Source organism: Ursus americanus, chromosome 23 (genome assembly GCF_024610735.1).
Source record: "Ursus americanus isolate L20-20 chromosome 23, mUrsAme1.1.p, whole genome shotgun sequence".
Taxonomy (NCBI): Eukaryota; Metazoa; Chordata; class Mammalia; order Carnivora; family Ursidae; genus Ursus; species Ursus americanus.
Window position 1 is genome coordinate 30,025,118 of NC_142149.1, and position 107,047 is coordinate 30,132,164.

The window sequence follows — 107,047 nt, forward strand, 5'->3', positions numbered from 1 at the left end:
GTAGGCCATGTGGAATCATGGCCAAGACTGCGGAGCACAGAGTCATCAATGAATCCTGGCTCTGAAACTTAGTACCTGGGTTATAGTGAGGCTGTACCTGGGCAGATTTCTTAACTATCCAAATTACTGCGTTCTCAATTATAAGAATAATAATTGTAATATGACTTACCTCTCACGGTGTTTTGAGAACTTAAAGAAAATTAAAAATAATAATAGAATAATAGAAATAATAGAATAATAGATATAATAGAAATAATAATAGAAATATTATATATAATAGATATAATAGATATAATATAATAGAAATAATAATAGACATAATAGAATAATAGAAAAGTGAATTTTAAAAATACATTAATAAAAAAAGAGAAAGGCTATGTAAAGTCTTTGACAGATACAGGAAGGATCCAATATTTGGAAACCCCTGTTATTATTGTTATTAGCAGCATGATGATGATTATTCCTCCTTCTTCTTGTGAAATCACCTTTGCTTCTACTTGCACACCCATCCCATTCTAGGACACGTGACAGAAAGTCTATAAAACTGTTTTCAGTGAGCAAAGGATATCAAGATTAATCAAACACATATTAAGATACATAATTCTGCATACTGTTGAAATAAAAATCCATCTTTATTAGAAAAGAAAAGATGGCCCCTTTTCGACAGCAGATTTCCCTGCTCTGTCTCCACACCCCGTGCCCTCAGCTTCCCTCTTCATATCCTCGGTACTTCTGCACAAACACACACCTTCCTGTTTTGAGCAGTAACACAATGGTAAGACGGTTTGGCCTTGGACAGGAGCCTTGCTGGCCTGCTGCTCGCTGCCACAAGTGGGCTGTAATTTCTGCCCTGGGTCCTGCACGTTGGCCCCGACTTACGTCTGCCCAACAGGTAGGGACAGCCGAGGTCGGTGTCGGATTCCCGATGGCCAGTGCCAGGCTGCCTTCCAACCTAAACAGGAATGACAGGGGCGCTGGCAAGGTGTAGGAACGTACGGTGGTACAAATAACACACTGCGGGAGTGGAGCATGGACTGAATCACGTGTGAAACCACTTCTGAGGCTGCCGTCATGCTGCGCTTCGTTCGGGAAAAGGGCTAAGCCTTCAACCGGGAGAGAAAAGCTCAGTTCTTCTGGGGAAAAGACACTGAAACCTGGGTTGTTTTTCTCTGTGGGATCTCAGTTGGGACCGTCAGCTTTGGAGAGCTGAAGAGACCCTCTGGCAGGGGTTCTCTAAACTTCAGCTGCATTAGAATCACCCGGAGGTTCAGGAGACATCTGTGAAAGCCTGGAAGATGAAGACAAAGGAAGCCAAACGGCCGTGTGAGGAGGGAAGGGGGACAACAGCATCCCATGCTATCCTCTGAGAGGCAAGAGAACGTGTCTGCGCCCATGAAACGTGAACAGGGTGCCGTTAAAAAAAAAAGGAATATTCCAAAATCAAATCAACGAAAGTTCTTAGAAATTAAATAATCAATTGGGGCGCCTGGGTGGCGCAGTTGTTAAGCGTCTGCCTTCGGCTCAGGGCGTGATCCCGGCGTACTGGGATCGAGCCCCACATCAGGCTCCTCCACTACGAGCCTGCTTCTTCCTCTCCCACTCCCCCTGCTTGTGTCCCTCTCTCGCTGGCTGTCTCTCTCTCTCTGTCAAATAAATAAATAAAATCTTAAAAAAAAAAAAGAAATTAAATAATCAATAAAAAGACCCAAAGATAGAGCTATGGAAATATTTTAGGGAAAAAAAAGCAAAATTGAGAGAGAGCAAATGAGAGAGAGAAAGGTTGGAGGGGAGAGGGTTAAAAAAAAAAAGCAAGAGAGAAAAAAATATTTTTAAAGAGAGGACGTTTCTCCAAGTGAGTTGGAAACTTAGGTCCACACAAAAACCCGCACACAGATGTCTGTGGTCGCTTCATTCATCATCGCCAAATCACGGAAGCAAACAAGTTGTTCGTCGGCACACGAATAGATCGATAAACTGTGATGAACACTATTTCAGACACCGGAACAGTATTCAGCACTAAGAAGAAATGAGCTATTGGGGCGTCTGGGTGGCTCCGTCAGTTAAACATCCAACTCTTGGTTTAGGCTCAGGGTGTGATCTCGGGGTCCTGAGGTGGAGCCCCATGTTGGGCTCTGCGATCAGCGGGAGTCTGCTTGAGATTTTTTCCCCCTCCCTCTCTCTCTGCCCCTCCTCCCCCCACTCATGGGCACTCTCTCTGTCTCTCTTTTTCAAACACAGACATAAAATCTTTTTTAAAAAAGTGTCTTCCTCAGACGTGGTAATTCCTATTAGTCTGCCCTTACACAGATAATTTCCCAGATGATTTTCACTTAGGAAAGAGAGACTATAATTGTTTAAAAAAAAAACTTCCATAAGCCTTAAACTTTTCATATTCTTTACCTAAATGTGAGAATCTGCAGAGATAAACCTAAATAGGGGAATTTATATATCATAGCAAAATATTAGGGACAAAGAGCCAAAAACAGAGGTAAGTTCACAACAGTGAACTGTCTTCACAGAAAGGAATATTATGCAACTATTAAATACAAATTCATAAAAACGTGTAAAAGTTATTTTGTGAATGAAAAAAATAGCCGGACAGAGAATATATCTACCATGTAATCAAAATTACATATAAAAAAAAGTAAACCACAGTTTCCATAGAAATTAATGAAGAAAATGTGCCACGATGTGCAAACACAGGTTGTCTTGGAGGTGAGAGATGGATGATTCTTCTTCCTTTTTTCTTTTCTATATTTTCCAAATGTTCTATAATAGGAATTTTTTTAAAACCTTCAATTTTTATTTTTTTAAAGATATTCATTTATTTATTTGAAAGAGAGAGAGCGTGAGAGAGGGGGGAGGGAGAAACAGACTCCCCGCTGAGCAGAGAGCCGGACATGGGACTCTATCCCAAAACCCTGGGATCATGACCTGAGCCCAAGGCCAACAGTTAATCGACTGAGCTACCAGGCACCCCAAAAAACCCTCAATTTTTAAAAGTGTATTCTTTGTTTTGTTTTCAAATCGAAACTAAATTAAGGGCTCTGCCTCAACTAGAATCCACAAATGTGTACGGCCAGGATCAATCTTCCCCAAGCCTCACGATGCCTTGCACTGGTCCCACCTCCACCACAGCTAGCCCCCAGTCTTCACTACCCAAATGGTTAAATACTTTAGCTGACTACTCAGAGTGCGTCCTGGGAACCTTCAACATCTGACACACGCGTGTGTTAGAAATGCAGACTCTCAGGCCTCTTCCCCAAGAAAGGGAATTAGAATCTGCGTTTTAACAAGACCCCCAGGAGCAATGATCTTCGAGAAGTAACTAAATAAGAGACATACCGATGGTTTAATTTGGATTGAAGCTAACTTGGATAACCAACTTAAAGGGATCTCAGTCCCAATTGGCTTTGGGGCATCAAGCAGGTTTCTCTACTGGTTTATACGTTGGTTTTCCTCATCTGGAAAATGGGAATGATAGACTCAGCCTGGTGCCTAGCAAGTGCAGAGATGGTAGCTGAGATGCAGTAAGCCATTATTAATAGGTCTAAATAAATACTTGTCAGGCCTGTTACAACAGGCCCGGCATTCTGCGAGAGCTCGGAGTGCTTGGACCACAGTAAGCCAGCGTGTGTTTAACACTCAGGTGACATCTATCAATTTTTTACTTGGATTGTCCCATTCTTTTAGTATGTAACACTCTCAAAACTGTCAGTTTTCTCCCTTCCATCATTCAAAATTGTGCCAGCTCCCCCCTAGGCCAGACAGTGAGGGAGGTGGGGGAAGTTGAAGGTCATAGATAAGCTTACTGTAAATCATTCACACTAGAACTTCCTATGGCTACAGACCCGCACGGCTCAACCTCGTATCCTCTCTACCGCCCCTACCTTACTGTTACTCCGCCCACCGTTCCTCTCTAAGCCACGCCCACGGCCCAGCCCCTTCCACCCGGCTCCACCCTCTCCCAAGTCCCGCCCCACCAGGCCCGTCGGCCTCCGCGTCCCACCAAACACCTCCGCCCCGCCCCGTCCCGCCCCAGGGCTCGCGCCGTAGGCCCCGCCTCCACCCACGCCCGCGGCCGCGCCGCGGGCCTCGGCGTGCGTGCGGCTGCCTGGGCCCCTCGCTGGCGTCGGCGCCCCGGCAGGCTCCGGAGGCGGGCTCGTGCGCGGGGCGGCGCGAGGGCGGTTCCAGCCCTGGGTCCCGGAGCCGCGCCCCCGCCCACGCGAGGTAGGGCCGGAGAGGCGGGCGGGAACCGGTCGGGAGGCCTCGGGGGCCTGCGGGAGGCCGCGCCCGGCCCGCACGGCTGCGCCCGGGAGCGGAGTGCGGGCCCCGGGGCTAACGGTCACGGACGCTGGCGGCGCCGTACGGCTCACGTGCGCCACCGCGCCAAGAGCTCCGGGCGCCCAGCTCCGCGGCCGCCTCCCCGCCGAGGGCAGCCTCTCCGTTTCTCCGGTGCCCGACGCAGGGAGGAGCGTGACCGCGCTGGGCGCCGCCCGGTCGGCGCGGCTCAGCAGGAGGCTCCGGGGTCGGGCGGCCGGGCAGACGCGGCGCGTGCGCCTCCTTGGAGATAGCGGGGCCACCTGGGCAGACGGTGCCCTCGGGGTCCCCTGAAAGGCGGAGGGCGGGCGGGGACCGCGAGCCCCGGGTGGACCCCGCCTGTTTCTCTCTCAGTTAGAAATCGGCCTTGGACAAGATGGAAGGGGAGAAGCGGCCGGCGCCCTACGAGGGCCTCTTTGCCGACGGGCACCTGGTCCTGTGGACGCTGTGCTCCGTGCTGCTGCCGGTGTTCATCACCTTCTGGTGCAGCCTCCAGCGGTCGCGCCGCCAGCTGCACCGCAGGGACATCTTCCGCAAGAGCAAGCACGGCTGGCGCGACACGGACCTGTTCAGCCAGCCCACCTACTGCTGCGTGTGCGCGCAGCACATTCTGCTGGGCGCCTTCTGCGACTGCTGCGGGCTGCGCGTGGACGAGGGCTGCCTCAAGAAGGCCGACAAGCGCTTCCCGTGCAAGGAGATCATGCTCAAGAGTGACGGCAGGGCCCTGGACGCCATGCCCCACCACTGGATCCGGGGCAACGTGCCCCTGTGCAGCTACTGTGTGGTCTGCAAGCAGCAGTGCGGCAGCCAACCCAAGCTCTGCGATTACAGGTAAGGCCTTTGTGGAGCTTCGCTGCCCCAGAGTGCGGCGTCGGAGTCAGGATTTCATGGAGTGGGCGGAGAGGCCTGCCTTGATCTCCTCAAATGGCCTAAACTGCCCACTTCAAGGAAACAAGCTCATAAACGTGCCTGGTGTTGGACAAGCAGGGCAGCTTTGCGGTAGTCATTTGCCCAGACGATACCTCCATCCCCCACTCCTCAGCCAGCATGCCCTTTTGGGTAATGAAAGTTGGCACTGAACTTGGATCCAGAGGTCTCAAAGTGCTGCAGACTTCATAGCCGCTGTGTATTATATTTTAGCTTTTGTTCCTATTGATTATCTCCATTTTACTTAAGGAGAATCGAAGTATGGACAAATGAGCTTTTCCCTAGACTCAAGAAACTGACCTTCCTCCGTGTGGTATTATGAATGGGCAGTGAAAACGAGTGTCATTCCGTGGCAGATTTGGAAGCATCTTTTTCAAATATAGATATCGCTGCTGTAGTGAAAGAGAGCACTTAGAGGGACTCTACTTTTGCCAGATGGCCTTCCAGGACATGTAACATCTCAGACAAGGGTCCTTGGTTAAGCCAAGAATATTTTAGCGGCTTCTAAATATACACACACCGGACCGCACATTAATGTTCTTAAATACTATCTGAAAATATGGGAAGACGTCCTTTGCTGTTGTTAGATATTGGTACTAAGAAGGGAGGCTGCTTTGCAAATCATCTGCTCTCATTTTACAGTTGAGAGAATTTTACGTGGTGGTAAAACAGACGTGTCTGGGATTTCTAACCCCTTGGATAGGGTTAGGGATACCGACATCCTAGCCTTGGCTCAGCCTTAGGTCTGGACATCTTCATCGTCGTGAGTTTTATTTCTGACAAGTAGAAAGGGCCCTAAATGTATTTAGGAACTAAAATAAAAAGCTGACAGTGGATGGCAAGCTACTTTTTTATCTTTATTTTTTATTTTACTTCATCCCTTTTTTTTTTTTAAACTTACCATGAGCACTGTTAGGTCAACACCTATTTTTAAATCTTATTTTTAACAATTTTACGCATCAGCTTTAGACTTAAGAAAAATTTTCAAAAACATATTTTAAACAACTACAGAGTTTTATAACCGTTGATTTTTATTTGGTATCTTTCGAATTTAGATGTTGTCCTTTTGGCATCAGTGAGAGCTAGGTTACCAGCATCTTTAAGTAAATTTCATAATTCTCTCTATAGGTAAGCTGTAGTCTTCAGAAGCTGGGATTGGTTGGAAAGAAGACATGACTTGCATCTTATTCCTTTCCCTTCTTTGTGTCTGTGCAGAATTAGATAAAAATGGCTTCCATAAATATCTTTATTGTGCTTCACGTACTCCCTAACGAATAATCCTAGTGCTCTGATCCTCCATCCGAATAATCTTAGTACTCCCTAACGAATAATCCTAGTGCTCTGATCCTCCGTCCGAATAATCTTAGAAACGTGTATCTGATCCAGTCCCTACTCTGCGTGAACCCTTTCATTTGCTCCCATCACTTACCCTGATGGTCTTTCAGTGTAAACTTCCAGTACTTACCATGGTACCCAGGGTCTTACGTGCTCTCCGGACCCCACCTGCCCTTCTAGGTTTACCCACCACCACCTGCATTGAACTTGCTGTGCCAGCAACACCGAGCTGGCTATGCCTTCCCTAAAATATCACGTTTTTTCGTTCTGCCCTTCTCTTTCTCAAGGCTTTCCTCTCCTGGCTCGCTGCTAGGCATCCTTAGAGACTCGTCTCGTGCCCTTTCCTCCAGCATCCCTTACCTGATCTTCTACTCACCCCCAGGCTCCAGTTTTTCCTTCTCAATGATGACATAACATCCTATATTTCAGTGGCTCTCAAAGTAGGTTCCCCAGACCAGTGGCATTAGCATCATTTGGAAACTTGTTAGAAATGCAAATTCTAGTGTTGCCAGATTTAGCGAACCAAATAAGACACTTGCAATATTTGGGTCAGACTTATACCAAAAAAATTGTTTATTTATCTGAAATTGAAATTTAACCAAACATCTTTTATTTTCCTGGCAACCCTCCTTCCACCCCAGACCCACTGAGTCAGAAACTTGGCCTAGACACCAGCAATCTTTGCCCTAGCAGGCCCTGCAGGTAATTCTGAAGTTGCAGGACCACTGCTCTATTTATGTACCTTTTACAACATCAGCCTCTGTCCTTAATGTTGTGCACAGTAAATGCGATGATCTTTTCCTTGCGAGCTTATTCTTACCAGTTACTGAGCAGTCTGTTCCCAGCATGCTTGAACCCCTCACCCATGGTAGAAACCATCTCTGTATGATTTAGGAAGTGTTTATTATTCCCAGGAGAAAAGAGCATAGTGTCCTGAATGTTCTGCAGTGTTCTGATTTAGCCAATAATGTTATGCAGGATTACTGTCTGCTATGACCTTTTGTAGGAATGAGATATTTCAGAAAAATAAACAAAATAAATATCTATTTAGAACCTTTAAACACAAGCCAGACTGTCCCTCTCTGGATTTTATCCAGCCCTGGCAAGGGCTCCCGCCATGTCTGTATCACGATCTAAGTATGAGACTTAAGGGAACTATAAAGACTCAGGTAATCACGGATTTTAAAGCCTGCAGCCCAGTTAAGCTCTGCAGAACAAGTGACAAAGGCCCTTTAATTTATACTCATTCAGCCATTATTTACTTTTCACATATGAGCATCTATTTTGTGCCAGCGCTGTGCCACATTCTACTTTCCCTGTAGATTTTTTCTCTTGTGTGTGTATTCCTGCATCTGCCTCCAACCACTACAATGTGTTTCTGCACCTAGTATCTTACACCCATTCCCTGGTCTTCCTTTCCTTCTTCCCACCTCTCTTCTGACTAAAATAGGGAATTGTGTTATAAGTATTCATGACATTTTTTAAATAAACCTTTGTTCCTCATAGTATGCCATGTCTTGTTAGGAAAACTTAAGGTGCCTTTTTGTTGATAAGACCTTTACTTCATTACATCCTATTCCCCCCACACACACACTGATAAATGAAACAAAGTTTCTGACTTTGAGCAGGTAATTACATTGGCCACTTTAGTCTAGGCTCTGATCTTAAACTTTATGTTTCTGTGTTCGCTTGTATATATTTATTCATTTCATTCTTTATCTGAAACACTGAAAGATACCAGATCATCTTCTAGAGCAGAGGTGGGCTTCTGTAAAGAGCCAAAACTAAATATTTCAGGCTTTGCAGACACTTACTTAACTCACTGTCCATCATAGTACAAAACCAGCCCCAGATGTTACATAAATGAAAGGGGGTAGCTGTGCGCCAGTAAAACTTTATCCACAAAATCAGGTGGCACATGTATTTGTAGTTGGCCAACCCCTGCTGTCATGGGAACATCATACACGAACATCACAACCTCACGTGTAGTCCTGCCACTGCCTCCAGCAAACTAAAGGAGAGCCGTCACCAACAGATAGCTTTACAGAAAATAAGAAGTGGCGCTGCCAGTAGTTTCTTCTTTCCCCTTATGAAGCTTCTTTAAAAAAAAAAAAAAAAAAAAAAAGCTTCTTTTAAAAAAAAAAAACATACTCCTGCACGAGAATGGCACATAGGGTGATGCTCTATTGTCTTGGTAAAGGTTTTAATTACATGAAAATGTTCATTTGTCAAAACTCAGCAAATGTACCAATTTGTACATTTCATCACATGTAAATTTTACATCAAAAGAAAAAAAAACCTATAAATAAATGATGAAATCTAGGTAATGATATGCCTGATTGGTGAGGTATTTAGGAAGTATCCTGACACCTACAGTTTACTTGAAATACACCAAAACTTAGATGGATTTATAGATGGATAGCAATGTAACAAAGCAATTACGGTAAGGCATTAATGCTGGAGTATAGGTGGTGAGCTTACTTATGTTTACTGTGGGGAAAAATTCTAGTGCAAAACATTTTAAAAAGGACATCATCCTTGTTTTCTGCAATGCTTGTTGAAGTATTGAAATGTAAAATCTCTTAATGTCTGTAATGCTTTCAAATGATTCAGCAATATATGAGTCACGAGGAAAGAGATAAAGCAACTGTGGGGGAAAAATTAAGAATCAGAGTGAAGGGTTGGCTTAAGGTCATTTTTGCTATACTTTTGACTTCTGCGTAGGTTTAAAATTTTTCAAAGTAAAAAGATAAGCAATGAGTCAATGACATGATTGCTGAAACTAAAATGTCAAGGCATTATTAGTAATGTCTCAGTTTCCCATCAGGTTTGAAATCTAGATCATGGTAAACACTAATCACAAAAGGCACGAAGAGACCAGTCTCACTTCTGAGTATGGTATTTGTAAGGAAAAGTAAAATGTTGCATAGCTAGCAGGCGTTTTGGCTCTGCCTTTACAGAGCCAAGTCTGACAATAGCCATCATTTTAGGTGAAAGAATCTTTTGTGAAATTTATGAGAATGTAGTAAATGATAAAGGTGTCCCGAATCACTGGGGATAGAAAAGACTGTGAATCGTGCTGGGACAGGTACTCTTTGGGGGGAAAAAGTGAGATCTTCATATCACACTATATACCAAAATACACTCCTGATGGATTAAATCAGGGGCTCTTCATTCACAGGTGGATAAGATTCCAAGAAACCCAGACACTTTCATGAGATCCTCAGCGGAACCTGTAGCCCCAGAAGTACTGAGTTAAAGACAGAGAGATGACAACTGAATGGGGGGAACGGGGGAACAATAGGCGAGTGTCGGGTTTGGAAATGGTGAAGGATTTCAGAGCATAACAGCATTTAAGTAAACCACAAAGGGAAATAGAGATCTATCAAAAAATAAACTGAAGTACATTCAAAAGTAAATTTAAAAGGAAGCTGAAACAAGTTTGCACTAAATGTGACAGAAAGAGGTTAATATCCTACATCAGTAAGAAGTGCATGCAGTTATTAACAGCGAGTACAGACGAATATAGGACGTGAATCAATTCACAGAGGCAGACAGAAAAATACTCAGCTTCACCTAGTGATCAAAGACCGCCAAATTATGGGGCGCCTGAGTGGCTCAGTCGTTAAGCGTCTGCCTTCAGCTCAGGGCGTGATCCCAGAGTTCTCGGGTCGAGCCCCGCATCGGGCTCCCTGCTCCACTAGGAAGCCTGCTTCTTCCTCTCCCACTCCCCCTGTTTCTGTTCTTCTTTTTTTTTTTTTTAAGATTTTTATTTATTTATTTGACAGAGCGAGACAGCCAGCGAGAGAGGGAACACAAGCAGGGGGAGTGGGAGAGGAAGAAGCAGGCTCTTAGCGGAGGAGCCTGATGTGGGGCTCGATCCCAGAACGCTGGGATCACGCCCTGAGCCGAAGGCAGACGCTTAACGACTGCGCCACCCAGGCGCCCCCCGTTTCTGTTCTGAACCTCTCTCACTGGTTGTCTCTCTCTCTGTCAAATAAATAAATAAACTCTTTAAAAAAAAAAAACCAAAGACTTCCAAATTAAAACAAAAAAAATTTTTTTCTGTCAAATTATCAAAGAAAAAATTAAAAATACTAATGTGCATGATTAGCAAGTGTTAGACATGATGGACATCTCCACTGACAAGCACGCTGGCCATATCAGTCACTGTATTGTGTATTTGAAACTAATGCACAGATTATGTGTCAGCTATACTCAAAGTATTAAAGAATTATTAAAGAAAAGAATCTTAGGAAAATGCATGCCTTTTGAGTCAGTAACTTGACTTCTAGGATTCTAGAGAAATGATCTCATTTATGTTTATGGTTGTTCTTCATGTTGTTTATACTTAGAAAAATAAACTGTCTAAAGGTCTTATTTTTTTTTTAAGGTTAAATAAATCATGGTATATCCATATGACGTGGTACTATATACATTCTTTACAAACCATATTTTTTTTAAATATTCAATGGCACAGGACAACGTTCATGATAACGTGGAAAGAAAAGTACTATCCAGATATATATACACATCATATCCCTCCTAAAAAATAAGCATATGCGCACAGTAAAACTAAGTACCTCAGAAAGTTAAGAGGAACTGTCACTGCATGATTTTTATTTTCTGTCTTTCTGATACACTGATATTATTTAAAACATAATTTTAAAAGTTTATACTGGGACTTCATGAATATATTCTCGTTTTTAGAAACTCAAGCAGTACAGCAATACGAAAGAATATAGAGCGAAAGGGGAGTGTTCTCATCCCTCAGTCCCACTTTGCTTCCCAGAGAACAGCAGTGTGCAATAATCGAGGGGGGACCTTTCGGGTTATTCTCAGTAACAGTACCCTGTTTGAGAGTGGCGAGCGCACGCAGTGGGTGGGGGTGGTGTACTCGGGCTGCAGCAAGCAGTCCCTTGTGGTTTCTCAGGCTTAGTTTGAAAGCGAGTACTAACAGAACACACGCAAGTTATCTCACAGTTCTCTCTCTAACAGATCCTGCAGATAACACTTCTCTCAGCAGTAAGTAGGACTCCTGAGCAAATAGCAATAATCACTTGGCAAATCTGAACACCCACCGGAAAAAACAACCTTAAAATAGAAGTCTGAAAGGGTTGACCTTGGGCGAAAGACTTTTATCCTCTTTTTTTTTTTTAAATTCATTTAATTATAACCATTATTTTCTGTCGGCCTGCTTTTGTCCATACGGTCAGCTCTGCCTTGTCTGTGAGTGGATTAAATTCTTAGCAGATTAATAATGGAAACCCAGGGCCTTTTCCAGGGCTATTCTCTGCTCGTTCCACACACACACACCCAGCCAGCCAGAGAGGCAAATCTGAATGTAAATGTCTTCTGTCTGTATTTCAAATGCAAACATATAGACTAGTTTTGTATTAACTGCCAACAAGGAATTGACTATTATGCTATATTTACTAGAGTGTTCACCCATGGTCATAAGTTAGGTTTTCAAACTGGACAAACTGGACCCTGAGGAACACTTCAAAGACCCAGGCCAGGGGGGCATTAAATTAAGATTCAGAGCCACTGTTCTAGACCCACTTTTATTTATGTGCGTTATGTCCACTGGCATTCACCATGTTACACATAAAAACCGAGTTGTTTATTCATTTTTTAAGTAATGTAACAAAATATTTTAATGAAAATTTAGTGAGAAGAGCTACACTGTTTTACTTTTTTGGTACACTTTTTGGTTTAGAGGCCACCTAGATTCTCATGTCTGCTTCTGCATTGGGTCTGCACACTCTTGAGAGAAGGAAGATGGAACAGCATCTTGGTATTATTATTAAAGTGATTTTTTGTGTGTGTGCCGAATGTAGGGCTTGAACTCATGACCCCAAGGTCAAGACCTGAGCTAAGATCAAGAGTCGGACACCTTGGGATGCTTGAGTGACTCAATCAGTTAAGCGTCTGCTTTTGGCTCAGGTCATGATCCCAGGGTCCTGGGATCAAGCTCCGCATTGGGCTCCCTGCTCAACAGGGAGTCTGCTTCTCCCTCTGCCTCTGTCGCTCCCCCTGCTTGTATGCGCGTGCGCGCTCGCTCTCTCTCTCACAAATAAATAAATAAATAAAATCTTTAAAAAAAAAGAAAGTTGAACACTTAACTGACTGAGCCACCCAGGCACCCCTTATTATTAAAGTGATTTTAACCTCAGAATCATCCTGAAATGATTTTGGGGGGCCCCAGATCACACTTTAAAAACCACTATTAGATTACACTGCCAAGTATGTTAAACTTGATAGCTCATTTTCACTATTCAGAGACTTACAAATCTTTTATTTGCTAGATTTTATGTCTAATAATGATGAGATTACTATTAATTTTTTTGACAGGAATGATCGGTTTACACATCATTAAAATCATGGTTTAAAATTAATTATGGTCTTTGTTCCTTCCTTCCCTCAGGTGCATTTGGTGTCAGAAAACAGTGCATGACGAGTGCATGAAAAATAGCTTGAAGAATGAAAAATGTGATTTTGGAGAATTCAGAAACCTCATCATCCCCCCAAGTTATTTGACTTCTATTAATCAGATGCGTAAAGACAAAAAAACGGATTATGGCGTGGTAATCAGTTCATTTTTCCTGCTGTAATTGATTTTCATAAAGCCGTTTGAGTCTGTGCGACAGGTACAGGGCGCTGAGGGGAGAACCCTTAGAGCAGCCTGGAGAGCCTGCCCGGCGCTCAGGGCTATGCCGCAGAGTCTGGCTCTGGAGTCCTTTCATGTCTAAAGGGAAATTGGAAATGTTCTCTTACTGGTTTCTCAGCCACTGCCTGCAGTTCCTGAGTGCACCTCCCTCACCAGCTCCGATGCAGTGGGCCTAGGGCAGGTCCTCGGATGACTCAGAGAGCAGGCAGCTTTGAAATTCATTATTACTATCCACGAAAAGAAGACATGGATTTTCCTTACACATTGTTCTAACAGAATTTTTCTACTTGGAACTTTATGTAGGGTGCCTAGAGATAAGTTTTCCTTGCACATGAGGTGCTCCTTACCCATAATTTGAATAATAAGTCAGTGACACTTTGCAGTGTATATGTGTTTGGGAACTGATACGAATGTATTTCTCAGTCTTTATGTAGTTCTTAAGGGGTAACTATAAAAATTTGCATTTATTTCCGACTTGAATATGCCAAAATAATTCAATTATTTTTTTAAAGATTTTATTTATTTATTTATTTATTTATTTATTTATTTATTTATTTATTTATTTGAGAGAGAGAACACACAAGCAGACGGAGGGGCAGAGGCCGAGGGAGAGGAAGAAGCAGACTCCCCACTGAGCGGGGAACCTGACTTAGGGTTCAATCCCAGGACCCTGGGATCGTGACCTGAGCTGAAGGCAGACGCTTAACTGACTGAACCACCCAGGCGCCCCAATTGAACTATTTTATTTTGAAATTAAATTTTGTGTCTTTTTCCAAATTAGGATTTTATATCTTAAATGTCATCTTTGTCAGTATTCCTGCCAAAGAAAAAGGCATTTTAAAATTTAAAAGCATTGGGGCACCTGAGTGACTTAGTCAGTTGAGTGCCTGAGTCTTGGTTTTGGCTTAGGTTGTGATCTCAGGGTCCTGAGATCGAGCCCGGGCTCCTCGCTCAGTGTGGAGTCTGCTTGTCCCTCACCCTCTGCCCTGCCCCAGCTCATGCATGCTCACTCTCTCTCTAAAATAAATAAATTAAAATCTTTAAAAAAAAGTTTAAAGCATTATGTTTAATGTTAATGATACATATTTTTTAGACATTCAGTTCCCTAATGTATCTGAATTCAATCTGAGACACTGTGGGGTGAGGATCACCGGGTAAGACTGTGGAACATCTCCATTCATGTTTACATCCACAAGGAGAAGGGGAGAAGAAGGAAATGGACAGATTAGAGGAACAAGAATTTCATTTGACTTTGGCCTTTGTGTAAATATGGATTCTTGAATCTAATTCTGAGCTACGCCATTTTTAAATTTTTTTTTTAATTAAACAACAACAACAACTTGCAAACTAAAATACATTAGAATACATCCAGAGAAGGACAGTCAAGGTAAGAGAGCAGAGAGACTCTGTGAACAGTTGAAAGAACTTAGAGTGGATCACCTCGGAGACAAGACTGATAAAAGATCTAATGCCTCAGGTGTTTGAGCACAAGTTCTGTGGAAGAACAAATAAAATTACTTCTAGTAGCTTTAGGAGGCAAAATTAGAACAATGAAGGAGCCTTATTGAAAGACAGATTTTTAACTCTGTTCCAGTCAAAACTTGCTAACAATTTGAGTTAGTACTGGAATGGGCCACCTTGTTAGTTCCTTCCTACATGAGTATCCAGGCATCGCCAGGTGATTTATCTAGAATAATGGAGAAGAGAATGAATACAGTAGGTGCAAGTTAAATTATTCATCTCTTGTGTTCACTTTCCATTCCTAGAATTCTTTGTCTTATATATTGTATTCATTGTACTGGGATAGTTGTGCTTCTCCCAGCAAATTTACAGCACTGTTGTTACCAAGAAATGAAAATGTTATTGTTCACCATCTTTGAGATATTAAACCCTTTTCACTCGCATTAATTTTTTTAGCTAGCCTCCAAGCTTGGAAAGCAGTGGACCCCGTTAATAATCCTGGCGAACTCTCGTAGTGGAACTAACATGGGAGAAGGGCTGCTGGGAGAATTTAGGATCCTCCTAAACCCAGTCCAGGTAACTAAAGAGAAAAGTTTCCTTCTGTATTAATCTTGTAGTGTTTAGCCTTTCATTTTCCCTAAGTTGTGGTTAATGTTTAAAATAGTCATCACTCAATTATAGAAAGAATTTAAAAAGTATCAAGCCATTCAGATATACGGAGAAAGAGGTGCTTTTGTGGTGGGATATAAAATGATGTGGCGACTTTAGAAAACAGTGCAGCAATTTCTTGAAAAGTTAGACATAAATTCACCCTACCACCTGCCAATGCCATTTCTAGCAACTGACCCAAGGGAAATGAAAGCATGTTCCGCAAAAACTTTTATGCAAACGTTCATAGCAGCGATATTCATAATAGCCAAAAAGTGGAAACAACCCAGCTGTCCATCGGCCGGCAAATTGATAAAACCAGATTTGTCCCCACACAAGGGAATGTAACTCCGTGATAAACAGAGACGTACTGATGCATCCATGCTACCAGGGCTGAGCCTTAGAAACAATGCTGAGTGAGGGCGGCCGGGCGCACGGACCCAGGGAGGCTCTGCTTACCAGGCCTGTCCCGAAAAGGCAGGTGCAGGGACAGCGGAGGGGAGTGGCCGCATCCAAGCCCTGAGGGGTCTTCTCGGAGCAGTGCAGGTGTTCTAACCCGGATTGTGGTGGTGGTTGCACAACTCAGTAAACTTACTAAAAATCATTAAATGTTCACTTTAAATGGGTTCACTTTAAGTAAGCATTTTGTTACATGCGCATTATACCTCAATTTAAAAAACAAGAATATAAGGCTCACAGCATTGAGTTTACATGGTAGTAGTTTCTACTTCGAAAAGCGTTTATAAACCACCCATGTAATGATCAGAAACGCGGTAACGTTTTTCCTTCCAATTTGTATTTTTCCCCTTCGACATCGTACAACTTAAGGAGACTACAAAAATAATAAGGAAAGAAAATCACCTGCAGTTTCCCCACACGAACACATCTGTTGTTTTCATTTGTCCGTGTTCTTTCCATGAATTATCTGTGCATCTCCATATTAACACTACAGTAACAATAAACTAGATTAAAAATTTGTATTGTTTTCATTACTCAAAGAATATCTATGGTGTGATAGAGTCTTCATAATTACACATGTAATGATGAGGATAATTAACTGAACGGATATAGCATGTTTATCCAGTCTCCTGCTGCTGGAGGTTGAGTTTGTCTCTAAGATTCTACAACTGCAAATAATGCCACACTGAATACTTTTATAAACAGGCATTTTTGGTTTTTGAAGTATTTTCCTAGATCCCTTACAGAATTATAGGTATCAAGGATCCCTGCATCTCTGTGTCACTTTACACATACTGCAAAACTGTTTCCCAGAAACGTGCACTAAATTGCACTAGTAATGAATTTGAAAAATCCAGTATAAAGCATGAAATACTGGGCAAAGATGAACTTAGCACATTCCGGTTTCTTGAGAACAGGAAGGAGGCAGTGTTGTATCGCGGACACACCACAGGATCGAATTTGTATGTCAGCGCGTAATTATTGGGGAATCGCGGCCAAGTTCCTTAACTGCCCTGCGCCTCAGCTTCCCGGGCAACAGAGTGAGGCTCACTCGTTGTGAGCAGGGTCGGTGTCGGGCTGCTCCGTGAGGAGCGTCAGGAGTCCGCATACCGTTCAACGCATCGTAGCCGGGACTGCTCTCCAGCCGTGTCCGCACTCATCTGGAGGGACGGCACTGGATAAAAATAATTTTTCCTTTTCTTTCATTTCTAGGTTTTTGATGTAACGAGAACTCCCCCCATCAAAGCCTTGCAGCTTTGCACGCTTCTTCCCTATCACGCAGCCCGAGTGCTTGTCTGTGGCGGGGACGGCACCGTGGGCTGGGTCCTGGACGCGGTGGATGAGATGAAGATTAAGGTATCGGTCTTTGAGACCCGCGAGCCTCTCACAGCAGCGGCTCCGAGGCCGTGGCGCGGCCTTCGGGCTGTTCCGTACTCCGCCGAGGAGTGTTAGGAGACATTGCCAATTTTGAGTTCCGTGGTGAAGCAGTTCCTATAACCGTCGGGAGGCCATACAGTCGTTACGTTGGTGTCTTTTCTTTCTTGGGTCTGTGAGTTTTACCAAATACTGGGAGCCAACAAGCGGTCTGAAGAGACAAAGCTAACGTGTACCTCCCGTTTTCTAGGGACAAGAAAAGTACATTCCCCAGGTTGCGGTCTTGCCTCTGGGGACAGGCAACGATCTGTCCAACACCCTGGGCTGGGGCACGGGGTACGCAGGGGAGGTCCCGGTCGCGCAGGTCTTGAGAAACGTGATGGAAGCGGACGCTATTAAACTAGACAGGTGAGTGGCACTTCCCCCACCGGTGGACTTCTGGAGCCTCGGGAATGTCGGTTGGTTTAAAAGTGAAGACTCGGGTAGCTGGCCTGCGTCGTCTGAACGTAAGACCGTGGCAGCTGCGCCCGTCCGCAGGTGCTGGGCTTTTATTTTGTTGTTGTCTCTTGCGGTGTCATTGAGGGACTGGAGTCACACCGGGCTGAGGACTTACCTCAGAATTTGTGTTGTCACTTCGAAACGTGCTTATTTTTTCGAATGCTGTTTTCATAGAAGAACCTCATCTCCAGGCGTCCGGAGTTGACTGGTAATAATTATAGTTGACTGACGGTTAATTTGGTGATAATCACCTTTGTGTTTAAATTTCTGTTTTTTTAGGTGGAAGGTTCAAGTAACAAACAAAGGGTACTACAATTTAAGAAAACCCAAGGTACGTGTCTAGGGCCTCCGTTGCACGCGGTTTCGGCAGCCGTGAGGGAGTGGCCCCTGTACGTGGGTGGCACGGTGCTGGGGTACAGAGACGCGGCGCCTACTGCCTCCGGGGCCGCTCGCGGAGCAGAAGAGAAACCCACGCGCTCGGCCCCCACGTCAGCTGTGGGGGGAACAGACGGCAAGGGCGCTCCGTGCCTCCCCGGCAGATCGGGCAGGAGAGATTTCAGGGGAAGTGACATGTGAGGTGGTCCTTACAAGGTAAACACAGTTTAGATCAACAGAGAAAGGAGCAAAAGACTCTCCAGGCAGACGAAAGAGATCCCGGAGGATGCAGATCCTGGGTAGCAACTACTGCAGAGACGGCAGCTCCGTATTTTCTAGCAGATGGAGCTGCGGATGGAGCGGAAATAGCCTGGAAACCTGCATGAGGGCAGAACAAGGGGCCTCTCAGCAGGAAGACAGTCAGAAGACGTTCTAGAGGTGGAATTGAGGGAGACCTGGCAGCTGGTCAGTATTAGGGGAGGAGAGAAGATACACATCATACCACAGTTTTGGTTGTTGCAGCTGCATGTGTGGAAATGACATTAACTAAGATAAGAAAAAGTTTCAGGTTTGAGTAAGAGGAAAACGAGTTAGATTTGGGGCACATCAGTGTCGAGGCTGTGGCACGTTGGACAGGACTTGGAAATGCAGGCTTAGTGCTCAGGAGCGAGACAGCTGGAGGTGGACATGAGGGGTCCGTGCGGGGTGGGAAATAGATGAAGCGGGGACCCTGCGAGCTGCAGTGAAAATAAAAAGCACAAGTGATGGGAACACAGGCGTGGAAAGCCCGGAAGCAAAGCAGAGCCGGGCTGGACGGTAAGATCTGAGGCATAGCATACTGACCAGAACAGCAAAGTGAAATGCATATGGATTGCTACCAGCCTTTGAACTGAAGCTTTATTTCTGGAAACTTCACTGGATAGTATCAGCTTTAAGTGAAAAGTCAATGCAGAAAGTATTAAATCTTCACAGAGAACATAAAGACTAAGAGTTACATATTTAACATACGTCGCAGGCTTAGACTGAAGCCTAATCCGTTCCTCCCTCTTACCCCTTTCCACAGGAATTCACAATGAACAACTATTTTTCCGTTGGACCTGATGCTCTCATGGCTCTCAATTTTCATGCTCATCGTGAGAAGGCACCATCTCTGTTTTCTAGCAGAATTCTTAATAAGGTGTGTTGGATAAAATAACATTTCCTGCTTATCACCGAAGGTACAGTAAAAATCAATAGTTTAATTCTATCTAGCATTCTTTCAAGTAGATTCAGATAGCACTTATGGAAGCATTTACCTGCTCTGTTTTGTGTAAGACTGTCAAATTAGATCCTTAAATGTAATTTTATCACAGTGTTTTATAACTCTGACCAACTTTTTATAATTCAGAGAACGTTTTACAGCACATTTTGTTTAGGTGGCAACTAAATGGAAAGATACGTGATCGCTTATCTTATTTAAATGGCAGCTAAAACTGGAAAGAAATTTTAGGCAGGAGAAAGTTTGGGTGAAGCCGTTAGAGGAAAAAGAGATTCCGTTAGCTTCAAAAAAATTCCAGAATGGCGGATGACGTAAGAGAAGGAACAATTTGTTTACCATGGCTTTTAACTACAGTCGTCACTCTGATTTCTAGTACAAGTAATTTCCTTTGGTGGAAGTTTGGTTTTGGAATTTCTTTTTTAAAGATTTTATTGACTCATTTGAGAGAGACAGAGAGCACAAGCAGAGGGAGAGGGAGAAGCAGACTCCCCACTGAGCAGGGAGCCCGATGCGGGGCTCCATCCCAGGACCTGGAGATCATGACCTGAGCCGAAGGCAGACGTTTAACCATCTGAGCCACCCAGGCGCCCCCTCTCATTTTTTTTTTTCCAAGGACTTTTGGTGATTGAGCAGCAGGATGTGAAAATTAAATGCAAAACAGTTTTTCTCCTGGTTTTTTCACAGATATTTCAAATTAGGAGTCCCTTTTATTCATACAGTTCCTAAGGCAGTAAGTGTTGCTGTTTGTATGATTAGTAATTAACATCTGTGCTTCCATCAACCTTTCTGTATTCAAAAGTGATTATAAAATGTTCATTAGATCGATCTGTATTCCTTTCAGTAAGTAATCTGAAGTACTAGAAAAAGATAGAATTTTCTTATTTGAATATAGTATTTCTTTATAAAATGCAGCTTTTTGGATAAACTGGCAGAAAACACCATTTAGGCACGAACCACTCCTGTCTCACATTCCCCCTGAGAAATGGGCTAATTCAGCTCAAAAGTAATGGTGCCCATTCTTCCCACTAGAATCTGGTCCACTAAGGAAACGCGGCTGAAAGGGCATGTCAGGAAACTGTGCAACAGTGTCTTTGTCTTGCTTACAGAGCTTGTTACGTTGCTTTAATATCCCCTTTTCTGTCCATTTCTCATAGGCTGTTTATTTATTCTATGGAACCAAAGACTGTTTAGTGCAAGAATGTAAAGATTTGAATAAAAAAGTTGAGGTAAGCTTTTAAAGTTTTAGGTGATCTCTGAATTATAAACATTTTTTTAACAGAAGTACTGAATTTTCTGTTAACATATTTTGCTAACGTACATGGTGTATTCATTGTGTGCCAGGCATGTTATTAAGTGCTTTATACATATTATCCTCCTAAATTGTCACCATTACCCTGTAAGGCAGGTACTATTACATTCCCATTATGCAGAGGAGAAAATTGTGTGAAATTAAGTAATTTGCCTAAATTCACGCAGTGTCCAAATACACACATAAACCAGGATTTGAACCCAGGTTTATCCAAGTCCAGTCTGTTTAGCTGATGCTGGACAGCTTCCATTCGTACTTGATGACAAATGTGACGCAGTCTCACACTGTGCCTGACTCGTCAGGGACTCAGTGAAGTTTAAACGCAGGATGCGATTTATATCATGGTTGTGATGTATCGATCTTTCTCGCATACTAAAGCAGAGTAAAGATGCATGAGCAGTAAAAGTAGGGTATTAACAAGTGCTTATTGCTGCTGTATCCCTAACATCACGATATGGCAAAGCCTTGTCTGTAGTCCTTGCTTGCTTCCAGAAAGAATCCGTAATGGGTGCGTGTGCCAACAAAGACATGAATACAGAGAAACCTAGAACTAGTAAAATAAGTCAGAGGGAAAGAGCCAGGCAGACAGCTTGGGAAGAGAGAGAACAAGGAGCAGGGAACACGAGGAGCCTGATGATACATAGGCCAGGGAAGGCCGTGGCCGTCAGACTCACACTGAGTTCACAGACTGCAGCCGCGGGACAGGACGAACGGCAAGATTTGCCATAAAAACAGTTCCCTTCCGCTTTATCGTATTTCTTTTATCCTGGGCTCCTATAGCATTGGTAGAGTGAAGCAAACATGGTAACACTTTACTTTTGTGTATGTCTGATATTGTATTTATGCAAAATTTATTTGTGAAGCCACCTACCAAATGCCAGGCACTGTGTTAGGTGCTGGGAATACGTTGATAATCCCTGGCACTCACTAAGTTTACGGTGTGGAGAGAAGGGAGGACATTTAAACCACGTTGCAGTACAGCATGAGGGGTGACATGATATGGAAGGTATTCGGTCTTAGGAGAATAAATAAGAGCAATGCACAGCCCAGGGGCTGGAGAAACTGTCTAGGGAAAGTGACTGAAAGCAGTGTCTGGAAGAAGTGACAAGGTGGAATCTAAAAATTCAGTAAGAAATAGCTAAGTGCAAAAGGAGGGGAAAGTTGTTTGAGGCTGGGCAACCCTTTTGGGTCCACTCCCTCTCCGGGAGCTTTTTACTCTATCATTCAATAAACTTTATCGCTCAGTAAACCTTGCTTTGCTGCCCCATCCCCAAAAAAGAAAATTGTTCTCGGCTAAGAAGAGCATGTGCAGAGACCCAGAAGAAGAACCTGGTGTGTTTGCGTGAGTTCAAGCTGGAGGACAGCTTGCGGGAGGGAAAGTGGCGAGAGCTGAGGCCAAATCTCAGAGGGTCCGTATTGGCCTGTTAAAGAACTTGGATTTCATCCCGAGCATAAGTCAAGCACTGAAGGGCTGTCATCAGGGAATGGCAGCACCCATCGCACTGCTCGGAGAGGGATGAGGAGGAGGACAGAGCCCGTAGGAACACGTTAGGGAAGAGCGGGGAGGGTGTGCGGGACTGGGAGTGATGGAGACGGTAGGTACTTAGAAGTGGAGGATAAAGGTGAAGAAGCCAAAGCTGACCCCAGCTTTCTGGCTTAGGCACCTGGGGCTGGGGTGCTCTCTCCTGGGCAGTCGATGGTCGGGCCACAGAGAGGATGCCTCACGTGAGCTCAGTGCCGTGCATGGGAGTTTCAGGGGCCGCAGTTGGCTGGAAGTGTATTATGGGCAGTAGGTCACGCAGATCTGGCCCGGTCCTCTTCCGGACCAGCAGGCTAGCGCTGTCAGCATGAGGGGGCAGTTCACAACATGTCAGGGGCTGAGCTTTTCCTCCGGTCTGCAGCCTGAGAAGAGCGAGGAGCCTAGCACGTAGCCAGCAGGTGGCAGGAGGCAGGGCTCTCGGTAGTGACTGAGGAGGGAACCCAGGGAAGGAGAGTCCGGCCCCTGGCAGCGAAGGAAGGGAGTAGTTCGGGAAGAGTGTCGGGTGCTCCTGGAACAGCACGTGAGAGAAGGCTGGGAAAAGATACTGAGACTCAACAAAAATTGTGCTATTCTACCTTGGTAAAAAATTTTTAAAATGCTCTAATGTATTATAATAAGCACTGAACAGGAAGGCAGATTCCTTGGGGGGCAGTAGGTAGGCAGTAGTCTCTTACACGTGCGACTCTGACGTCCTGCGTGGATGGAAATGGATGTGAATCTTGAGTGGCTGTGTCTGGAAATAGCACGCCCCGTGGTAACGAACTGCTCGGATTTCTTTAAAGCTAGAACTGGATGGCGAGCGAGTCGAACTGCCCAACCTGGAAGGTATCATAGTTCTGAACATCGGATACTGGGGCGGTGGCTGCAGACTGTGGGAAGGGATGGGAGACGAGACTTACCCTCTGGCCAGGTGGGTACATTGGTGGTCGCATTTGGTATGTCATCTTGCCTTTAAAGCAGCTTGTCCCTTGTTCTCGGTACACTGTTCATATTTTCTCTTCTGATTTTGTTGTTTGCATACCTCATTAATATGAATGTTTAACCAGCTGAGTGTCCGCCTCTGCGAGAACGTAGTTGTCCTCACGTGGCTGATTTTCCTTCTTTGCCTCACACAGTCCGTGTTTCCCTTCTGCACCCGTAGGCATGATGATGGTTTGCTGGAGGTCGTTGGGGTGTACGGCTCTTTCCACTGTGCTCAGATCCAAGTGAAACTGGCAAACCCTTTCCGAATAGGCCAGGCGCACACCGTGCGGGTAAGTGAGCTGTTGCTCTGCGGTTCCTACGTGCCGTGACTGCTTGTCCGAGTCCATTTCCAAGCCACTAATCTGTAGAAGATCCGCCCTCTCCAGCTTCCCTTGAACACTGCTTTTCAGCCGCACTATTGCTCGGCCTCCGCCAAAGGCTTGGGTGTGATGGGGAGGAAACGGGGTGTGGAAGAAACAAAGCTTTCAGTGGAACAGAATCCCGTAAACGATGAGTAAAGAGATATTCAGATTAATTTTCTAAGAACAAAATGCTAAGAATTGTCCCTAAGAAGGGTTAAGGGACTGTGGACGATAGCACTAAGGAAGACCTTTCTGAACTTCACGGGACTGACTTTTTTCTAATTTTTTGTTCCCTAACACCAGTTGATTTTGAAGAGCTCCATGATGCCAATGCAGGTGGATGGGGAGCCGTGGGCCCAGGGGCCCTGCACCGTCACCATTACTCACAAGACACACGCACTGATGTTGTATTTCTCTGGAGAGCAGACGGATGACGACATCTCCAGTACTTCAGATCAAGAGGACGTAAAGGAGACGGAGCTGACGGACGAGGAGACGCAGGGTTAGAGGGGACCTCGCACACAAGTAGATAACGTGGTCGTCCAGAAGTGAGACGTTGCCTGTCAGCTGTTCAGTCTGAACTTCACCTTCACCGGTAGTATAATGAGGATACATTTATGTAAATAGCATTCCAAAAACAGCCAAATTCCAGTTGTTTACAGACGCCTGTTCCTTTTTCAGCAAAACACCCCAGTCGTATTGGACTAACTTTAAAAAGTCACAGAACGTTAATTACTCGAAGGTGAGGTGTTTCTCGTGGCTTTTTGTTTGAGGGTGGGACTCACTCTGAGCCATGCGCCCTCATTCCTTATTCTTGAGTACACATTTGATGGACACGTTACACGTCCGGCAAGAAGTAGGTGGAAAAATCATTGCCATCTTAATTCTTAACATTTTAAAAATGAACCTGCTTTTTTGAAAGATGATTCGTGTCAAACCAGCCCGGGTAATGCAGGCTCTTCTCCTGCGGCTTGTCTCTGAAGACCTCCTACAGCCCAGCCCCGAGTGGATCCGGAAGGATCTATTTCCAGGAAACCTACAAGGAGAAGTGTTAAAGAAAGACAGTACTTAAAGTTTTGTTATAATTCTTATCTTGAGAGCATTTTCAGACCCCCAAATGTTGCTTGCTTAACCCTGTTAATGACCACGTTGAGCTGGAATTCAGCCCTGTGTAGCCGGAAGAAAACCACGTAGGTGAATTGGTAAAGATTAACATTCAGAGCACTTTGGATTGGAAGTGAGGGTTTCCAGGCTAGACTGTTGACCAGTTTCTCCTGAGTAAAAGACAGTATCAACAATTCAGAAAAAGTACTGCGGAAAATTTATTAGCCATAGTAGTTGCTCAAAAAAAGTTCAGTAATGATTAGTAACTTCTAAAAGTTCAGTGGTCTTGTAGTATTTTGAAGAACAGTAGTCTTTTATATCCAAAGTACTTACCAGAAATCCCCTTGGGGAAGCAGACAGAATCCTATGCTAAAATGTGTATATCATATTTATTTTAAAATGAGAGAGATATTTTTTTATTTATTTATTTTCTTCATTGTGGTATACTTGTGTTTAGTGTTTACAATACATGGCTTTATTTAATAAGTTAAATTTATCACATAAATTCAGCTAGTCACAATCAGAAATGTAGCCTTTGGACTAAGTAATTAAAACCCATAATTTAATTCTCCTGACATATATATTACCCAGATAGTCTCATTCTTCAGAAATATTAATATGTTTTTTAAAAAGGGGAATGAAAGCACTGGCAAACAACTTTTGCGTAACTGAAAGTTTCATTTCATTCTTTCATCTGACCCTCGTTTGCCAGAAACTTACTGAAGGGCTAGTCTTATGGTTTCCCATTAGAGGGCGCTCTGCTGGTGTGAACCGACCTGCACCCTCAGGCCAGTGAGGCAGACCCATTGGGCCTCCAGCCTGGTGTTTTTCTAACAAATGGCCCGTTTTGTGGGCTTGGTGGTCTTTCATGACGTTAATCCCTGAAAGACTAGAATGTATCCCCCAAAACACCATTAGCTTCCTTTAAGGATCTGTTATGGATCTGTCATCCATGAATTGTCATAAATTTCATTCACCCTCAGGCTGAGGCCATGTTTTGAAGGAAAAACTTAGTAGTGATACAGTAGTCAGTGCATTTTATATACAAAATACTTCTTTTCTGCTTAAATTAACCTCTTCCAGATCTCAGTAAGAGATGTTAAATTCTAGTATTGAAAGATTTTTTGAGCAGATCTGTTTTCACCTTTTTCATACACCTTCATCAAGGTTGATAGGAGAGTTTTATAGATTTTCTTTTATGGGCTGATCATGTTTTGAGTATAATGAATTTTATTCCTTAACTCATGGTCACCATTGTTACAGATGTCACGTTTTATAAATACACTGTTAACTTCACTTTGCTTTAGGCTGCAATGTATGTATAATATAATTCCATAGTACTAATTGTAGAATCAAAGTAGATAGTTTGGGATATCAGAATTAAAATAACCAAAATAACTAGGGTTTTTTTGTTAAAACTATACTCTAACCATGATGTTACATTGCATTTAGAACAGGTCTATATGTAACTCCCTCGTGTATTTAAACAAATTGTTTTTTCAATTTTCATAATCCAGTGAGGTTTTTTCCCTGCTGACCCTTTGTGAAGTTTCTCTGTTGCCTTATTCAGTCATTGAGACTTATTTTCATTTAGGAAAGTTATTTCTGAATACCATAGCATAAAATACCATTTTAGCAAAGTCCATTTACTTTTTAGGCACATGTACCCAGCATTTCAAATAAATGGGTAGGCATAGGTCTTGTTTTAAATAAGGTCCGTTTACAAGGCTCATGTTTGCAAGTTACACGTTAGAGTAGCAGACGTCGACGTCAGCGGGGATTCTGTACTTTGCAAAAATAATTTGCCATAATATTTTCCTGTTTCATTTTAAATCGTCTTGATGTAATAACAAATTCTACATTCTCAGGAAGGAATATATGAAGTAGAGCATATCTCCATGTCTGTTCTCAGATTCCTCTCGTCCTTTGCTGTCCTGGTGCATTCCTAACTCTTTCAGCTTAGCGGCTCGAACACTGACTACCTGGCAGCTCTTACAGATCCCATAAGTAGATGGTGATCATTTCAGTGCTTTGTTAGGTTCAGTACAAGTCAAACTGACTTATGTTTTAAAATACAGGTTGTCTGATAGTGAGATTACACGACCTTAAATGAGTTTTAGGTTTTCTGCAACAATTCGCTGTGAACCCTTAATGTAGCCAACGTTTATAAAAATTTTATAGTCAAAATTATTTATTTTTATTTTTGTAGGGTGTGTCAAACCTGTAGTATTTGCTTTTTGAAGTATGTTTGCCTACTTAGAGTTGTAAAATATTCTGTGACTCAGAAATTGTAAAGTCCTTTTTGCGTTGTAAAAATGAATACTACCAGCATGTCAAAAGAAAAATAGTTTGCATTTGTAATATAAAGTACAATTGTATTTACTGTATATTATGGAATTTTAAATTTTCACTAACTAGAAAACTTTAAAGGTTATATTAATTTACAGATTCATGTGGATCCGAATACATAATTTTTACTTGTTCGGCCAAAAAGGTCAATCGAATAGGTGATAGTTTTGTGTGGTTTTTCCTTGAAATGACAATATTGAAGCAAGAACCAGCACTTTATAATCGGAATTTTTTTTAATTCTACCTAATTTTGGACCATAGAATGTAGGTAGATTTATTTTCAAAAATACCTAGGAATTTAAAAAGAAAAAAAGAGTGTTGTTCTCTGTCCCAATAATGAAGGTGTGTTCTCTGTGACAAGATGGAAGAAGTGGTTTGGGTTTTGCTTTTAAAGTATGCCCCTGCCTTTCTCAGATTTTCCCTTTAAGGCCCGTCTCCTGTTTTCTCAAAATGTGATCCGCACATTGTCCGCAGTGGCAGAAGCCCCTGGGCTGCTGACGGCCTCTGATGCCGAAGCCCAGGCCCTGACTTGAGGAATGCGTGTCTCTGGAGATGGGACGCAGATCTCTGGTTTTATGCACAGGCGCCTGTGTGCCCGTGATGCGCGCTGACAGTCCGTACCTCTTGTGCTCACCCGGGGCTTTTGCTGGATGGATACCTGGCGGAAAAATGGAATTAGTTGGATTTTCTTAAAATTGTTTTGCCTTCTCTCCACTGTGTTCTTCCCCCCAAATCATTCTTCTAGAGGAATTCTATGAATAGTTTGTTGATATCCTCTCCAAATTCATGTATCCGTCTAGACTCGATTACATAAAAATGGGTAGCCTCAGATCCTTCCGTGGAAGCAGATTTTGGACTGTGATCCATGTTGTCCCAGAGAACAAGCAGGCTGGGGGCCCGTGCGGTGGACCCCCAGGGGCTCCTGCTTTCTCACTTCACTCAGTGCAGCCCCCTGCTGGACGCTGCTTCAGGTCAGATTCCAGTAGATAAAATTCTTCCTCATTTTGAAAAAAAAAAAGGATTCCACTTGTTTTTTAAGGGTTTGGAAGCCACTACTCTAATGATTTTTGTCACCTGGTTCATTTTCTGCTGATTTGTACATATTCAGAAACGTCATGTTTTTTGGTGAAAGATGATTGGAAGGTCTTGGTTGCTGCTTAGAATATGACCGTTTGGCTATTTCTCAAGTTTTAAAGGCATTTTGTTGAGTAGTGAAGCACTGGCTTAACCTTTGTTCCTCCCATTTCTAATTTTAGTGTAGAAATGGTCTGAGTATTTAGTTAATTTTAGTTCTGTAAATGCACACACACATACATTGACCCCCCCCATGGCCCTGTCATCCGTGCATGAGGCTTGCGGTTATCAAAAAGGTACATCCCTTTTTGATGGGATCCGAAGAAAGAATCCAAAAATGTCCCTCTCTCGTACAGAAGTTCGTAAAACTTAAATGATTGACCTTAGTCACCTGCAGAAACGTCTGAAGAAAGTGAGTCACCTAGAAGCTGTAGATAGAAGTGTATTGCTGATACTAGATACTTCCTCAGTCTGTGTGGCTCACTTCTGGGCTGCCTCGCCACTCAAGGGAAGCGTCCACGCAGAACACACTGAGCAAGATAAACCGTAGGAAATTTCCACTGTGCGGTGCTTTCTGGTGACCGGTGTGGAAAGTTGAAAAGGAGAGCTGGGAAGTTAGGTCGCTGCCCTTGTTCCCCTCACGCTGTCCAGGCAACAGGGCACCCGTCACAGGCGCAGACTGTGCGACATGTGAGAACATACCTGCTGGAAGGGTGGCCACGCTGTAGTCGAGGCCAGTGGCTCATCAGAACATTTGATCTCATTCCTCTGGTTCGGGCTCTGGCAGCAGTCTTTCTCTGGAATTTGATCTGCTTGAATGAGCCCCCCAGACGATGGGCATTCTGATTTCTTTTTTTTTTTTTTTTTTTTTAAGATTTTATTTATTTATTTGACAGAGATAGAGACAGCCAGCGAGAGAGGAAACACAAGCAGGGGGAGTGGGAGAGGAAGAAGCAGGCTCATAGCGGAGGAGCCTGATGTGGGGCTCGATCCGGTAACGCCGGGATCACGCCCTGAGCCGAAGGCAGACGCTTAACCGCTGTGCCACCCAGGCGCCCCGGCATTCTGATTTCTAATTCTATTTTAAGCGCCTTCAGAGCAGCCTGGATCCTTGGCCCTGATCACTCGCAGTGAGCCGGCTGAACTGGCTCTGAGCCCACAGGGTCAACCCGGATGGCAGCCAGCCGGCCTTTGCACTTTGTCCCCCTCCCCTGGCCACCGTGCCACATACCTACCACTTAAGTACCCTGCGTTACTCACTGTGTTGTGTTTGCTCTGTATTGTCGTGGTCAACGCCTACAGACAGAGAAATGTGAATTAAAGCATTTGATATGTTGGAAACGTTTGCTTGTTTTTTAATAAAATTCAAAGTGCAGCACTCCAAAAAGTATGATCCTGTGTTGTTTTTTTGACATAACAGGGAGATAAAATAAGCAGCTTTGAATTAGTTTCGCAGCTGATGGTCCTTGGTCTACAGCAGGACCAACCGTGGCAGGCTCTGGGTCCGGTGCTTGTGGACAGAAAGCAGAACAGAAGATTCCTACCGCGTGGTTTTTGTAGCCTGGGGCAGAGTATACAAACTTGAATGCACGTTCATCCTTGATATCTTTACCCAGAAGTCGGTTTTTAACAAATTCTTTGAAATAAAAATTCACTGTTCACTTGCCTACCTCTTACCCAACAGACACCGCCAAGGCCAGCGTACCTTTCCCTGCTCAGCCAGCTTCGACAGGAATTACCCCGCTGGGCAACGCCCGCCGCGGTCACAGGGGAGACCCCACGAACCGAGGAACCCCGGACAGGTCCGTGTTTTGACTTCCCTGCTAGGTGCTTTTCCTTACTTTCATCTCGTTCCAATCCGCGGTGCTGCGAGTAGGCCTTACCGAGTCCGTATGACAGATGGGGAGCTCGGAGCTCGAAGCTGCCCGACCCCGTCCCCGCTGCTCTCTCACCCCCCCAGCAGCGCGCCGAACAGACACAACAGGTGTGGGCAAACGCACCACGCTGCCGGGCACTGGGACGGCCGGGGTTTGTGGTAAGCCCTCCAGGGACCCCCACACAAGGAGAGGGGCCACATACATACTAAAGATGAATTGCTTGTGGAAGGGGGTCCAGAGGTTTGGAGGAGCCGGAAGCCTTCCGCGGTGGCCGTAAAACTGAATGTTTTCGGCAAGTTTGGGAACCAGGAGATAGAAACAGCATTAGTTAGCCTGTGAGAAAGCTGTAGACAGTCTGAGCTCCTGAGCGCAGGGAGCTCCCCTTGTTCATCTCTGCATTCAGACTCAAGAGCGTGTGCGCGTCTTCTGTGAAGATTCTGTTCTATGCATTCTAGAACACTTACTCTGCAGGAATCACTCTCAGCCTCCAAACGAAGTCGCTAGGGCACCGTCCTGGGGGGGGCCAGGCCAACCACATACCTGCGTGTGTCTCACGCCCCACTCCCTGGGAAGGGCCCCCAACCAAAGACTCTGCCAAAGGGCCATGCGATCGTTCTTCCCTTGTGGCTGATTGGACCCGGGGAGCCCATCGGCTGACCCGTAACCAGATTCTCTGCAGGGTCTGGTTTTCATGTACCCTCTAAATCCATACAACTCAAAGCGTGGCCCACAAATTGCTTCCATCAGGAAGTACGTGCAGAAATTGAGTAAGAGTTGAGAAATTTTTATGGCTTATTTTGACAGTTGATTATTGAATCTAATGATAATAAAATGTGGTTTGTATTTTATATGTCTTTTTCATGTCATTTTTCTCTGTTTCCTAAAAATACCAATACATGACATATTGGAAATTTTAAAAAACAAGAACAACAAAAAAACACCCTGGTCCTCCATAGTTAGTTTTGAGAAACCCTGCCTGAAATCCTCACTTCCTTCTGTACAGGAGGGAGGCCAGTTGCCGTGAGTTTCCTTGTAAATAAGCTCTGACTGAAATATTGCAGGAGGCTTGCTTTAATTTGGTGATAGAAGCGGTGACCTTTAGTGTCCTACCAAAGCTTGTGACCATGACTCAGGTAATGACAATGGACTCTGAGCCAAGGAAGCACTCAGATCACAGGAGGGAGCAGGGAGAGAGGACCAATGAGGACTTGTCAGCTCTATTTCAAATCAAAAAGACAGGGGCGCCTGGGTGGCACGGTGGTTAAGCGTCTGCCTTCAGCACAGGGCATGATCCCAGCGCTCTGGGATCGAGCCCCACATCAGGCTCCTCTGCTGTGAGCCTGCTTCTTCCTCTCCCACTCCCCCTGCTTGTGTTCCCTCTCTCTCTGGCTGTCTCTCTATCTGTCGAATAAATAAATAAAATCTTTAGGTTAAGAAATTGTGTGAACTGGAACCTATACCCAGAATGATATGGTTTGGAACTAACCGGCATAATAACTTAGGTTCATAGAGCATTTGATCTTTTATGAAGCAATTTCATATATTTTATTTATTCCTCACAAAAACCCAACTGAGTAGGGAGGGAGAGGAGGAATCATTTGCTTTCCAAACGAGTGCACCGTGATTCAGGAAGGTTCGTGACATGCCAGTGTCTCACGCAGCTGGAGTCTCGTGACTCCAAACTCTCACGGGGCTTGCTGCTGCTTTGGCCCTGTTATGCCAGGTTCTTTCCAGGTCTGGGGTTCTCACCCCTTCCTGGGTCACAGGCAGCCCTCTGTAAGAAGCTGGTTGTCATTATGGACACACACACACACACACACACACACACACACACACACGGTGTTAACAGTGTTGCTGCACACACAGCAGAATTTTACAACCAGCTTCAGGGGCCTCCCGACCCCACGTAAGAACTCCTGAGCCCAGAACATCAGTCCCAGCTGGCACGCCTCGGACAGTCAGTACCAGCTGGCAGCGAACTTGCTTACTCTGTCTAGTTATCCTCTGCCGTCTCTAGTCATTTTCTTTTCAGACTCATCCACGAAGCCACGGGATACTACAGAGAACTCAGTGGCGTGCAGGTGCAGGAGAACGAGGGGTAAAGAAAGGCTTCAGGAAGGAAGAAAGGGGCACTTAGCTTGAACTTCACGGGAGATGCCATCCGGTTTATTCCAAGAACATTGTGGTGACCAAGCTGGTGAAAAGAAAAGATTAGCGTGGAGGATGCGTGGAAGATGAATTTGGAGATACAGCAAAAACTGGAGAGCCTTGAACAAGAAGCTAAAACATGTCAGCGTTAAGCCTGTAAACCTTGGGGTGTCACGTATGAAATGGCATCTTGACATTACCCAGGCACTACTGTGGAAGATGAGTTACAAGGAGAAGGATTAGAAACAGGAAGCCTAGTTCAGAAATTTTACTACCATGGAGGAGTGAGTGGACGAGGGTTTGAATTCAGGTAGAGACAAGAGATGGGAATAGAGGCAGAAATGAGAACATTTAGAGAGGAAGGATTGACAGGTCTGGACGGAGGATACCTCAAGGAAAGCGTTGTTGAGATTTCCAGCCTTGGCAGAACGCATTTGTTCAACAAAGATTGTGAATACGTAAATGACAGGAATGGGGGAGGTGCAGGATTTCGAGCTCCCACATATAGGGCCAAGGCCAAGGCCTGACTGATTCAACCAGTGAAGTTCAAGGAAACACTTCAAGATTTGAAGAATTTGTTACTTAAAGACAGCAAAAAGAATAAACCAAAGGTGCAAGCTCCCTGTGAGTTTTGCCTCACACACCAAAAAGCACACCAGTAAAAACCAAAGGGGCCAGGTGACTGCAGTGTGAGCGTGGAGCAGCCCACACTGAGCAGTGACTCCCATCCTGCAGGGAAGTGGTTTGAAACTGAAACCCACGCCTCGCCAGAACCTCAGAGAAATGAGCAACTTTCTCATGACAGCCTCCTAGGAGAAATAAGGAGGCCAGCAGAAGATGGCCTTGCACCCACACCTCGCAGACCTCCCATCCTCTCGTGTCTGGGAGGATCACAAGGCCTCCTGCCAAGATTCAGCGGAAGCGTGGTTCAGGACTTGGCCTAAGTGGGTTAGCCCAAGGACACCACGATACCCGGCGGTTTTGAGCAACAGAAGATAAGCGTGGTTCTCAACGCTCTGGATACGGACTGTGAAGTTACAGTAGGACATTCACGTAGGACTGGTTGGGCCCGGCCAGGAGCACACGTGCAGATGTGTGTGTCATTGGCGGAGAAGTGGGGGTGCTGAGTGCGTTTCAGCTCCGGGTCTTGGGTTCGGGCTCTGTCACTCACTACATGTGTGTTCCAGTCACCATGGCCGTGCAACCAGTTACCTGAATACCTAGTGGCTTGAGTAATGATGTTTATGCTGCTCCCGAATCTGCAGCTTGGGTGGGGCTCGGAGCCTTTCCCATGAGCCTGTTTGTCCGCCCCCGCGGTCTGCTGTGGGCTGAGCTGGCGGAGAGCTCGATCCGTCACACACCCCGTGGGTAGGGACTGAGTTCCCGTTCCCAGGAAAGCGTTCGGAGAGCGAGAGCCAGGCAGAAGCCCTAGCTCCTTCTGTGACCTTGCCTGAGAAGTCACAGGGTGTCACTCTTATCACTTTGCATCACCAAGGTGGTGACAAAACTGCCGAGTCTCAACAAAATGAGAAATAGGCTCTGCATCTGAGTGAGGGAATGAGAAGGTTCTAGAAGAGCATGTGGGAATGGAAAGAGGGCTGTAGCCATTTTGGGAATCTCTCTCTCTCTCTCTCTCTCTCTCTCTCTACTGGTAGAATACACATAACATAAAATATATCGTTTCAACCATTTTTAAGTGTGCAGTCCAGTGGCATACGTGCATTCCCACTGTTGCATCACCACTGCCACCATCCCTTTCCAGAACTTTCTCATCTTCCCCAACCAAGACCGCCCACCTGTGACACATGGCCTCCCTATTCCCTGCTTCCGCCAGCCCCTGCGAGCCACTGTGCTGCCCCCAGCTTCACGAGTGCACCTGTTCTGCATACCTCATACAAGGAGCATCGAACACTACTTGTCCTTTTGCCTCTGGCTTACTTCACATGGCATAAGTTTCCAGGGTTCTAACATGATCTCTTGCGCCCGTGTTCCTCATCTACAAAGAACAAACAAAACAAAACAAAATGGAACCCACTTCTCAGGGTTGCTTGGAAGACGTAATAAGGTAAGATGTGTTATGGTCCGCAGCGTCGTGACCACGTGGAAATGCCTACAACCTTTGCAGTCCCTCTCTGATCACGAGGTCAGCAAACCTGTAGACAAAGCCAATAGGCCAAGAACGGCAGTGTGGAAGGAGGGAAAGACCCACTGATGACAGTGTTGAGGCACTGAGTCAGCCAACGCTGGAACTGTCCTACCTTGGGACTACCTAGTATGTGAGATGAAAAGTTTTCCAGTGTTTTAAAGTTGGGTTTTCTGTTCATCGGCATCAAAAGCAGTATTCTCACTAATATGTGTGTAGAGTCTGGTACATTACCAGGAACACCTTAGGTGGAAATCAGTGTTAGCTATGGTGATGATGATGATGATGGTGATGATGATGGTGATGATGATGGTGATGATGATGGTGATGATGATGATGATGATGGTGATGATGATGATGATGGTGATGATGATGATGGTGATGATGATGATGGTGATGATGGTGATGGTGATGATGGTGATGGTGATGATGGTGATGATGATGGTGATGGTGATGATGGTGATGGTGATGATGGTGATGATGATGATGGTGATGGTGATGATGGTGATGGTGATGATGGTGATGATGATGGTGATGGTGATGATGGTGATGGTGATGATGGTGATGATGATGATGGTGATGGTGATGATGGTGATGATGATGGGGATGATGATGATGGGGATGATGATGATGGTGATGATGGTGATGATGGTGGTGATGGTGATAGTGGATGGGTTCCTGGAGGGCGGAATGCTAAGGTGGGTATAGCAGGAACCCTGGACACTTAACTTTAAGGGGGAGTGGACAAGTAGAATCAACAGAGGATGAAATGACATATAACCAGGAAAGGAAAGGGGAAGTGAAGTATGATGCAAGCTGAGGAGATAAGAAATATCTGTACGCATGGGAAGTCTCCACCGTACAGAATGCTACAGAGTGAATGTTCTTCCTCTCATCTTAGTGGACCTCAAAGGGGCCCAAACTGGGCACACAAAAGCCCAGATGGATGTATTTATTGATTCCCCCTGAGGTGTTTTTCTAGACCAGTGATTCTCAAACTGTGGTCCCCAGATCCACAGCCTGAGAACTTGCTAGAAATGTAAAGTCCCAAGACCTACTGAATCCGAAACTCTGCAGATAGAGCCCAGAAATCTGTTTTAACAAGTCCTCCAGGTGATTCAAATGTTTCTCATGTCTGAGAATCACCCAGGCTAAATACCTAGGTGCTGGGAATTTGCTCCTAACGATGTCGTGTCCTATGAAGCAGGGGGATGGAGAGAACTAAATCCCAGGCCAAAATCAGTCCCTTTGAGGGGCTGACGAGAGGGATGGAGGTTTTCTCTGTGTGAGGTTGAAGAAAGGGCTCTCTCCTCCCAATAAAATCAGATGGACCCAGAAGAGAAAAGATAGGCTAAGCTCCAGAGTGCTTCAAGAGAATGCCTGTAAGGATTTAACATTTGCTTTTGCTTTTTTCCTAGGACTCTGGAAATAGTCATGCTTAGCATCAGGTGTTAAATATTACTTTTTTGCTCTGTTATAAATTCCTCTGGCTGACCCCAAACATAAAACAGTCTTTTATGCACGTTGGAGCTTGTATTCACGATGTTCATTCACAAATCTGACAAACATTTCTTGTGCATCTACTATGTCCCACTTTTCTACGTGTTTATGAAATAGCCATGAATGAGAGAGACAAAACTCCAGCTCTCGGGGAGCTTACTTTCTGGAGGGAAATGAGAGAGGGGGACTAAAGGAAAGTGTGGCCTTCCTCGCATTACCTCACACTTGGAATAAAATCCAAAACTCTGCCACAATGTCCTCCAGACGACAGACACATTCCTGCCACAGGGCCTTTGCTCTTTTCCCCGAGCTTAGCTTCACGTGGTCGAACCCTCTACATCACTTCATTCTGGATGTTGATCAAATGTCGCCCCATCAAGGGGGTCTTCCCTGAACATCTTATCAAGACCACCACATACGCACATAAATCTATCACGCCATGTCCTAACTTTGCTTTATTTTCTTTATAGCACGTTTTCCCTAACTAATATTTATCTGTGTTGTCTGTTCCCTCTACTAGAATGTTTATTCCATGAAGGCAGGGATTTGGGTTTGTTTGGTTTTTTTTCACTGCTGTATCCCCGGCATGAGAATACCTGGCATAGAGTAAGGACCCCAAAAGTATTCACTGAATGAATAAGTCACCCCTCCAGGAGGCCAGTGTGGCAAGAGTAGCACTGTAGGGAGGGATGTGGAGTCAGAGTTCCACGCAAGGAGCCACTAAGGACCCACAGAGGCGTATCCAGGGCAGGGGCGGGACAAGAGTCCTAAACAGAGCAACAGAAGATGACCTGTGGCCTGGCCAGGCACGCCCTTGGGCTACACCCGATCTGGCAAGCTGGCTTTCACTAACTATTGCTGCTTTGTTAAGGAACACAGGACCTACTCGGCAGCCTACCTCGTGGAAAGGGAACCATCAAAACTGCAACAGAGAAGAGACAACTGTGGAGTACAATTCCAGCATGTACTTTTCACCTTCTGCTAGTCCCCACCTTGCCATAAGGTGGGGTTAGCACTTCCAGTAGTCTCTCCTCTTTCCCATAGCAAAGCCCGCTGTGTCCTAAGTACAACCTAATACTGTTGTACTTAGTTTCTGGTTGTTGGCCACCTACCAGAGAGGCAACAAATGAAAGGTCACTTGTGTGTCCCTGTTTGAAGGTGCTAAAGAAACATCCACTGTCGGACATCAAGAGCAATGTTTCATTATGAGTCATTATACAAAAGCGAAACAGAAACCACCCCACCCAAAAGGCAGGACTCCTGGAAGAGAGCAGAGGTCTGCTCATAGACTAGTACGAGACAGTGCAGCCGTCCCACAACAGGGAAATACACGCAGACGCTTTTTTGTTTACATTTCATTGACTTCTTTAAGATGACATCATTGGCATCTATTTCTGACTAAAGATAATTGGCACTTCCTCTATCATCAGGAAATTTCAATTTATATTTTTAAAAAATAACTTTCCAAAAAAGCAGCAGAGCACAGACTGCATTAGGTGTTGCCTAAAGAGGCGTCATTCCTTCATAAATGAGTGTTTTGTGAAGTGGGAATGCATTTCTGAGCCATTTCTTTTTTTAAAGAAGCAATCCCTGTTAACAAAGCATTGATCTGGTTTGGTTTTTTAAGAATTTAGTTTCTGGGGGCGCCGGGCTGGCTCAGTGGGTGGAGTGTGTGACTCTTGATCTCAGGGTTGTGAGTTGGAGCCCCATGTTGGGTGTAGGCATGACTTGAAAATAAAATAAATTAAAAAAAAGAATTAAGTTTCTGTGCAACTAAACAGGTGATGCTACTCTTTGTGTCACTTCGAGAGTTACTGCATTTGGTAGTTCCAGAAGCATCAGGATAATCCAATATTATTAATGGACATTGGTAGTGAGGCTCAAATGCTAGTGTGTGTGTGTGTGTGTGTGTGTGTGTGTGTGTGTGTGTGTGTGTGATTCTTTTACATAGAGAAGATGAATGTAAAATTTTTCATATGAACATTTCCCTAGCCTCAAGAGTAGAATAACAGTAATTGCACAGAACAGAAAATAAATTAGCATACATGCCGGCAAACCTGAAACCGGTATATAAGTGTTCAAAGAGAAAAAAAAAAAGGAAAGCAGTATGGCAGTTTTTCCCCCCCAAAGATGACCACAGCATTATTTCCCATTCCACATGCTTTGTTACATTAAGTATAAATGGTCTAAACACACAGTTAAAAACAAAGGTTGTCAGATTGCAAAAAGAAGCAAGAACTAAATATATGCCATCTATAAGAAATACACTTCAAATATAATGACACAGGTTAAAAGCAAAAGGATGGAAAAAAGCTATGCCATGCTAATATGAATCAAAAGAAAGCTGGAGCATCTGTATTAATATCAGACAAGCAGTTTTCAGGGCAAAGAATTTTAGCAGGGACATAAAAGGTTGCTTCCTAAGGATAAAAGGGTCACTTCAGCAAAAGGACATAAAAATCCTAAATATTCAGGCGCTTAATAAGAGAGCTTCACATTTCATAAACCGAAGACTGATAAAAAGGAAAGTAGATACACCCACAGTTTTAGTCAAAGATTGTAACACCCTTTTCCCAATAATTGATACAACCAGACATAAATCAGTAAAGATATAAATAAAAGACTTGAACAACACTATCAACTAACTTGACTGACATTTATAGACCACTCCACCCAGCGAAAGCAGTATACACAATCTTTTCAAGTGCACGTGAACATTTTCCAAGCTAGATCAGATTCTGAGTCATAAATCAAAACTTGATAAATTTCAAACAATTCAACCAATGGAAAGTATATTCTCCAACCAAAACGGAATTAAATTACAAACCAATAGCAGAAAGATACCTGGAAAACCCCCAAATATGTGAGAACTAAAAAAACCCACTTCTAAATAACTGATGGGTCAAAGAAGAAATAAGGGAAACTAGAAGTAATTGGAATGAATAAACATGAAAGCACGGATACCCAGTTTCCAGTTCCACACACAGGAAGCTTGGAAGTTGCAATTCCCTCCTATAAAGTAAAAAGCTGACAGACTGAACGATCCACACTCTCCTTGGACCCATACAGGAGGGGGGGGGGACACAGGGCAAACTGCTGTCCCCAAGATTGGAGACACAGGCAAACACCAGGAATCATGAGTTCTGAAAGCAGACTCACCCAGTGGAACCCGTGCTGGAGTAGAGACAGCTGGAGACGAAGTGATGAATGGCTGGGGGCTCTGTGTGGACGACTCTGAAGGTTCAAAACTCCAAGGGGACCCCGTCGCACGGGGACTCCCACCATGCTGAGATTTACTTCCAAGAGCTCAGTCAGGTTCCCACAGTGAACATGGGAGAAAAGTCCTCCCGAGCTTCCAGGCGGGTGGGGAGGAGGAGCCGTTTTGAAACACAGCCGAGCTCTCTGCTCTCCTTAACAAGGCCTGTCCTCAGGAGAAGCTACTGAACCACAGCCGGCCCTGCTGGGGTTTTAGCAGAGCCTAACGGATCTGGGGGCAGAGCCATACCCCTCTCCGGCCCCCTCCAGCCACCCTGACCGCCTTCGGGGGAGGAGAACACAACTGTGAAATCCTGGCGAAGCGCACCGTCGAGGCACGGGCTCACGTCGAGGCACGGGCTCCCGCCGAGGCACGGGCTCCCGCAGCAGCGCCTCCACCCAGCACGCCACGCCGGGAAAAGCTGCCCAGCATACCAAGGGCAAACACAATCTGAAGAGAGAGGGCAGACATGGCAGGGATGTTGCAATGGTCAAACCGGGAATTTAAGACAACTATAATTAATGAGCTAAGGGCTTTAATAGATAAAGTAGACGGCAGACAGGAACAGCGGGCACTGTAAGCAGAGAGATGGAATTCCTTATAAAGAACCAAAAAGATGGGGCACCTGGGTGGCCCCCGTCGGTTAAACGTCTGCCTTCGGCTCAGGTCATGATCCCAGGGTCGTGGGATCGAGTCCCACCTCGGGCTCCTTGCACAGGAGGGAGCCTGCTTCTCCCTCTGCCTGCTACTCCCGAAGCTTGTGCTTGCTCTCCCTGCCCCACCCCCTCCATGTCAAATAAATAAATAAATAAAATCTTCCAAAAACACACAAAGTTTGTGATCCCACCACCTCTATGCTGACAACACCTGGCGCATAACAGAATTCTGCTGACAGCCTAGAGTTTGGATTCTACAGGCTGGAGGATGCTGTCCCAATGGGACCGCCTTTGCTTCAGACAGCAGCCACACTTCGGGGGTCCCCAGGCCACCGACACTTCTGACTGGCCAATCCAGAAGGTAATGCTAACCTTGAAAATGAGAGTTATATCACCAGCAAAAATAGATTTATTCAGGAATAGCAGAGAATTGCAATTAGGGACATGCAAGTCATGGCAAAACCACACACAAGTCCTGAGAACAAAGGGGAGGAACACTTTTATAGAGGAAACGGGGGTAGCTGGGAGGGCTGTTATGAACGAAAAGTCTGTTGGAGTAAACTGGGAGTTCCAGGTGTAGTGGCTTTTCACTGGCTGAGTTGTAACAGCCTCTCGTTGGCTGGGCTGTTGCCGGGGGAGGGCAGTAAAGTTACTACCCCTCCTGCTGGGGTGGTGAAGTGTAGGCTTCTTCCTGCTGGGGATGCAAGGTACTCTCTTCCCATTGGGTCTGCAAAGGGCTGCAAGGAGTGGTATAGCCTGAGAGCTCCCCCTGCCAGCCTCCCAACTCCATTTTTTTTTTTAAGATTTTATTTATTTATGAGAGAGAGAGAGAGCATGTATGAGCGGTTCGGGAAGCAGCAGAAGAAGAGGGAGAAGCAGACTCCACGCTGAGTGTGGAGCCCGAGGCAGGGTTCAAACTCACGACCCTGAGATCATGACCTGAGCTGAAACCAAGAGTTGGACTGAGCCATCCAGGTGCCCCCCCCCCCCCATTTTAAGGAAGGTTTCCTTTATTCAGTTTTGCAGCTCCTGAGGTGTCTTAGTCTGAAGTGCTATGACAAAAAACACCAGAAATGGGGTGGCTTAAATCACACACATTTATTTCTCACAGTTCTGAAGGCTGGAGGATCCAGCCAACATCCAGTGCTCGTTGATTCGAAGTGTGGTGAGGAACTGCTTCCTGATTCAGACACCCGTCTTCTTGCTAGGGCCCCACATGGCAGAAGGGGTGAGGGAGCTCTGGGGGGGGGGGTCTCTTTACAGGGGCACTCATCTCATTCCCGAGGGCTCCGCTTTCATGACCTAATCTCTCCACCCCTTACCATTATATTGGGTGTTAGGTTTCAACGTATGATTTTTGAAGCAACACAAACATCCCATCTGTGGCATATGACCACCCTCGGGCTCAAGAATTCATGAGAACTTCTTTTAAAAAATTAACAAGAACTCAGAGAACTTAGAAAATGCAATACTTTTCAGCGTGTGTAGACACTGCATACAATGTCCGGGATGGGAGAAGTACCAGATGCTGCTTTGTTACATTCACAGAGTCCAAGGCATGTCAACCAGCCTCAGCCCTAGTCGTTCTCGTGGGTTTTCAAAAGATCCGTGCCTACAGCCCTAATTGTGTCCTGAAAAATCGACTCCTTTAAAAAATCAGCCCATGAAATAATAGCTCGAATATTCCGAATTAACTAAAATCAATATGGGGGGGGATAAAGTGATGACATCGCATTATTAGTTACAGATCACAGATCCATTTCAGAGTAATGAAAACAGAGGCACCGGCCGGTCTTGAATAATACAAATCCCTGACCCTGACCTGCTCATGCCAGAGTGGCCGAGTCAGTCCCTGATACCTGCGTCTGGGGTAGTAGTTTTATGTTTGTTTCTGGGGATTTCTGACTCTTCCCCAGGGCACCAGGGGGCGTCTCCTCCATGATGGGATGGAAAGAGTAGCAAGCGGAGGAACCCAAGACCTCCTCATCTGACTTACTTGCGAAAGGAGAAGTCAGATGAATACAAAGTTGCCCCAACCTCGAGGACTCTGTGTGGGGCAGGGGAGAGGGAACGCTACCGTCTCACCACTGCAAACAGAATGGCTCGAGACAGCAAGGGCTTCCATCTCCAGAGCACCTTGCACGGAGCTCAGCTTGGGCTACCTACTTGCCTCTCTCATGCACGGGGGGATCTGTGCTTCCCTGTCCTGAGCTGTCTGACCCCGGGCGAAGAGCGCTCTGTTGCCCTCAGCTCGGCAGAAGACAGCCACGGCGGGACCCCCAGATTCGTCTTCGGCATTCTCCTCCTCTCAGCCCAGCTGTTTCCAAGGAGGAATTGGCTTCAGACAAGGCTTTTGTTTCAGAAGATCAATGAAGATGCTTTGACCTGGGCCAACAGCAGAGAAGAATCACCAAAGAACTCTTCTTCCCAGGATCAAAGGAAGAAGACTTTTTAAAAAACCACATCTTGGCTACTGCAGGGATCTCCTCCCTACAAAGATCATCTCCCTCCCAAGGAAGTGAAAGTCCTTGCCGGGAGAGGACACAGAACACCTCTGTCAGGAATTTCCGGTGCTCTGGGCCTGATTGGAGTGCCCCGGAATTCCAGAGCAAGGCCAAAGATGTGTTACATTCTCAAATATTCATAGGAGAGGTCTGGGGTCCCCATGCCCCCAATGGTGACCCCTTTTTTATACCACAAAGAGCCTGATCCGAGCTCCCCCTCTTAGGAAAGTCCAGAGCAGGATTCGTTTCACCAACAGGAGGCTAAATTCCTCCCACTTCTGGATTGGGAATTTACATCCTGACAACATCAGGAGACAAGGAGCTCAGGAAATTCTGGCAATCCATTCCCTCCTCCCCTTTCGCAGACTGGGGTTATTTTCACTGCACAGAAGCACTGCAGGAAAGTTAGCCCCTTGTGCTCGAGCCCTGTGTCGCATTCTCTCCCTGGCCCTTAATTAAAGTCTCTGTGCCCCCATGGCCTGGTCAATCCCCACATCTGGAATTGGTTCAAAGGAGGAAAAGAGAAGGGGCTAGAGCCAGTGACAGGTATCTGACGCCCATGTGGGCCAGCACGGGGCGTGCAGCCGGCGGCCAGGGGTAAACAGGAATGCTGCCGCTTCCCAGGGATCTGCTAGAAGACGCTTTGGGCCATAGGTAGTCACCCCAGCAGGTGAGCTAGCGTGGTCCCCGAGGCAGCCCCGCATGACCTGTTCGCGTGATTACAGGCTACAGAGATCAAGCCCAGCTGTCCACTCGGACTGTGCTGGCCACCGAGGTAGCTCCACCAGCCAGCCCAGGATCTCACAGTCCTGGGGAGCAGAGGCGATCACTGAGCCTGGCTATCAGTAAGAAGGCAAGACGACACTCTACTAAGAGCAAAACCCCACGCCGTCAAGCCAGAGCAGGGTCGCTCTTGCCCGGTGGAGTTCCTTGCCCCAAAGCCTACGCTATGGGAAGCAGGCCTCCCACGAGGCTCTGTGGGTACAGCCAAAGAATGTCTGCCGAGAGTGGGAATGGGAGGGGTTTGCATCTGTGGGACCTGGGTCACCTTGACCTTGAATCACAAATTCCACAAAGGCTGACTCAGATCATGGTTCAGAACCTTAGCCTGAAAAGCTTCCTGTTGCATTAAACATTTGGAAAACCATCGGCGGGGTGTCAGGTACGAGGAGAGGAAGGGGAGCAGGGCTATTTTCCAATGGAGGGAGAGGACACACTTCTTCCAGAAACTCTGATCTGGGTGGAGACCTGCCATGGGTAGTTTCTCTTAAGGACAGAAAATAACCAGGAGTCTGAGCACACACCCAAATCCCCACATGTTGGGGGGGGAGGGTGTTGGGTGAATAATATTGAAATTCAATTACTTTGGAATTTTTTTTAAATCTATTGAGTTGAATAGCCCTATAGAGAATCATCAAAAGCTCCAGAGAGCAAAGGCACTTATACCACGTCGCCTGAGAAAGAGCGTGTTGCGGCTACAGACTCCCTCCCGGAGGAAAGGGTACCCCAAAGCCCCGTCCGGTGCCAGCACCCGGACACCTACCAGAGCAAGGAGGAGGCGGTCACCCTGCCCTGACGGGCACCAGGAGGTGGACGTGCTTCCTGGTCCACCACGCCATCACCCCCACCCCTTTCCCCGGCCAGATCTCTCCTTGTACCCCATCCCCCGGCCCTCCGCCTTCCACCAGGTCCCTTCCCACACTCTCAACGCTTGGGAGTCTCAGGAGGCTCGCGGAGCGGTCGGCCGGCGGCTCCGTGGCCGCGGCCTGGGCCCACCTACTCGTAGGAGCAGATGGACAGCATGGCTCCGGCGGAGAACACCCAGAAGGCGGGGTACAGCGCTTCCGTGAAGTCCACCTTGAACTTGTACATCAGGTGGACCTTGTCAGCGACGGCGAAGAAGAGGACAAAGCCATGGTCGCAGTTGAGAAGCACGCCGACCCGCGTGGCCTTGGTGGGGGGCAGCGTCTTCTCCACGTTGCTGTGCCACGCGGAGATCTTGGTGTTGAACCACTCCACGCACCACGAGGCACTGTTGCGGCCGAGGCGGCTCTCGGGGCCCTGGCGCGGCATGCTGCCGTAGCAGACGCCCACCCCGCAGAAGTTGTTCCTCTGCAGCTCCACCTCCCAGTAGTGGATGCCCTTCTTGTAGCAGTGCAGGCCCAGCACCTGGGAGCAGTACGTGAACCTCTTGGGATGCGGCTGGTAGGTCAGCGGTGCGTCGGCCACAGAAGCGACAGTGTAGTTCTCCGACAGGGCCACCTTGTTGTGCGCGGTGTTGTAGTCCAGGCTGAATTTAACGGCATCTAAGCAAGCATCACCCAAGGGATCGATTACAAGGAGCCCGAAGCGCTCTCATGTCTAAGCCTTTCCCCAACCAATAGTCCTTCTTCATTTTATCCATCTGTCCATCCTTCCACCTAACCATCTATCTACCCACCCACAGATCCGTATCTCCATCCATATCTCCATCCATCTACTCACCCATCTATCCGCCTCTACCCACCCACCCATCCATATCTCCATCCATCCGTCATCCATACACACGTCCATCCATCCCTTCTGTTCAGCCAGCTAGACATGTGTCCATCTGTCTATCCAGCAACCCAGCCAACTGTCCATCTATCAGTCACAACTGTCTATTCGTCCACTCAAACCCATTTACCAAGCACCTGATTCTGGGCAAGACACACAACTCTGACCAGACATGGTACCTGACCTCATGGCAAGGCAAGCCCATCAGTGACAACACTGTGAGGCCGCACTCTGCTAAACGGTGGGCACACTGCTCTAGGGACTAGTGGCTCTACTTGAAGGGTGCGGAGAGCACAGGGGAACATTTAGCAGGTAGGCTGGAATCTGAGCCAAGCAACAGGAAGCTTAGAAAAATTAAAAAGCAAGCAGAGTGGGGCAAGGCTATTCTGGGCAGAGGGGACAGCGAGAGCAAAGCTTGGAGTCACAAGGATGGTGGGCATGTGCTGTGACCAGGGAAGGTAGGGCAGCTGGGAGAGAGGCCCTAGCAGGAGAAGGGAGACAGGTCAGGGCCACAGAGCAGAGAGCTAAAGGGTCTAGACTACTTGGTGGGCAGAAGGGAGCCAAACACAGCAATTACCTAAATATTATTCCTGGTCGGGACACTCTCATGGCCTCCCTACCCTTCCTGCCACACTTCAACCAGCTCCAGGAGATCTGAAGACTGGGCTCAGCTGGGTGTTGTCTTTACGCTCAGCCTCCTTCCCCGGACACACCCATCTCTCCCCTCCCGTCCCAGGAGACCCTGCCCTGTGAGAGACAGGTCTCCAGGCAGCCCGACAGAAGGGAAATCCCTAGCTTGAGAACGCGGAACCAAGAGACTGGGGTTTTCAACACTGCCTGCCACTCCCTTGCTAGGTGGCTCAGGGCAGGATGCTTTTCACGGAGGCCTGAGGTCCCCCTCCCTCCAGGGCAAAATGAACGGAGGACGGAAAACGTTCTCTAAGGTCCTGCATTGCTAGAATTCCCTCTCTTTGCTCACGTGGCTGCTCTCACGGAGCCTAGGGCTCCAGAAACACATGGCTCAGCGTGCCACCAGCAGCCCTGCGGCACTCAGCTCTGGCCAGCACCAGGCCTGGCTCTTGCACGGGGGCGGGAACAGCCCGAAGCTCCGCGGAGGCAGGCCCTGAGACAGCCCGGGCCACCGCAGCTGCAGAGGAAGGAGGGCCAGGGGCGTGCGCTGCAGCGGGAGGTCTCGGCTACCGCATCCAAGGGCGTGCGGATGCCTGCGTGAGCTCGAGGGTGCCGATGGGAAACAGGAAGAGCCAGAGCTGGAAGAGCCTAGAGCCGGTGCTGACGAAGGAACGCCAACCACTTCCAGCGGTCAAGGGAGGACAGGCTCACAAAGGTGCTTAAGAAGGAGCACCCACGGGGCGCCTGGGTGGCACAGCGGTTAAGCGTCTGCCTTCGGCTCAGGGCGTGATCCCGGCGTTCTGGGATCGAGCCCCACATCAGGCTCCTCTGCTATGAGCCTGCTTCTTCCTCTCCCACTCCCCCTGCTTGTGTTCCCTCTCTCGCTGGCTGTCTCTAGCTCTGTCAAATAAATAAATAAAATCTTAAAAAAAAAAAAAAAAAAAAGAAGGAGCACCCAGACGCCTGGGCGGCGCAGTCATTAACCATCTGCCTTCGGCTCAGGGCCTGATCCTGGGGTTCCGGGATCGAGCCCCGCATCGAGCTCCCTGCTCCGCTGGGAGCCTGCTTCTTCCTCTCCCACTCCCCCTGCTTGTGCTCCCTCTCCCGCTGGCTGTCTCTGTGTCAAACAAATAAATAAAATCTAAAAAAAAAAAAAGAAGAAGAAGAAGAAGAAGAAGGAAGCCCAGAGGAGCAGGTGGTGCCCAGGGGGAGCACAAAGACTGTGGACAGAGGGAGTGTTCCCTTCTAGAAGGATGAATGCCGCTGAGAGGTCCAGCCAACTGAAGGCTGAAAGGTGTCCTCGACGTGTAGCTGCACGGAGGCTGCCGCCAGCCTCAGCCAGAGCTGGCCCACTGGAGGGCAGGGACAGAGGCCAGACTCGCGGCTCCCGCCCCTCCACAAGCCCAGGGGGGCTTTCGGCAACACGGAGACGTGCAGCTAGCAGCGGGAAGGGGGTCAAGCTCCCCGGGGGTTCTGACACGCAGCCACAGGAAGGTGGCTGTATTTTTCTGACTTCCCTCAAAAGGATCACGGGGGAAATGAGATTACCACACGGCTTTCTGCACTGGTCCCCTGTAGCCAGATCTTGCAGCCCTGGCCCGGGGCCCAGAAATTTGTATTTTTCACCAGTATTCAGGTGAAAGGGAGGCTTTTTGCATTGGCCGCTTTTGTGTTCGTTTGCTTTGCTTTTGCTTTTGCTTTCACGATGAGGGGAATTTAAACATGCTGTGCAGGGGCAGGCTCCAGGAGAGCCGGTGAGGGTGAAGAGGTGCGGGTGGAAGGCCTAACTGAGAGCATGAGTGCAGACAGAGCAGGAGGAGCCGGACTGATGCTGGGGAGGGGGCAGGAGAGGGCAGGTGGAGATGCCGGAGAGATGGCAGTAACAAGAGGACGAGGGGCCCCTCTTCTCTGTGAAGCGGAGGAGGTTGGGTGGGACAGGGAGGAGACTGGTTATGGCAAGTGGGAAGGTTCTGGAATGGCTGCGGAGCCGAGGAGAAAACTGGAGCCGGAGTGCTGGCAGTGGGCCTCCAGCGATGCCCGAGGCACAGCGGTGGGCTGCAGGTGCGAGCCCAGAGAAAGGGGCAAGCTGGGCTCACACAGGGCTGGGTGTTCAAAGTACCACCTATGGAGTCTGCGCTGGCGAGGCGGGGTGTGGGGGAAGCGAGTGAGGCTGCGGCAACGTGGAGGGGGACAGGCCAGTGGCTAAGAAGGGGAAGGGGGAACCAAGCTGGACCGCCAGACAGAGGCGAGGGCAAAGATGTGAGCAGAGCTACACAGGAGGGCCCGAGAGCAAACAGGATTGCTTCTCAGAGTGCCTGCTACTCACACTCCAGGAGCTCGGGCCTGGACTTGGCTAAGAAGGTCTCCAGCACCTTGGCCTTGATGGCCACCGCATCCGGCTGCGCGGTGGTGGCTTTGCCTACATCTGGGTGAGGACACAGAGAGCGGTTTTCAGAACAAACTCAGCGTGGACATCCCACACTGCCCCCTGCCCACAATAACTCACTCTCCACACCGGGTTGTTTTAGACCCGGTGACTGCTCCGGGGCTCCGAAGGTGGGCATCTTGGTGGCAGAGGCAGAGGCTGGGGATGAGGAGGAGAAACATGAACTGGACACATGACATAGTGACCAGATGGTCTGTCCTCCCCTCCATACTGATCTTCGAGAGGTGTTTCCGCAAACACACACCTGGGCCATCGGAGCAAGACAGCCGCGTCCAGACAGGGCTGCGCTCATTGTTCGTCTCACTCACGTGCCCTTGGGCTCACCCCCGACCCCAGGCCCGCCTGCCATGATAGATCAGAATCACAGAACTCGGGCCCCATCACAGAACCCCGACCAGAGAGGTCAGCCTTTGCGGCCGGCATTTAGTTCCACACTTGGGCAATCTCAAGAAACAAGAGGCACAAATGCATAACTTACAAGGTTTCTTGGATTTCTTTTCTTCCTCTGAAAGAGAAAATTTTCAGAATTAAGATATTGTCAAGCACAGCACAATGACACTTTGAAAACACCATAATAGGGGCGCCGGGGTGGCTCAGTCAGTTAACTCTCTGCCTTCGGCTCAGGTCCTGATCTCAGGGTCCTGGGATCGAGCCCCAAGTCGGGCTCGCTGCTCATCGCAGAGTCTGCTTCTCCCTCTCCCTCTGCCTCTGTCCCTCCCCCGCTCATGCTCTTACACTCTCTCGCTCTCTCAAATAAATAAATAAAATCTTTTTTAAAAAAAGCACCGTAATAATAATCATTTGCATGAATGTGACCCATACAAATAAAGCCAGGATGTTTCCCTGAAAACAAGCAAATGAATCTATGGTGACAGAAACCTGCATCAGCAGTTTTGGGGGTTGGGACGGAGAATGAGGAGCATGAAGGAATTTTCTGGGGTAATTCTTTAACTGGATTTGGGTAATGGTAACACACATACACGCTTACCAAAATTCATATTACTGCACATTTAAGATCTGCACGTTTTAGTGTAGTGTGTATCTCTATAAAAAAAAACAAAAACAGGGGCGCCTGGGTGGCACAGCGGTTAAGCGTCTGCCTTCAGCTCAGGGCGTGATCCCGGTGCTCTGGGATCGAGCCCCACATCAGGCTCTTCCGCTAGGAGCCTGCTTCTTCCTCTCCCACTCCCCCTGCTTGGGTTCCCTCTCTCGCTGGCTGTCTCTGTCAAATAAATAAATAAAATCTTTAAAAACAAAAAAACAAACAAAAAAAACCCCACAAGAACAAAAAGGGAGTCAGCAAAGAAATGTGCTTGCCAAATATCACAATAGTTTTTAAACACTGTCCGGAGTGTATGCCTAAGAAAACTGAGTTTAGCTAAAGCAATGACTCCCAAGCCAGCAGCATCAGCACTGCCAGGGAATCTGGAGGCAATGCAAACTTGGGTCCCACCCAAGAGCCTGCGGACTCTGACAGGCTGGATGTGGGGCCCAGCAACCTGGGTTTTATACATCCCTGGTGAGTCTGAAACATACTCAAGTTTAAGTGACCTAAAAGATTTCGGGTTCCCTCCGCCACCTTCCCCACCACTGGAATGAAACAGGGTGTTGTGGATCTTATCCCTGCCAGTAAACAAACCCTGCTCTCTCCTATCAACCTCTGCTTCCCCACCCGCCCCCACTCAGCCCCACAGGACCCTCTAGATCCCACTTCCGAGTCGTATTTCCAGACGCTGTCTTCCCTCTGGCCCCATCTCCTCCTCTCCCGCCCACTCCCACAGGACCAGCATCCTGGGAGGACACCAGGCTGTGCGGCAGGTGTAGGGCACAGGCCCCCTCTGAGCTCCCCGCAATGGGGAGCCACTGCTCCTCCTGGACCATCGCCAGGCTCCTCCAGGGGGCGCTCTGCCCGAGTGCCAAAACTTGGGTGTCAGCAAACATTTCTCAAGACGCACGGGTGTTGGTAACCTTGCCGGCCCAGGCCGGCCGCATAGCCAGTGCCGACGGGCCAGTTCTCCTAAGCACCCCAGGGGAGCCCCTGCGACAGCCCGTCCATCTCCACTCGGTTGGGGCCATGGCCAGACTCATCTACAGAAGCACTCGGGCCCCTGCGGCCATGTGGGACGGGCTGGCGGGAGCCCCAGGAACAGCAGCAGGGTTACTTACTCAGGACCTTTTTCACGAACTGTACGGGTTTGTGCGTGGATGCTGGGCCATGCTCTCCGGGGTTCCCTGTGCCAAAGAAGAAGGGGTTAGTTCATGCCGCTCTTCCGAAGCAGCCCTAGGGCCGGCTTTGCCAGGGGCAGGGCAGAGAGGGTTTACAAAGCTGATTTCCACTGACTTTCCTTCTCCAGTCCTTTACAAGAGCGAGAAACAAGGTGACAAAAAGATGAGTTTCGTGTGTCCCTCTTTTCTTAGGCTTAAAATGTAGCTGGGGTCAATGTTTTCTCCCCAGCGCCATGACCTCTGAAGCCTCTCTGAGGTTCCAGTTCTTCCTGTGTCAACGGGGATGAGCCCTTTGCTTATGGCGATGAGGCCAAGAGGCCTCGTTCCTCTCTCTCTGGTTTTTCCATCACCCTTCCCCAGACCAGCAATCACTGATGTAGCAGGAAAACAAATATGCATGGTCAATTCATCAACAGCTGTACCTTCTACATACAGCATGCCATGCCTGTTTCCGAGGCCCTTCTGCAAGGACTCTCAGCTCAACACGCTGAAACTCAAGCCCCTCCCCCGGGGTTACACCATAAGTAAGAGTCACTATGTGCCAGGTTCTGTGCTAGGCACTGGGGAGAGCCCCTGCCCTCACAGAGACTGCAATCTAGTGGGGGAAGAACAATATGACAGATGTGCAAAGGCTCCCAAGGGATGATAAGGATCCTGGGACCCAGTCTGAGGAGTGGGAGTGGTGGTGACAGGAGGTTTGCTGAGAAATACAATGTTTCAACTGATCTCTGAAGGGTGAGAGGAGTGAACTAGTGAGGATGGTGGAGTCTAAGCCTTCTGGGCATTGGGAAGGGCACGTACAATGGCCTGTGGCAGGAAGCTGAGCATATGCGAGGGACTGCATGCAGAGAGATGTGTGGGAGGAGGGGGCACTTCAGGGCTGGTGACACGGACAAGGCCTGACCAGGCAAGGGTTTGTAGAACAGTGTCAAGAGTGTGGTCTGAAATCAAAAAGCAATGGAAATTCTCTGAACAGAGTGAGGGGAGATGGTCCCAGGAGATCAGATTTGCACCCTGAAAAGCTCTCTCTGGCTGCAGCAGGAGTGGATGTGAAAGGGCTATCTAGAAAGCCATGCAGTTGGGGGCAACAGAAAGCAGGCAGGTGGCAGCTGGCAGGGGGGCCGGCCGACTGAGTCAGGAGAAATTTAGGAAGTAAAATCTGTGTGGCTTGGATACAGGGGGGGCAAGAAAGAGGGTGTCAGAGAGGAATGCCAGGTTTCTCTGACCCAAAACTAGCCATTCCCCACCAAATACACTGAGAACCCAGAGTCCATTCAAAAGCCATCAGAGCCAGCCTCAAGATCACACACAAGAACAGCCCGTCCAGAAAGTCCCGTCGCTAACATCGAGGCGCCCAGAAACGTTTTCGGAAGGGTGGCTACAACTGAGGAGGATTCCCTGCTACCTCCCAGGTGGAGGGCTGATGTGTCCGGACCCCTGCGACTCAAGCCCCAGTGCTCTGGATCAAGACCCTCTCCCCCATCCCCACCCATTCCAGAGGTCCCAGTTGGGGAGCATGGGGGTTGCTAATGGTCACCTGAGCCGGTGGGTTCCTCGGGCTTCTTGTCCTGGGACTGCTTGATAAACCGCTTCAGCTCGGCTTTGAGGTCTGAGGTGCCCTGGCAGACACCCTTTATCAGCTCCTGGTTCAGCTCCACCTTGGGGACGTAGACTGGCTTTGTGGAGATGCCCTGCACTTTTATCCCTTTCTGAAACAAGGCGGGGCGTTAGTTCAGCAGCTCCAGGGAAGCCAGGGCCCCGGCTCAGGCCTCAGGAACCCCAGGAGGAGCTTCCCTGTGTCTGATCGGCCTTCTCAAATTACAGGCCAGAGATTGCTGGGAGCTAACATGCCACTGTCGGTCACAGCTGCCTGGATCTAGAAGGGCCCTCAGAGGCCACTCACCTACCAATGGAGAAACTGAAGTCAAGAAATAACACGTGTCAAAAAAAAACAAGACAAGAAAGAAGAGAAGAAAGAGAAGAAAGAGGAGAAGAAAGAGAAGAGAAGAGAAGAGAAGAGAAGAGAAGAGAAGAGAAGAGAAGAGAAGAGAAGAAAAAAAAGAAAAAAGAAACAACAGGCATCCTGCCAGGAACTCTGCCAATTAGTGGCCAGGACAAAGTTGGGACACGAATCTCCTGACCCCCGTGGATAACGCTCTTCCGCTCCTCCCCCTGTGGCTGGCCAAGTACAGGAGATGCAGGACCATCTCCGGCCCTCCAGGACCTCTGAACACTCGTTCTAAAACTGGACAGGGATGCCTCAGGGGGCAAAGGGTTCAGCCAGGGCACAGCCAGTGAAAAGGAAGGCACTGACAGAGGCTCCCACACTTTGAGATAAAATCGGGTTATACGGCATCAAGAGGCCCCAGGTAGGGACTCAGAATCCTTCTCAGAAAGCTCTAGGCAGCTACTCCAACAAACAGGAGGGAACACGGAGGTGAAAGTCACTGGCGCCCAGCCCAGGCATGGAAAGAAGTCCATGCAGGGAGAAGAGAAGGTTCCCAGTCACTCCTGTACTCTCCCCAGGACCTAAACAAGGACTCTGGTCCTCTGAGGTGTCGCCGCCCCATCCATGGGGCTCACCGGAACACCCGCTGCATGCCAGGAGAAGGGGGCGGTAATACGGGCAGGCCTTCCCGAAGGAGCGGACGGCCTGAACACGTACGACAACAAGCACATCTAAATCCACGCCTCTGAGTGCTACAGCAGAGGCAGTGTGACCTGCTCGGTCACCAGTAATGCCAGAATAACGGGACCCAAGGAAGATGGCGGGAAGCTGGAGCGGCCCCAGAGAAAGGACAGGATTTCCTAGGCAGAGCAGGTCTGCCACGGCAGTCCCATCCGATGCCCAGGGTGTCTGGGGAATGGTGAGTGCTCTGCCGTGCTTACAGCACGGGGCATGGGCCGGGGGTGGGTAGCAAGAGAGGAGGCTGCTAGCAAAGACAGGGCCGGTCACCCAGGGCCTTTAGAAAGACACTTCCAGGGTCCACAGGGAAGAGGCATGGAGGGAAGGGGGTGGAAACGTATGCAGTAGGCAACATTCTAAGATGGCCCCCAAGAGGCCCACCTGCCCTGGGGTACGCACCCTGTATAGTATCCTCCCCCTGAGTATGGGCAGGACAGTGAATATGGTAGGATAGCACTCCTGTGATTCGGCTCCCTTGTATGGAAATACTGCAGACATAATGAAGATCCCAAATCTGATGGTTTTGAGTTCATCAGAAAGGTAAGTATCCTGGTGGGCCTGACTTAACTAGGTAAGAGTCGTTAAAAGGAACCAGGCTTACAAGAAAGAATGAAATCTTGCCATTTGCAACAACATGGAAGGATCTGGAGAGTATCATGCTAAGCAAAATAAGTCAGAGAAAGACAAATATCACATGATTTCACTCATTTGTGGCAATTTAACAAACCAAACAAACAAGCAATGGGAAAAGAGAGAGAGAGAGACAAAGTCAAACAGACTCTTAACTCTAGAGAACAAAGTGGTGGTTACCAGAGAGGAGGGGTGTGGTGGGATGGGGGAACTAGGTGATGGGGATTAAAAGCACACTTATCATGGCAAGCACTGAGTGATAATATGGAATTGTTGAATTCTAAAACTAATATAACACTGTATGTTAACTAGATACTGGAATTAAAATGTTAAAAAAAAAAAAAGAAAGAAACAAGAGGGGCACCTGGCTGGCTCGGTTGGTAGAGCATGTGACTTCTGATCTCGGGGCCGTGAGTTCAAGCCCCATGTTGGGCGCGGAGCCTACTTAATTAAAATTTTTAAAAAGGAGAGAGAGAAGACCAATAATCTAAGTAATCTAAGCAGAAAAAAAAAAGGGACCAGGCTTTCCTGGAGGGAGAAATTCGAGAAATTCTCTGCTGGCTTTGAAGAAGTAGCTGGCAAGCCGAGAGAGGGCCACGTGCCAAGGAACGGCAGCAGCCGCTGGGAACCGAGAGCAGCCCTCAGCCGACAGCCCGCGAGAGAGCGGGGCCCTCGGGCCTGCACCACGGGCACTGAATTCTGCCACGAGCCGCAGTTCCAGAAGGAATGCGGCCCAGCCAGCCCTCAGACGGAAAGCCCCTAGCCGTGTCCTGACCCCCGAGCCGCGGGGAGTGTGAGACAACACACAAATGCTCTTCCAAACCACTAGTTTGTGGTAAGCTGTCACGGAGCGCAGAGAACGGACCCGGCGTGTGTCTCGGAGCTGCTTCCAGGCACGTCTTCCAGCCCCGACTCCTGGCGGGCCCACGGCCCCCGCCGTCCACAGCATAATGGCGGGCGGGAAGCGCATTCCACCATCTTCGTTGAGACCTACCTCCAGAAACTCATACTCGTCCCCCTTGGTCAGGGCAAGCTCAACTTCCTCCTTCAGAGCCTGGATCTCACTCTTCTTCTTGAGAAGGATCTGGTAAATGTTGTCGAACTTGGTATTGACCCTCTTCTCCTCTTCCTTTATCTTTCGTGTGGAGGTGGCCTCTGCGGCGTCGATGAGCGCCTTGATTTCCATGTATTCCTGTCGAAGCTGCTCTGTCTTCTGATGTGCTGTCTCCTGACAGGGCCAAGACACAGGGGCACCCATCAGACAGGCAAGAAAGTGAAGCCTGGGTACCAAGTGCTGGTGAGATGTGCAGCGCCAGACTCTTACCGGTACCCCGCGGGAGGACAAATGGGCACAACTGCTCTGGACGGGAATGTGGCAAAGTCTAGTGAATCTGATCCCGGGAATATCCTCTGGAAAAACACTCAGACGCCCGCCCCAGAGACAGACACAAGAATGCTCTGCTGAATGCTCTGCTGAATTAGCAGAACCCCGGGAACAACCAAATGTGTATCGATAAGATACAAATCTGCAAATCATTCATAGGATAGAATATTAAATAGTAATGAAAGTTAATGAACTGCGGCAACGCACGGACAAATGTCCACGAGGGGAAAAAACAACGTGCAGAAGAAGACATAGGGCGTGGTGCCCTTTGTATAAAGCTTAGGAACAAAGAGAATGGCTTCCTCTCGGTTAAGAGAACACCCTGGAGTTTCCCAGGGCACATGGCTGCCCCACCACACACGACGTCCCCAGCCTCCCCTGCAGCCAGACTCGGCCACAGGGTGCAGCGTGAGCAGAAGCGGTATGAGCAATACTCTTCTTCCCTGTCCCCTCCGCAGGCGAGAGCAGAGACGTCACGGCGGCCCAGCTTCAACCAGGGGTGAGAAACCCCCTGCAGTAGTCGGGGAGTAAGACAGACTGAATCCTCAACGATCACGTGGAGCCGAGACTAGCAGAGCTTGTCTGGGCGGCTCGCGTCTGGCACTGAACTGCCAAAGGGAGCAAAAGAAACTTCTATTTTATTTAAGCCTCTGAATTTGGTGTGGGAGTTGGGGCTAATCTCTGTTAGCAGTTTGGCCCGCCCCCTCCAAGCAGCACATGCACTTTCCGCACATGCCCTCACCTAAGCCGCACGGCCACCGTCACGAAAAAGTTGGGACTCCGTTGCGCCGCTGGGAAAACCGAGGCTCGGAGATCTGCCCGCAGGAGGCAAGTAGCACAGGCTACCATGTAACAGAGCTGGTATTCTAACTCAGAACTCATCTAATCACACCGCAGCTGCCACAATAAAACCAGACGCTGCCGCTCTAGAGGAGGGTATAAGCTCAAATCTTCTCTCAATATATTCCTTTAGGGGCGCCTGGCTGGCTCAGTCAGACGAGCATGCAACTCTTGATCTTGGGGTGTAGAGATTACTTAAATAAATAAACTTAAAATATATATATATTTAAATATATATCAAATATAAAATATAAAAATACATATTTAAATATATATTATATATATGTATTCTTTCAATATATAATATTGAAAACCTTATAAAACTTGGGGCGCCTGGGTGGCACAGCGGTTGGGCGTCTGCCTTCGGCTCAGGGCGTGATCCCGGCGTTCTGGGATCGAGCCCCACATCAGGCTCTTCTGCTATGAGCCTGCTTCTTCCTCTCCCACTCCCCCTGCTTGTGTTCCCTTTCTCGCTGGCTGTCTCTATCTCTGTCGAATAAATAAATAAAATCTTTAAAAAAAAAAAACCTTATAAAACTTATAAAAACTAAACCCCCCAAAATCTCTAATTCTACCACTCCAATGCTTGTACTATAATTCTGTTACTATACTTCCTTCCAGTCTTTTTCTCCTACACTTTCTGTAATGGGTTGAACGACCCCCCTTCCCCCCCAAAGATAGGTCCAGATTCCAGAACCTGCAAAGGTGACGTTACTTAGCAAAAGTCTTTGCAGATGTAATTAAGGTAGGAATCTGGAGAGTAAATTATCCTGGATTACCCAAGTGGGCCCTAAATCCAATGACAAATGTCCTTATTAGTGACAGAAGAAAAGACACGGAGGAGGAGGCCATGTGAAGACAGAGGCCAGGGCTGGAATGACACCAGCCACAAGCCTAGGAATGCCTGAGCCACCGGAAGCTGGAAGAGGCAAGGAAGGATTCTGCCCTAGAACCTGGAAGGGCGGCCCTGCCTTTGATTCTGAACTTCTGGCCTCCAGTACTGGGAGCGAACGCGCTTCTGTCCTTGTACGCTGAATTGGTGGTAATGTGTTACGATAGCCCTAGAAAACGAACACGCTTGCTTTTTATAAGCAGATGTAACCTAGTGGGTATACACTCTGCTTCCTGCTTTTTTTCTCCATTAAATCGTGACCGCTTTTTATATCAGTACTTTTTTCTCACGATCTAAGTAAGCTCTATGCCCAATGTGGGGCTCGAACTCACAACCCCGAGATCAAGAGTCACATGCTCTACCAACTGAGCCAGCCAGGCGCCCCTCTATTACTACTTTACAGCCCTGATTTTTAGTGATCGCCCCCGTCCTTCCCGCACCATGGTCAGGGCTTGTGGACAGTCTTCAGTTTAGGTCTACGAAGGATCTTTCCTGGGGACATAGCTTTCTGGATGTCTTGCAAGATGGATGTCTATTCCCGACACCGGGCGTGAAACCAACCCAAGCCTGGGCCGAGGCTGGAGGTGGGAGCCCTGCCGCTCACCCGGACATCCCGCTGCCTGGCTCTCACGTCCTCGAGCGCCCTCGACGCACCGTTGATCTGACTGTATATGACGGTCAGTTTATGCTTCAGCTTGGTCTGCAGAGAAAACAACCAGCATGAGAAATCACCTCCCCCCGCCCCCACACCAGGGACTGCCCCTGGAATCTGTCCCACAGGTGGTTCTGCCACCCCACGTCTTGCCTGCCCATAGCTTTTTGAAGCATTCTCATTTTTATCGCCTCCCTTCAAACTGCTTGAGCAACAGTACAAGAAACAAGTTAGGAGCATAGGACTTGAAGACAGATGGACCAGGGTGCCAGCCCCTGCTCCCAGCTGTCCAAGCATCTCTCACCTGTGTCCTCGGCCAAGAAAGAGATACAAATGTTTCCACCTCCCGGGGCCAGTAGCAGAATGACTGAAACAACGTGAGAACGCAGCACAGTGCCTGGATTTTAGTAAGGACAAACTAAACGGTCAGCTTGTATGATTAGCGGCTTCTTCAGTCGCACCCATTTTACAGACGATGAAACAGAGGCAGGAAAGTCAGCAAGGGGGCTGAGCGCACACAGAGCCAAGAACAAGCTGGAATGGTTGCTTCAGTGATGGCAGATGAGGTCATTCGAGCTAGCCCTTCCACCACAAACAACCAGAAAAGCAAACTGCTGGGAAGAAAAATCTGCTTCACCAGCAATGGAGAGCTAACCAAGCCGGGAAGGCTGACAGAGCCAAGAACTGGGAGAAGGCAATCCAGAGAGATAAGCCTGGAATCTGGGGGTCCTCTCCCAGAACCATCTGCCAATTCCGGAAGGCAGCTGGAAGAGTCACTGTTAACCTCGGGGAAGCATGGGGACAAGAGTCAAAGTCCAAGGCTCATTTGTTTGGCCCCACGGGTGGGGACCTCCACAGGCTACACACTAGGAATAAGGATGAACAAGCAGCAGCCCTGCCCCCCAACAGCTCAATCCCTGAAACTGAATTAAGGTGACTCAGAATTGCTAAGTCCCTAGCCACCTCCAGGAACCAAGGCCGATTACGCATGAAGGAAGATAATATCATCTGAGGCCTCCTAGTATTTCTATAAATTTCCAGAATCAATATGGGGAGTGTCCTCCCTCCCTGCTCAGGGCATAGACATGGGGAGGGAAAAAAACCCCAGCACCAGAATAATACCAGCCAGGGTTTCTCCTACATGCACTGCAAGCCAGGCACCGCTCTGGCGCTTCGCAGGTGCTAACTTACTGAAAGCTAAGAACAACGCTATGAGGTGGGAGTTACCCGTCCTTTATAAACAAGGACATCGAAGAACAGAGTCACATCACTGTTAACTGGTGTTAGAAGGTCTCCGTGTTATAATTAAAGCACTGAGTACACAAGAAATGTCTAGGAAACAACATTTACCTCCCCTAACGAGCTGGCTCAACACCCTCCAGCCTGCCCCCTCCGCTTTCCTGCCTCTCCCACTTCACCAGAGATATTCAGGTCCTAAACCTGACCTTGAATCTGGATTTGAACAACCCAAAGACAGTCACCTATAAGGGCTGGAAGCAGCCAAGGCCATACTAACTTGACCCTGAAACCCCAAGTTATGATGATGTTTCAGATTCAACCTCTGTGACAATGCCCTTTGACCTGGGCCCTCACAGTGGCCAAGACAAACTGTGGGCCAAGGACAGAAGTCCAAGCCAAGGCAGATCCGGACTCACAGGTCCCAGAGCTGGAAGAGAATTCAGAACACCCGGGGGCTGCCAACGGTTCCACCTCCAACAGCCGCTCCCAGCAGTGCACCCCAAAATGCTGTTTTGGAAAATTTTATCCACCATTAATGAAATGCATATATGACAGTCTCCTGATGGTAGAGAGAGGAGACTACTGGCTCCAGACAAAGGAAAGTGGCCCAAGGACTTTGAGGGGCAACAATCCCCTCACTGAGGGTAGAGAACTTTTTGAAGTTCTGAGGATGTGTTCACAGCTCCGGGACTTGAGTCCTCCCTGAGGACGTGGGAGGCACAGAGTCCCGAGTCCACCCCACACCACTGTCCAAGACAGCCACCCAGAGCTGGGGCACTGCCCAGATGGGGCTGGCTCTGTCCCAGTAGGGAGCAGCAGCAGGGTTAGAGGGGGAGGCTGATCAAAGGACTTGGCAAGCCAGGACAATGGTGGGGAGCGGGGAGGTGGCAAGGTCAGGCCTGTTACAAGGATTACAAAGCCAAGCGTGCATGATAAACGAGGACGCTGGGTGCAGACTCCAGCTCTAGGTCAGGCTGAGAAGAACCCTCCGGCCTCTACTTGCCTTCTGCCTTCATGGATAAGAACTTCTAGAAGAGCCTTTTGGCAGGAGCCGGCCGCCCTGGTCCTCAGGGACAGGCCCGTGTACCCGGAGGCAAAGAGGATATGGGCAGCCTGACGCCCCCACCCCAGCAAGTGCTCTCCCACTCCAGGTGCCCAGAAATTACCCCTGCAGTGCTTAGCGCTCGCCCAGCGAGTAAGCAGACTCAGAATTCAAACCCAGGTCTCAACACCCAGCCCAGGTCGGGGCCAACCAGCCATCCGACGCGGGGACCCGCCTATGAAGCACTTCCCACGCCCTCCCAAGCTCATCGCCCTGGAGCCTCCTGACCACCTTGCAGATTGGGAGGGAATGCTGTTAATCCCATTTTACAGATGAGGAAGCGGAGGCTCAGGGAATTGCAGGGGCTTGCCCTAAACCACAGCTGATACAGGGCAGCGCCGGGCTTCTGGCTCGAAAGGCTTGGCAGGTTCTTTAGGACGGCAGGTGAAGACGCAGGTGGCCGCTCCTGACATGGTTGTGCCTCAGAGGTCAACTCTCAGACACTGCTCTGAGGTCTGGCCTCTGAGACTCAGGGAGGAAGTCCTGAGGGACCCAGCTCCGACGGAGAAGCAGGCCGGGCCCGGGAAGGGCTATGGCTGTTCAGGAGCAAGGCCTGCACCCTGGTCCTGGTGCTGCCACAAACCTTGGCCAGGCCTCCCATCTCCTTCAACAACAGGACAGCCCTTGTTCTCCACGACAGGGCCTCGAGAATTACAGGCCATCAGGCCATGCGCTGGAGCTCAGGCTGATACAAAAAAGGTGGTCTGATTACACCTTTTCAGCCTCTGCCTTGAATCCACGAGGGAAGATATGATTTCCCCCACACCAATAAAATCATCACAGACCTGGAAGGCCCCTTAGGGTCCCAACTCCTCGCTTTACTGATGAAGACTCAGGCCCAGGGGCCAAACGCTGTGCTCAAAGTCACTCAGCCAGGGCAGAGGGCACTATGGTGCAAGAGTTTGGCTCTGCCTGTGGGTCATAGCCAGAGATAGCTGGCACTCTGCCCACCCTTCTGCTCGTAACGATCCTCCCTGCTCATTAGAACTCTCTGGCTCACGAAAAGCTTTTGTTCACATGACCTCAAGCCTCCAGGAATGTCCCATGTTCCAGGAACTTGGATATCAGGCTGGTCATGGGGAAAAGCAGCCATCTGTAGAGTCGAACCAGCCAGGGTCCCAATGCCTGCTTAGCCACTTACCAGGTCAGCTCAGGCTAAATTAACTTCTTGGCACCACCATTTCCTCAACTGTAAAATGGGCCTAATTCTACCCACGTCTTGGGTGCTGCCAAGATTTAATGAGGGAACACAGGTAACCTCCTGGGCTCCTATCTGATGTTGGAAACCCTCTACTAAACACCACCAGACAAGTACTAGGCTTCAGGCAAGCGACTTCACCTGCCTTCAGCGGTCCCCTCTGTAAGACAGGAAGTAGGGGGAAGACGGTGGACCACAGATGACAGAGGAGGGCTATATGTTCTCCTTGCCCCTTTCTATTCTGACATCCGGGACACCCCTGCCCCGGTTCTCAGGCCCAGCAAGACCCAGCAAGGCCCATCCTCCTATCCCAGGTCATCCGCAGTGGGCCAGGATGCCCACGGTGGCTCCCTCTCCACCACCCAGCAGGCCCAGGCTGCCTCCCTGTGCCCTCGCCCACCACCCCTACCTCCAGGTCGGCGCTGGCCTGGCTCAGGGACGCGGGCGAGCAGGCCTTGTGCTCCACCAGGCAGATGTGGCAGATGCACTCGTCGTGCTGGGGGCAGAAGAAGTCCCGCAGCCGGTTGTGCTGGGGGCACTTGCGGCGCATCAGGTCCTGGACGGGTGGCTGCAGCTGGTGGTCCCGGAAGGCAGGACTGTCGAAGTGCGGCTGCAGGTGCTCCTGGCAGAAGGAGGCCATGCACACCAGGCACGTCTTGACGGCGGGCTCCTTCAGGCAGTGGTCACAGGCCACCTGGCCCGCCGGGCTGGACGCGGGGGTGCGGGCGGGCAGCTTCCAGCCGTCGGGGGGCGGGGGCGCCGCCCTGGCCTGCTCCGCCTGCAGGAACTGCTCCACCACCGCGCACAGCACCGTGTTCTTGCGCAGCTGCGGCCGCGCGTGGTAGACGGCGCGGCAGTGCGGGCACAGATACGGCGGGCCCTGGGTGGCCCACGTCCCGTCCAGGCACGAGCTGCAGAAGTTGTGGCCACACGGGGTGGTGACCGGCACCTTGAAGGGCTCCAGGCAGATGGAGCACGACAGCTCCTCGGCCAGGGGGACCAGCTCCGCCATGGCGCTCCTGGGGACGCGACGGGACGCGCTGGAACGGCGGCAGCCACTGCCCCGCGACCGCCCCAGGCCCTCGAGGAAATGAAACTGAGCAGCGGAGGGGCGGGCCCCGCGGCCCTTCAGGAAGTCACATGGGCGTGGGGTGGGGCGGCTTGGGGCGGGCCGCGAGGGGGGTCCCGGGGCGCCGGGGGTCGTGGCGCGCGCCGAGCCGCTCAGCCGCGCGGGGAGCCCCGACGGCTCCGCCCGGTGGGCGCGGGCGCCGGCTCGGGGTCTCAGTTTGTCCCGATGAGCCGCGGCGGTTTCTGCCCGCCCGCCCCCACCCCCGGCGGAGGAGGAAAGCCGCGGGGCAGGTGGAGAACAGAGCAGGCAGCGCGGGGCTGGGGGAGTTCCCCGCAGGAAGGCACTGGGTGCGGGCGAGACTGTCAGTCCGCACTGGCCTTCAAGACCTAAGTGTAGAACGGTGAAGCTGCCCCTCCCCGCCCCCTTTTTAAACCCTTCCTTCCTCCCCCCTGGTTGGGCTCTGGCCCATCGGCGTCCAGCCCCTGAAGGCCGGAGCCCCGGGGCACACACTCAAAGAGCTGGCGAGTTCTTTCCATACCAACCAGGAGAATATGCAGTTTTGTTTCATTTTAATTTCCAGTCCTACTTTACTGGGGTTTGCAGATATCCCAGTTTTAACAAAGGTTTTCTCTCTCTCATTGACCCACGGGCGCGCGCGCACACACAATAATTTTGAAACAAATGTTTTTCTCAAAATAGTTTCTTTAGATTTATTTCCTTTCATTCGTTCAGCTCTGTTCCCCTGGCCTGGGTGCAGGAAAAGTGGGTGTACAGGAGGAGAGAAGTATTCAAGAGACTGGATGGGGGACAGAAAAGAGAGGTAGGGTTTTGGGAAGAGTTAGCTGGAGTTTGCCTTAAGGACAGGGTGAGCCGCAAAAATGAGGAAAAGGTGAAAGTCTTAAACTGCTAAAAGTAAAAGCTGCCCTTGATAGGGCACCTACTCCGTGCAGACAAGTCACGTGCCTTATCTCTTACAATCCTATCACCACTAGAAGACAACTTACTATGTCCATTTTACAGAGAAGGATCCCGGATTTTGTTTTTTTAAGTAATCTCCCCGCCCAAGGTGGGGCTCAAACTCGGGACCAACAGTCTGCTGCTCAAGGATTGAGCCAGCCAGGCACCCTCCCCAAACCATTTTTTTTTTTTTAAGTAATCTCTCCGCCCAAGGTGGGGCCAGACTAGGGTCACATATTTTATACAAAACAGAACTGAGATTCTAACTCAGGATTGCTTTGGTTAAAATTCTAATTCCTGGTTTTCCTATTTTATTCATCCAAGACTCTTAACCCCATTTTTTCTCTTTCGTATTGCGTTGCTGTTCTCTGCTTGGGGAGGAGGAAGGCGGAAAGCAACGAGGGGTTAGGAAATCAGATTTGTGCATAGTATCTCATTTAATCCTCACACTAAATCTTTGAGGTAAGTATTATTATCTCATGTTACAGATGAGAAAGCCAAGGCTTAGAGAAACGAAATAACTTGCCAAAGACAACAGATACCGGCATGCAGACTATCCCATTCTAGAAGCCAAATGTTTCCTACTAGATGTCACCCCCTCAGGGGAAGGATGGAGCCGTTTCTAGGAAATAAACTCAGTGAAACACCCAGTGACTTAGCTGTTGTGGGTGAGGTGGCCTGGTGACTCAGCCAGAATGTCTGTAGAATTTTCTGAGCGTTTAGAAGGACTAGTGAGTGAAGAGGACTCAGGGGCACATAGTTTATGTTTATCAAATTCCGTGCAGTAGATACTAAGACCTACTGAGCCAGGGAAGCTGAAGAAAGGCCCCATTTACTCACGCTCTATAGTTCACCTTGCATCTGGGTAAAGCAAAGAAGCTACTTGCCCACTCCAAGGGGGAAGCAAGGAAGTGAATTGTTCTCTGAGTTTCATCCTGGCCCCTAAACACCTGATAACATCTAAGAAGATCCGGGTCCCAAACATGTTCCAGGACATTAGCTTCGAACAAACCTCGGCCCACGCTGGCATCGATTCCCCTACCTTCGGTGATTTATGCAAGAACACCTATTGTTCACCTGACGCTCCCTTTCTTTGGACCGTACCCTGGATTCCTGAAGGAACACATACCCTGGACCCCTTTCCTGTATAAACCCCTAGTCCCAAGTGACGGGCACACTCACTTTTCCTTTTCCGAGTCTCCCAGACACTCCGTCCGCTACACCCTATCACTACTCGGGAAACCCTGTGTTCACTTCCTCCTGGCTGGCACCTGATTCCTATCCTGCCCGAAGCCAAAGGCCCTCCTGACTGGTCCTGTGAGGACCCCCTGTGGGTCCTCAGACCAGGCCTGCCAACATCACTACTATGCTAGATTCATCCCACTGTGGTTAGAGAATAGGCTTTGGATTCTTTCAATCCTTTATTTTTATTTTTTTTTTAAGATTTTATTTATATATTTGACAGAGCGAGACAGCCAGCAAGAGAGGGAACACAAGCAGGGGGAGTGGGAGAGGAAGAAGCAGGCTCCCAGTGGGGGAGCCCGATGTGGGACTCGATCCCATAACGCCAGGATCACACCCTGAGCCGAAGGCAGACGCTTAACAACTGAGCCACACAGGTGCCCCAGGATTATTTCAGTCTTTTAAAATTTACTGAGACTCGTTTTATTTCCCGAATGTGGTCTATCTTATTGTGGGTTACTGTTTGCATGGTATCTCTTCTTCCGTCTTAGTACTTTCAACCTACTTGTGTCTTTGAATCTAAAGTGTGGCTTTTGTAGCCAGCATATAGTCAGATCGTGTTTTTTTACGCATCCTGCCAACCTCTGCCTTTTCATTGGCGTGTTTAACTCATTTACATTAAATTAATGATAAGGTAGGACTCAGATTTGCCATTTGCTATTTCTTTTTATGTCTTACATCTCTTTTGATCTTCTGTTTCTCCATTACTGCTTTCCTTTGTGCTAAATATTTTCTAGTGTACTATTTTTATTCCTTTGTTATTTCTTCAAATATTCTTCCTGCCCTCCCTCTCTCCCCTCTCCTCCAGGAACTCCCATTCTGTGTACGTTGGTGTGCTTGTTGGTGTCCCACAGGTCTCTGAGGCTCTGTTCGTTCTCCTTGATTTTTTTCCCTTTCTGTTTTGCAGACCGGATCGTCTCAATTGATCTGTACGTCCAACTTCACAAATTCTTTCTTCCGCCTGCTCAAATCTGCTATTGAACTCCTCCGGTGAATTTTTCATTTCACTTCTTTTACTTTTCAATTCCAGAATTTCCATTTGGCTCTTAAAAAAAAAAAAATTGGGTAGGGGGCAGGCACCTATTACAGCTGGGAAGTATCCAACTCATGGTTTTGGCTCAGGTCGTGATCTCAGGGTGGTGAGATTGAGCCCCCCATGGTGCTCCACGCTCAGAGCAGAGCCTGCTTAAGACTGTCTCTCCCTCTCCCTCTGCCCCTCCCCACTGAGCGCTCTCTCTCTCTCTCTCTCAAATAAATAAATCTTTTTAAAAAATAATTTTTTTCTATCTCCTTACTGAAATTCTATTGAGAGAGACATCATTTTCATACTTTTCTGTATTTCTTTAGACATGTTTTCCTGATGTTCTTTGAACATATTTAAAATAGCTGATTTAAAGTTTTTGTCTAGTAAAGTCCAACATCCGCCCTTCCTCAGAGGCAATATCTATTGATTTTTCTTATTTCTTTGTATCGTGATTTTTTTCCCCAGAACTGGACATTTAAAATAATGCAGGGTGGCACTGTGGACACTGGATTCCCTCCTTCCCAGGATTTGTTGTTCTAACCGTGTTGCTGTTTTTGTTTAGTGACTTTCCTGAATTAATTCCATAAAGTCCATATACTGAGTCTCTGCTCGGTTGGCTTAGTGATCACCTAACGACTGGATGGACATTTCCTTAAATCCCTAGAACCAATAAGTTTTCCAGTATTTTCCAAGGGCTCAGACTTGTTTGCAGCCCCTTGGTTTTTAAAACTACCATGGAACTGGGGGATAGGGGTAATGGGAACAGAGCAATTTAAAACACCCAAAGCTTGCTGTCCTCACCAGGATTAAGCCACTTTTTTTAAAAAAAGATTTTGTTTATTAATTTGACAGAGAGATAGAAAGCACAAGTAGACAGAGTGGCAGGGAGAGGGAGAGGGAGAAGCAGGTTCTCTGCTGAGCAGGGAGCCTGATGCAGGGCTCAGTCCCAGGACCCTGGGATCATAACCTGAGCCAAACACAGATGCTTCACCGACCGAGCCACCCAGGCACCCCTAAGCCACTTTTCTTAAATAAGCATTCCTGGAATTATTGCAAGCTCTTCACTAATTTCCAGAGTTCTGAAAAGGTTGATCCTGACAATTTTTGTTAGTTTTGTTTTATGGAAACAGAATTTTCAGAGGTCCTTCACAACATAATGATTTATAAGAAATACCTATTTGGCCATTCAAATGACCAAAATATATTTCTCAGATACATTTGCTCTTCACCCACAGTTCCTGAAAACACCTCAGATCCATAAAGGTGAAATGGGTGGCTTGTTATTAATGAAAGGGACTTTTGGACCCCACCCAAGGATGGGGGATGGTTGCCAAGAGGACCAAGTGATTAGAGGGTTGGAAATTCTTTTTTTTTTTTTTAAACATTTTATTTATTTATTCGACAGAGATAGAGACAGCCAGCGAGAGAGGGAACACAAGCAGGGGGAGTGGATGAGGAAGAAGCAGGCTCATAGTGGAGAAGCCTGATGTGGGGCTCGATCCCAGAACGCCGGGATCACGCCCTGAGCCGAAGGCAGACGCTTAACCGCTGTGCCACCCAGGCGCCCCAGAAGGTTGGAAATTCTAATCCCCCCTGTCCCCATCTCCAGAGAGAGGTTGAATCAGCCAATGGCCAATGACCTAGTCACTCATGACTGTGTAATGAAGCCCCCATAAAAATCCAAGAGAACAGCTTTTGGGTCCTTTCCAGAGAGCCTCCATGCTTGGGGAACCAGAACGCTTTCACGTATCACCAAGCCAGGCCCCAAGCTCCAAGAGGACAGAAGTTCATCTGTTTGGGATCTTGCCCTACGTATCTTTTCATCTGGCTATTGATTCATATCCTTTATCATATCTTTTTGTAAAACGGTAGACTTAAGTAAGTAATTTCCCTGAGTTCTGGGAGCTGCACTACCAAATTAATCAAACTTGAGGAGGTTGTTGGAACCTCCAGTCTGTAGCTGGTTGGTCAAAAGTGTAGGAAACAGGGGCGCCCTGGTGGCTCAGCCATTAAGCTTCTGCCTTCGGCTCAGGTCATGATCCCAGAGTCCTAGGATTGAGCCCCGCATCGGGCTCCCTACTCGGCGGGAAGCCTGCTTCTCCCTCTCACACTCCCCTTGCTTGTGTTCCCTCTCTCACCGTCTCTCTATGTCAGATAAATAAATAAAATCTTTAAAAAAAAAAGTGTGGGAAGCAGTCTGGGGCTTGCGACCGGCATCTGACGTTGGAGACAGGGAGCACTCTTGTAGGACTGAGCCCTTAACCTATAGAATCCGGTGCTATCTCCAGGTAGAAAGCGTCAGAACTGAGTTGAATTCTCAGACACCCTGCTGGTGTCCAAGAATTGCTTGGTGCTGTTGGGGGAACCCCTCAACCATATCCGAATTAGGTGTAGGAACCCTAGAAGATTCTTATTCTGCCATTTTTGCTGATGTCACCATGTCAGTAGCATCTGCGGTAATAACTCCTCTTTCATTCCTGAGATAAGCAATTTTTGTTTTCTTTCTTTTTCTCTTGATAAATCCGTCTAATATGTTATGAATTTTAATGATTTTTTTGAAGAATCAACTTTTGGCTTTAATTTTCTCTGTATTTATGTTCTCTTTTTTTTTTTTTGCATTGATTTCTTCTCTTATCTGTTATTTTCTATTTACTTTTGGTTTAATTTGCTCTTCTTTTTCAAGCTTATGAAGTTGTAACATTAGATCATTATTGCTAAACTTTTTTTCCCTTTCTAATAAAAGCATTTAAAACTGTACATTTCTCTTCAAGCACTGCTTTAGTTATATTCCACAAGTTTTGATATGTGTTTTCATTATCATTCCGTTCAAAATATTGTCTGATTTCTTTTGTAGTTTCTTCTTTGATACATTAGCTACTTATAAGGATATGGCTTCATTTCCAAATATCTGGAGCCTTCCTGGATATCGTATTGTTATTGATTTCTAATTTAATTCAATCTTAGCTCTATAATCTAAGATGCTTGTCTTTTGAAATATGTTAAGGCTTTTTTTATGGCTCAGCGTTTGGTCTATCTTCGTGAACATTCCTAGTGTACTTGAGAAAACAAGTGTGTTTTCCAATTATTGAATGTATAAATGTCAGTTATATCAAGGCTCAGATCTTCTGTATCCTTCCCAATTTTTCTTTTGTCTAGTGGTTTTACCAATTTCTGACAGGTGAATTGATAACGATATGATAATGAACTTGCTTCTAGGAAGAGGCAAGAAGAGTCCCTCCTACAAGTCCCAGAGGGAGCATGACACCTTAAATTAGAACCATGAGAGAATGAGATTTTGTTGTTTCGTATCACCTAGTGTGTGGTACTTTATAACGGCAAACCTAGGAAACTAATACAGGTACATGCCATTAAGGATTTTACATATTTCTTACTACTTAACCCCTTTATAATCATAAGAAATCCCCCTGTGGGTCACCTGGCTGGTTCAGTCAGTGAAACATGTGATTCTTGATCTCGGGCTTGTGGGTTCAAGCCCCATGTTAGGTGTAGAGATTACTTAAAAATGAAGTCTTTAAAAAAGAAAAGGTCTTTATCTCTCAAAATAATCTTTCTCTTAAGATCTATTCTGTCTGACAGCAACAGTCACACCAGCTTTATTACCTTACTCTTTGTATGGTGTATCTTTCTATCTTGGTACCTTCAACTTCTCTGTGTATTTATGTGTAAAGTGTGTCCCTTTTTTTAAAAAAGATTCTATTTATTTATTTGACAGAGAGAGAGAGACAGCCAGCGAGAGAGGGAACACAAGCAAGGGGAGTGTGAGAGGGAAAAGCAGGCTTCCTGCCGAGCAGGGAGCCTGATGTGGGGCTCGATCCCAGGACCCTAGGATCATGATCTGAGCCAAACGCAGACACTTAACGGCTAAGCCACCCAGGTGCCCCATAAAGTGTGTCTCTTGTAGACTGAATATACTTGGGTTTTTTTGTCCACCCTGATCATCTCAGTCTTTTAGAGTATTTAGTCCATCTGTAATTAATGTACAGATTGATTTTTAAGTTTGTCAAATTGCTACTTGTTTTTTAGTTATCTCTTTGGTTTTTGTTCCTCTTTTCCTCTTTTCCAGTCTTCCTTCACATTAATCAAATATACGATCGATTTCAGGGGCGCCTGGGTGGCTCAGTCAGTTAAGTGCCTGCCTGCAGCTCAGGTCATGATCTCGGGGTCCTGGAACTGAGCCCTGCATGAGGCTCCTTGCTCAGGGGGGAGCCTGCTTCTCCCTCTCCCTCTGCCCTTCCCTCCCCACTTGTGCTCTCTCTCTGTCAAATAACTAAATAAAATCTTAAATATATACACACTATACATTTCATTTTTGTTTCTTCTTAATGACCTTTTACCTTTACTTTTTATTATGTTTCTAGCAGTTTTCTACGAGTTATAATATGCATCTTTACCTTATCACAGTCTATTTAGAATTACTATTGCATTAATAATTCATATAAAATATGAGAAGCTTATTACATTAAAATTTCATTACCACCCCTTTGGCTATTGTTGTTCTCTTGCTTTTGTTGCCATATATGTCACACACACTTGCGTAATAAACCCCACAACTATTGTAAAAGTCATTGAACGAGGAAGTCATTAGACTGGGATGGCGCTGATGTTTTGGCATCCAACGTGAGCAAGCCAAAACCCAAGCCGGAGTCCGTTCCTGTAACTGCCTTGAGGTTAGGAATGCAAAACTTAAGAACTATCACTCGCAAATGGTGAACTAGTCTTTCCCAAATAAGGCAGCTGCTTAAGCTGTAATTAAATAACACAAAGCTTTCTCCCAGTTCCTGCCAGTAGAGCACTCCCAACCTGGCACTGCCTGATACAAACGTTCGTTTGTTCACATAAACTCTTCAAAAATGTAATGTGCCTCAGTTTCTCTTTTAACAGTATTCTATTATCGCATTTCCTTTAAACAGTCAGCTTCCAAAAAATAAAAAAAAATTAAAGAACAAGAAAATATGATTACACGTAAAAAGATAGCTATATTCCCCACACATTTACCATTCCCAGTACTCTTCATTCCTTCTCGTGGATAGCAGTTTACATCGGCATACCCTGTAGTGAGGGCCATCTGGCAACGACGTCTTGCAGCTTTTGTTTATCTGAAAATGCCTGTATTTCATCTTAATTCCTAATGGATAATTTCACAGGAAATATAATTCTAAGTTGACTTTCTTTCCTTTCAACTCTTTATAAAGATGTCATTCTGGGGGCGCCTGGCTGGCTCAGTCGCTTACGCAGCTGACTCTTGATTTCGGCTCAGGTCATGATCTCAGGGTCCTGGGATGGAGCCCTGCGTTGGGCTCCCCACTCAGTGGGCAATCTGCTGGAGAAGTCTCTCTCTCCCTCTGCCTCTCCCCCTGCGAGCACTCTCTCTCTCTAAAATAAATCTTTTTTTTTTTTTAAAGCTGTCATTCTATTGTCTTCTGGATTCCATTTTTCTGATGAGATGTCCACCGTCATTTGTCTGGTGTTTCTCTGCAGGTATTTTATCTCCTCTCGTGAGTTTTGAGATTACCTCCTTATAATTTTCAACATTTTAACTATGATGTCCTTAGGTGTCTTTTTTTTTTTTTAAATCCCACTTGGAGTTTGCTAGCATTCTTGGATCTGTAACTTGAAGTTTTTCTCCAAATTTGGGCAATTTTTTGGACTTTGTTTCTTCAATGTTTTTGGCCCCATTCTCTCTTTCCAGTTAAATATATGTCAGCTTGCTTGATACTACCCCATAGGTTGCTGTAGCTTTGTTAATTTTTTTTTCTTTCTATTCTTCAAATAAGATAATTCCTACTGATCTGATTTCAGTTTATTCAGTCTTTCTTCTGAAGTCTCCAACTTGCTGTTAATAGCCTACAGTTAAATTTTAATTTCAGATATTTTACTTTTCCATTCTTGAATTTCCACCGGGGTTCTTTTTTTATGGTTTCCATTGCTTTGCTGAGATTTCCCATCTATCTACTCATTTTGACTATATTTTCCTTTAAGTCCTTAAAAATATTCACAATAGCTATTTGAACATCCTTGCCTGTTAGTTCCAACATTTGGGTTATTTTGGAATCTGTTCTATTGATTTTTTAATTTGTTTGTTTTCTTGGACAAAGGGTCCTCTGGAATCCTCCCCCACTCCCCGACAGCTTCCTTTTCTTCGGTAACCTGCCTCTAAATTTTTAATTTTTCAGTATCCTATTCATCCAATATCTGTCCCCTCAGCTCTTCAAGACACTTTTCCACTTGCGATCTGCCTCCTGTCACACAGCAGAAGTTTGGGGTGATTATGAGGCTTACTTCACATGTTCCCCTTCTCTGAAGGATCAAAGGCCTACCCTACTTTTTTGCCCAATGCTTGAAAAAAGTTGCATAACATATTTTGTTCAGTTTTGTAGTTGTTTGGTGGGAGGGCAGTTCTTGTACTAATGACTCTGTTATAGCTAAATGGATGTTATCTAACACCAAATTCGTTCAAAATAGTTTGTTTCTCATGTTTTTGCTGATCCTTTTCCTGGTGCCCTGAACTTGGGCTTTAGTCCACTATTTGGATAACCTAGCACCACCCTGTCTCCTATTTATTTTTTTCTTCATGTTTTGTCACTCTGTTCTGATCTTGTGTCCATCACCTTGGAGAAATTTTCCTGTATTAGTTCTTTGATAATTTCCTCTCCTGTTTCTTTTTTTTTTTTTTTAAGGTTTTATTTATTTATTTGACAGAGAGAGAGCACAAGCAGGGGGAGCAGCAGAGGGAGAGGGAGAAGCAGGCTTCCCGCCGAGCAGGGAGCCCAATGTGGGGCTCGATCCCAGGACCCTGGGATCATGACCTGAGCCGAAGGCAGATGCTTAACCCGACTGAGCCAGTCAGGCGCCTCAAGACAGCACTTGTTTTATAAAAATGGGATGAGGGGGAGATTATTGTATATGTCGTTGTTAAAAATCTTAATATGGTCAGACATGAAACAACATGCATTTGAACTTATATTGAAGGAAAATGAAACTTAAAATATTGCATTGGTCACTATTACAAAGAAGTTAAAAAAACAAACCCACCGAGCCCCTTATTCATCATGTGCAGACAGAGTAGCTGGTTCTAATTATCTGTCAGGGGCTTGAAAGCACATTCTTGCACTCATTTGTATTTCACTTTTTCCCTTTAACAGTGTTTGCAAGAACATGTTCGGATTCAGCTCCAAACATTTTGCTCAGTTCCTAATGTGGAATTTGCTATTTGTTTCCTCTTGTTCGTTCCTCACTGGGTGATGGGACCCAGCAGCCCGGGTTGCAGATGAAGCCTCAGCCGGCTGGCGGGATGCCAACAGGTCTGGGTGTCCTTTTCACTTCGTACTCCATCTCTTTCTTCCCTGGAATCTTCTACTGCTAGACAGGTGGTCCAGCGAGAGGACAGACTCTGGAGCAGACAACCTGGACTTAGACCTCCTTCGTTCCCTAGCCATGCGACTGTGGGCAAAAGCCGCACTTCTGTGCCTCAGTTTCCTCTTCTGTAAAAGGGAACTAAAAACAGTACCTAATTCATCCGCTTATTATGTAAATGAGCTAATACACGTATACTGCTTAGTAAAGCAGCTGGCATGTAGCTACTGTTACCATTTCTATTCTCCAAAGCTTCCTTGTGATGATCACCTCAGCTCCACGGGTGGGTCTCAGTCTGGGGCTGTGCTTCTCCACGTTAGGATGGTGACCAGTCCAACATGGTACTGGGGCCGCTCAGGACTGCTCAGGGCTTGCTGGATCCGTTCCCTGCTCCTACCCTGGACTAGCTGCTGTGCCCAGAAACGCTGGTGTGCGGCTCGCGTTACGTATGTTCCAAGACTTTGATCCCTACGGCTCTGATGCAGCCAGAAGCTGGGTGGTTGGCTGCCTCAGGCAGCGAACAGCATTATTTGCTTATCCCAATGTGCAAATATTTTCCACGTGTGCTCTGATGTGAAAAGTGTTGGGAAGCACTACTTACAGCACTTAACTGAATGTCAGTCCTGATCAAAATAAAACCTTTAGGGGCACCTGGGTGGCTCAGTTGATTAAGCATCTGACTCTTGGTTTCGACTCAGGTCATGCTCTCAGGGTGGTGAGATCGAGCCCCACATCAGGCTCTGTGCTCAGTGGGGGTCCACTTGTCTCCTTCCCTCTGCTCCTCCCCCTGCGCTCTCTCTCTCAAATAAATAAATAAATTTAAACAAAATTTTTAAATAATAAAAAGATAAAACCTTGATCCTTCTGAGAGCCCTGAGCCAGCTCTTTGTTGGGGCAGCCTGTGTCACTTCCTTTTCCCTCTACAGAGAAAGAGAATCTCAGGTTTGCCAGGTTAGCCCCTAAGAAACACCTCACCGACACCAGGTTTAGTCAAGCAGGAGTAACTTTTATTAGTCTGATGAGCGGGAAACAGCGCCGAAGTCCCAACTGAGTCCTCCCCTGACTCAGAGCGTCCCAGAGCTTCACACGCACGTGGCACATGGGGTTCTGCTAATACATCCTCCGATCCAACCCGTCTGGTGGGGCTGAGACCCTGTTTTGCTAATCAGCTCCCAGGAAGTGGAGGCTGCTGATCGGCAGACCCACGGATGCAGCACGGTCCTGGCTTAGCCCACGCGGCGCCTCCCCTTACGGCTCAACCAGGCTTCTTCGGCAGACTCTGCCCAGGAGCAAAGGCGCTGGCACGTGCCATTGGCCCTGACGGTGGAGCTCCGTGAGGCTGACCGGTTTCAGCAGACACGTGCTGGCCGAGATAGGTAACCCGTACAGCCTGTGGTCCAGCCTCTGGACTCGCACATGGTTGGTTGGTTAAAACAAAACAAACAAACAAAAAACCACATACATTACCTTGTAGCCACATTTGTTTATAGTAAAACCCTATCAATGGTGTCGCCCAAATCCAGTTGTTCAACACAAGGGGTTGCATTGCTGCAAGGTTAACAAGATGACCGGGGATAGGAGCTAATCACCAATCCCATCAGAGCCCCCAGAGCATTTTTCTGGGGTTTCATTGTCCGTGTTTTCCTGTAAGCCCCCACTATTCATCTCCAAATGACGTTTCTCTCCTGTTCGCTGGGGGAGGAAAAGAAACAGACACAAACAAATAAAAAAACCCTGAGTTGTGTTCTTAGTATACCGTCTTTGAAAGTGGGGATCATGTGTTTAAGAAGCTAAAGCCACAGGGGCAAACTACACCATTCAGGAATGAGGATAAGCACAACGGTTTGGAGATAATGGACAGATGGAGTCAGAGCAGAAATCTCCCAAGCCTTCTGGAATAAACGCATCACTGATCAGTATTAGGTGACTTGCTCCTACCTAAAGATGTAATTAAGGGGGCGCCAGGGTGGCTCAGTCGGTTGAGCTTCAGACTCTTGGCTTCAGCTCAGGTCATGATCCCAGGGTCATGGGATCGAGCTCCCCCCTGAGACAGGGGCTCCGCGCTCAGCTGGGAGTCTGCTTGTCCCTCTCCCTCCCCCTCTGCCCCACCCCCTGCTCGCGTGCGTGCTCTCTCTCTCTCAAAAATAAATAAAATCCTTCAAACATAAAATAAAACAAAGATGTAATTAAGGAACACGTAAACATAGCCACTGTAACATGAACTATGGCGTGAGGTGTTTCTGACAGATGAAAATACAATTTAAAAATTAAGATAAATTCAGGGGCACCTGGGTGGCACAGCGGTTAAGCGTCTGCCTTCAGCTCAGGGCATGATCCCGGCGATCTGGGATCGAGCCCCACATCAGGCTCTTCTGCTATGAGCCTGCTTCTTCCTCTCCCACTCCCCCTGCTTGTGTTCTCTCTCTCAGTGGCTGTCTCTATCTCTGTCAAATAAATAAATAAAATCTTAAAAAAAGAAAAATAAAATAAAATAAAAATTAAGATAAATTCAAAAAAAATTTAAGATAAATTCAAAAGAAGGGAATTCAAATTCTGCCCAAAATTCAGAGCCGGACCTTGGGCAAGCCACATAACAGGAACATGAATAAATGACAACTCATGTCTCAACAAGCACCTACTGTGTGCCAGGCCCTGCTCTAAATCCTTCTCGTGCGCTCTTCTCTCCCGCAGTCCTGGCCACTCCTGCGGGTGGGCACCGGGCTGAGGAAGCTGAGGCTGCCGGAGGCTGCCGGGCTGGTCGAAGGCAGTGACCACACAGAGAGAGAGAGAGACAGAAGTTGTACCGGCCCATCCCATGGTAGAGCGCACACGCTAACCCCATCCTGCCTCTGCCGTGTCACTTCTCTGGCTCTGTTGTCAGTGTGAAAAGGGGATTCAGAGGACGCCTGGCTGGTTCAGTCAGTTAAGTGACCCAACCGACTCTTGGCTGTGGCTCAGGCCATGATCTCAGGGTGTGAGATCGAGCCCCGTGTCAGGCTCCATGCCCAGCCCGGCGCACAGCCTGCCTGAGATTCTCCGTCTCCTGTTGCCCAGCCCCCTAAAATCAATCAATCAATCAATCAATCGATCTCTAAAAAAAAAGGGGGGGGGGGCGGGTGTAGGGGGAGGATTGGGCTTCATTATTCTGAGGGTGGCTTCTGGCTTGAACATTGCATGACCTCCAGTGCCCCAAGTAAGCACCCACGGCTTTGACTCATGGCTTTGACCAGAGCTTTAGTTCCCCTTGAGTCCTTGGTCATAGCTGTCACACTCCCATGGATTGTTCGAGCAACTGGGCGCTCACTGTAACTACACTCTTGTTTCTGCAAGAACATTTTCCAGCGGGATGCAGGATTTGGGGGCATGTTTAGCAGATCCTTCTGACTGAATTGACGTCACTTTGCGGTGAAGTGAGTCCGCCGTCAAGGTGATCGCATGGATCACCCCCCTCCCCCGATCTCCCCCCCCCCAGGATCTCCCCCCCCCACTCAGTTGTGACTTTTCTTTCTGAATGTAAATGAGTTGGAGTTTATCAGTTAGCCTCTCTTGAGTCTGATGAGGGGCTTAAGAGTAGACTAACCCTCCCTGAATAGCGTCACATTTTGCAAACATTATTTTGACTTTTCATTGTCAGCCGAGGGCGGGGCAGGCCCATTGTAGTCATGAAGACACTCGCTTTGTCTCGGGGCTCAGATGGGGCCCCCAACCCTGACTTCAAAACCTGTCTCCTTCCTCGAGGCCAGCAGGTCTCTAAGCGTCGTCTGTGGCCTCCTGCGTGTCCTCCAGACGCTTTCAGGGGGCGCACGAGGTCAACACCACGAAGGTGTCGTCTGTTCTCTGCGTGACGTCTGCAGCGATGTGCGAAAGCAGGGCACCGCCGCACCCCAGAGCCAGCGGAGCCGTGGAAGCGCGTGGCCTCACACGTCCGCTGGGACGGAAAACGAGGCCCCTGAGAGAGCGGGGACAGCGCCTGTTACGCGGTCGCGACCTTCGAAGGCACGTCTGCTGCCGCAAGCCGGAGAACGGCGGTTTCCTCACGGAGAGGCGCGTTGCGTGCGGAGCCCCACAGCCGCGCTTTGCGCGAGCGCCACGGTGACGCGAGACACCGGCGCACGGAGCCCCTGGTGGCTCAGACACGGGCCTGGCAGGCAGGTTCCTGACAGCGCGCGAAGCGAGCCCCTCACTCCAGGAGCCGCTGACTGTGCTGGTTGCCAATGAAAAGATGTGAGCTTTCCAGCAAAAATTAGAATTTTGGACATGTACCTGCTATAGTGAGTTTCCTAATACTTAGAGACTGGTGTGACGAGATCGGATATTTGGCAATATTAATAAATGTAACTTTAAAATACCACATAATGAAATGTGTGGGAGAGGTCAGATTTCCAGCAAGTTCTGCCAGGACAGCATCACAGAGACTTGGATGGCCATGACCCTCACCAGCGCCTCATCATAAGAGGCCTGGGGGGTGGGGGCGGCGGGCGGGGAGTCTTGGGGACTCTTCCCTGGGGGCTCTATCTCAGCCCAAGGAGTGGCCGCTTCTCCTGTCTGCTATTCCCTTAGCGCCCTCTTCGTTTCCTACTGGCCGGTCCCTCATTACTCCAGTCCCTGTTGGAGTTAGTAATTCCTGATACTAAACTTTTCCTGTTTGAATATCTGGGTGGTTTCTCTCTCCTAATCGGATGTAGGCTGATCCAGGAGGCTTTGCAAGCCAGTGCTGAGAACAGAGGCCCCGGAAGAAAAAACCAACCAGTACAGTCATTACTGTGAAGGGAAGGGGATTCCTGCCGGTCCTCCCCCTCTTTGCGAGCGGCAAGAGCTCATGGGGGAAGGAGGGTCTGGGTGGAAGGAGAAAGTCTAGAACAGCTCTTTTAGGTATAAATAAGGAAGTTAAAAGTTAGAACCTGGAGCACCTGGGTGGCACAGCGGTTAAGCGTCTGCCTTCGGCTCAGGGCATGATCCCGGCGTTATGGGATCGAGCCCCACATCGGGCTTCTCCGCTGGGAGCCTGCTTCTTCCTCTCCCACTCCCCCTGCTTGTGTTCCCTCTCTCGCTGGCTGTCTCTCTCTCTGTCAAATAAATAAATAAAATCTTTAAAAAAAAAAAGTTAAAACCAAAAAGTACCTACATTTTGAGAGTACATAGTTCTCTCACCTGGGAAGGGTTTTTGTGATGTCATCCCTTCAGAAAAGTGAAAAAGGGTTGGGAATGAATGTTCCAACGAATCCAGGTTTGGACGTAGCTAAAAAAAAAAAAAAAAAAAACTTAGCAGGTAAGAAGTTACCACCACCGCGCCCCTGATGAGGACAGCAAAGAAGAGATCAATCGTATCAGGGACGTGAATGGAGTTGGAGAGCCTGCAGTTTTCACAAGAAGGGAAAAAAGATCCAGTGGGATATTGCACTGATTGAGTAAGGGTCACAGTCTTTGTATACAGAGTTGAATGTCTTAAGAGCTAAAGCGGTTTAGAATTTAACGGTGACCATGGTCATGGCAGCGTCATTTACAACAGCCAAGATGTAGAAACCTAAATGTCCACCCATACATGAATGGATAAAGAGTGTGGTACCCCAAACAGCAGGGTATTATCAGCCTGAAAAAAGGCAATCCTGTCATCTGCAACCACACGGATCAACCAAAGGGCCCGATGCTAAGTGAATAAGCCAGGCATAAGGGACAAATACTACATGATTCCACTTTTATCAAAACTTAGGAGGGTAGGTCTCGTGTTAAGCCTTGTTAACATGCATATACACACAAAAAACAAGCACAGGAACAAAACAAGGTGCAAGGAAACTTTTGGAGGTGATGCTTTATTAGTTTGATCGTGGTGACAGTTTCGTGAATGTATCCGTATGTTCAAACTCATCAAATGGAACACACGTAATATGTGCAGTTTTTCTTTTAAAATAATTTTAAAAATCTAAACAAAAATCATAAAAACAGACACTCAATTAAAAAACAAAAAAGAATGTAATGGTGCACAGACAACCTGAAGATAGACCGAAGCAAGTCTCGGGGGCAGAAAGGTCATGAGCCGGAAGTTTCCTGCTCCCAACAACACAGGCGGCAGTGGGGGGAGGGTGTGGAGAGCGCCCTACTGATTATGGTCAGGCCAGGACACGGCAGCTTTAGGGACAGCCACTGAAACACCTTGGGGAAAAACACTACTCTGAAATTACACTAGACGCTCTCCTCTAGCTGTGTGGTCTTTGGCGAGTGACTCAATATGACGTTGAGAGAAGTTAGATGCGTCACCACTTGAGTCCTGTAATATTCAGAGCTGGCGTCTGAGTACTTGCTGTTTCCGCATCTAGAACAGGACCACCAACCCAGGGCAAGTGAGGCAAAGACTTCGTCTCTGGCATGTACTTTTTGCCCAGCACCTTCCCTCATCTCCCCTCTTCTGTCTCACTCCTGGAATAAACTGTATAGTTTATAGTGTTTCCATGTGGGACAATGATCTGATTTCAAGCAAGAATAAATACAGCTACAGGGGCACCTGGGTGACTCAGTGGGTTAAGCGTCTGCCTTCGGCTCAGGTCATGATCTCAGGGTCCTGGGATCGAGCCCCACATCGGGCTCCCTGCTCGTGGGGAGTCTACTTCTCCCTTGGCCTCTCTGCTCCCCCTGCTTGTGTTCTCGCTCTCACTAAGAAATAATCTTAAAAAAAAAATAAATGAATAAATACAGCTACATTTTACATAATGATCCAGTACACACACAGCTATATATAAATTCTGGGGTTTAAGATTTTATTTATTTGAGAGAGAGAGAGAGCTTGCACACACAAGCGGGGGGGAGGGGTAGAGGGGGAGGGAGAAGCGGACTCCCCACTGAGCAGGGAGCCCCAAGCGGCTTGATCCCAGGCCCCTGGGATCATGACCTGAGCCGAAGGCCACGCCTAAACTGACTGAGCCACCCAGACGCCCCTGTAAATTGTTTTATAAAGAAAACTGAAATTTACTGGATAGTGTTTTCCTATCGTAATGCATCTTTCAAAGAGGTCACGACCCCTCACTTGACATCATGACCCTTCTAGGAGGCTGCTATCTGTCGTTTGAAAAACACCACTACGGAGGGAAAAGGAAACCGAGAAATTGATTATAATCTGAGGAAAACACCCTGAGGTCAACACTTCTCTTTGATCTAGTCAATGTTTACTAATTATCTTTTTCAACTGAAGTATAATCGACATACAACATTAGTTTCAGGTGCACAGTATGACTCGGTATTTGTATACACCCGTTGCAAAACAAAACCCACGATAAACCTAGGTTAACATCTACCACCATACACAGTTACAGAAAACTTTTTGTGATGAGACCTGTTAAGATCTACTCTCCTAGCAACTTTCAAATATGGAATACAGTATTATTAACTAGAGTCACCACGCTGTACGTTATGTGCCTGTGACTTATTTTATAACTGGAAGCTAGTACCTTTTACCCCCATTGCCCATTTGGCCTCACCCCCTACCACTGGCAACTACCAATCTGTTCTCTGTATCTGAGTTCCTTTTGGGGTGGGGGGTTTAGATTGCATATATAAGTGAGATCATACAGTATCTGTCTTTCCCTGTCTGACTTATTTCACTGAACATACTACCCTCGAGGTCCATCCTTGTTGTCGCAAATGGCAAGATTTCATTCCTTCTTATGGTTGAATAAAAAGTACAGATATATAAATATACCACATTTTCTGTATCCGTTCGTCCATCAATGGACACTTGTTTCCGTAGCTTGCCTATCGTAAATAACCCTGCAACGAACATAGGGCTGCATACTGTTTTCCCAAGTGGCTGCACAGTGGATTCCCTTTCTGCCACATGCTCACCAACACTCCTGATTTCCTGTCTTTTTGATAATATCCATTCTAACAGGTGCGAGGTGATATCTCGTTGTGGTTTTGATTTGCATTTCCCGGATGATGAATGACGTTGAGCATTTGTTCATATGCCTATTGGCGCTTACTAGGTCACCTTCATTTGTTTTTCAGGCCCTGGAAAGAAAGCACGCTATGCAAGAACCCCAGTGCCAACCTCCCATCATTCACACTGATCTCACACTTTCTGGAGGATTACTTCTCATTACAAATCAATAAATCGACACTTGATACACATCAATGTTGTGCAGGTTAAAAGTAGACTGCATCACCGGCCCAACAGCTCCTAGATCTGAGTCTCACTGGACTGAACTTTGCAACACCAGACTCTTCAGTCAAAGCACGGCCTCCTGTTCCAGAACCTCTGTATCTCTCACGTTATTGTGAAACAAGACAGCGATTTGCAATAGTCCACTAAACATGATGACTCAGCATGGAAGTTTAGTTCAATATGACTTTATTTAAAAATCTGCAAAGCTGAAGGAGGAACCTGGTCTTTTGTTAAAAGGAAGCAATTTTCACAGTATAGATTTAGCCACTTTAGCTTTGTGTTGAATAATAACAGAAACCGAAGTTTCTGTTTGGTCCTCACTCCAGCGCACTCAGCCAGGTGCTTGGGATCTTGTAGCAAGATAACACATTCCCTGGTCTGAACTCACAGCAAACCCTCTCACCTAGGTGGAACACCAGTTCGTCCCAGGCAAACACACGAGGTCTTATTTTCACTGCTCTACACAGGGCTCTGAAAATCCTCAATTTTAAAGTTGAGAAAAATGTGAAAGGATTCCTTAACTCATCGCCTGCAACAAACCCAGCTACTTTTTAATTCTTGACAGTTACAAGTATAAAATACTTGCATTTTATAAGATGTTCCATATTTAATGGAACAACTTGAATGTTAAAAAATTAGGTCAAGTAACATGCTTTCATGTTTTAAAACGTTACTTAATAAAACCTACTGAGACAAGATATGCAGCATTTTCTTGTACTTGGTGTTATAAACTCCTACTGACGATGGCTACTTGATGGTCAAAAAATAAATTAAAAAAGAGAAGAAACCATACATACTGATATATAACAATGCCTGCAGGGAATGTCATGTTTTAAATTTTGTTACTGAATTTAAGCCTTGGAAGAAGAAAAAAAAAAGATCTACAAAAAGCAACACCCATGTTATTTTAAATGATGAGGTAGATTTTTTTTCCTATGCAGTAAAGTGAACAAAAAATGCATACAACTTTCGAATCTTTTTTTTTTTTTTTAAAGTTCAGGTTATAGCCACTCTCACAAACAAGACATTTATAAACTATGAGGTGGAGAGGTCATCCTCAAGCAGGCTCTGTACTTGGTATGGTACTCGGAGATTCAACAATCAATCTTGGATCAATTAACTCTCTCCAAAAAACAGTGATCTGAGGAAAAACACAAAATATTTGGTTTAGAGGCTTCATTTTGAGATCATACACGTTTCAATCGGTTTAAAAACTTCAGTCAAGTAAATTTCCATTTGTGCAGAATGGCTGAAGACCTGGAATGATCTGAGTCCCAGTAAGCTGAGTTCAATTAGGGTAGAAGAACTGTTTACCTAGAATGCAGCTACACTTTACACTAAACACATTTCACCTTTCCTTCATTTCGAGTGGGGCTACGGGTGGGACGGGCCGGGGTGTGAGGCAGCCGGTTACCCAGGGTCAAGAGGACTTGCCCAACAGGACACTGTGGCTCAGCGGCCCACAGACTCTTCACAGGCAGCTGTGGCCCTTAAGGGTTATCAGTGGACTCCTTACGCTCCATTGCACAGCTCTATCCTGCGCTGCGTAAAACTAGGTGGTTCACGGTTTACCAAGAGCGAACAAATGCGAACTCAGCCACGTGGACGAATCAAGAGGGCCATCTAGGGCCAGAGAATGGTAATGACAAGCTCTGCTTCAAGCCCCTATTTAGTAAGGCATAGAGAGGAAAGCTTCCAAGGTTTAATTTTCCAATGTAGTTTCCAAGAATACATTTCAACAAAAAAGTGAAGAGGCATACATTGCAAATAAAGAAGTACAGGAGACTTGGCCAAATCTGCTGATCCTACCACAGACCCTAAAAATGTGTTTTGGAATAAATCTCTAAGAGTGTCATCTATCCTAAAGACAAAGCAAAACATAGTCTGGTTAGGGTTTCTACAAGTTTACATTTCTAAAATGTGAGCTTGCAATGCTAAAAGTTACAGAATAATATCCATAACATTTCAAATATAAGCACCGTAAGAGGCAGCATTTAAATATAAATTCTATTTAGTTTAATGCTAGCATAGCCTAATGAGCCAGGCATTGCCAGCAACTCTGGAAGTCTGGCTGCCTAAAAGCCCTAAACCAGATATTTCCTAAAATGGCAATTTAAGGATTTAAACAGAAGTCAAAAGACAGAATCATCATTTTATGTCATTCTTCAAAACCATCTATGCTGTTCTAAGTCAGAATCATGGTAGTATTTGGGAGATAGTAATGACTGCAAGGAGACATGATGATGATTTCCGGGGGGGCTGTTAATGTTCTGCTTCTTGACCTAGGTGCTGGTGACATGGGTATATTCATTTACAACAATCCTTCAAGCTATATACTATATATACTTTTCTCAAAAGTTTTTTAAATACGCTACCGTTCTCTACTGAAACGCTTACATAACTATGCTTATGCAGCTCTCTAGTCTTCAATAAGACTTTGTTCTTTGTGCACTTGTCATGTAGGCTCTTTGAGATCCAAGATGGCACCCTAACTTGGCACTGGGCACCGAAACTGCCACCCTGTAGGCAGGCCAGGGATCCTAGGGCCTAGATCTTTTATGACTTTAATATAGGCAGTTCAGGAAGCTGCGATGTCACCTTCCAGACCACCAGTAGCCAGTCGAGAGAACGGACGACCAAGCAATCCCAAGAAGAGAAGCACGCCTACCCTCTTCTCCTGCGTCACAGCGTACTCCACTACCTCAGTTCCATTTTCGTTGTGATAAACCAAATCAAATTTCCCAGGTTCTTTCATGGCTGAAACCAGACGGTAGGAAGGAGAGACAATAAGTCATTTCCCAGTAGTGAAAATGTTCCTCTACAGGGAATTTATATCATTAGAAAAACAACCACAAACAAATTGTCCGCTGATGTGGAGGCTGGGACGCACATGAAAGTATGGAGTGCTCAGTGACAGGAGACCCTTAGAAAACCCTGTAACAGCAGACAGGAGCTTCGTGGCCATTTATCAGAAGCAATCTTTCCTTCATCAAAAAAAGAAATGAGCTTGATACACTGTTATTAGTACTCTCAGAAAAGAATATGTGTAACCATTAGATAATCCAAAAGATAACTGATATGTTCCAGGTGGGAAAGGTAAACTGAATTCTGCAAAATTTGTCTATCTTGCTCTGTCGTCAGAAATTAAACATACTTACTACTTGGTAATACAGCAGTCCTCGCTTTGTACGGTAGTGCGGGGTCATAAAAATGACCACGCAGGCTGAAATTATGTACAACAATCTGAATAATCAGTGGGGAAAATTATGATGGTCTCATGACATTTTTAAAAATTGTCAAAACATTAAAACCTCTACTGTATTGGGAGATGAAAAAGAGCAAAACTAATATTTATGTAGTACACTGTAATCTAAACCACCAGAAAGACAGAATTAGTGTTCTATTTCTTTGTTAAGAAACTTATCCAGGCACCAGTCAGTACAGCATGCGACTCTAGATCTTGGGGTCATGAGTTCGAGCCCTGCTTTGGGTGTAGAGATGACTTAAAAATAAAAGTCTTAAAAAAAAAAGAAAAGAACATGCTATTATCAAGGTGGTCTGAACAGTGCTTGCCTTCCTGTCGCATAACGACACAGAGTGAGAACCCTTTCTACACTTGGCAGAAGCAGCAGACCCCTTCTAAGTGTGCATCAGCTCTCAGTAGTTCATCCTTTGAGCTCTTATCATCATGAAATAGCTCTTAGAGCTTCTTCGCTTCTTTTCTGCAACTCTCTGATGTCTTTGCTGATGTCACTTTGGGGACCTCTTCATCCCTTTTGTCACCACCACCCTTCCTCATTTATGTCAAGAAGTTCACAGGGACTGTAGTGCCAACATGCCTACAGCCAGCTGTTTCTTCTGACCCCACTTCACTTGAACCCCACCTGGATGTCACCTCCAGAATCATCACTTTGTTTCTTTGTTGTACTTTCAGCTTTGTTGACCAATTCCCTACCTCAACATCCATTGCTGTAAAATGCCAGTGCCATGTGGGTTTATCCCAGGGAGACAAGGAGGCAGCACAACCATACGTACTGCAGTGTGTCTGGGGACAGGGTAACAGATGCACGGGGACCAATCACCAGGAGCCAGAAGACACGAAGTGACGTGACTGGTCACTGCTCATGATGGCCACCTGTTATTGACGCAGTGGTCTGTGGACCGAAAAGCTAGCAGAACTTGATGCAGTACTCACAGCTAACAGCAGACCGAATATCGCTGGGAACTGGTGTTACTTAACCAAACCATGGTAACTAAAGTTCCTATATATATATCAGAACCATGCAAAGCGAGGACTACCTGTATTTCTATTAGTGAACACATAAAGCCACTTCTAGAAGCTCCAGAGAAGACCAGTTCTAATTGGATGTTCTCACTGCCAATCACCGGACAAGCAGTGCTCAGGCTGCGTCCATGGAGTCTGACCATGGACAAACGCCTCTGACCGCCATTCCTAGGAAGGGGGACTTCTTCAAATAAAACCTAATCAGAAGAAAGCTGGAAAACCAATTTAAGTTATAGCTAATCATTTATTAAGATTTTAATTGCCTTACGGTCTGCTCTCTGGCCAGGAACCCCTACAACGCAACCCAAGTGAAGCCACATATACAGCAAAAGCTCTCTTAGTCTCAGACTTTAGAACCGATGATGGGTGAGGTGAATCAGGGATAAAGCAGGGAAGCATCTGAAACGACGTGTGCGAGTGTGCATGCACATAAACTTCAGACATTTTATTTTGACTTAACACACAAAAGTATGCTCATTTACCAATTCTTTTGAAATAGAGTAGGTCTTAGGAGCCTGCTGACTAGAGTTATCTTTCTTTTATAAACCCTATACTTAATATTTGTCTGCAATTTCTACAATTTCCAGTTCTGAGTTTTTTTAAAGGGATGCAAGAATGCAAATACTAGCAAGGCAGTCTGAGCTCAGAATCTTCCTAGATTTTTACCAGATTCCCCCAATCTCTTTTGGCACATCCACCCCACACGTAATTCAATAAATTTCTTAGTTACGCTCTTGGGTCAGCATTCAATTTGGGTTTCATAGAAATAATTATTTTTGCAATCAGTGCTCATCAGTTTACATAATTTTTATGAAATTACATAATTATAGGAGTAAGAACAGCTTGCCTAACAGTTTTGGAAACAAATCCAAAAACCCTTAGCAGACACACACCTCCACTAGGGGGAGCACTGGTCCCCAGGGCTGCTCTGTGCGGACAAGGGGTAGTGGAGAGTTAGTCACTGAGGCGAAGGCAGAGAGCAGCTCCTGGGTATAAAAGCTATTTAGAAACCAACGTTGATATGAAGAGCCTAAATTTTCAAATTCTTTTCTAGAAGACTCACCTGGTAAGGATGAAAGAATTTCTATATCTACTTGCTGGGTCTCTGGATTGTGGCTTAGTATTTTTCCTTCCTTTCAAAAATAAAAGTCCAAGTCAAAAACCAATATGTGAAACATTGAGAATATACTAAAACCACCAAATTATACACTTCGAAATGGTTAAAATGGTGAATTTTACGTTATATAAATTTTATCTCAATATTAAAACTTTTTCTTTAGGGGATGCCTGAGTGGCTCAGTCAGTTAAGCGTCTGCCTTCGGCTCAGGTCACGATCCCAGGGTCCTGGGGTGGCGCCCCACACTGGGCTGCCTCTTCAGCAGGGAGTCTGCTTCTCCTTCTCCCTCTGCCCCTCCTCACTCCCCACTTATGCTCTCTCTCTCTCAAATAAATAAATAAAATCTTAAAAGAAAAAATTTTAAATAAATCAACCTGTAGGAGAAATAAAACTCCCAAGGCAGTATTTTCCCTGGTTTAAATCATCCCAGAGGCAAGCACCACACAACTAGGGCCAGCCCCTATAGCCCAAAGCCTACTAAATATTCAAACTAGCCAATCCTAAACTGTTTCCCCCATCCTGGCTTGCCTATCCCAAGGAAAGCCCAATAAAGGCCCTGGCACAGGCTTTCTCCTCACTCCTGTTTCCGCCACCAAATGACGTCTAGGCGCTTTCCCCCGGCGGCCTGCATGACATGGCATTCCCCGCTCTCTCGGGAAATGTAAGCAATAAATTCTTCTTTCATTGCACTGACTTCTGTAGTGTCACCCAGTCACCTGCAGCGATTATAATCCTGCAGGTAGGTATGTACACGTGACACAGGGTCAAGGGCGGAGGAGACTACATTCTTTGAAGACAGATTTGACTTCTGAAGACAAGCTTCGGGAATAAAGCCAGTGATCAAGCTAGATAACAGCACTTGAGGTCAAAGCAGAAATTGGGACTGATTTTCACTCTGCAAATGGTTTTGAAAATAATATCCAGAAAGTTCTAAAAATACCGGGAAAGTAAGCAAGTAGCTTTCCAAGGTAATAACTATGGTGACCAACATCGATTTAATATGCATTTTTAAAAATCAGTATCATCTAGACTCATACTTCGTAGAGGCAGTAGTATGTATTAATTCCATATTTAGCTATCTCCCCATATATGACAGAAGTAAAGTCCTTACCTACCGTAAGGTGACAAAACATCCCGGTTTGCCCAAGACAGGTCTATTTACATTTCCTTCCAGGATAGTTAATATAATATTAATCCTTTTCACTCACAAGTATCCTGTTGTTTTTTTTTTAAGATTTTATTTATTTATTTGACAGAGAGACAGCCAGCAAGAGAGGGAACACAAGCAGGGGGAGTGGGAGAGGAAGAAGCAGGCTCCCACAGAGGAGCCTGATGTGGGGCTCGATCCCAGGACCCTGGGATCACGCCCTGAGCCGAAGGCAGACGCTTAATGACTGAGCCACCCGGGCGCCCCATATCCTGCTTTAGATGATAACTTATGTGTCACCTATATTAAGGGGCTAAGATGAAAAACATGATAAAACACCAATTACCCAGAACTGACCTACCAAACCCCTTCATGAACTGATTCTTCTTCTAGTCTGCTTTTGAAGAAAGGTTCTTACCAGGATTTTAAAAGTCTTCCAAGGTTTAAAAAAAAAAAGTCTCCCAAGGTATCAACTCAGATTAAATCGAATCTCCTTGTACTTTCTCTGTATTACTATGTTAACATTACCACTTAATATTTTTTAAATGGACTTCTATTCCATATATTACATCAAAATAAGAAATTTACGCATTTTAACAAAATTTTGAATGGGTGAAAAAGGGAAGGAAATATGTAATTCTGTAATCTCACTAGAGTTAAGCTCTTACTGAACTATGATAAAGCTCACGCCAATGTGAAGTCCCACACAGATGTGTCGTGAATAAGTTCCAAGGATAATATTTGTGAATTACCTGTGGTTAACGGATAATGCAAAAGGGGCCATGTTAGACCATAAGAATCTGCAGTAATTCACAATTATATAAAAGAGATTCCTATGATGAAAATAATCAAATTTTCTGGCTGAGAGCTATTTATTATTTCCTTTAGGATCCCGGGGGAGTGGCATTCAAATAAGTTTGTGAATGTCTAAGCTGGTTAGAAAAAAATGACTTAAAAAAATTAAAACTCATCATTGTCCTACAACATTCATCCCCAAGCGCAAGGAAAACAACACTGGGGGCTCCACAGTGATACTATTAAAAAGTTTACATTTTAATAATGCTCCCGTTTTCTAGTTTACAACATTATTTACTCCAAAAAATCAAAATAATCCATATTAGCAGTACGAAATATGACTTTGGCTTCTTTAATATACCAACAGTTATTTTTAAATAAAAAGCCTTACCTTGTAGTCAGAGACATCAGGAGAATAATCGGACGTTAGTTCCAAAAGCTACAAAAGAAGAGCCCACAAATAAACTCTTCGGTTTCTCCCCTCTGCCGCCCGAGAAAATGTGCCGGGTGGGGGAACCCACCCCGCCACCCTGGGGGCCCTACTGCGAACCTGCGGCAAAACAGAGGGTCCAGCGGGAAAGGTTTCTTTGGTTTGGGGGAGGATGTTGGGAGGGTTGGTGATCCGTAGAGCCTTTTTTTATTGAGCACTTATTATGTTCCAGACACCAGGCTAAGCCATGTTTATTCACTCACTAAACAATAAGTAGGCACCTCCTACATGCTAGGCCCAAGAACAGGACAGACACGATCTGGAAAGGGTCTATGGACATAAACATATATAATCCTGAGCTGCTAATGGGTAAGTTTATTTGGAAGGAGGATAATCTTTCCTGTGGTAATTGCTGTGCTTGTAAAATATACCTTGAACGCAATCTTTTCTCCAACCTGCGGAGCAGCCGCTAACAGCGGTAACAAGCTGTAGTCCTTCTTCTGTGTCTCTACTGGGTTCTGAAAAACAGCATCGGTCATGGGGCTCTTACTGGCGGGAAAGAGCGCACCCGTGACATCCACTCCGGACACAGCCCGTGGGAGAAGGGGAAGAGGTAGGCTCAGGAGAAAGAATACTTGCCTGGATGATAGTAGATGAATTTGTGACCATTTCATTTAATTGCTGGTGCTTCTGATACTCAGCGTTTCTATTTAACACAAAGGAAACGGCCTGCCCTCGGCCTCGGCCTCTTCCCCGCATCCCCCGACCCCTCGCCCCCTTCCAAGAAAGAAGGTCCTCTCCTCTCCCCCAGCCTCTTCCCAAACTGGCGAGGAGAGTCACGTTGGGAGGAGCAGCAGGAGGGGCGGGCCTGGCACCGTCGGCATCGGAAGGCTTCCAGGTGGCAGCACCGGGAGTCTGAGAGCAGGGCCCCGGGCCCGGACAGCCCCGGCCTGCAAAGAGGCCTACTGGCTTTAGGAAGCCTGCGGTGCGCTCCGGGGCGCTCTTGGACACCGTGCACTGGTCATCGGACTCTGAGCTAGAGTCCGAACTCGAAGACGATGCTCTGCTTGTCTTGCCCTTGACAGCGGCGGAGTGAAAGCCAGTTTTGGCGGCCACTTTGGTGGCGGCTGTGTTTTTGGTAGGAGGGCCTTCCTTTGACGACTCCATTGATACTTTCTCTGAGGAATTTCTGACCTCCAAGACGACGTGGCTGAGGCCGTCGCTGGTCGATTCATGATAAGACTCGGACTCGGAGGAGGAAATGGGACTATCTTTTGTACGAATGCCCACGCCCCCTTTCCTTTTGGCTTTGACAAGGCTGTTCCTAGCAGCCGAGCCTTTCGGAGGACCACAGTTCGGGGTGGCCCAGTCCTTCAATGTCTGGGCTTTGGAAGACCTGGAGTTCTTTGTCTGTTTTTTATATTCACATTTCTCCTTTCTCTTTGGCGATTTTCTTTTCGTTTCTTCGTCATCACCATCCACTACACTACACGTGGCTTTGTTTTTCCTCTTGCTTTTTTTCCTCACACTCAGAACCGTGACAACTTCTGGTTCTAGATCCAAGGTCTTCTCATCATTATTGTTCTCTTGCCTCTTCCAATGCTTCTTTGAGTTTTTGTAATCTAGTTCAGTTTCTTCATCCTCTTCCAACCTAAATGCCCTCTTCTTTGCTTTTCTAGGTAATAAATGGCTATCCTCACCATTCTTGGCTGTCACGGTATTCTCCGCAGCTGCTCTCTCTTCTAGCTTAACTCTATCAAAACAACGAGAGAAAGCCGCCGTGAGGAACTCGTAAGCGCGTCTCCAGGACACAGTTATATACTGAGATGACTGCACACTGTCCCTAATGCCAGGCAATGAAAAAATGTCAAATCACTTAAGGATAAAAGACTCTTTTTGACAAAATGGCCTATACGGTATCACTTATGGTCAACTTTCAAATGACTGGTTTTATTTATTGAGTATCTACTGCATCCCAAATATTTTCTAGACCTTTCCTCTAATCTAAATGGCACCATGAAGGAGGTAGCCTTCATTTTAAAACAGATCACAAAATGACAGTTCACACACGTAACTGACCCAAGAGCCACAGCTAATAAGCAGCAGAAATGGGATTCAAACGACAGTTTGTCTAACTTCAAAGTTCACGATCTTTCCACTCTATTACGTTGCCTGTCCCAAACGGTGATAATGCAGAGCATCCATTTTTGTTTTTAAATGTGGGCTGCTTTTTCTTAAAATCAGATTTTACTTTTATTCTGTTGAAATGTAGGAAAAAATTTTCTAACAATTCTTTTCTCTGGGATAGTGACAAGCCATCATAAAATTCCATGATATTCTGTGATCCTCAGTTTTATGTGTCAACTTGACTGGGCCATGGGTGCCCAGAGATTTGGTTAAACACTATTCTGGGTTTGTCTGTGAGGGTGTTTCTAGATGAGATTAACATCGGAATTGGTAGACTAGGTCAAACAGATTGCCTGCCCCATTGTGAGTGGGCCTCACCCAATCCACTGAAGGCCTGAACGGAATTCCTTCTCTCTGCCCAACTGTCTGACCTGAGACTTTAGCCTTCTCCCGCCTTCAGACTCAGACTAGGACTGGAACTTACACTATCAACTCCCCTGGATCTCAAGCCTTCGGACTTGGATCATCAGTTCTCCTAGGTCTCCAGCTTGCCAGCTGTGGATCTTGGGACCTCTCAGCCTTCATAATCTCATGAACCAATTCCTTATAAGAAGTTCATATCTATCTATCTATCTATCTATCTATCTATCTATCTATCATCTATCATCTATCTATCTATTATCTCCTATTGTTTCTATTTCTAACTACCTACCTACCTACCTACCTACCTATCTATCATCTCCTACTGTTTCTGTTTCTCTGGAGAACCCTAACACACACTCCATCCAAAATTACTTTCATAGTAAAGAAACTCTGTTGTTCCATGAACTGGCAACAGCTAATTCTAGTACGTATGGTCCAGTGATGGAAAGCTAAGAGTGTCCCCAATGTCACGTACATAGTGGGTGCTTCAAATTGCCTGCTAAAAACAGACATTATACTTTTAATACATTTGTATCAAGCTATACAGTTCATCAAGTTTTTTTAGTGACCACAGAAAGATTAGATAATCATATTTGAAAATAAAGTATAATTGGGGAATAAGAAGACACAAGCATTTAAAACAATTTTTTTATGGGACAGTAATCCTGTGACTTAGCACAATGTGGTAGCTGAAAAAAACACCCACAGATACTCTTCAGAATACACAAAAACACAAACACATACAAATCAAAGTAAAATCAAAGCTACTGATACCAGGATAAAGAGAGAAATAAAAGTGTGAAACATCAGGGATTTAATTTATAAAAGCCTCTACTGCCAGGATGGACCTCAGCATCCAGCAGCAAAGAAGCAATTCTCAAATGGGCAAAACCTAGGCTGGCATCCTGTGAATCTAAGAACTACTGAGGAGCTTGCAGAGTGTTGGGACTGTCCCTTGACATTCTTGATCAATTTGTTTTACCTGTAGCAATGTTACGATTCATGCTTCAGTCCTGAGGCAACCAGTGAGGACCAAATTTCCCATCGAACTTTGGAAGTGGTTGCAAGACTCTCAGTTCAGTCATCGTGGTTTACTAACCCACCGGAACACAGCACCCGCTGCCTTTCGGAGGAGCCTGTGTGACCACCACACGTTCAAGAGCAGCCCTTGGCATCCCCTCACCTATTCTGAAGGCATCGGATCTGTGGATATGGGCAAAAAGGTGCGACCCGTGATGGCTACAGCCTCGCTCACTATCTGCTGTATTCCAGAGGAGAGTCACTTCCGTTTGGAACACAGTAAAAACTGCCGTCAGAGAGTACGAAATGGTTCATCAGGGTCTGTTGAGCTACCGTTCCTTTAAGAATGTACACTTGCCCTAGGAATGTCCTTCATTTCTCTACTTGGATCACAGACAACAAATGTAGCTGTCCTTGTACGAAGAGAAGTGAATTACCTATGAAATTAGCAATAAAAGAGATTTAATTCCAAGAAATTTTTAGAACAGACCTTCACTGTTCATGCAAACTCTTTGTAGGCCAGGCTGGGTGGTATCAAATTACGAGGCACTCCCTTTATTAATTAATTAATTTATTTTAAGATTTATTTATTTATTTGAGAGACAGAGAGCACGTGCCTGAGCAACTGGGGGGAGGGGCAGAGGGAGAGAGACGTCAAGCAGACTCCCCACTGAGCACCGAGCCCAACTGCGCGCTCAGTCTCAGGACCATGAAATAACGACCTAAGCAGAAACCAAGAGTCCGATGCTCAACCAACTGAGTCACCCAGGTGCCCCAAAATGCAAGGCACTCCCTTTAAATGTGCAACTTCACTTCTAGGATTCTATCATACAGAAATACAGCCACACCCAGCTGCACAGCCTGAGACCCCAAACCCACTGCCTGCCAAGGCCAAAGTGAGTGGATTCAAATCCTTCCTCTGTCACTTTAAGTAAAATTTTTAAATATTACCTCACCTTTCTCATTTGCAAAAATGGGGACAGTGACAATTATTGTAATACTCAGATGAGCTATCATCTATGTTTAGAGCAGTGCCAGGCTCCAAGCAAGTACTATCCAAATATTAACTCTAATTTTTATTAATACAATAATTGTTTGTTTTTTTTAAAGATTTTATTTATTTATTCAACAGAGATAGAGACAGCCAGCGAGAGAGGGAACACAAGCAGGGGGAGTGGGAGAGGAAGAAGCGGGCTCATAGCGGAGGAGCCTGACGTGGGGCTCAATCCCATAACATGGGATCACACCCTGAGCCGAAGGCAGACGCTTAACCGCTATGCCACCCAGGCGCCCCTATTAATACAATAATTGTTAGTCTTCTGAGGGCAGGACATGGAGGGTTTTTAATGAATTTGTCCCACCAAATGGAGGTGAAATTCAACAAAGAGAATGAAAACATAGAGCTGCACCCCCTTTGGGTCCCCTCAGTTCCCTGTAGCTTCCCTCCTGCCTGGCTACTGCATTATCACATTCAGAGAGGTAAAGGTCCTTGACCAAGGGAACACAGCTAATGAGTCATGATTCAAACCTAGCGTTCTGACTCCAGACCTTGAACTCTTTATCACTCCGCTCTCTTACCTTTCACACGACACTGAACAAAAGTAACTCATATATTGTTGGCATAAATACAGACCTGTACAACTTTTCTGGAGGCCAAGTTGACATTACTTATTACAAAGTTTAAAATCTGACCCAAAAGTACCTCTTCTAGGAATGTATCCTGTTGAACCACTGCCCAAGTACACAAGGACGTACAAAAATGTTCACTACAGCAGTATGTACCAGTGAAAAGCAGAAAACCATCATAGCCTGGGGGGGGGGGCATGCTGGCTGGTTCAGTCGATTGAGTGTGCGACTCTTGATCTGGGGTTGTAAGTTTGAGCCCCACGCTGGATGTAGAGATTAGTTAAAAATAAAATCTTTAAAGAAAAAAAAAACCCGAAAACAAAAAAACTGCCATGGTCTAAATGTTTGTGTCCCTGCAAAATTCATGTGTTGAAACCCTAACCACCAAGGTGATGGAATTAGGAGGTGGGAACTTTGGAAGGTGCTTAGGTCATGAGGGTGGAACCCTGATGAACTAGATTAGTGCTCCTATAAAAGAGACCCTTACAGCTCTCCCTAGTCCCTTCCATAGCGAGGGCACAGTGAGAAGGTGCCATCTATGAACCAGAAAGCTAGCCTCACCAGACACTGAATCTGCTAGCACCTTGATCTTGGACTCCCCAGCTTCTAGAACTGTGAGAAATAAATTCCTGTTGTTTATAAGCTACCCAGTTTATGGTATTTTTATATTGCAGCACAAATGAACTAAGATAACAACCTAAAACACCCATTAGTAAGAGGTTGGTTTAAGAAATGGACATGGTCATGTAAAAAAATACTACATGGCATTTAAAAAGAATGACGCAGGGCACCTGGGTGGCTCAGTTGGTTAAGCGTCTGCCTTTGGCTTGGGTCATGATCCCGGGGTCCTGCGTCATCTCCCTCTCCCTCTGCCCTTCCCCCCGCTTGTTCCCTCCCTCTCTCTCTTGCAAAAATAAAAAATAAGAATGATGTACACTACATACTATATACACTCAAATAAAAGATACCCATGATACGTTAGGTAAAAAAGTGAGGTGCAGGGGGCGCCTGGGTGGCAGAGCAGTTAAGCGTCTGCCTTTGGCTCAGGGTGTGATCCCAGCGATCTGGGATCGAGCCCCACATCAGGCTCTTCCGCTATGAGCCTGCTTCTTCCTCTCCCACTCCCCCTGCTTGTGTTCCCTCTCTCGCTGGCTGTCTCTATCTCTGTCGAATAAATAAATAAAATCTTAAAAAAAAAAAAAGTGAGGTGCAGGACAATATGTTTATTAGGATGACATGTGTATTTAAAAACGATATATGTTTGCATGTGTATGGAAAAAATCTGGGAAGATAGACCCCAAACCTAACTGAGGACACTTCTTGAGAGTAGGCTGTGGGAAGAATACGTAAGAAGAGAAATAAGGGACTTTTTACCTTGAACTATCTTGAAGTATAACTTTTTTTCATCTGTCAGAGCAGAAAAAGTCAGATTCTGGGGGCTTGAGAGAACGAGGAAATGGCCATGGGGAAATGGCCTCTCAAGCCTCCCACCACCTGGCTCCGCCTCTCAGTACTCCCAGCAATCCCTACAGAATCCTTCTGTAGTCAGACTTATCTCTTCAGGGAGTCAGGCTAGCTCTTGAATCTACAACTCTCCTGGGCCATCTAGCATTTCCATTTCCAACATGTCCATCAAGGAACTGCAAAATTCCCTGACCATTTGTGTTCCACGATGATCTCTCCCTTCTCAGTCATCTTCTGCACTTAGCAGCACAACCTAGTATAATTATCCGGGCTGACTGCCTGCATCACACAAGAAGGTAATATACAGAAACAAGAAACTAGTTATTTTGTCCACTCCAACAATACTAGGAACCTTTAAGAAAAGACACTATGTTTTCTTCTGTAGCTCTGAAGAAAGGTGAATCTGTTGGAAGACAGAATGATTGAAAACAGGCAACCACAAAAATACACAAAATTTTTCCACATTCAGTTTTTTCCTAAGGTCTGCCCCACTTACCACCAAAGCCAGCTGCAGAGGTATTTCTTACCACACACAATTACGCCTCTGAAGTGTTCTGGGAGAAATTCTGCCTGCCCTTGTGCTGTATTTACTTCCTATAACAGCTTTCATGGTTTGCTTTTGACATTAACTTCACTATAAGGAGTATAATTCCCAGATGATTCATTAATTGAGGTGTAACTGCAGTTAGTGAGCAGGAAGTTATTAATTTATTAGGCAGGGGATAGTTCAGAAAGTAAACTTAATAGGAGGGGAGGCAGTCCTTGCAATTGAATTGTAGTATTGAAGTAGTCCCTGAATTACAAAAATAATGGAGAGCCATTACAGTGAAAGAAAAAGGAAAAAGAACTCTTTTTTGAAATTTGGACGATTTCAAATTGTCTTTAGAAACAGCTAAACATTAACAAATCACAGCATTCCTGATTTTAAGAGAGAGACACACACACAAAGATGTAGGTATTGTTCCAAACTGAATTCCCTGACGTTCTGAAGAAATCTCACGGATCTGACATTATGTTCTAAGGAAAAGAATATTTAACAAAGAACAGGCAGAGGAAGTAGCCTGGTTCATAACTCTAGAATTTTTTCATTGTAGCTGAAGCTTTAAAAAGAAACCCTGAGTAAATTAGTCTAAAAGTCCAAACCGATATGATCATGTCTTACCATTTTATTGAGACAACTCAACCACACATGGGCAATTCATACCACAATGGCTTCTTGATACTCATCTCGGTATCATTTTTTTTTTAATTTTCAAAAGCTTACTTAAAACTATTTTATTTTCCAATTCACGACCCAAAAGGTCCCGAACACCTATTTAAAAGAACCGCAAAACACCCACGTATGACAAGAATGACACCGTAAGTCTCAAAAGAACTCGCAGGAGCACTAAAGTAGGACGAACGGCACGCTTTGAAGGAAACACGACTGTTCCTCTTTGTCTGGGTCCCCGGCACCTGACCCTGAGAGCCGCGAGGCTCTGACGTGCATCAGGCCCACGTTAACACTGTCTCAGTGAGTGCCCGCTAAATCAGGGCTGAAAGAAACAGAGGCCCGGCCCACGCACAAGATCAGGGTCTTTCCAAGTTTGGTCCACCAATCACCTGGCTCAGAAGCACTCGGGGAAGGATGCTCCTTACCCGGCGGCTTCCTGAGCCCCAAACCTACCTAGACCAATCAGCGTCTCCCGGGTTCACGAACCTGCAGCTTGACAGCCCCACCCCACGCCCACCCCAACTCCCCACCCCATACCCACGCGCGGCCTCCAGGGGCCCGAGGCGCCCCGGGCGTGCGCAGGCGCGTCCCCGGCCCGCCGCCCACCCCGCCACCTCCAACCCCGCGCAGCGCGCACCTGAGGCAGTCGTTGTCTCGTACCAGGCGCGCGCTCTCGGCTGGGGGCAAGAGCCCCCCCTCCAAGTAGAGGCCCAGGAGGGCCCCAGAACTGAAGCCGAAGCGCTGGCGGATGAGACTAATGAGATCCGTGACCACTCGGCATCTGTTCAAGTCGACAAGGAGCCAGAAGGCCGTGCAGTGCGGGGTAGCTGGCGGCGGGTAATCAAATTGAAGCCGTAGCCTAACCGTCTCGGAGGCCGCCATCTTGCCCGATGCTCAACGGAAGCCGAGAGACACCACAGGGCTACCGAGAGGCGTGCTCGGCGGCCCGCCCCCTGGGACCTTTTAACGTATGCCCCCTATAGGCTCCAAGTGGCTACTACAGGCTCCGTGACCGGCAAGAACGCCCAGCCGGGTTGATTCGATTCAATTCTGTTCAACACTGGGCTAGGGAAGAGTCTAAATGAATTCCTTTCCCGCTGAGCTCTGCGGAGGGTCCGAATTTAGGCAGCTCTCTGGATAAACAAGCACTTCTCAGTAGTTGTCCTCTAAGATATTTGCTTTATACGGAAAAGAATTTCAAAAACCAGTAACTCCCAATACATTTAAATGACAAAATTTTTCATTGTAAGGAGTTGGAAAAGAAGCAATTCCTAGCTTATTGTAAATATTGACGTTTTAAAATAAAACCATTAATCACAGTGGAATTTAGAGACCCATGCAATATAATACCTACCACCATCCATATTTTAAAATATAAAAATAAGCCCTCTTACTAGCCACTAGGTAAGTAAATCAAAAATTGTACATCATTTAAATTTCCATTCTCTCACATTGTATATTAATTCCTTTAGTTTTTATGACAAAGATATGAATTATAAACTATTAGTATTCCCATGTTGAAGTTTTTTTTTTAAGTTCAGAGAGATTAAGCTACTGACCCAAAGTCATTGGACTAGTAAGTGCTAATACTTTGTAGTCAGTGGAAACGTTGAAAAAACTTTTTTTTGGTAAGTTTTGTTTTCCTGTAACCTTATGCTGTAGGTCTTCTGATTGAATTATCATTACTATTATGATCAAAATAGCACAAAATATCACACATTTTGGTACATAATTATTAAACAGGGAAAATAAAATGGACATGGAAACATACCTATTAATGAAATAAATGGAGCTGTGTGCTTTTTTTTTTTAATTAGTCCAAGTCTCTCTAGATGAATATTCCTAAATGAGACAGGGTTCCACATGAATTCTGGATCTATTTTTTGTTTTTATAGATGTAAAGCCCTAAGAAAACTTGTTTGTTACGTAAGTAGATAAGACTAGAAGGACTTATGTCATTGGTAATGTCAGCCAATTCCTTAAATTCCCGCCAAGTTACATGCTAAAGTTACCTAGCGATCTTCCTTTAAAAATTATTTTCAGTACTCCATCAGCCAACAATTCAGTTATGTTCAATAATGTTAAAAACAAAGAATTGTTCAAATGTAACAAAGAAATGTTAAAAACAAACACCTGACTTCCTAAGGGAGTGTTTACCAAGTCACTAGATTCTCAATATCTGGGAAGGCTTCACTAAGACTTTAGTGATGATATCCTTACTCTTATATTTAGAGGTGCCTGGTTTCTGGGGCTAAAATTAGATGAAACTCGGGTAAAAATGACAGTTGCCTTGAAATGGGGATTGTAATCAAAGACTTGCATATTCACGGATAGGGAGATGGACATTTGTGAACTGTTATGGATTTATCAGCAATTTCATCTGATAGTTGAAATCAATTATGTTTATAAGCCCTCATTTGAATCAAAAGAGCACACCAGTATCTAAGAGAAAGGAGTTAATCCCAATAGAATGAAGCGGTTCTCAAGTTCAGGGCATTGCTGGATTTTACGTATCAGTGATTGCTGTCATAAGCATTATTTACAGTAGAATGCACTACATTTTTCCCTAAAGTTAATGTAAATTTAATAATACCTGGTAGAAATGAATGACCAATAAAGTAGATGCCAGTGAGGCTATATGGATGGGACAGGAGAGAGAGATACATTTCTTTTGAGAGAACAGAAAGTGCAGTCACATTCTCAGTCAATCAGCTTTAGGAAGAAATTCAGGTGAAAGAAAGAGATGTTTAACTTCATTTTCTTAAAACGGTGCATGCCTGTTTCTCCTTAGAGAGTGTTCGGGTACTCTTGGGGAGTGACTTACCCCGTCTGAAGACTGCTACTCCAAAAGTAGAAAGTTACCCAAGCAGCAGGTGGCTCGTAAGTACCTGCCTGCCCATTCTTTCCTTCCTGGAGATAAGCGAAATGCCACCATTCCCTTTACTATGGGAACCTAGAGTGATGACAAAGGATTAATCCTAAACTGTAAATCTAAGAGTCAGCTTGAGTCTTAGATATACAATCCGATTAAATCTGATCAGATCTAATCTAAGACTCAGAACCAAAGTATTAACATTTATTTTGATAAGACTGGGTGGTAGGTACCCAATTCTGTGTATTTATCTGTATTTTGCCATGTTCATGACTGCGAAAATTTATAGAAAGGGCCTATTCTTCTGTCAAATGACCCTTTAAAACCTTCTAAAGGGTCTTTGACAGCATTTGTCTAAATCATAAATTTATGTACCCTTTTTTTTTTCGTGTACCCTTTGACCTAGCAACTCTGTATTTAGGCATTTATCCTAGAGATAGATTAATACTATGAGCAAAGACTCCTGTACAGTGTTTCCTGAAATAAAGTAAATAGCCATCAACAGAGATTTAATTGAATAAAATTAGTGAATATCCAATGGTCATATAGAATTTCACTGTATCGAAATTTATGCAATTAAATCCCTATTGAGGTAGTTCCAAATATACTGCCATGGAAATGTACCTAGGATATAATGAGAGAAAAGAGAAGGAGCAGAGCAGCATATATTTTATGCTTCTATTTGCTTTCCTTTTTAAAATTAAGCTTTTTTTTTTTTTTTTTTTTTAGGGGCACCTGGGTGGCTCAGTCAGTTAAATGTCTGACTCTTGATCTCAGCTCAGGTCTTGATCTCAGGGTTATGAATTCGAGCCCCACATTGAGGAGAAGCTCACTTTAAATAAATAAATAAATAAATAAATAAATAAATAAATAAATAAATATTAAATTAAGCATGTTTATATTGGGTTTTTTATGATTTTATTTATTTATTTGACAGAGAGAGCGAGAGAGCACAAGTAGCGGGAGCAGCAGGCAGAGGGAGAGGGAGAAGCAGATCCCCCGCTAGGCAGGGACCCCGATGCAGGACTCATCCCAGGACCCTGGGATCATGACCTGAGCCAATGGCAGACGTTTAACTGACTGAGGCACCCAGGCGCCCCTAAATTAAGTTTTTTAATCTGAGGTAATTACAGATTCACATGCAGTTGTAGAAGATAATACAGAGAGATCCCATGTTCCCTTCACCCGATTTTCCCCAGTGATAACCAGGATATTGGCATTGATACAGTCGAAACACAGAACAGTTCCATGATCACAGTGATTTCCCTGGTGCCGTTACAGCCACCACAGTGCTTTCCATTTCTATGATTCTGTCATTTCAAGAATGTTATGTGAGGGAAATCATAAAGCATGTAACCTTTTGGTATTAGCTTTTTTTCTCCTCAGCGTAACTCTCTGGAGGTGCATCCAGGGTGCTGCGTCCATCCATAGTTTGCTCCTTATCATGGCTGAACAGTACCCCGCGGCAGGGGTGAACCGCGGTTGGTTCAGCCATGGGCAAAGAAGACCTGTTGGCTGTGTTCAAGGCCATTTGGGTTGTTTCCAGTTTGGGGCTATTACAAATAAAGCTGCTATAAACATTCAGTGACAGGTTTTTATGTAAACATAAGACTTTATTTCTCCGGGATAAATGCCCAGGAGTGCAATTGCTGGGTCATATGATAGTTGCATGTTTTGTTTAGTGTTGTGTTTTTTTTTTTTTTTTTTTAAGATTTTATATGAGGGACGCCTGGGTGGCTCAGTCGTTAGCGACTGCCTTCAGCTCGGGGTGTGATCCTGGCGTTATGGGATCGAGCCCCACCTCGGGCTCCTCTGGTGGGAGCCTGCTTCTTCCTCTCCCCCTCCCCCTGCTTGTGTTCCCTCTCTCGCTGGCTGTCTCTCTCTCTCTCTCAAATAAATAAATAAATAATCTAAAAAAAATTTAAAAAAAAAAGTGAAGCCGGGACGCCTGGGTGGCTCAGTCATTAAGCGACTGCCTTCAGCTCAGGGTGTGATCCTGGCGTTATGGGATCGAGCCCCTCGTCAGGCTCCTCTACTATGAGCCTGCTTCTTCCTCTCCCACTCCCCCTGCCTGTGTTCCCTCTTTCGCTGGCTGTCTCTTTCTCTGTCAAATAAGTAAATAAAATCTTTAAAAAAAAAAAAAAGATTTTATTTCAGAGAGAGGGAGAGAGCAAAAGCATGCACAAGTGGGAGAGGGGCAGAGGCAGAGGGAGCAGCAGACTCCCCACTGAGCAGGGAGCCCGACATGGGACTCCATCCCAGGACCCCAGAATCATGATCTGAGCCCAAGGCAGACATCTAACTGACTGAGTCACCCAGGCGCCCCCTGCATGTTTAGTTTTTTAAGAAATTGCCAAACTGTTTTGCAGAGTAGCTTTGCCATTTTGCATTCCCACTTGCAATGTATGAAGTGATCCAATGTCTTCATATCCTGGCCACCATTTGGCATCGCTGCTGTTTTTCATTTCAGCCATTCTGATAGATGTGCAGTGGTATCGCATTGTGGTTTTAATTTGCATTTCTCTAATCGCTAATAACGTTAAACACATTTCCAGGTGCTTATTTGCTATCTCTTTCGGTGAAATATCTCTTCAAGTCTTTTACCGGTGTTCTCCTTGGATTGCTTGTGTTGTTTACTGTTGAGTTTTGAGAGTTCTTCATATATTCTAGATACTACTACTACTCCTCCTCTCCTATTAGAAATGCTGCTTGCATTTTCTCCCACCCTGTAGTTTATCTTTTCATTCTGTTAACAGGGCTCTTCATAGAGCAAAAGTTTTCCAATTTAATGAAATCCAATTTATCAGGTTTTCCTTTTATGAGTCATGTTCTTGGTATCCTTTGATAACTCGGTAACTCTTTGCCTGGCACTATCCCAAATTTTCTGTTCCTCCTTCCCCCATAAACTGTTATATTTTTCATTTAAGACTGTGGTCCATCTTGAGTTATATTTATTTATGTACTTATGCTTTTTCATGCTCCTTTTTTTTAATTATTAACGTATAATGTATTATTTGTTTCAGGGGTACAGGTCTGTGATTCATTAGTCTTACACAATACACAGTGCTCACCACAACACATACCCTCCCCAATGTCCATCACCCAGCCACCCTAACCCTCCCCACCTCCACTCCAGCAACCCTCAGTTTGCTTCCTGAGATGAAGAGTTTGAGTTATTTTTTGTATAAGATGTGAGATTTATATTAAGGTTCCTTTTCTTTGCCTCTGGATATCCAATTGCTCTAGCACCATTGGTTGAAAAGGCTATGTTTCCTCCATTGTAGTGCTTTTGAGCTGGAGACATCGAAGGCAGGTCATCCCAAGACAGACCACTTTGACATGAAGATTATCTTGAGCTGGAGGCAATCGAGATCCTATGGGTCCAAGAGAAACTTTTGCCCCTCCCTTAACTACATGGAAGAATTTAAACTGGAGGATCTTTCCCAGAATAAGGGTTATTAGCAGAGATCAGTTTTATCTGAGTGACCCACCTGTATGGCAGGACAAATATCTAATTACCAAACATCTACTCTTCTTCTTATGGTTCTTTTTTTTTTTTTTAAGATTTTATTTATTTATTCGACAGAGATAGAGACAGCCAGCGAGAGAGGGAACACAAGCAGGGGGAGTGGGAGAGGAAGAAGCAGGCTTATAGCAGAGGAGCCTGATGTGGGGCTTGATCCCATAACGCCGGGATCACGCCCTGAGCCAAAGGCAGACGCCTAACCGCTGTGCCACCCAGGCGCCCCTTTCTTCTTATGGTTCTTATCCTTTTCTCTGAAGTCGCAGACCCCTACCCCTTTCTCCTGAGTTCGGGATGACATAGGTACCTCATTTTCCCTGTCTTTGAATTTCCATGTCTATATGGATTCCCCATCTGTACACTATTACATTTGATTTTCTCCTGTTAATCTGCATCATATCAATTTGATTCTTAGTCCAGCTAGAAAGACCTTCGAGAGGGCAAGAATTCGTGCTCCCCAAAAGAAACTTTGTTAAAAATCAGTTGACAGGACTATTTCTGTGTTCTCTCTTTGGTTCTATTGGTCTGTGTGTCTATTCCTCTACCAATTTGCACAGTTTCTTTCTTTCTTTCTCTCTTTCTTTCTTTCTTTCTTTCTTTCTTTCTTTCTTTCTTTCTTTCTTTTTTTCTTTTCTTTCTTTCTTTCTTGAGAGGGGTGGGGGGCAGAGGGAGAGGAAGAGAGAGAATCCCAAGCAGGCTCCATGCCAAGCAGAGAGCCCAACGTGGGGCTGGATCTCCCACCCTGAGATCATGACCTGAGTGAAATCAAGAGCCAGACCCTTAGCCAACTGACACGCAGGTGCCCCTACCATGCAGTGTTTTTAAAATTTTTTAAAGTTTACTTATTTTTTTTTTTAATAATCTCTACACCCAGTGTGGGGCTCAAACTCACAACCCCCAAGATCAAGAGTTTCATGCTCCTCTGACTGAGCCAGCCAGGCGCCCTACCAGTATCACACAGTCTTGGTCACTGTAGTTACATAGTAAGTCTTAAAATTGGGTAGACAAATTCTACCCACTTTATTTATGTTTATTCTAATTATTTTAGTGATTTTAGTGCTTTTGCTTTAACTTCTAAATTTTAGAATAATCTTTGTATCTGCAAAAATTTTGTTGAGATTTCTATAGGAATTGTGTTAAACCTATATATCAATGTAAGAATAATTGTCATATTTACTATGTTGACTCTTCCAGTCCATGACCACAGTATGTCTCCCCATTTATGGAGATCTTTGATTTCTATCATTGACAGTTGTGTGTTTTTTTGCATAGAAATCCTATACATTTGTTGTTAGATTTATACCTGTCTGTCTTTCTTTCTAACAATTGTAAATGGTATTGTGTTTTTAATTTTGATGTCCATGTGTTCTTTGCTAATATATGGAAATATGATTTATTTTTATATGTTTATCTTGTATCCCATGACCTTACTGAGCTAACTTATTATTATTATTTTTAAAGATTTTATTTTTAAGTAGCCTCTATACCCAATGTGGGGCTTGAACTTACAACCCTGAAATCAAGATTTGCATGCTCTGCTGACTAAGCCAGCCATGTACCCCTGAACTAACTTACTAATCCTAGGAGAGTTTTTGGCATGTGTTGATTCCTTGGGATTCTCTACGAAGGCAATCATGTCATCTGCAAATAGGGACAGTTTCATTTCTTCCTTTCCAATCTGTATGCCCTGTCTTTTTCTTGACGTCTTGTGCTGGCCAGAAGTCCTAGTACTATACTAAATAAGAGTGTAGAGGGGCGCCTGGCTGGCTCAGTCAGTTGAGTGTCTCCCTTCGGTTCAGGTCATGATCTCAGGTCCTGGGATCGAGTCCCATGTTGGGCTCCCTGCTCAGCGGAGAGTCTGCTTCTCCCTCTGCCCCTCCCCCTGCTCCTGTGCACACAGTCACGCTCTCTCTCACAAAAATAAATAAATAAAAAATCTTAAAAAGAAATGAGAGTGTAGAGTGGATATCCTTGCCTCATTCCCCATCTTAGGGGAAAGCATTTTATTTTTCACCATTAAGTTCATGTTAGCTGTAGATTTTGTAAATGTTCTTTATGAAGCTGAAGAAGTTCTCCTCCATTGCTAATTTCTGAAAGTTTTTGTCATAAATGGATGTTTAATTTTGTCAAATGCTTTTTCTGCCCTGATTTATATGAGTATATGATTTTATCCTGTTACTATGATGGATCACATCGATTGATTTTTTAAAAAGATTTTATTTATTTATTTATTTATTTATTTATTTATTTATTTATCAGAGAGAGAGAGAGAGAGAGCATGTGCAAGCAGGAGAGCAGCAGGCAGAGGGAGAAGCAGGCTCCCCACTGAGCAAAGAGCCTCCCCAACGTGGGCCTCAATCACAGGAGCCTCCAGGCATCCCTGATTTTTGAATTTTGAGCTAGCCTTACATTCTTAAATAAATCCCATTTGGTTATGACAAATTCTTTTTATGTAATGCTAAGAAAGAAAAGAGAGAAAAAGAACAGACTCAATATGGAGTAACTTGCCCCCACAGCAAACTGAAACTTAATTGCAGAAATGTGACCTCTATTTTTTTTAAATATCTCATTTTTTTTAAAGATTTTATTTATTTGACAGAGAGACAGCCAGCGAGAGAGGGAACAAAAGCAGGGGGAGTGGGAGAGGAAGAAGCAGGCTCCCAGCGGAGGGGGCTGATGTGGGGCTGGATCCCAGAACGCTGGGATCACACCCTGAGCCGAAGGCAGACGCTTAACCACTGCACCACCCAGGTGCCCCGATCTCATTATTTTTTAAGATTTTATTTTATTTTTTAAAGGATTTTATTTATTTATTTAAGAGAGCGTTCACACAAGCAGGAAGAGGGGCAGACGGAGAGGGTGAAGGACCCAGAGATTATGACCTGAGCCGAAGGCAGACACTTAAAACCGACCGCGCTAGTCAGGTGCCCCTAAGATTTTATGTTTAAGTAATCTCTACACCCTACTTGGATCTCAAACCCACAATCTTGAGCTCCAGACTCTGCTGACCGAGCCAGCCAGGTACCCCAGGTATGTGCCCTTTAATAGTCAATTTAGAAACTCCTGGTCAGCACTAGTTAGGTAATCTGCATAATAAATGCCACCTCCCCCCACCCCCCAAGAAAGGGGATCTTGCCTGAAACAATATATTTTTTCTTTTGTTAATAACTGCCTTGGTCAGAGGTTTCTGCCTATAGAAACCCTTCAATTTTGTACAGCTCCTTAGATCCTCTTTCTATCTGCCAGATGGTATGCTGCCAGAATCATGAATCATTGAATATATCCAATAAGATCTCTAAAATTTACTCAGTTGAAGGGCACCTGGCTGACTCAGTTGGAGGAGTGTACAACTCTTGATCTCAAGGTCATGAGTTCAAGCTCCTTGTGGCTCTAGAAATTACTTAAACAAATAAAACTTAAAAAAATAATGAAATTTACTCAGTAGTATTTCATTTGTTCAACACACCTATCAAAATATACAACATTACTGTTATTTCAGGAAATTACCTTCCACCCCTTCCCCCTGTCAGCGTCTGCCCTTTACCCCGAGGGGCAACCATAGTTTGTAGTTGACGTTTACACCATTGTTTTTGTTTGTTCGTTTTTAAGTAGGCTGCAACCCCAGTGTGGAGCCCAATGCGGGGCTTGAACTCACACTCCTGAGATCAAGACCTAAGCAGACATCAAGAGTTGGACACTTAACCAACTGAGCCACCCAGGTACCCCATACACCATTGTTTTATCAGGCAGTTCCCTGGCCCTTACCTGTATCTCCATCACCCCTACTGAATAAGCCCATCCCATGATTTAAAGTTGGAGTGCCTGGGTGGCTCAGTCAGTTGAGAGTCTGGCTTTTGATTTCCACTCAGGTCACAATCTCAGGGTCTTGAGATCAAGCCCCACATGAGGCTCCCTGCTCAGCGGGGAGTAATTCTCTCTCCCTCTTATTCTATCCCTCCCCCTACTTGCTCTCTTTCTCTAAAATAAATAAATCTTCAAAAAAATAAAATTAAGCTATATAACATTTGTAGACTTTTATACAAGAGTATCACTTCTATTTTATCTTAAAGAAATAATCCCAAAAATACCATATAGAAAATATATTTACATTAGTGTTATGTTTGCAATGAAAACACGAAACCCCGAAAGTCTAGCTATAGTGGAATGATTAAGAGTATTTGAAGCTCTGGTGACACAGATCAACTTGGAAGCTTTGGATAGGGAAAGCTTTAGACAATGTTTGTAACATAGTTATTTCTGTTTAACTAAAGGTGTAACCCATATGTATATTTTTCCAATGTTCCTTTAGAAGAAGCTTATCCCCAGTACCCTCATTGTGACATTTAACACATTCCAGGACCATCCCAAGCTAAAGCTTCAGAGACTCTGGTCGCCTAATTCTTTTCTCTGGCCCAAATCTCAGTGCCCTTGCCCTTCACTGGCAGGACTGTGTCATTTCACAAGGCTGTAGATAAAAACATCTGTCCATTTATGAGAGTCAGGAGGAGAGGGGTACGGAGGGGAACAGGAAAAGGAGTCGTTGTCACATGGACTTTGTTTTTCTGTTTCGTTTTCTGTCATGTGCACTTTTTGAAATACAGTATTTAGCAATAACCT

At 46.1% G+C, this 107,047-nt stretch overlaps 3 protein-coding genes across 6 annotated transcripts; 1 reads left to right on the forward strand and 2 right to left on the reverse strand.

The window, feature by feature from the left end:
- Nucleotides 1–4,068: 4,068 nt before the first annotated feature.
- Nucleotides 4,069–28,899, forward strand: DGKE (diacylglycerol kinase epsilon). Its single transcript, XM_045773264.2, has 12 exons — nucleotides 4,069–4,230; nucleotides 4,675–5,151; nucleotides 13,010–13,169; nucleotides 15,170–15,289; nucleotides 17,033–17,176; nucleotides 17,445–17,602; nucleotides 17,972–18,023; nucleotides 19,131–19,244; nucleotides 20,480–20,551; nucleotides 22,957–23,084; nucleotides 23,316–23,427; nucleotides 23,803–28,899. The coding sequence occupies exons 2-12, from the start codon at nucleotides 4,697–4,699 to the stop codon at nucleotides 24,004–24,006; spliced, it is 1,719 nt and encodes a 572-aa protein (XP_045629220.1). The 5' UTR covers nucleotides 4,069–4,230; nucleotides 4,675–4,696; the 3' UTR covers nucleotides 24,007–28,899.
- Nucleotides 28,900–40,685: 11,786 nt separating this feature from the next.
- On the reverse strand, nucleotides 40,686–61,655 carry TRIM25 (tripartite motif containing 25). The gene is made up of 9 exons (XM_045773326.2): nucleotides 60,980–61,655; nucleotides 56,984–57,079; nucleotides 54,258–54,491; nucleotides 51,485–51,656; nucleotides 49,888–49,953; nucleotides 48,200–48,226; nucleotides 47,782–47,859; nucleotides 47,602–47,700; nucleotides 40,686–44,416 (listed from the first exon to the last, which is right to left on the reverse strand). The coding sequence occupies exons 1-9, from the start codon at nucleotides 61,580–61,582 to the stop codon at nucleotides 43,887–43,889; spliced, it is 1,905 nt and encodes a 634-aa protein (XP_045629282.1). The 5' UTR covers nucleotides 61,583–61,655; the 3' UTR covers nucleotides 40,686–43,886.
- Nucleotides 61,656–73,238: 11,583 nt separating this feature from the next.
- COIL (coilin) lies at nucleotides 73,239–96,951 on the reverse strand. Of its 4 annotated transcripts, none has more exons than XM_045773345.2 (7): nucleotides 96,673–96,951; nucleotides 88,802–89,915; nucleotides 88,594–88,680; nucleotides 88,124–88,171; nucleotides 85,737–85,806; nucleotides 77,388–77,475; nucleotides 73,239–73,928 (listed from the first exon to the last, which is right to left on the reverse strand). In XM_045773345.2, the coding sequence occupies exons 1-6, from the start codon at nucleotides 96,915–96,917 to the stop codon at nucleotides 77,417–77,419; spliced, it is 1,623 nt and encodes a 540-aa protein (XP_045629301.2). In that variant the 5' UTR covers nucleotides 96,918–96,951; the 3' UTR covers nucleotides 73,239–73,928; nucleotides 77,388–77,416. The 4 variants fall into 4 exon arrangements, with proteins under 4 accessions (XP_045629301.2, XP_087710648.1, XP_045629300.2 ...); XM_087854522.1 differs by having other exon boundaries at nucleotides 73,241–73,640; XM_045773344.2 differs by lacking the exons at nucleotides 73,239–73,928; nucleotides 77,388–77,475 and adding exons at nucleotides 80,554–81,529; nucleotides 83,057–83,145 and having other exon boundaries at nucleotides 96,673–96,950.
- Between the last annotated feature and the right edge of the window lie 10,096 nt (nucleotides 96,952–107,047).

Excerpts from the sequence above, each read along its gene's own strand:
- TRIM25 (XM_045773326.2), bottom strand. The coding sequence starts at position 61,582 with ATGGCGGAGCTGGTCCCCCTGGCCGAGGAGCTGTCGTGCTCCATCTGC. Across the intron at positions 57,080-60,979 it reads AGGCCAGCGCCGACCTGGAG|ACCAAGCTGAAGCATAAACT; the intron begins GTAGGGGTGGTG and ends TTTTCTCTGCAG. Across the intron at positions 51,657-54,257 it reads ACGAGTATGAGTTTCTGGAG|AAAGGGATAAAAGTGCAGGG; the intron begins GTAGGTCTCAAC and ends GCCTTGTTTCAG.
- DGKE (XM_045773264.2), top strand. The coding sequence starts at position 4,697 with ATGGAAGGGGAGAAGCGGCCGGCGCCCTACGAGGGCCTCTTTGCCGAC. Across the intron at positions 5,152-13,009 it reads CCCAAGCTCTGCGATTACAG|GTGCATTTGGTGTCAGAAAA; the intron begins GTAAGGCCTTTG and ends TCCTTCCCTCAG. Across the intron at positions 18,024-19,130 it reads ACAATTTAAGAAAACCCAAG|GAATTCACAATGAACAACTA; the intron begins GTACGTGTCTAG and ends CCCTTTCCACAG.
- COIL (XM_045773344.2), bottom strand. The coding sequence starts at position 96,917 with ATGGCGGCCTCCGAGACGGTTAGGCTACGGCTTCAATTTGATTACCCG. Across the intron at positions 89,916-96,672 it reads CGAGACAACGACTGCCTCAG|AGTTAAGCTAGAAGAGAGAG; the intron begins GTGCGCGCTGCG and ends TTGTTTTGATAG. Across the intron at positions 83,146-85,736 it reads AATTCTTTCATCCTTACCAG|CCATGAAAGAACCTGGGAAA; the intron begins GTGAGTCTTCTA and ends GTCTGGTTTCAG.